At 34.0% G+C, this 119,166-nt stretch overlaps 17 protein-coding genes, 1 non-coding gene and 2 pseudogenes across 26 annotated transcripts; 9 read left to right on the plus strand and 11 right to left on the minus strand.

Moving 5' to 3' along the window:
• Nucleotides 1-4,921: 4,921 nt before the first annotated feature.
• On the plus strand, nucleotides 4,922-10,402 carry LOC118060534 (uncharacterized). Of its 2 annotated transcripts, none has more exons than XM_035073762.2 (6): nucleotides 4,922-5,197; nucleotides 6,360-6,485; nucleotides 6,590-6,685; nucleotides 6,916-7,062; nucleotides 8,012-8,672; nucleotides 8,978-10,402. In XM_035073762.2, exons 1-6 carry the CDS (start codon nucleotides 5,114-5,116, stop codon nucleotides 10,189-10,191), a joined length of 2,328 nt encoding a protein of 775 aa, XP_034929653.1. In that variant the 5' UTR covers nucleotides 4,922-5,113; the 3' UTR covers nucleotides 10,192-10,402. The 2 variants fall into 2 exon arrangements, with proteins under 2 accessions (XP_034929653.1, XP_034929654.1); XM_035073763.2 differs by having other exon boundaries at nucleotides 4,923-5,197; nucleotides 8,012-8,666.
• A 1,523-nt stretch (nucleotides 10,403-11,925) lies between these two features.
• On the minus strand, nucleotides 11,926-15,229 carry LOC118060533 (uncharacterized). Of its 2 annotated transcripts, XM_073412883.1 has the most exons (8): nucleotides 14,934-15,229; nucleotides 14,456-14,770; nucleotides 14,070-14,275; nucleotides 13,805-13,945; nucleotides 13,263-13,371; nucleotides 13,071-13,132; nucleotides 12,639-12,742; nucleotides 11,926-12,513 (listed from the first exon to the last, which is right to left on the minus strand). In XM_073412883.1, the coding sequence occupies exons 3-8, from the start codon at nucleotides 14,160-14,162 to the stop codon at nucleotides 12,408-12,410; spliced, it is 615 nt and encodes a 204-aa protein (XP_073268984.1). In that variant the 5' UTR covers nucleotides 14,163-14,275; nucleotides 14,456-14,770; nucleotides 14,934-15,229; the 3' UTR covers nucleotides 11,926-12,407. The 2 variants fall into 2 exon arrangements, with proteins under 2 accessions (XP_073268984.1, XP_034929652.1); XM_035073761.2 differs by lacking the exon at nucleotides 14,456-14,770.
• A 738-nt stretch (nucleotides 15,230-15,967) lies between these two features.
• On the plus strand, nucleotides 15,968-18,678 carry LOC118060532 (protein phosphatase inhibitor 2). Its single transcript, XM_035073760.2, has 5 exons — nucleotides 15,968-16,090; nucleotides 16,319-16,357; nucleotides 16,762-16,883; nucleotides 17,224-17,403; nucleotides 17,953-18,678. Exons 2-5 carry the CDS (start codon nucleotides 16,353-16,355, stop codon nucleotides 18,183-18,185), a joined length of 540 nt encoding a protein of 179 aa, XP_034929651.1. The 5' UTR covers nucleotides 15,968-16,090; nucleotides 16,319-16,352; the 3' UTR covers nucleotides 18,186-18,678.
• Nucleotides 18,679-21,772: 3,094 nt separating this feature from the next.
• LOC118060531 (chalcone synthase-like) lies at nucleotides 21,773-23,300 on the minus strand (annotated as a pseudogene).
• Nucleotides 23,301-26,267: 2,967 nt separating this feature from the next.
• Nucleotides 26,268-28,322, plus strand: LOC118060530 (uncharacterized). 3 transcript variants are annotated; one of them, XR_004689457.2, is made up of 3 exons: nucleotides 26,268-26,576; nucleotides 27,432-27,661; nucleotides 27,735-28,322. XR_004689457.2 is itself a non-coding variant. In XM_035073759.2 (3 exons), the coding sequence occupies exons 1-3, from the start codon at nucleotides 26,363-26,365 to the stop codon at nucleotides 27,822-27,824; spliced, it is 402 nt and encodes a 133-aa protein (XP_034929650.1). In that variant the 5' UTR covers nucleotides 26,268-26,362; the 3' UTR covers nucleotides 27,825-28,313. The 3 variants fall into 3 exon arrangements, 1 of the variants encoding a protein (XP_034929650.1); XR_004689458.2 differs by having other exon boundaries at nucleotides 27,432-27,615; XM_035073759.2 differs by having other exon boundaries at nucleotides 27,432-27,529; nucleotides 27,735-28,313.
• Nucleotides 28,323-33,730: 5,408 nt separating this feature from the next.
• Nucleotides 33,731-35,528, plus strand: LOC118060529 (heat stress transcription factor B-2a). Of its 2 annotated transcripts, XR_004689456.2 has the most exons (3): nucleotides 33,731-34,151; nucleotides 34,377-35,224; nucleotides 35,303-35,528. XR_004689456.2 is itself a non-coding variant. In XM_035073757.2 (2 exons), the coding sequence occupies exons 1-2, from the start codon at nucleotides 33,888-33,890 to the stop codon at nucleotides 34,998-35,000; spliced, it is 888 nt and encodes a 295-aa protein (XP_034929648.1). In that variant the 5' UTR covers nucleotides 33,731-33,887; the 3' UTR covers nucleotides 35,001-35,528. The 2 variants fall into 2 exon arrangements, 1 of the variants encoding a protein (XP_034929648.1); XM_035073757.2 differs by having other exon boundaries at nucleotides 34,377-35,528.
• A 763-nt stretch (nucleotides 35,529-36,291) lies between these two features.
• On the minus strand, nucleotides 36,292-40,513 carry LOC118060528 (uncharacterized). Its single transcript, XM_035073756.2, has one exon. It carries the CDS (start codon nucleotides 40,309-40,311, stop codon nucleotides 36,421-36,423), a length of 3,891 nt encoding a protein of 1,296 aa, XP_034929647.1. The 5' UTR covers nucleotides 40,312-40,513; the 3' UTR covers nucleotides 36,292-36,420.
• Nucleotides 40,514-47,380: 6,867 nt separating this feature from the next.
• On the minus strand, nucleotides 47,381-52,506 carry LOC118060526 (E3 ubiquitin-protein ligase XBAT33). Of its 2 annotated transcripts, none has more exons than XM_035073754.2 (10): nucleotides 52,203-52,506; nucleotides 52,059-52,118; nucleotides 51,410-51,481; nucleotides 51,141-51,322; nucleotides 50,813-50,973; nucleotides 50,663-50,721; nucleotides 50,530-50,576; nucleotides 50,286-50,429; nucleotides 49,086-49,177; nucleotides 47,381-48,212 (listed from the first exon to the last, which is right to left on the minus strand). In XM_035073754.2, exons 1-10 carry the CDS (start codon nucleotides 52,377-52,379, stop codon nucleotides 47,674-47,676), a joined length of 1,533 nt encoding a protein of 510 aa, XP_034929645.1. In that variant the 5' UTR covers nucleotides 52,380-52,506; the 3' UTR covers nucleotides 47,381-47,673. The 2 variants fall into 2 exon arrangements, with proteins under 2 accessions (XP_034929645.1, XP_034929646.1); XM_035073755.2 differs by having other exon boundaries at nucleotides 52,195-52,335.
• A 2,420-nt stretch (nucleotides 52,507-54,926) lies between these two features.
• LOC118060525 (protein ROOT PRIMORDIUM DEFECTIVE 1-like) lies at nucleotides 54,927-59,562 on the minus strand (annotated as a pseudogene).
• Nucleotides 59,563-59,869: 307 nt separating this feature from the next.
• LOC118060524 (homeobox-leucine zipper protein ANTHOCYANINLESS 2) lies at nucleotides 59,870-65,890 on the minus strand. 2 transcript variants are annotated; one of them, XM_035073753.2, is made up of 9 exons: nucleotides 65,774-65,890; nucleotides 64,252-64,466; nucleotides 64,008-64,125; nucleotides 63,249-63,917; nucleotides 62,797-62,898; nucleotides 62,508-62,720; nucleotides 61,205-61,379; nucleotides 60,750-61,117; nucleotides 59,870-60,664 (listed from the first exon to the last, which is right to left on the minus strand). In XM_035073753.2, exons 2-9 carry the CDS (start codon nucleotides 64,455-64,457, stop codon nucleotides 60,272-60,274), a joined length of 2,244 nt encoding a protein of 747 aa, XP_034929644.1. In that variant the 5' UTR covers nucleotides 64,458-64,466; nucleotides 65,774-65,890; the 3' UTR covers nucleotides 59,870-60,271. The 2 variants fall into 2 exon arrangements, with proteins under 2 accessions (XP_034929644.1, XP_034929643.1); XM_035073752.2 differs by lacking the exon at nucleotides 65,774-65,890 and having other exon boundaries at nucleotides 64,252-64,639.
• A 2,773-nt stretch (nucleotides 65,891-68,663) lies between these two features.
• Nucleotides 68,664-70,379, plus strand: LOC118060523 (large ribosomal subunit protein eL24). Its single transcript, XM_035073751.2, has 5 exons — nucleotides 68,664-68,745; nucleotides 69,401-69,476; nucleotides 69,580-69,681; nucleotides 69,820-69,968; nucleotides 70,071-70,379. Exons 1-5 carry the CDS (start codon nucleotides 68,735-68,737, stop codon nucleotides 70,222-70,224), a joined length of 492 nt encoding a protein of 163 aa, XP_034929642.1. The 5' UTR covers nucleotides 68,664-68,734; the 3' UTR covers nucleotides 70,225-70,379.
• Nucleotides 70,380-73,043: 2,664 nt separating this feature from the next.
• On the plus strand, nucleotides 73,044-76,271 carry LOC118060521 (RHOMBOID-like protein 2). Its single transcript, XM_035073749.1, has 5 exons — nucleotides 73,044-73,787; nucleotides 74,505-74,668; nucleotides 74,942-75,105; nucleotides 75,301-75,551; nucleotides 76,036-76,271. The coding sequence occupies exons 1-5, from the start codon at nucleotides 73,429-73,431 to the stop codon at nucleotides 76,151-76,153; spliced, it is 1,056 nt and encodes a 351-aa protein (XP_034929640.1). The 5' UTR covers nucleotides 73,044-73,428; the 3' UTR covers nucleotides 76,154-76,271.
• A 111-nt stretch (nucleotides 76,272-76,382) lies between these two features.
• Nucleotides 76,383-76,456, minus strand: TRNAV-AAC (transfer RNA valine (anticodon AAC)). Its single transcript has one exon. It is a non-coding gene; the product is annotated as a tRNA-Val (tRNA).
• Nucleotides 76,391-77,443, plus strand: LOC118060522 (putative non-specific lipid-transfer protein 14). The gene is made up of 2 exons (XM_073412930.1): nucleotides 76,391-77,074; nucleotides 77,255-77,443. The coding sequence occupies exons 1-2, from the start codon at nucleotides 76,728-76,730 to the stop codon at nucleotides 77,262-77,264; spliced, it is 357 nt and encodes a 118-aa protein (XP_073269031.1). The 5' UTR covers nucleotides 76,391-76,727; the 3' UTR covers nucleotides 77,265-77,443.
• Nucleotides 77,444-79,299: 1,856 nt separating this feature from the next.
• Nucleotides 79,300-83,962, minus strand: LOC118060520 (protein IQ-DOMAIN 23). The gene is made up of 4 exons (XM_035073748.1): nucleotides 83,357-83,962; nucleotides 80,879-81,079; nucleotides 80,358-80,432; nucleotides 79,300-80,250 (listed from the first exon to the last, which is right to left on the minus strand). The coding sequence occupies exons 1-4, from the start codon at nucleotides 83,699-83,701 to the stop codon at nucleotides 79,534-79,536; spliced, it is 1,338 nt and encodes a 445-aa protein (XP_034929639.1). The 5' UTR covers nucleotides 83,702-83,962; the 3' UTR covers nucleotides 79,300-79,533.
• Nucleotides 83,963-88,820: 4,858 nt separating this feature from the next.
• Nucleotides 88,821-90,750, minus strand: LOC118060519 (uncharacterized). Of its 2 annotated transcripts, none has more exons than XM_073412895.1 (3): nucleotides 90,417-90,750; nucleotides 90,117-90,322; nucleotides 88,821-89,363 (listed from the first exon to the last, which is right to left on the minus strand). In XM_073412895.1, the coding sequence occupies exons 2-3, from the start codon at nucleotides 90,306-90,308 to the stop codon at nucleotides 89,004-89,006; spliced, it is 552 nt and encodes a 183-aa protein (XP_073268996.1). In that variant the 5' UTR covers nucleotides 90,309-90,322; nucleotides 90,417-90,750; the 3' UTR covers nucleotides 88,821-89,003. The 2 variants fall into 2 exon arrangements, with proteins under 2 accessions (XP_073268996.1, XP_034929637.1); XM_035073746.2 differs by having other exon boundaries at nucleotides 90,117-90,325; nucleotides 90,419-90,748.
• Nucleotides 90,751-91,214: 464 nt separating this feature from the next.
• LOC118060518 (jacalin-related lectin 19) lies at nucleotides 91,215-92,431 on the minus strand. Its single transcript, XM_035073745.2, has 3 exons — nucleotides 92,283-92,431; nucleotides 91,835-92,062; nucleotides 91,215-91,724 (listed from the first exon to the last, which is right to left on the minus strand). Exons 1-3 carry the CDS (start codon nucleotides 92,283-92,285, stop codon nucleotides 91,380-91,382), a joined length of 576 nt encoding a protein of 191 aa, XP_034929636.1. The 5' UTR covers nucleotides 92,286-92,431; the 3' UTR covers nucleotides 91,215-91,379.
• Nucleotides 92,432-98,124: 5,693 nt separating this feature from the next.
• Nucleotides 98,125-99,893, plus strand: LOC118060515 (WD repeat-containing protein RUP2). Its single transcript, XM_035073743.2, has one exon. The coding sequence runs from the start codon at nucleotides 98,282-98,284 to the stop codon at nucleotides 99,452-99,454; it is 1,173 nt and encodes a 390-aa protein (XP_034929634.1). The 5' UTR covers nucleotides 98,125-98,281; the 3' UTR covers nucleotides 99,455-99,893.
• Nucleotides 99,894-102,037: 2,144 nt separating this feature from the next.
• On the plus strand, nucleotides 102,038-105,400 carry LOC118060514 (pre-mRNA cleavage factor Im 25 kDa subunit 2). The gene is made up of 7 exons (XM_035073742.2): nucleotides 102,038-102,352; nucleotides 102,520-102,565; nucleotides 103,389-103,482; nucleotides 103,625-103,698; nucleotides 104,157-104,243; nucleotides 104,347-104,457; nucleotides 104,931-105,400. The coding sequence occupies exons 1-7, from the start codon at nucleotides 102,228-102,230 to the stop codon at nucleotides 105,003-105,005; spliced, it is 612 nt and encodes a 203-aa protein (XP_034929633.1). The 5' UTR covers nucleotides 102,038-102,227; the 3' UTR covers nucleotides 105,006-105,400.
• A 125-nt stretch (nucleotides 105,401-105,525) lies between these two features.
• Nucleotides 105,526-107,474, minus strand: LOC118060513 (pentatricopeptide repeat-containing protein At3g29230). Its single transcript, XM_035073741.2, has one exon. The coding sequence runs from the start codon at nucleotides 107,312-107,314 to the stop codon at nucleotides 105,653-105,655; it is 1,662 nt and encodes a 553-aa protein (XP_034929632.1). The 5' UTR covers nucleotides 107,315-107,474; the 3' UTR covers nucleotides 105,526-105,652.
• Nucleotides 107,475-119,166: the final 11,692 nt, after the last annotated feature.

The raw sequence follows: 119,166 nt of genomic DNA on the forward strand, positions 1-119,166 counted from the left end.
TCGCAGTCCATGGCTTTAATAATATCATCACAAGTATAAATTTATCGAACAGCATTCACGAAGACGAAACATTATTTTGACTTTCCCATAGTATTAAAAATATGATAATTTCATATAATAATCACTTGATTTAATTGTTTTTAAAATTGTATTTAGTTAGTGATGAGTCTCAAAGTTCAAAATACTTAAGAATAAGGTTAATATATTGGATAATTGATTAATTTTTTAATTCAAGTAATTTAATTTTTTATATATAGTTAAAATATATGGTGACTTGATATAAAAAGTTTAGATGATTTGTAAGTAGTGGTAGGTGATGTCTAGTAATGCAAGTAAACGATAATTGTGGTAGTAATAAATGATGCTTAATAGGTCAGGTGACTATAGGTGGTACTTGCAAAAAAATCATTTTTTTATGGATGTAATGACTTTTTAGACACCGTTTGACATTGCGTTTATACCTGTGTTTCATTAAATTTTAAAAAAAAAATTTGCTAAAATTGAGTGTGGTTTGTACTTTTTGAATCGTTTTGATGTGCTGATGTCAAAAATAATTTTTAAAAAAATGAAAAAACATCATTGACATGTATTTCAGCACGAAAAGCTATTTGAAAAGCAACCGCTACCACACTGCTAAACACGCTCTTAATGGTAAAGTTAATAGCTTTGTGGAGAGAGAAAGTACAATGATATTTTAGAAATATAGACTCTGAAAATACATATGCTAAAATTATTGAGAATAAAGAGATTGTGAACTTTTGACTTGAAGGACTCATGATGTATTTTATAGCTCATGAATCATTTTCTTTTAGAAAATGAGAGGCTGAAATATAATTTCATTCTTGTGATATTTTAAATTGTATTTTATTCAAAATAATACATATAGGATCAATATAAAATTATTAAGGAACCCACGTGGGGTTCGAGAAAAAATTTATGGTTACTGTTAGGCTCAGGCAAGATGACGGGGCCATTAAAGGTATGAGTAGATCTAGGCATGCTACCTGGATCAAAACATGCATGAAGGCAATGAGATGCATGCCCAGTACTAATTGGGCATACACTTATTGAGATGCACTAAGTGTGCACGCACTGCATAATGCCCATGCATTAGGCATCCATGCACCTATGTAGAGAGCACGGGCTTGAGCTACTTGCCCAAGCCCATGTTTCTAGTACGTGGGCTCATGCTCCTTCTTTAAGATTTTTTGAGGGGTAGTTTTTCTTCATTTTATTTGGATCCTTCAGTTAGTGTCTAAGATAGAAAGAATAAATATATAAAAAAAACAAAAATATATTTGGATTAAAACACAAAAATGTAAATATAAAATAAATATAAAGTTTTAAAATGAAAGTTTATACTCTCAAAATAAAGAATACAAAATGTCGAGTCTCCACTACCCTCGTTGTTTTTATTTAAAGTGGAAAGAATGTACGTGCAGGTAGGTATTGTTAATAATCTTTTTGTTTGCTGGGATGATTCCTCCTATAGTCCGTATCATCAAAGGTTAAAACTTATGTCTAATTCAATCTACCTTGTACAAAATCTTGATATAAAAAATAACTAAAAAAGCTCTAACTATCTACTAGGATATCCTTATTTTCACACATTAAATTTAAATCTCTTTGAATTATGTTTAAATTGATTATTCGAAAAAATCTTCTTCCTAAATTGTACATAAAAAAATATTTTTTAAAGGTATTTTAAAGCTATTTTACATCTAAATCAAGATTAAATTATCTCCTTATATGGTTTTATACAAGTACTCATCTCTTTTATCAATCCGGCCGGTGTATTTAAAAAAAATTAACAAATTTCTTCGAATATAAATTATAAATAATAAAAATATATTTTTCAAGCCATTGTTATTTTATTTGTTTATAATTTTGATCATTTCCATGTGTGAATGTTTTTCATTTTTAGAATGCAAGAGAGGGAGTTAATCTTATCTATTTTTACTGGAAAACATCTTGTTAGAGTAGATGTAAGTTAGTCTTTAGTTATTGTCCTTCCTCCGAGCCTGCAGGCCCAAAAGACACATCCTGTAGGTAAATACTAAAGGCCCAAAAGACACATACTAAAGGCCCGAGGCCCGATTTCTATTTGTCTGGTGAGTCAACCTGGTCTTGGAACGAGTACAAGTGCTGCTAAATATCTCAACAAGGCTAAAGCATAATGTCAAAAGTCTCCAACCCCATCCTAAGCTTGAAGTCTTGCCGAAGATTGACTTAAAGTCATTACAATTATTGCAAATAAAACTAAAAGATAATAGTAGTTTCATGTAGATTTTGCAGAGTACAATTTATAGTAAAATAATTGATACTTTAAAAAAAAAAATAGTTAAACAAATACTTAGAATAATTTTGTATTTTCATATCTTTATTACATAATGTAATTACTTTTATATGCTTAAGAAAACATGGTTTTTTTTTTTAATTTCACATTTTTTATACAATTTAATTACTCTATAGCTCTTGAGGTCAACTTTTTTTTTTCTGTCTAACATAAAGGGGCATTTTTTAGTTTCTTGATCTTGGTTTTTTTGCAATTATAGCGTGGAATTAAGGGTGTTATGATCTTTTAATAAATCAATAAAGAAAAAATGCTTGGTGCATGCAAATGTGAGACAACTGTACCCTTCGAATGGTGCGTGTGGCAGCTCTCAATGACCATTTGTCATCTTTAAGAACAACATTCAAAGCGGCGCGTCGCCCTTTACATGGTGGGCTAGGACGTGTTAACCGCAAGAGCATGGCGGAGCTCTGATAATAATTTTTCTTCTTCTTCCTCTTTTTTCTCTCCCCCGCCTTGAAAAGTGTGATAGCCTTGCAAAATTATAAAGTAGCCCTCAATATTTTAATTGTATTGAATCTAATTTAGTTATTTTTCAATTTTATTTATTGGCATTTGAATTTTTATGCTTTTTTTTTTAAAAAAAAATTGATCTTCATTATTTTTATTTCTATTTATTTTTCTTTTAATCTTTTTTCTAATTGGATTTTATTTTTCAATTTCATTCCTAATTATTTGATTTTAACTCCTTTTTTTTAATTGAATTTGATTCTTATTTTTATGATTGCAATTCTTTTTATTTTGAGCTATCTTCTTGATTGATTGTTTTTGTTTTTAGCAATTTTCATAACTCATTGTTTAATTTCATTGATTTTTTATATCATATTTGTGTTATTTTTATCATGCTCTAATAACTTAGCTCAGGAGTCAACCTTTATCATGTCTCAGGTTACGAGTTGGGTCAAATGATCAAGGTTACCAGAGTTAATCGAATTTTTTTATTGTGTAGGAAGTAAAAATAACATTATTTTGATAAAAAAAATATTGGTAAAAAAATTAATAGGTGTTGACATGATTTTTCCATAGCTGATCGCTTGATTTTTTATTCAACTAAAAAAGTAAAAATAATATTATTTTGATAAAAAAAATTGAGAAAAAAATTCGATTATTATCATTTTTCTTTTGATTGGTCTTTTCTTTGTTTTAGATTTTTTTTTTCATCTATTCCCATTTGATTTTGTTTTATTTATATATAAAATATTGTACTCATTCTCTTGACTGTTTTTTTTTTTCTTTTCTTGGCTTGTTTTATTTTTTCTTTTAGTTTCGTCCCTTAACATTTCATTTCATTTCTCTCTCTCTCTCTCTCTCTCTCTCTCTCTTTTTCTAGATTTAATCCTTATTTTTTTAATTATTTTTTAATTTTGTCTTTTAACATTTTATTTCATTTGTTTTTTTTAATCCAATCTTGATTTTTATTTTTTTAATTTATTTATGATCATCGATCTGTGACTAGATTTGTTGATTTCAAATATTAGCATGGTTTAACTTTATTTTTTTTATTTTATCATTTGACATTAGGTTATTAAACATTGAATTTTTTTTCTTCCTTTCTTCTAGGGTTATCTCATATTACTAGTTAGTTAATTTAGATTCAAAAATCTTATTCATCCCGCAACATTGTAAAGAAAAAAAATCTAGAATATTTCTAATTTCGGTCAATGGGGATGTTAGATAATCTGACCAAACATGGAGACAGGATAAGATTGATGATGCTTCCAAAAGACAAATCCAAGAAAACTACAGAATTGGACCACATTGCAAGTAGCATCAGATTCCAAAATCACACTATCCATTAACTTAATTTTCCCAAACATTGAAGAAATTAGAGTAGCCAGGGAACCAAGAAAAGAAAAGAAAAGTTCTTGAGTGTTTAGCCACACAATCAATTACACGACACGTAAAGTTTGCATTTTGCTTAAACAACTTAAGTGTTCCTACTTCTTACAATAAAAATTGATACAAAAATACTTTGATCCTCTCAATGAGATATTGTGTGAAAATTTTCCAATGACATGCTGTGTTATATGGTCAATTAATTTTATATGAAAAATAAAATAAAACTCACCTCACCATCTGCTACTAAAATATTAAAATCCAAGTGTCCTAAACTATATATATATATTCAAACCATCAAATAATTCGAGAAATCACAAGATATCATTGTTGTGTAAATTGCAAGTATACCTATAAGTTATATATATAAAAAAAAACACATGCTAATTTCTATTTAATCATTTCTATTTATTTTGACTCATTAAATTCAAGTCCGAGAGATAATTACTAAAAAGAAATTAAATCCAAAATGTTAACATGGGAGGAAACTAACATGTGAGTAGTTAAGATACGAGAAATTTACTGTGATTATGAGATAGAAATAAAGCGAAGAGAGAAAACTAAAAAAATAAAAATAAAATAGAGTATTCTTATACTTTTCATGGGACTGCTTATTCGCATTTATTTCACTTTGACATGGCAGCATCTAAAATTTTAGAGTCATGCTATTTCCCTTTGATGAGAGGGACTTGTTTAATGCTAATGTTATGTCTGGTCAAATAGGAAGACAAGAAGTTTGGCAACACGTGGGATACGGTCCTCTCATCTTGTCCTCAATTTCCCCATATCTTTCCTTTCCAAGCAAAGCCCCTTGACTCACCAAAAAAAAAAACAGTTACTTATTAGTTCAAGAAAAAACGGTGGTAGGTGTGTTTTTTTGAGTTTCTGGTGATCACTGCCGGAAAAAAGACAACGTTGGGGAAGATGGGGGACCCCAAATCTGATGACTGGTTACCAGAAGGCTGGAGAGTAGAAGTTAAAGTGAGAAATAATGGTAAAAAAGATAAGGTAATTGAATACTGTTTAATTATATTCATTCTTTGTTAATTCTAGACTTAGTCTTGCTGTGTTCGTTTGTGTTGTTTTGGATATGTAGCTCTGTGTAAAGTTAAGATCTTTGCTTTTTTGTTGCGCCAGAAATGACCCTTTTGGTTTTCTTATCTGTTGTTTTTGGATCTCTGGGGCTTTAGGGTTTTGTTGGTGAGGTTTGTGCAGATGTAATTCAAGTTAATTTATGGTTTTTTCTTTTTAGTTTCTGTTGAGGTAAGTTGATTTTTAGGTGATGCAGTAATTGGTAGTGTTTACTACTATGTAAGGATGGAAAGTTTTTTGTTTAATTTTGGATAGCATGAGTTGCTTGCACATTTTCTGTACTTCTAGAAATTGGTGTCAAAATTTGTGTTAATGAAAGTCTCAAACTTGAGCTGTACAAATAATAAATTAGCAAAGTGAAATTCTTTTGTGCTGTTGGACTGGGATACCATGAAGCAGTACTATATATTCATTTTCATGTCTCGACTAGAAAATGATCATTACACTTTCCGAAAAGTAAATATTTGTTAACACAATTAGATAGGGCCTTAGATCAATAGTGATTTCCCATAGCTTCCTCTTGCCCCCTATTGTGGAAATTAGAAAACATATAACTCAAGGCTGCATTAGGATTTTGTTTTTGTTTGGAAAAGCCATGCACAACAAGTAAGATAAGTGTGAACATTTTAATTGTTCAATTCTACAAAAGATGTTTATTTGATTGTATCATACTATTCTAGAGTACAAAGTGTGTGGAAGGCAAAATGATTTCTGCGTCCGGTTGCAAAAGGCTTACTATTGTTTTGCTTAATCCTCCAATATTCACTATTTCTTGGTATTGAGATGAAAGGGTATTCTCTAGAGGAATGGTGACAGTCTTTGGGTTGCAACATCTTATGTGGGCAATGGCTTTTTATTTGTCAGCAACTTGAAATAGTGTTCTTATCCGAGCTTCTCTCACCTCTTATTTAATGTAGGCATGGCCATGTCTTTCAAGATATGATTCTGCTTGACTTTGATTATCTGTTGAAAGTTATATAAAGTAAGAATGCAGCAATAAAGCGATGTTAAATGGAGTGATAGCTTCAAATCATCCATCAGCTGAAAATCCTATCTTTAATCATTGTATTTATTGCAGTTTTACTTTCCTCCCTCGGGTGGATGTAGATTCAACTCCAAGATTGAGGTTTCTCGTTATCTCAATGGCAGCCATCCTCATTCTGAACAAAAGGGAAGAAGCAATGACCGGCAACATTCAAATGAGGTCTGAGGAAGCATGCTTCTCTTTTGGCCCTTTTTGTCTTTCTATCTTTTCTTGGTTATATTTTCAATTTAGGGAAAAAAGTTTCTAATTATCAAGCAATCTAGGTTGTAATTGAGAAGACTGTGCCAGAAGGGTTACCTCTGGGATGGACCAAGGAAATCAAAGTGACAAAGAAAGGTGGAAGAATCAGAAGAGACCCGGTATGCAGCCTGTACTTCTCCTTATGGAAAAACTTCTCTACGAGCTTATTATTCCTTAACATGAACATCATCCTTTATCCACAATTCTCTCAAATCTTGTTTCTATAAATACTCGCTTGGCGCTTTAACTTCAATTTGCTAACTACTTATGCTCTAAAGTTATTGAGTTACTAATACAGTTAAGCCTTTAAAGATTCGTATATAATTTAACTTATTGTTATTTTTTGCAGTTGTATACTGGCCCTGTTAGCGGGTATGTTCTCCGCTCCATGAAGGATGCATGTCGCTACATTGAAAGTGGTGTTGGAGGAAGGCTGGCATTCAAGCAAAACAATAAAGAAAACCATGATGTAGAGTTGGAAGATGATAAAACTTTTGTGGGTGCATCGATAAATACCTTTCTATTCTCACATCTTTATACATTCAATTAAGCAGATATTTTCTTTAGTTGCATTCTCCAACCTTTTCCTTGTATAGTTTTATCTAGTATTTTTTTTTTTTTGTGGTAGTTTGGTCAATCTCTCTTTTGGTCAGTTCAGGATGGCCAGTCTATAGATTTAAATTTGTCAAAGTGTCCAATCTGAGTTGACCAACCAGAATAATGAAAATAGACGCAACCTGAATCGGATGCTTTTAATGGTAAGACAAGTGTAATTTATTTACCCATCCTCAGACCTATTTAACCACCATTCATCATCTCCAAAAGTGGAATACTATCTGGAACATGAGCTGGGCAATCTCATCTAGCTCTATAATCTTTCTTCTAATCTGTCAATAGGTGAATGGCATTAGAAATGCCTTAACCCTTTCCCCTTTTTCTTTTTTTAAGATCGAGTCAAGAAAGCTATTAGCACCAACCTTTTGCCTCTGACAGTTGAGTGCTCTTTTGAATTCTAACTGCTGGTCCAAGTTGCTCTTTCCCCATCATGTCCGTGTGTGTGTAAATAGTGGCATAAGAGTCAGAAAACGACTTTACCTTTAATTTGCCCACCTTTTCTTGCCTCTAAAAGTTATTGTGCTTCTGTAGTGTGAAAGTGTATAAGCTTTCAGGTAACCCCAATCTTTCCATCCCTTGTATGTTCAATTATTTGCTTAGCGATGTCACTCTGTATGTTGTTACTTCTAAAACTGATACCCAGAACAACACTTGCACAATATACTTTGTTGTGTAAGATGCATGAATTGGTGCATTTAGTGGCATTGATGATTAGCCAAATTTAATTTCTGCTGTTCCTTGGGATGCCAGTTGAAACTATTGATTGGCTTAGTTTTGGTATCTTCAATTTGTTGACTTTTTGAGTGTTTTTTTCCTTTTCTATCTCGCAGTCACCAGCTGTAGCTGAGAAAGAAGGGTCGGAAGTCCAAGAAAAACAGAATGCAGTTATAGGTGACCAGAGCTTGAGGTCATGTGAAATTGCTAAAGATGATCAGATACTTACTTCAGTCTCTACAGGAGAGTGCATAACTGGCTCTGAACATACATCTGATCAGTTTATGTCTGTAGCCAAGAGACAAAATGTGGAAGTCAACAGAATACCAAGTCCAATTGTCAGTGACCAGAGCCCGAAGTCATTCGAAATAGCTAAAGATGAACAGACACTTAATTCAGCCTCAGCAGGGGAATGCACAACTGTCTCCGACCATGCTTCTGATCAGTGCGTCTCCATAGCCAAGCAACAAAAGTTGGAGGTTGATGGAACATCAAGTCAAATTGTAAGTGACCACACCTTGAAGTCATGTGAAATTGCTAAAGATGAACAGGTACTTGATTCAGCCTCTACAGGAGAATGCACAGCTATCTCGAAGCATACTTCTGATCAGTTTGTCTCTGTAATCAAGAAGCAAAAATTGGCTGTCAACACAACACCTAGATCAATTATAAGTGACCAGAGCTTGAAGTCGTGTGGAATTGTTAAGGATGAGCAGATACTAAATTCAGCCTCTGCAGGAGAATGCACAATTCTCTCCAAGCATACTTCTGGTCAGTGTATGTTCATAAATTTCCTATCCTCTTACCAAGCAAAATGTGTGTAGTTGCTTTTTTTCTTTTTTTTTTCCCTTCTTGCCCCCACCCAATAAAGAGCTGAGTGTTGGAGATGGAAAGGAGTAGGTTGGGAAATTGTTCCTCTTTTGATTACTTGATAGTTGGTTATGAATGTAACTTGACAAATTGCCAGAGGACATGCAATTGTTTGGGTATCCTGAGTGGGATCTGTTGGGTGGATTTCTGGGGTTTGTTGACTCTGAATCTGCTTATTAAAGCCTTAAGTATGAGTTTTCTTAACAATGCAGGTGGAGTAGGAACAGAATCAAGCAGCTCAGAATTTCTTGAGGATAAGGGTTCCAACCAAACAGAAGAGAAGAGTGATTCTGTTAAGGCTGAAGATCCTTTGCAAGCTGTTCTACAGGATAAACCATCAGTGGAAGTTGGGGAGACAAAAAAGGAAAGTAAAAAGACTGGAGTTGGAAAATCCAGGAAGAAAACTGATCTTAACCTTCCTCGCCGGGCCTCAAAGCGTCTTGCTGGCATTCCACTAGCTCCAACACCAGAACTGAAGGCAGCAACTCGAGCTCGTCGAGCTGCACTTGAACCAAGTAATGAGATCATTGCTAGTACAAGTGAGCAGGCTTCTTGTGGTGACCCTGATACTGAGCTGAATACAAAGCATGCATTTGACACCTCTAAAAGCACAGAAATACCAGTGGATTCAAATGAGAGCAAACATGCTATTGTGGATCTGGAGCATGCTGGAAAGGCAGGATCAAGAAAACAGGGGGACAAGAAGCATCAATATGATGTTGCTTCCCCTCCTGGGAACCTCGCCAATGGAGAGCATGCTGGAAAGATTGAAACTTACAGTACTGGTGATGAGAAGCAAGGACTGCCATTTGACCTGCCACTTGAGGAGTTATGGCAAGACCCATGCATTGCCTTTGCAATAAAAACTCTCACTGGAACATCCGTTGATGATTCTGATAGCATTAAAGTGTCACCAGGATCAAGCAACAATGAATTTGTGGGCATGGCTACTTTGGACAAACATGCTGGCAAGGAAGACATCGGGAATAATGGAAATCTGTCTATTCTAGAGGAACATGCTAGAGCAGTTGGAACTAGCAATAACACTGATGAGAAACCAGTATCTCCTCTCGTCTTACCTTTTGCAGATGCATGGTCAGACCCCTGCATCGAGTTTGCAATAAAAACTCTCACTGGTGCCCTTCCACTGGACTTTGATATGGTTCAGGATCACCTTCCGCCGCAAGTTAGCTCTTCGCAACAGCAAGAAAGTAGAGGCTTCACCTTGCCAAATGTAGGCGAGTTTCGCCAAACTGAATTTTTGTGCCATCAATTTAGCACTTCAGAGAAGCCATCATTTAATCAAGCAGCTTTGGTAGGGCCTGCATTGCCACACACTAAACATGTTAGTTTAGGATACGCAGCTGCAGCTGGACCTAGCCAACGCCTACATAGTGAAGAGAGAAGCAATAAACGTCGAAGATAAGCAATCCCCTGTTATTCAATTGTACAGATCAGGGAACTTTTCTGGATGTGATTATATTTTTCAGACTAAGATCATCCCAGGTTCTCTTGTTTAGTTGTACCGATTCACCCTTGTGCTAGTGTAGTTGTAATCAAATTTTAACTCGATGACTGTTGTAACTGTTAGAAATTTTCTAGTGTAGGTGTCCATTGCGGGACTGTTGTTGCATGTATTTCATCTTAGCCATCCTATAGTGTTTTACATGCAGGCAGCTCTTATTTTAGCACCTTATCTTGTGGGAGATTGTGTTTTACATGAACATTTTGCGTGGTCAACAAAATTTTGTAGCCGGATCCAACGGTTAATGAAGAAGCAAGAAGATCAACGGCAAAGGAAAAAAAAAAAAGAAATGTGCTGGAACAATAATCGAAGCAGGAGAGAAAAGAGAAGAAAACAAAAGAAAGAGAGAGAGAGAGACATCACAAGAGCTTCAATGATAATATTTTTAGAAATATTAGAAAGATTTTAACAAGATTAATTTATAAATAATAAAAAAAGAACTGTATTATTTTTATAAATAAATTTTTAAATATGATATTTTACCAAAATTTTAGGTCAGAGTTATTTCAAAAAAAAAAAAAAAAAACTGAAGTAATAATGCACAGCTCATTGTTCAAAAAGGTTTTACTTTTGTCCATGGTTGAAACTTTCTTAATATTACTCCTATACTTTCCAAGATTTTCATTGTTACTAATTGTATTTTGTTTAAATAGTTTTAAATTATTATTTTTTTTATGTTTTTAGATTATTGATATGTTAATATGAAAATAAAAAAAATATTATTTTAATATATTTCTAAATAAAAAATACTTTGTTTTTTAATTTTTTTTGGTGTGATAATTAGAACAATTTTTAATCTTTTTAATTATTTTTTTTATTCCAAGTGATTTTGTGAAGTGGGTTTTTGTTGTTTTGGTTTAGGAAAGCTATACCTTTACTGTTGGGTGTCATGAATTGACAGAGCCTAAAGTGACCTTGAAGAAGCCATTGTTGGTTTTGAAGAAAGTCAAAGGCTTTATGGATGTTAGTCATTGTTCACCGTGGAGGGTCATTTTATTTGAAGATTTGATTTTTGCCTAGTGTGCATGCTTGTGAATTTTACTGGAGACTGTTTGAGGAATGACTCAGAATCTAGTTGGGAGGTATTATTATGCTTCGAGCTATTTCATACTATGCTTGTTTTACCTTAAAGAGATCTCTCCATCTTCATATAACTATTCCTCTGCACAAACTTGACATTTCTTCTTCCTCATTTGGTCTTTCTTTCCTATAAGAACCGCAACCATTGGTGAAGGAAAGAGCCAGAGCTGCAGGTCATCCTGTTCCGAACTAGTTAGGATGCAAGCAGACATGAACTTTTGCAGACCTCGCCAGGTTGATACAAGACCCCATTTTCGTTTAACTGTGTAATCGTTCTCGAAAAAAACCAGCTTAGAAATGTGGATTTGTATCCTTTATAGCTTATCCATCGGATGTATTTTCTACCAGGATGAAAATCTGAACGTCTAATATTTGCATCCTTGTATCTGGATTCCAACAAATGAATTTTCAGCATTACAAGTCGTTATTGAGGTGGGTTTTCTATGAATATACATCCCTCTGGCTCCCCGGCCGTAATTAAGTAAAAGAATCAGGCGTCTCTTGTAAACCTAACGCTGTTCTCATCATGAAAAACCAAGAGAAACTCAATTAAGATTGAATAGAACAAGCCAACAAGGCACACATTCCATGAATTTGAATCTGTTAAGAACATCTTGTGGGTTTCAATTTATGAACAATAATTAGAATTCTTTGATAAAATGGAACAATTGATATCCTGAACTCCTCTAATACCTTTATATGAGGGCATTAATGCACCTCGGCTATTTTAAATTTTGGTCGTAAAAGCATTTCAAAAGGCAAATGCAGTAACATAATGCACCAACAACCTTGGTCATTCTTAGCAGATATGGAGTGTCCTCCCTCCTCTGACTTGCTCCATTGCAGTGTAAGAATAGAATTAAAGTATCTTCTGAACATTTAGCAGTCAAAAAACAGGCACTGGGCATAGTAGATAAGGTGTGCTGCTGCAGGGGAGATTGAAAAATGGATGGACTCTGTCATGTAAAATCAAATCAAATCTCTGTTTATTTACAGCTGCTACAAAAAGCAGGAGAAACAACTGCATTGGACAGTCTCTAAGCACCAGGGCCAGTTACACCAGCACGAGCTCTTAACATCTCAGTTCTCTTGCTTCGTTCCATTACCTCCACGAGCCATTCTACACTTTCTTTGATCCCCATCCTGCAATCAAATATCAATCTGTGATGTGGTGTTTGGATACCGAGATTGGTTGTCAAATTTCAACATTATTTTCAATGCCTCTATTGTTCAGACAGAATGAACCTGAAGTTATAGCATGTACTTACCCATCATATGCTGAAACAGCTTCGAAAATGTAAACCCTTTCATCCAACTTCTTAAGGTCTAGATATCGAGCAAGCTCTTCTGCTGATGCAGCATCAGTAAGATCCTGCCATTAATTTGATGTACAAGAAACAAAAACTTTCATTTTGCTTAATAATATGCAAGTTCAGCAAGTAACACGATGCATATTCTTTGCATCAATAGATCCTTACTTCAGGGGATTAAGGTAGTTTACTTGCTGGCTGATAAGTCAAGTAACGAAGCCTAAGATTAGATGACTGATTAGATTACTAGTTTGTTTAACTGAGGTTCTCCACCTCGCCTAAGTCTCATATCTTAAAGTAAAGAAAAGACTATAACTCAGCAGCAAGCTGCCTTTACTTGGCTTCAAGTCCCAAAACCCAAAAGGTGATATGGTAATGATATGGTTATACCTGCTTGTTTGCTAGTATCAAAAGAGGGGCTCCCTGCAGATCATCGTGCCTAAGAACCTTTTCTGTTCAAATAGTTCAAGGTATCAGTGCATCCTTCTATTACCAATAATAAGCTCTTCACAACTATTAAAACTGCAGCCACATCATACAGCAGCATATTTTTCCCCAGTTTAACCATAGAATGTCAATTACCCAACGCAGATTTTGCATCTTCAAAACGTGATGGGCAAGCAGCATCAATTACATAAATCACAGCATGTGCCTCTTCGTAATATTTCTCCCAAATTGAGCGAAGACCAGGCTAACAAGAAAATTACGTAAAAAACACTTCAAAAACTGAGCATGATGCATATACAGTGTTATACATCAAATAAAAAAGCAAAACTAAGGAATAAAATCACTTATCTAACTGAAATCTCATGTTATGTGCAGCCCATTTCACATAACAGCTGTAGTAATGACTAGAGAGAGCTTATGCATAATATTCTATAGTTTTTAATTAACAACAATAAGCATGGCATAATATAAAATTCTAATATTTTTCTTTTACACAAGATCGAGGATTTAAAATCTGGTATCAAATCCTGCTGTTCAGCAGAGCACCTACAATGCAATTGAATTGGCTCAACCACAAAGCAGGAAAAGCCCTTAAGCCTTACCAAAGCAAATGAAATTCCCACCTACATCGATTTTAGATAGTTTCAGAAAGTTGATTTTTTATGAACTTCACATACCTGACCTCCTAGATCCCAAAACACCAGTTTTGAATTTGCCACTTCAATACGACCAATATTTAGTCCAACAGTAGGAATAATTCGATCAGGAGGAAGGCCTTCCAAGTTCGAGTGCACTGACTTCAATTTCTCCAGCAATGTCTACAAATTCACAAACAAATCATTGACAATAAGTGAACTTTCTGGCAGCTATACATAAATGAAGAGATGACAAATTTGTAAGGCTTCAGATGAATTCAACTAATGAGGCAAAAAGAAGCATTACCGTCTTCCCAGCCTTGTCGATTCCAAGAATGAGCACATGAAACTCTGTCTTACTAAATATATACTTCCAAAGGCCATAAAACAACGAGAACATCTCTGTGTTGTCTAATCTTATCAATTAGTTTCTTCCTTCTAACATTCAAGTCTCAAAGAAACAAGATTTCACAATTTTAAACAGATTCCTCTCCTGCTCGTCAATTAACAATCCTGAAAAACAAAGAGAAATAATCCACATTATTGAGAAATCCAACTCAATCTGCTTTATTCGTGATGCTGTTTCTATATATGTATTATTTATGATTTGTTTAAGTTTCTAATAGCCAGAAAAGTTATTCAACACACTCAAATATCACTGTTGACAAAATGGGAATTCGGCAGATAATTAATCTTTCCACCAAGCGCTCTCCATTTTTCCTCATATTGGCCACCAACACACCACTAATCTCTGCTCATGTCATCATTGACTTGTTACAAAAACTAATCAAACCAAATATCCTTTTCCTTCTTATTACACCACAAAAAATCTGAGCTTCCATCTTCCAAAACCAAAAAAAGTTGATTAAAATCACGATCTGAATTTGAAAATACTAAAAATTATTGAATTACAAGTAAATCTCAAGATCCCATCTCAAAAACCATCAAAGGAAAAGCAATCCACAATCGAAACCGAACACAAGCTTGAAAGTGAGAGAATCCCAGTTGCTTTTTAGCATTGAAAATCACAAAAACATAAGAAAAAACTGAAACCCAGATCATATATATATATATATATATATATGATCATGTCAGGTCCTATATTATTCAGAAAAAGGAAAGAAAAAAATAAAATTTTAAATACGTCATGGAAATAATCAAAGACACATACATGTAAGAGTAGGAGCTGCTGCTCTGATCTGCTCCTGCTTAAATCTGCATGCGATTTCAGAGAGCTTTTCTTTCTTTCTTTCAACTAACAAAACCTGTGGGTTTCTGCTCCTTTTTATTTTGTTTTTAGTTTTTGATAGTCAATTTATTTATATATTCAGATTTTTTCTCTTTCATTTTTTCTTTCATGCCTAAGGACAGTTGGGATTTTCTCAGATTGCCACTTCGTGGGCTTCCTCAATAATTTTAGGTCGTGTTTGGATTATTTTGAAGGAGGGCTAACCAAAGTGCTTCGTTAATGCTTCCTTCCGGGTGTTAAAAAACCAGTCCATATTTGTATTATCTGATCCGCTTTAATCTATTAAAATCAAATAATATATATATAATAGTAAATAAAAAAAATATAATAAATAAATATTACAGCAAGTTTGTAAATTAATATTTATTTTTATCTTATTTAAAAACATTTTTGCTCTAAATATTTTGTCAGGAAACTTCTTATTAAATTTTTTTAATATAAAATAAAAGCTTATTTCTTGTTAGAGAAGAAGAGTAATTAAAATTTAATAGTTATACAAAGTATAAAAATTAGGCTAAATATTAAGGATATTATGATACCTACAAAATAAGCCTAGCTTGTAGATATATATAATATTCATAAAAAAAATTAGCCTAACATAATATATATATAACTTACTTGGGTTTTAAAAAAATTAAATAAATTGAGTTTATAATTTATAAAATATTAAAAATTTGATTAAATATAATTATAGCCCAAACTCGATCCAAATACATCTATGAGGAGTATATTTTAACTTGTAGTAGATGATGTTTTTCAAAGTATTTTTTGCCTGAAAATACATTAAAATAATATATTTTTTTTATTTTTTAAAATTTATTTTTAATATCAAAATAATAAAATAATAAAAAAACGATTTAAAATAAAAAAAATTAAAATGTTTTAAAAGTACAGTAGTAAAAACGAACACAGCCTAACACCCCAACTTTCCCTCAACTCATCCAAATCCCAAACACACCGTTAAGTGTCAGAAAGGGTAGACTCGGAAACAAAAGGAGAGTCAACAAAAGCAAAGGCCGATAAGCGCAATAAAAAAAAATTGCTACCAAAACAAAATCAGCAGAACATTTCACAAACTGGTAATAATCTCTCACTCTCTCTCATTTCCTTGTAATTTAATTATTATAATCAATTTTATTAATTCTTCTGTTGATAATGCACAATCTGTCATTTTTTCTAAACCTAGAAAGAAAATTTTATTTTTTTTGTTTATTTTTTAATTCTAATGATCTGTTCGACTATTTAACCTTATGTCTAATCTGATTTTAACAAGAATTAAACAAATTGCTTTGTCTTTGTTGAATCAGATCAATCCGCAGCTGCTTTATAGCCACCAAAAAGATGAAGTAATTTTTCAGCCTTCTCTTGCTTGCATTCTAGTATTCTCAAATATCTTGGAAAAACAAAAAAAATGGGTTTTGGTTTCTTTAATCATCTATGGATGTTTCTTTAATCATTTGTGTTGTTTTTATGTTATTTAAAGAAAATTGGGTTTTGGTTTTTGGGTTTCGGGCTTGGGATTTTTCTGTAATGATGATGGAACACGGTTTATGGGAGTTGTTTGTACAGTGTACATTTGGTGGGTTCTTTGGGAGTATTTTGATTGGTTGAGAAATTTTATGGAGAAATGGGGTTTGTATTATGATTTTTTCTCAATGCTTTATGTTATCGTTTTGGTTTAGTTTAGGTGTATGTTTTATGTAGTTGTGAGTTGTTTTGATGTGATGTTTATGTTGTTTTGTATTTGTAGTACTAGAGGACGAGTAAAATGGAATGAGGATAATCTGGGGGAGATCGAAGCAAATAAGCCTGAGAGGCAGAAAATCACTGAACCCAAGACCCCGTATCACCCCATGATTGATGTTGATGATGGCATGTTAATTTCTCACTTCTCTGCAATACCCTATCAAACTGTATTTATTTGTCTTTGAATGTGCATCAATCGTGCAGTTGTGTTTTGCTCGTGTTAACTGTTAAGAGCACATATGTTGTGGTCAAGTCTTCATGAGCTGAATTTTTTCTGGTGTTTCCCAAGATTTTGGTTCAAGTTCTCCTTTACATTACTGGATTCTGCACAAAGCTTTGTCATGAAATTTGCTGCTTTAAAAGTTTGGATAGTAATCACTGTTTGCTCTTTGATTTTTATCAGTAAAACTATGCCATCTTCCCTACACTAACTGAATGTTTGCGGATTTTTTTTTTCTTATCATAGATTCTCTTTCTCCGAGGAGGGGCAGCAGCTTTAATGAGGTTGCTGAGGATACAATGCGTGCAGAAGAATTGAGGACTGCATTGGATATCATGGCTTCCTCAAGTAGAAACCCATCTAGAAGATCTAGTGGCTGGACCTCCTCCGAGGACGAGGTTGATCCTATGGAACAAGATGAAGAAGGTTCTCCATTACATCTTTGCTCTAAGTAGAAGATTTTTACTTTAAACTTAAATTCTTGGATTGTATAGATAACCATAAAATCTTTGAATCAACATTGTATTATTGCATTTACTATTGCACTGGCATGCCATCTTCCTGTTTCAATCCCATCAAAATGGGATTCTGAGAGAGAATTTGGAGAAGTCCTATTCTTCTGCACTTTTGTGTGAAGTGACTGCACAAAATGCTGGACCTTTCGCTTGTGCAGTTGCAAGTTGAGAAGGGATTTGTTTGCTTCTTCATCCAATTTTCCTCAGAAGTTTGTTTAACAGACATAATATTTAAGACTCCGTCAATCATCTCATTTGAAGCTGAGGAATTTATATGAGTTCTCTTTGGTTAGGATTTGGCCTTCACCATTATATATAAACATCATGCAAATTTGGAGCAGGCAACCTGTGTTTTTTTCCTTCTTTCCCTCATTTTTATGGTAGTTTTTAATTGTTTTGCATTTACCATATCATTACCTAGCATGACTTTTATGAACTTTCTATGTTCCTCTGTTGTCAGATTCTGAAACGGATAGGAATTCAAATTTTAGGGAGCACAGACGAGCACATTATGATGAGTTCCGGAAAGTGAAGGAACTAAGGCGGAAGGGTTCTTTCTTGGAGGATGAAGAAGAAGAAAATGGTGATGAGAAGGAGGGCACTTCATCATTAACCACCGGTGTGAGGGATATAGAAATTGAAGGTGCTGCAACTTCGCATCAAAATTCTTCACCTCCAGCTAATGGGGTTTAGAGTCTCTGAAACCAAACCGACGCTTGGGAAACTGACTGTTTTGGTTCTTTTATGGTATTTTGTTCTAAAACAAGATGTATCGCACCTGATTTGTGTGTTTTCATACAATGCTGTTCAAATCATGAGTTGACTTGCGAGTCAACTTATGTTTATGGTGTCAAATCGGTATAAAAATAAAAAACCAGCAAAATCAGGTTATGATCGTTTTGACAATGGTGGCATATGACTTGATGTCTACTGTAATTGCAGCCCTGGTTCAGTGCTTTGATTGGAAGGTTAGGAGACAGGGAGCTGAGGCCAAGGTTAACATGGAAGCTGGATCAGGCATGTCAATGGACAGGGCTCATCCACTTTTATGTTTTCTTGTAGTTTACTTCAACGCTCTTACTGTTAAAAGATAAAAGCATTCATCTGTATCTGTTGTTCTAATTATATGACTTTCTTTACTGTGGAACAATCTTCATGCTAAGAAGTTGAGACACTTTAATAATTATATATGGATTTATATACTTATAGATTTTAAACCTAGAAAATTATGTCCACGTTTCTCTCTTTGTTAAATCAAGAGGTAAAATGCTGCGATAATGATTGTTGTGATTGAAAAAAATAATTTGGTTAAAATTATAATTATAATTTAAATAAAAAATAAAAAATAATTTAATATATTTAATTAAAATTACTTTTTAAATTAAAATTCAATGATAAAATAATAAAATATATTATATATATATATATATTAATAAATTTTAATTAAAGTATTATAGATTTAACTATAATTATATTATAAAATAAATAATATTGTATAAAAAATAATTTTTATTATTTTATTGAATTATCTATAATTTTATTATTAACAAAATCCACCCGACACGCTTTTAATCTGTAAAATGTTTCATCTTTGTTTTGAAATTTCAACGACATTGTCAATCACATAGCATGGTACTAAATGCACGTGATTGATTTTTCTTTCTAATTTAGGCCATGTTTATTTACTGGAAAGTAGTTTCTAGAAAATCATTTTCCAAACTTTCATGTTTTTGTTTGCCATTAGAAAAGTTGGTCAACGAAAAACACTTTCCGGTCAACGTAAAACACTTTCTAGTCAACGAAAAATACTTTTTGATCAATGGAAAACACTTTTTAGTAAAAGAAAAATTTGATTTGGTTTTCAGGAAAATGTTTTTCCTTTACTGTGTTTGTTTTCCAGAAAGTGATTTCCGAAAAAATCACTTTCCAAACTTTCTTGTGTTTGTTTGCCAATAGAAAAGTTGGTCAACGAAAAACACTTTCTAGTAAAAAGAAAATTTCATTTGGTTTTCAGGAAAGTGTTTTCCTGAAAAATTTAGGGGGGAAACACTTTCCAGAAGTTGTGAAAAATTTAAAAATATCATTATTTGCTGATTATATCAAATTTGATCCTCAAACTTTTGATTACTTTTTATATTTTTTTTTGAATATTTATTTTTCAATTTTATCTCTTAAAATTTTATTTTTATATTAACTTTGGTCTTTATTTTTATAATTGCTATTTGCTTTTTCCTTATCATTTTTTTATTAAAATTTTTTATCTATCAAATTTGATCCTCATTATTTTGATTGTTACTTATTTTATTTGAAATAATTTATGAAATGTTGATTATTTTTATTATTTTAATTTCTTCATCTTTTTTTTTTTAATTTTTTAGATTTGATCTCTATTATTTTGATTATTATTTACTTTATTTGAGATAATTTATGAAATTATATTTTTTTTCAATTTCATTCTCAGTCAACCTTTTAATTTGTAAGATTTGTTCCTTATTATTTTAATAAACTTGAGGAAAATAAAATATTAATAAGTTATTTTCCAGCTCATTTTCCATGACATAACCAAACACTGGAAATTATTTTTCAATATTTTTCATTGCACTACCAAATATCGAAAAATACTTTCTCAGAATTCACTTTCCCCGAAATTCACTTTCCAAAAGGAAACTACTTTCCCGCAAACAAGCGAGACCTTATTGGTTGTTATTTCTCACGTTGGAGGGCTATGAATTTAATTATTTCAGCCTTTCAAACATACTTTTTATATTTTAAAAAAAAAATTAATTTTTTTTTAATTTTAAATTAATATATTTTTAATATTTTCAAATTATTTTGATGTATTAATGTTAAAAGTAATTTTTTTAAAATATAAAAAATATCTTTAATATGTATTTTGATAATTTGAAAAACAATAATAACTTCACCATCAATCAAACAAGTTGATAACACAAATACCAATAACACAACATGAAATCCATTTTTTCTGCATAAACCAAAATGTCATATAAGAAGGAGTTTGAAAGAAATCATATAATTCACTGCCCTTTAAAAAATAAAAAAAACATTTTTAATATTAATATAAAAAATTATTTAAAAAATAATCATAACTTCATTATCAAACAAATTATATACACAAAGATAACACAAGTACCAACAACACAACAAGAAATCTATTTTATAAAAAAAAACATTTTTAATATTAATATAAAAAATTATTTAAAAAACAATCATAACTTCATTATCAAACAAATTGTATACACAAAGATAACACAAGAACCAACAACACAACAAGAAATCTATTTTTTTTCTGCATAAACCAAATGAATCCAACGGTCCTATAAGAGGGAGTTTGAAAGAAACCACGTAATCCACTGCCCTCCCATACGCTTTCTTAAATATGAACTGCTGCTGCGATAATGAAAACAAAATAACGTGGGTCATTCTGCCTGGATTGTATCTTTGTGGAGGTGTGTTTGAGTTTTCCTTTTAAGATAAAAAGGCCAGCACTCTTCTAACCATTTTTGTTGGTTTTTTTTTTTGTATTTTTAAGTTATTTAAATTATATATAATTTTATATTTAAATCATGTGTTTTTAAAGTGATTGATGAACTTCTTAATTTGCGATTGTCAATTGTCATGAGAGAAAGCTCCTTTGTTGCAACCATGCAAGATATTCTCCTCCAAAGGAAATAAGATGTCATCTTTTATGAATAAATGAATCTCTCTTCTGCTGCTGTTGATGATTTTACTTGAGTAGGGAGGGACTAGCTTGCGCTGAAGGCTCTATGCATGCGGCTGGCTCACACCTTGGCCTCTCTACCCCACCACCAGCCACTTCAAATGACCTTGTCGTAGCCTCTGCTGGACCCGGAGGAATCTCCACTGTTGATGCTTTATGTTCACTCGCAAGACCTAATGGTGCTACAGTGTAGCTGTTGACTGCTCAGCCTGAGACAGGATCCCTGTTTGAAGCAGCACAGACCATGGCTGATGATAAGGGAGAGGGTGGTGATGGTGGAGAGGTGAAATTAAGGCATTTAATGCCCATCGAAAATGTTTACCAGGGGACCCTGTTTATGTTGGCAAGTTGGGAGGCAGAGACTTTAATAAGGACAGAGCCCTGAGGCCATTCGATCTCGCCATACCAATCTTGAATTAATCGACTTCTTTTTTCTGGATGGGAAATTACAGGACAATAAATGTTATAGGAGAAAAGAAGTGGATGCTTGCTTTCCTTATTTCTTTGTTTTCTTACTGCTAGTTCGTTTATGGAACACAAGCAAAAGAGCTTAAAACCCTTTTATTTTATTTTAGACTGTAAGACATTACAACCATGCTAGTAAAGGGAGATCTTATGAGCTTGGATTGCCCTTGCAGTGGAAGGAAGGCAATAAGCTAGTCAAGATCTTGGCTTACTTTGTGATGGCAACAGGGACACTGTGCAACAAAAGTGTCTCCATGGTTAGACCAGGTCCCAACCCGATCAGGACTCCCCACTCCAATCCTTCTCCTGTAGTGGCGAGGCCTTCCTTGACAGATCTCTCCCTCATCTCGTCAAGTACAAATAATACACAAGCACTCGCTACATTACCATACTCCCTTAGGATGTGCCTGGTAACACCAAGTTTCTCTCTTTTCAACTTAAGTTTTGCTTCCACTCCGTCAAGGATTGCCCGCCCGCCCGCATGCACAGCCCAAAATAAGGAGTTCCAATCACTTAAAACACCTCCAATTGGGGCAACAACTTCACGTAGAGCCGCTTCAACGTTGTCGGATATCAGCTTAGGCACATCCTCTGATAAATGGATCAGTAGCCCCATTTCGCGTACATGCCCTTCGATTGCGTGTTCCGAGTCAGGAATCATAATCTGTGCTGCCGAAACAAGTTGAAATATCGGCTTTTCAACCAGCGTGTCGGGATCTGAGCCGATGATTGCTGCTCCTGCTCCATCACCGAAAAGAGCTTGGCCAACGAGGCAACCTAACTGAGCTTCATTTGGAGCGTGAAAAGTAATTGCTGTAATTTCAGAGCACACGACAAGAACTCGAGCACCGGCATTGTTTTCGGCAAGATCCTTAGCAACTCGGAGGGCAGTCCCACCCCCATAGCAGCCTTGTTGATACAGCATCAGCCTTTTGACCGATGATCAGAGACCGAGCAGGTTGGCTAGTTGATAGTCTGCACCAGGCATGTGTACACCTGAGGTTGTGCAGAATACCAGGTGTGTGATCTTTGACATGGGGTGCCCCCATTCTTGGATAGCTTTCAGAGCTGCTTCCTTTCCAAGCTTGGGCACCTCTGCAAGTACTATATCCTGACGTACATTGAGAGAAGGAGTCATAAAGCTACCAATTTCAGGGTTTTCTTTGATCATTTCTTCCGTGAGGTGCATGTAGCGTTTGTTGATCATTGATTTTTGACCTGTTAGGAAAATTACACAAAAACAAGACACAACACAGATGATCTTGATTAATGTCAAATGCAAAAAAATGCTCGCAAGTATATATATATATATATATATATATATATATATATATATATGTGCTTACATATACGCTTGAACTTGGCTTTTAGCTCAGTTAAGTTCTCAGTTTTGGTGACTCGAAAGAAGTAATCAGGATAGTCAGCCTGGTAAAAACAATTTACAGGCACTGCAGTACCAATTGTTAGGACCATTGCTGGACCTCGAGCGCGCTGCGCTTTCCGAATCTCGTCAACCAATGCCATTGCCTGGATCTCAACGTCGACTCTGAGCAAAATATTTAGTTGAACTCAAGATTCTAAATTTTTGCCATCCTTGGACGTAGAGAAGTCTGTTTTATAAGTGCTTTCCGGTAAATCCATATTAATAATTGAAAATAGTTTCTAGAAATTACTTTTAATTAAGGTTGGTTTAGAAAAATATATATTTTGTTAAAATTAAGATTGAACACAAAGTAATTTAATGTATTTAGTTAAGAATATTTTTGAAATTGAGGTTATAAAATAACTTTAAAAAATATATATTAATATTGATGATTTTTAATTTAAATATTTTAAATTTAACTATTGTTATTACATCATAAAATAAATAATACTTTATATAAAATATTTTTTATTGTTCTATTAAATTATCTACAATTCCATCATGTATGAAATACATTCGACAAGGACTATAATTTTTACAAATTTCTTAAGAGTACAACAACATCAGGTAAAATATAATTAAAAAAAATGTGGGATTGCGATCAAATTTTGTAAATGCTATGTTATCAAGCGATCTCTGTCTAATTTATGTAGTGCCATTGAATAATGTTTAACACTAGTTTTTCAAATAAAACACAATTAAAAATAAAAAATATTTTTTTTATTTACTGGGTCGGACTTGGTTCAATGCATTTTTAACTTTGGACTGGACCTGATCCGATTCAATGAACAGTGGAAAATGTCTCCACTATTTAGGTGAACAGTGGAGCATGACTACACTGTGATTTCTTTGCACAAAAAGCAGTAAAGAACTGCTTCTTGTGATTTCTGTAAATTAACATGTGGCACAACCACTTTTTATGGCGGACCCTACTAGTAAAAAATTGTGTTTTTTACAATACCAAACAACAATATTTGTGGTTGCAGGGGAACCTCACCGCAACCACAATGCCAAACGACATAATGGACTCAAAAAAATCTTTAAAAAAATCTAAAAATCTCTATACTCAATTAGTTTTGTTTGGGGTTAACAATACTCTAAAATACCTTAATCCAAGGTTAAAAGCTCATTGAGAATATATTTTCCTTTGAAATTTGAAAAGCACTAAAAAAATGAGTCACCAACTTCTTCTTTTATATATATATATATATATATATATATATATATATATATATATATATATGAGTGTCTGGGTTATCTTATACTCACTTCGACTAATCTCACGGGGTACTAAAGTTAACGATTATCCGCAACCACAATGCTAAACGGCATAATGGACTTAAAAAAAATCTAAAAAAAAAATCTAAAAATCTCTATACTCAATTAGTTTTGTTTGGGGTTAGCAATACTCTAAAATACCTTAATCCAAGGTTAAAAGCTCATTGATAATATATTTTCCTTTGGAATTTAAAAAGCACTAAAAAAATGAGTCCCCAACTTCTTCTTTTTATATATATATATATTAATGTGAGTGTCTGGGTTATCTTATGCTCACTTCGACTAATCTCATAGGGTACTAAAATTAATGATTATTTAAGTTTTCAATGACCTTAAAATTTATAAGACTTAAACTGATAAACTATAGAAAATAAACTAAAAACTTGATTAGTTAAGTTTCATCACCAACTTATTTACTTGCTATAATTGAAAGTCTCGGTCTCTTCGTATTATTCCACATGATATAGATGTTAATTTCTCCAAATTCTCATTTAACTTAAGACCAACTTTTTTTAATTTTCTTTATTTGATTTTTATTGGGTCAAAGGCAGCACTAAATAACATTAAGAAGGTCACAGGCGTAAATTACATAAAACCCAAACAAAAAATATCAAACCCTCGACAGGATAAAAGTCGGAATCTCATAATAAAACTCCCATCACATTTATTTATTTTTTCTTTTTTGTCGGTGTGTATTATGCTTTCCCGATCTCGTTAATGGAAGGAGGATTCTTTCTTTCTTCGTCCCCAAAATATCTTTCTTTTTTCGGCTCCGAAACTTTCATCTTTTGGCACCGAACTTGCCCTCAGATATTTTCACTCTTATGCTCCATCACTCCCACCTGCTCGACTACATTCAAACCTAACACACTCTCTCTCGAAAATACTTCAACTATCCATTGGTTACACTATTTGTATTTCGGATTATTTTTTATATTAATTTTAGCTGAGTACATGAATTTTAACGTTTTTATTTGAGTGAGCACATCAAATAAAATAATTTAATAAATGGTAATCAAACTCAAATCATAAAAATAATCTATTTATTAAAAAAAACCTACAAAAAATAACTCATCATAAAACTATTTGTACTTAATAATGTAATGTGAAATCTATATGGTAAGACTGCTTTATCATATATCTAAAGTTGATAATGGGGGTTTATCCTAATTCTTTTTGTGATTTAGTTTTATTTCTTATTCTAGCCTTGTGAATTGATATAAAAACATAAATATAGCTTCATCAATTAAATGAAATACAGATTTAATTTTAATGCATGTTTAAGTTTTAAATTCAAAAGAATATCATTATATTCTATTTTGTTCACAAATTTCTAAGCTATCCTTGACAATTTAGAAACAAGATAGTGAGATTCAATATTTAAGGTATTACTTTTTAATATAAATATTATTTTTCCAATTAAAAAACAAATGATAAAAATAGTTTAAAAAGACAACAAATTCTTTAAAATGTGTCTATAAATATAAATAATTTGAAATATACATCTTATTTTTTTTTATGTAATAGTCGTATAATATTTTAGCATCAAATCTCCGTATCAAAACCAAACAATTTCTTTTATATCCAATCAAAGATAATAAATCAATGAATATTCTTCGTTAAATTAATTGGGCTTTAAATCTTTTATTCTATGATTTAAAATTAAAAAAGAAACACTCCATTTGTTCTAATTTTTTAAATGGAGAAGAAAAAAGTTTAAAATATACATGTCCATTGAGGAAAGCGAGTACAAACATTGAATAGTCTCGTGTGTCAACAAGCATAGACACAAAAGGCAGTCGTAAAGAACAAGAAGCCACCCTTTATATAAACGTGCTCTACATGCCTAGTCATGAAACCATAGACGAAATCCCAAAAAATCATTTGGAAATTGCTACAAGAAAAGGTCCCACCCACGAATCTGTTTTCCGGCCGGTGATCCTAACCGGCTGATTTTCCGGTGGCATGGACCCCAACGTGCCCAAAAACAACAACACGACTAAACAGTACTGGACAAATGAGAAACATTTACACTTCTTGAAATCAATGGAGGCATCATTTGTCCGTACAATGCTTGAAAACAACAGCCTTGTCCTTCGTCTAGACAGGTACTTGCCGGACAGCTCAGATTCAACTCGTGATTTGAAATCACAGAGAAGGAAGAAACATGGCACCCCAGGTAAATATAATAACCTCTTCTGGTTGGTTGTGTGCACCTGACGTGCATTTTATTCGATAACCGTTTGTGGGTTTTGAGGTTCTTGATCAATGTTGATCATGGTTTGTTTAGTTTAAGTATTGATGTAATCTTGTTAAGGATGTGTGCGTGTGTGTGTGTGCGTGTGTGTGTTCGTCTTGTTGGAGATGATGATCATTGATCAAAGCATGTTTTGATTTAATCTTATGTCTTAATGGTGAAATGTAAACCATGGATAGTGATGAAAGTGGTAATTAACTTAATTAATTAAGGTTCCGTTTGGCAGTGTGCAGTATGTTGTTCGAAAATATTCTTGCTTTGATCAAATTTTTTGGTTAATTTGCTCTTAGTATAGTTTTGCATGAGTCCTACCCTACTAGAAGTTCTCTTCTGAGACCTTTGTTACGGAAAAAACTAAGATTTATAATTTTTTTAAACCAATTTCTTTCGAATATGCAAAACCTACCACAATGCTAAACACGCTAATTTAGCTTTGTAATGGAAGCACCAAAATTGCCTTGATTAATAAAGAAAAGGAAGGGGAAAGGGTTGGTAGGTTGAAGGAGGAGAGAAGGGGAGATTTTTTTAGCATGTGAAAGAATTTGAACCAGCAGTATGATAATGGTGTAGAAAGAGTGTTGATCGATCATGGAATTATAATCATATACTTAATGATTTAAGATTGGAATGCGGTTGGACAGAAGGTCCAAGACAAAGGAATATGCCTTTTTGAAGATATTTGTTGGGGGTAGGAGATATATATTCTTTGATCAGTGCTTTACGTTCTCTTTTTGCACTTTAGGTCTGTTAATTATATTCTGTTTTTCAATTATGTAGTTGGTCCATCAAGAACAAGAATGGAGGGTGGAGTTGACAAGAGATCAACAAGGAGATTTTCGTCCCACCATAAGCATTATGATCCTTCACAGGATCAGGTTGGTTGGTCACATACAATTACTAACATCTGAAGAAAGTTATGGCTTCTTTTTTACATTTCTGCTTGTCGCAAGAGGCTTGTGAGGTAGAGAGTCTTTGACTGTTTGACCATGATCAGATGGATAGGAAAGGTTTTACCCTGACCCCACTTAAGGTTGGTGTTCTTATGATCATCACTGATGTGTTGTTTATGTGTCCCCACAGGTGGTCCCTCAGCTCGAAAACGGAAGTAGAAGTGATCAAGATGAAAATCACCTCCCTATAATTGCCCCGCCCATGGCTCCTGCCAACTGATGTAAAAATAGATTCTTCTTGCAGTGGCCTCTTTTCATTTCTTGTATTGTCTGTTGTAATGTGGCTGTAGCATTAATGCATGATTTGTGAGACATTATCATGTTAGTGCAGCTACTCTCTAGCTAATAATAGATTATTAGGACGTACCATCTGACGATGAATTAGCACAAAGGTTGCTTCATATATGTCAAATGGTCGGATTTTTCTCGCCAAAATTTCCCTACCCTTATATATACAGCAACCCAGCTCCCTGACATACTTAGCTTTCTCTCTTTACCAAGAGGTTTTTCCACTTCCATGTTACAAGACAAGCGAGACAGACAAATACAAAAAAATGTAATGTATACATCCACACAAGTTATATTACATGAATCAATCTTAACATTTCATTAATTCAAAAGGATATACATAATTCCATATGTGTTATGCACGATAATTCTGAGTGTTGCATATGATCATGGGGATGTCAATAATGTCCTTGACAACTCGAATATTGTTTTTTTTTTTTTTCCTTTTAGTGAAGGGAGATGGTATGAAAGCAGATGGTATGAAAGCGGATGGAGACAGGAGACAAGAAAAGTTACACCAATTTTCGATGACTTATTCCAATCTCGTCTTCGAGCATGTTTGGTATTGCGGTAATTGTTGTGATTGTGGTTTGAAAAAAGTTGTTTTATACTTTTAATTAAGGTTGGTTTGAAAAAATAGGTGTTTGGTTAAAACTGGATTGAAATTGAGGTTGAAGAAAAATAGTTTAATGTGTTTGGTTAAGAATGCTTTTTGAAATTAAGGTTATAAAATAATTTTAAAATATATATAATAATATTGATGGTTTTAAATTTAAATATATTATAGAATTAACTATTCCTATTACATCATGAAATAAATAATACTCGATATAAAATATTTTTTTATTATTCCATTAAACTATTTATAATTTCATTACATATACAATTCAGCCGATAAGAACTACAGTTTTTATAATTTTGTGAGCATGTAATAAAATCAAATAAAATATTATCAGGTATAAAATTAATATTACAGTGCGAGTGAATTTAATTTACTCTATACTAGTTTTTCAAAAAAAAAAAATATTATTTACATCAATACGAGTGAATTTAAATCACTTTAAAACTAATTTTTTTTAAAAAAAAAATTGTTTAAAAATTTAATACATTAAAAATATATATATATATATATATATATATATATATGCACGTGACAGTACAATTCACTGAACATTGTGCCTACCCCACTTTGAAGCTCTTGTAAAAAAACAGTAATTTACTACTTCTAAAAAGTGTGATCCTGCGGCATATAAATGGCAGGACACATGTGTTTTGATTGTTTAATTATTTGTAACTAAACAGTCATTTCATGTGTTTTAAAAGAAACAGGAACGTGAATGTATAGCCAAACAGGCTCTTCTGGTAGAGTTGGCCACGCGAAAAAACAAAACGTACGCAGTTGATCGCACAAAAAGCGCGCATTGAATACTGCTGCGTAGATAAATAAATTGTTTGACAAGATTCATCAAAAAAAAAAATTGCCTGACAAGATTTTGGGGTAGCACATGGTACTCGAGCAGTGAATTGAAGTAGCAGTTATTTGTACTTCCAACTGTCATCTACCATGTCATAAAAATCCAAATGAGATTCATGTATATATCTACTTTGCTAGCTAGCTGGTTTTTCCATCACATCACTTCCATGCGTTGCATTTGTGGAGGTTAATTATGTGCATGTCTTGAGGGAAGCAAATCATGTGGCTGATCATGGGCAAATAGAATTGCTGATGGTTTTTTTACTTGCTCGGTCTTGGCCCTTTTTTGCTTGTCCTTATATTTCTTTTTGTTATTAACTACTGTGAAGGTAGGCATGCCTCCTTCCTTTGGATCTATCAGTACTTTGTTACATCAAAAGAACAAAAATAAAGTTGCAGCTCAAGGGTCCTTGTTCTGCAATAATGAGCTAGAGCTAACACGCCTAGCAAAATATATACAAATATAATTCACCTAATTAATTTGTTAAACGTTTCTTCATGTGGGATTTACCTTATCAGATTTCAGTAAGTTTAGGCTTTTTGGTGCTTGTCGTTTTCGAGGCTCTTCCAGATTTTGGCTTTAAGACCAAATTAAGTGGAAATGTATTTGAATGAAGCTTTAATTGTTATCTTGGTACAAAGTTTACATGCCAGCAATGTGTTTCTGCACGAACACCGTTTATGTCTTGTAGTCTTAGCTTAATTATCTCAGAATATTGATGATGACTCGTTTACAGGAACTATTTGAGATTTGATCGAAAACAATATACAAGAACTATTTTCAGACAATCTATGTATCCAATTTTATGAAGGCGCTTTGGGCAACACTATGGGGGTTAATATATGGATTACAGAAGATCAGAGAAAGGGACTACTGGTCCTACTTTATTTGAATTTGCTTGTTTTAGCTAGCTTCAAGACTCTCAATCATAATCCATGACCAATGAGATTTCCATTTGTGCATGTTGCTATATTTGTTAATTGTTGAACCTAAACACACTTGCTTTGCCTGCCTGCCTGCCTTTCTTCTCTGTGTCCATGGATACCAATTCACAGAAATCTGTAAGAAGAGGGATGATGATTCAATCCTTGCTGCAATTCTTGCTTGTGTTGAAAGGACTCCGATTTTGAAGGATTAATGCTGTGGAATTTTGTGTCTGCAAGAAGCTCTTTCATACATTCTTGGGTGAATCTGCTGAATATGGTGAGTCTTGATACTTCTATATTGTGATTGCCAAGGTTAAATATTTCAAGTCGCAATGATTACTCTTCGTCAAATCTCTCGGAGATGATGAAAATATGAAATCAAGCCTTCAGACACATGCTTTATACAAACTCGCATGAAATTTGACGTGATCGCCTCTGGAACTTGTGACGATATATATAGGAGACCGCAGCATTTGATCGGTTTTCAAGGGTGGATTGGTTATTACTTATTATGTCACTTGGTTTGCTGCTTCGTATTTTATGGAATTGATAGGGCAAAATGAGGGTTTTAGAAAGCTATAAGTTGGCATCTGTTGCCAATGGTTCAATTAATCTCTTCCTCAAGAATTGAAGCACGGTGGTTTTAGTGACCTAGCTAATCGTCCTAACCAGCTTTTGAATCCATAAAATGTCCCAGTCATATAAGCTGAAGGTAGGAATGTTCTTATGTCCAAGCAAACCACCACAGCTTTATTTGATTATAGCTTTGCATGTCTGGTTTATGGAGATTAATTTCTATCTGGGACAAAATCGATCTGCTCGTTTCTTATAATTGAATGTCACCTACTGTTTCTGTGATATTTCCATGTTATCAGAACAGTTACTCCAGGCATTGCCTTAGTCATAGATCTGTTTGTCGAGCTCTTCATGTGAGCGGGGAATCCTGATCAAAACTTACTAGTCTAGGTTTTTAGATCAAATTGTTGTTCAACTTTGCATGTAAACCGCTGCAGATCTCCTCGACACAGTTTTGGTTCTATTGCAGTCACGTGCGGATGTAATCCAAAAATCATCAATTTCATAATTTTGCAACCAACAGCATTACCAAACCAGGTTTCTGATCTTGTGTGAAGGACAAGTCCTCGATCACAGTCGATGATGAAATATTAAAAAGGTACTTTGTTTCTCACATCTCTAGCCGACAACCAGTAGTTAACGTTGTGATTCTCATCGATCTGGGATATAATATTAGGGTTAAAAATGCGAACCATTAGATATAGGTAAGATTATTTATATCATGGACATGAGCATGTGCTCCCTGTCTTGAACGTTTTTGTCGATATCTTCCTTGGAAAGTGACCTCTCACAACATTTTATGAAGAAAATGTTCTTCGATGGTGATAATTTGATAAAACATTGCTGTCTACATGGTCCAAAAGCCTTTCATCTCAGATTTGGATCCTTGATAGGGGACCAAAAGGGAATGATTGGATGAAAAAGATCCAATTCAAAAATATGATCCGATCTAATAAGTTGACCCGTAATTAACTTGAATGACTCAAGATTTAAATGGCAGAATTTTAATAAAAATAAAAGGAAATTAACTTAGTATAATCTAGTTAAAAACCTATGGTATCTCGTAACTCCGTCAATCCAAAAAAAAAAAAATCAAAGAAAATCCTTGGAATTGCATTGGATAAGCACCTAATCAGTTTAAAAACTATGATTTTTTTATATCCTTCTTGTACGGATAGAAGGGGAAGGAAGAAATGGGTGTTGGCATAATCGTCAGGCACAAATGCTGGCCATTTGTCAAGTTTGTGGATCATATCATACCATGTAGTCACTGAATACGTACATTCACAAATAGCTATCTGCCAAAAACATATTCGTCATACAGCAAGATATTGTATTGTTGCTCATTTGGATCCCCTAACAGGCCATTCCGAGATAAATACAATAATTTGACATCAAGGATATATGGCGATGGTGGTGGAATATAATTCTGTGGAGTGGTGAGACTTTTTTTGGAGTGTTTGATGCCCTCTGTGTAATCAGATTCTTTCTTAACCAAACAAGGGTTGTGCTGTTGAAATGTTTTGAAATGTATACAATAAAGCTACCATTAATTTAGAATCATAACAATCATCAAATAGTTTCGGAGGAGGATGGTTCGGTGATGGTGATGATAAGGTGATATATAGGCTCATCCAAATTCGGAATATTGAAGAGTTACCACTCGATCGATCTTAGTTGCACAGGGTGGAGTCTTTTCTTGTGTTTTTGCCCTAAACATCATAGCAAAAAAAGGGAGCAATCTTTGGGTGATATACAAGACAGAAAATCCATCACTAGAATTTTCAAAGGTAGAGAAAAATGAAGCCCTCGAGAGAAGTTTATAGTAGTTGGTCAATTCAGTTACATTCCGATTGGCGGAGAGACAAGACATCAGTTTCAAAGTCTTCTCTTCGAAGTTACATTAAAGCTTCGAAAACAAGTCTACGATGAGAAAAAAAAAAAAAAAAAAATCAGCACCCATTTCAGTATTTACCTCTTTCCTTGAGTATATCTTTGAATTTCGGCTGCTTATAGTTTCAAAAATTTCCACCCACCCACCCACGCTCCTCCTCGTTCATTAGCCCCCCGGATTTTTTTTAATAATCAATTTATTGTCGGTCCAACTTTATCTTACACACAACTTTATTACACGCACATTAACTATAACAAGTTTATTAATCCCATTCGAGACTCAAGTTATTAGATAATTGTGGTAGACCAGATTGAGTCAAATTAAAACACTATTATATTAAAATTTTAAAAAAATATAATTATTTTTTAAAATCAAACATGATCTTGAATTAATCGATGTACATCAATTTTTAACTGGTTTAATATAAAACTCAATTTGAATTAAATTTTGAATTATCAAATTGACTTGTTAAGCCGGCTATATATAATAACACTAATAATCTTATCTTTTTTTTTAACTTAATAAAATTAAGTTTAAATTCAATCATGTTTTAAATATTTTGTAAACTTAAAAAATAAAAAATAAATATGAAGAAATAAAAAAAAATTACTTCAAGATTTATTTTGAAGAAAAAATAAAATATAAAAATCAAAATAATTTTTTAAAAATATTAAAAATTAAAATATACATAATTAAAATATTTTATTATCCATTCAGTTAACAAGATAATATAAATACAAAAATATTACATAAACTCTTTGAACATAAAAATAAGGATACATGTTCATAGAACAAACATTAACCTTTTAAAATTTAAATATGATTATTATAACAAAAAAAATATCTTCTAGAAAAAAAAAATATAATTGTCTTACAAATAAATTAGATAATAAAAAGAAACTATCTTCTAGAAGCCAAAAAGGAAATATCTTTTTGTTATATTTAGGTTTTTTAGTAATTCAATAAATTAAAAGGAAGTTTCTCGAAGAAACGTAACGTACCTTCTCTATCCTCTCTCCATTATTTCCTCTCCTCTCCTCTCCTCCCCTGAAAACCTCCTTAACAAAACCGAATCTTCTAGAACTCTCGTACTAATCCTCAAGTCTCTGCTCCATCCCACGGCCATGTCGCCACCGCCTCTGGTGGAGCAAAACAGTACAGACACTCCAACAACCGGAGGAGGAGAAACATCAAGAACAATACCAACACCATTCTTAACAAAAACATATCAAATAGTTGACGATCATACCATAGACGATGTCGTTTCATGGAATGAAGACGGATCCTCTTTCATAGTGTGGGATCCAACCGTTTTCGCCAGAGATTTGCTGCCTAAATATTTTAAGCATAATAATTTCTCTAGCTTCGTTCGACAATTAAACACTTATGTATGCCTTGCTTTATTTTCTTATTTTTTAATAGAATTTATCAGAATTTTTATCTGATAAAAAATTAATAGAAGTTATTAAATTTATAGTTTCTATTAGTGTTTTTTTTTGGTTGATAGAGAGTAGACAGAATTTTGCATAATTTCTATTATTATTTTAATAGAAATCAAGCAGAATTTTGTATAATTTTTTTATTTTTATTTATTAATTTATGGTTATTTGTAGGGATTTAGGAAGGTAGTACCGGATCGATGGGAGTTTTCGAATGAAAGTTTTCGGAGAGGAGAAAAAAATTTGTTAGCCAATATACAAAGGAGGAAAATCCCGGCGGTGGTGACAGCACCGGTGGCGGTGGTTCCGGCCATGGTGAAAACGTCGTCAAATTCTTCTTCGGATGAGCAAGTGATTTCGAGGAGTTCTTCGCCGGGGTTGTCGGTGGATTTGATTGATGAGAATGAGAGGTTGAGGAAGGAGAATGTACAGCTAAAAGGGGAGTTGACGGAGATGAAGAGTTTGTGTGCTAATATTTTTAGTTTGGTGTCGAATTATGCAAATTCTCGAGAGGGGAAGGGTGTGAAAAAGATGTTGGATTTGTTGCCAATGAAGGAGGAAGAACGGGAGGGGGCGAGGATCTTTGGGGTGGAGGTTGGTGTGAAGAGAGGGCGGGACGGAAGTGGAGATATGGAGGAGGGGGAGGATGGGATGCAGTTGCAGTTGCGGCAACCTGGCTGTGGTGGTGGGTTGAAAATTGAGACTAATGGTTGTCAAGATGGAAATAGTAGTGGTGGTGATGAAGAGGCACCATGGCTTGAACAATGCCGTAGGTTAAATCAAAAGATGTGCGATTGATAGAATTACGGTTGTTAGGATTATAATGAGATAGAGTAGCCCTAAATACCATCCCAGGCTATCACTCTATATTGTTATAATGATTGAGTGGGAATTCCGTCGTTGATTGTGGAGTTGCAATATCTTTGGACCGGCTCGGTCCTGCTCCTGTAATGATTTGGTATTAGTCTGTAAACACAGATTCAACTGTTTAGCAGGAATGGATCAGATCGGTGTAGATGGAGGTGATCCTGAATCAAAATGTTTACTTTCCATCTATCAGCAAGAGTAAGCCTTTTTATTTTTTATTTTTTACTTTTCAGTGCCTTTCCTTGGAGATTCCATCATGGAATCTGATGCTGATGCGGATTCTGAGCTGTGATGATTGAGTGGAAAGCAAACCTGGGAGGTGTGAGAAATGAATGAAGATCTTTGCTGATAGGGTTGTGGTACTGTCAGCTACACGCTCAGGTTGAGGCAACTGTAATTTACCTGGAATATTAATTGATTACTGTTGATGATTTATGGAATTTTAGTTAGATTTGTACCCGTTCATGCCAAAAAGAATGGAAAATCTGCTTAAAAAGAAGTATGAAATTAAGATTGCATGAACATAGAAGCATAGCTAAAGAAGTCAATTTGGTAATCTCAGATTAATGAGTCATCTCAATTATATGCTAGCTTGAAACTTGGATCTGTATTGGATTTTGTGCATGTTTTTGTTATAAAGGTTCGATCTGGTGTAAAATGTTTTTTCTAAGGTACTTTTTGGATTAATAAAGTAACAAAATACTTCTTTTTTTTTTTTTTAATATAGCATATTAAATCATTAAAAAATAATAAAATAATATTAATTTAAAAATAATTATATTCTTAAAAAACATCCTCAAATAAAAATTACCGTATTCCTTGTAATGAGTGCATCGTGTGCGATTTTTTTATTTTTTAGTTTCCATAGCTTTTTCTTTCAAAAGCAGAATTATAAAGTGTTCGGTGATGCTTAAAAGCTAATATTACATTCTCTTCCACAACTTGTAGCTCTATCAAAAAGCCACAGCCATAGCTTTAGAAAAACCCTTCACGTTGGAAATCAACAAAATTCAAGTAATGAAAAGATAAAATGAAATAAAATTGGATTCTTTTTTCCTGCTTTGATGTCTCTAACGGGAAATTTATCGGTGCTCAAGCTATAAATACTTTGAGAAATAAACAAATTAGTAATATATATAAAGAAACATGATTCACTTTTATATGTCTCAGATGATCATCCAAGCGCAACCTTAATTTCTTGTAACATTGAAGAAGAAAAAACTCCGAATTGAAATTATGAACTGGACTAGCTTTTGCAGCTGCAGATTCCAACAGTTTTCTTTCCTAAACATTGTAAGGGGTTGTTATTAGCAACAAACTTTATATGATCACAGACACAGATAATCTACACCTACTCATCTCTGATCCCTTTCAGGAGCTTCAACACTTTAAGCATAGTAGGTCTGTTTGCTGGATTGTCAGACAGGCAAACAGCAGCAATCTGCAGCACTTGAAGCATCATTGGCTTGGAATCTGCACTAAGAACTGTTGGATCAAGAACATCAGCAGTCTGCCCCTTCTTAATCTTTTGAGACACCCAACCAACTAGGTTCCCCCCTTCAACCTCTTTGAAATCTGGTCCTGTTGGCTCTTTCCCGGTCACCAATTCAAGAAGAATTACACCAAAGCTATAAACATCTCCTCTTGAAGTGGACCTCCCGCTCTGACCATACTCTGGTGGTATGTAGCCAAATGTACCCGCTATGTCCGTGCTAACATGAGTTTCACAAGCACTGATCAATCTGGCCAGGCCAAAATCAGCAACCCTGGGCTCGAAATTCTCATTAAGTAGGATGTTGCTGGCCTTGATGTCCCTGTGAATGATGTGGGGGGTGAATCCATGGTGGAGAAAAGCTAGCCCACATGCTGCACCAGTTGCAATCTTGAAGCGCTTTGGCCAATCAAGGACATCAAGAGCCCCGTTTCGATTTCTTAGCCAGAGATCTAAGCTCCCATTTACCATGTATTCATAAACAAGGAGCTTTTCCTCCCCAAAAGAACAATATCCGAGCAATGCGACAAGATTCTGATGTTTAACTTTCCCCAACGTTTCCATTTCAGCTATAAATTCTCGGTCACCTTGTGTCTTGGCTTGGCTCAGCTTCTTGACCGCAACTGTCTTTCCATCTGGTAGAGTGGCCTTGTATACAGTACCAAAACCTCCATCTCCAATGATGTTCGTCTTGCAAAAGTTGTTGGTGGCTTCAAGAATATCAACTAATGTTATTTTCAGAAGAGGCTGCTCAAACATGGCTATGTTGATGCTCAGAGGTTCCTTCGATCTGCTGCTGCTCAAGAAGTACAAGTTTCGATCAATAAAACTGTTCAGTTTTCTTTCCTCAATTTCCTCAGGATCTCCTTGCCCACTGTCTCTCATGATCCATTTCCGCAGAGCAAAGGCTGTACTAAGAGCGACAATCATACATCCAACCGCAATCCCAGCAAGTCCCCAAGCATTCAAAAAATACGACTTGTTAAAGCTTTTGATCCTGCAATCTAAACCCAAGATTCTCCCACAGAGATCTTTGTTGCCAGCGAGTGAAATTTTTGACAGGTTTAGACAAATACCACTTCTCGGTACTGGTCCTTCTAAACTGTTTTCTGCCAAATTCAAATAAAACAGATTAACCAGGACACATATATTCTCTGGAATTTTCCCTGATAACCTATTCCCTGAAACATCAAAATATTCGAGTTGCATCAAATTCCCAAGCTCTACAGGAACGGTTCCTGTGAATTTATTTCCATGAAGATCCAAATATGTCAAGTATGAAAGGTTTCCAAATGATCGCGGCAAGTTTCCATCAAAGAAATTATTACTCAAATCCATAGTTTCAATCTTCCATGCCATGGAACTTGATAGGAGCTCATCTAAAGGCCCAGATAGCCGGTTCTGCTGAACATAAAGCCCCACAAGATTCAGCATTTGCGATACAGAAGAAGGGAGCTCACCATCAAGCTCATTATAGCTCAAATCTAAATGAGTAAGCTCTTTCAAGTCTCCAAGACTACGAGGAACTGGACCACGCAACTGATTACCAGTCAAATTCAGCTTCACCAAGCTGCACAGAACACCTAATCTCCCAGGGATGGTTCCAGTGAGCTGATTATTTCCCAGATACAGGCCCTGAAGCTTGGAAGAATCAACGAGTTCTGGTGGAATGGAGCCGGTTAACTTATTTCCAGACAAATCCAAGGTTGTAAGATTTGTCAACCTTGAAAGTGATCCAGGAATTTCACCGGCAAGCTTGTTATTGTTAAGTAAAAGATCCACTACAAACATGAGGTTCCCCATCTCCTCAGGTATTGAACCAGACAGCATATTGTGTGACAAATCAAACACGCCAAGGTGTTGAAAGAAGCTTGAATCAGGAATGCTAGCTTCACGAAAATACAAAGAAGGCTTCGATGGAATGGACCCTGATAACTTATTGTGAGAAAGAACCAAGCAATGTAATTGAACCAAATCTGCAAGTTTCTCCGGTATTGATCCACAAAGTTGATTATTTCCCAGGTCCAATGTGGTGAGTGCAGCAGAATGTCCTAGCTCCACAGGAATGTTCCCTTCCAACAGATTAGAGTTCAAGTTGAGCACTGAAAGAGCTGTGAGATTGCCTATCTCCTTGGGGATAGCACCCCCTAATTGATTGTTGCTAAGCACCAGCCTTTCCAACTGAACAGCATTGCCAATCTCCGCAGGCAGAGAACCCTCCAAGAAATTATTAGCAGCAGAGAATTCCATCAGGTTCAGGGAGTTCCATAAACTCAAAGGTATGGTACCCGAGAAATTGTTGGAATCAAGATCAAGCACCATTAAAGGAAGCTCTGCTAAGTACTCCGGAATTGATCCATTAATCTGATTATTCATCAAAACCAACTGACTCAAATTAGTACACTTCAAAAACACATCCTCAATATCACCAGCCAGGAAGTTCCCATCAAGATCAATCTCCATAAGTTCAACAGCATTACAAAGCTCTCTTGGTATCTCCCCACTCAGCATGTTACTACTCAAACTAATCACCCTCAACGCCGTGCAATTCCCAACTTCAGCTGGAATTTCCCCCGTAAATCTATTATTTGAAAGCAAAAGTGATTCCACTTGGTTCCACTTTCCAAGCCAAGCAGGCAATGGCCCAGAAAGTTGATTCTTATCAGCAGAAAATGTCAACATAGGCAACATAGAAAGCTCTTCTGGTAAAACCCCAGACAGAGAATTGAAAGACAACATCAAAGTCTTCAAGTTTTTGCAATTTCCAAGTTCTGCAGGTATAGAGCCATTAAGCTCAGAGTAAACAAGATACAATATTGACAAGCTTTCCATTTTACCAACAGACTTTGGTATTGAACACTTCAATGGATTGTATGAAAGGTCAAGTTTACTTAGTGACTTCAAATTGGAAATTTCTTCGGGCAAAGGACCAGTGATTGCACATGAAGGTGCAAAGAAGTTCAAAAGTCTTGAAAGGTCACCAATTTGTGGTGGCAAAGGACCAGAAAACAAGTTGACACCAATGTAAAGATCAGAAAGGTTTTTAAGGTTGCCTATTTCAGGTGGAATTGGACCAGAAAAGGAATTGTTTGATATATCCAAGTATGTTAAAGATTCAAGTTTAAAGAGCGTTACAGGAGAACCTGACAGGAGGTTGTTGCCAAGGTCCAATAACTGAAGCCCAATCAACTTACCGAGTTGATTCGGCACTGACCCGGTGAACCCATTGCTTGAGAGGTCAAGAGTGTTGAGCTGGGATAACCTCCCAAGCTCCGGAGGAATTTTCCCGGCGAACGAGTTGGGACCGAGTTGTAGGGTTTGGAGCTGAGTCAGCAGACCAAGCTTGCTCGGTAACTCGCCTGATAGAAGGTTATCACCTAGAGAAAGGTGTTTCAATCGTTTAAGGTTTGAAATTTGATGAGGGACTTCACCAAAAAGAATGTTATAGGACAAATCAAGGACGGTTAAGGAAGAAAGATCGAAAAGAGAAGGGTGGAGCGGGCCTTCAAGGCCCTGAGCAGACAGAATCAATGAAACAACTCGGCCGAGTTGGCAAGAAACGCCAACCCAGCTACAATGGTGGCTCGTTGTGTTCCATGAAGACAGGACTTTTGGGGTTTTTAGTGCATTTTTGAAGGAAATAAGAGACTTCCTATCAGTGTTTTGATCTTCGGTGTACTTTGAAACCAAAACGAGAGACTGTGTCAACACTAGAAGGCAAAAAAACACAAGCTTGAGGAAAACTGCCATTGTTGAAGAGAAAAGGGAAAGGTTTTTTTTTTTTTTTGAGGTTTTACATGGAGAAAATGAGAGGTAGGAGCTGAGAAGAAAAACCCATTTGGGAGAGAAGAAGCTGAAAGCAGGTAGCCAGTAATGGAGATGGTGAGAGTGAGAAGAAGCTAAAACGCCATGGTGCTATTTGAGAGGGAGAGGGTGGGTGTCAGAGAAACTGAGAAATGCATGCAGCTCACATGACATGAGTGTTAAGTCAATTATAATCTAGTCCCTATAGTGATTATAAGACTTTACGTTCGTCCTTTGTGTTTCAATGCATATTAATTTTGACCATGTGTGGAGTATTTACTATCTAATTGGTTAAAGTTTGACTTGATCTTCCTTCATTTTTATTTTTTCTTTTTGAAAGTAAATGATATTTTAAATTAAAAATATTAAGTTAATGTTTAGTATTGTGATAGTTATTTTTTAAAATATTTTTAGTTTGAAAATGTATTAAAATAATATTTTTTTATTTAAAAAATTTATTTTTAATATAAACACATTAAAATAATCTGAAAATATTAAAAAATAAAATAATTTGAAGAAAAAAACACTTAAAATTTTATTATATATTTTAAAATAAAAAATAATTTAAAAAAATATAACTCAACAAAAATAGTAAGCACGCATGGCATTCATTTTCTCGGTTCATAATTTGTTTTCTAAATTTAGAACTTTGAGTTAGAATTAATAAATGTTGCTGAATTAAAATTCAGAACTACAATGCTTTATTTTCGAAGGAGTGAACTGCAAAAGGTAGATTTTGTTGAATTGTACTTTATCTTATTCTCTCATAATCATAGTTTTAAGATTCCATCTTATGTCCGGCCAGTCCAAGATCTAGATTTTAAATTTTTATTGGGTCACTAGGTTGACCGAGTTAAATTTAAAAAAAAAATCAAAACAACTTTATTTTTTAAAAAATATTAAAAGTCAATGGATTTGCGATCGAGTCTTGACCGGGTCAATCGAATCATATCATGTTTTTTTTTTCTTCAACCCGGCCCTGTTCTAGTTCTGGATAAGTCAGATCCCGAGTCGACCCGCCGATCCAATACAGATTTCAAAACTATGCTCGTGATATTTACGCATGATCCGATCATAGTTAGAAATGCACACAATTATGGTTGAAAAATACATCCAAATCAATATAATTTTTGAAATCATAAATTGAACACCAAAATCCAAAAAATAAAATAGTTGGTATAGCATAAACTTTTTGGTTAGAAAATCGTATTTTTATTTTTGAAAATCGACAATCTTAGAATAAATAATTCTTCTGCTTCCAATGATCAAGGCTTGTTTCAATCGGCATCATCAACACGAGGGGAAGTTCAAAGAACCAAAGCTTATTTGGGTTGCCCAACATTACCCTAAATTAATCCTATTAAAAAAATTATCAACATGAAAATCATTGTTTTTCTAGGAAGGAAAATTCTAACATGATGTTACGTTTTTATACATCTTTGTGAGATTTTTAAGTAACATTTACACTGAAAACTTACTTCTTTTTTCATCATTACCTACTCATTTTTCTTTATCGAAAATAATGTGCGGTAACATCCAGTCACTTAATTAAAAAAAAAATACCTTTAAAGAGAAAAAATGTGCAATTAAGAACATAAATTACCTTAATGTTGTCCTGTTACTTGCATTAATTTCATATCATGATGGGTATTAAGTTCAATTTTTCCTTCAAATACCAACACTTAACTTATGATTTATCATGTATACAAGGTATAGTTTTAAAATCCAAACCGACTTAGTAAATTGATGATTTGACTTATCTAAGATATAGATCCGTCTAGGTTTAAAAAAATATGAAAAAAAAAAACTCAGCTACTCCTATTAAAAATTTGGATTAAATTACTAATCTAACTGATCTGAGCCTAATCAGACCATCAACTTGTTATTTTTTTTTAATTAAAATAATAGTATTAAAATTTTTTTAAAAAAAAAATTAAGATTAACACTTCTTAACCTATAACGGGTTACATTTAAGGTCAATCCTTATATCAAGTATTAAAATTATAATTATAATATAGAGTTGTAAAGAAAATACATACACGATCTAATAATACTATAATTTTTCAATATTTGACGGGTCAATCCCGAGTGATATAAGGTTGTAAAGGAACATACACCATCTAATCAATCACTGCAATTTTTTCCATGCTTGCGAATTATTAAGAATCTTGAACAAGCAGAAGTTCAGAGAAGGGAAGTCCAAAACTCAAGATTCGTGCATGGGGAAGGAGCGTGTAACATTGTGAATTGACCAAACAACCCCTTGAAGGGACAGCTTTAGAATTTAGCTCTCTGTAGCATTTAAAGGGCAAGTTCCAGCCGTCTGCAAGTGAAGCATAGTTTTAAGATTGGTCCAATTTAAATATTTTGATTTTAGATTTTAATCTGGTTACTAAGATTGGTTGAGTTATTATTTAAAAAATAAAAATTAAAACAATATTATTTTAGTAAAAATTAAAAAAAAACCAATAAATTTGATCGGGTTTTGCTTAGTCGCTAGGTCACAACGAGTTTTTTTTTTTTTTTTTTTAATTTAGACCTGATTTTAATTGTGAATCGACCACTATATCGGATCAGGTTATCAAAACTATCATATGATGTATATAAATCAGGGTAGTCGCTATGGACTTGTGGGGTTGTTTTTGTCTTTCAAAATGTCTGTACTGTGTATGATGTTGAGATGCTCACAGAGAAAGAGACATGGATGTGCAAGATGAGAGATGAGACGTGCAAGATGAGGGAATGGTGAGCTGAGTATCGTGAAGGGAAGGCCCGAGGAGTGAGTTGTCTCTTCACAGGAAGCAAGCCAAGAATGGGAATTTTTGCACCTTCATTGCTTTCAATTTTGCAACTTATTTCTTCTGTGTAAAAACCATGTCATATGCTTCTCTTGAGATTGAAATCTATACCATGGTACCTGAGATTCTGCTTGGGTCTAAATTGGCGACATTAGAGGTCAAATCCAAGATTTTTTTTTTTAGTTCTTAACATTGTTTTTTATTTATAAAAATCACCAAAACAATATAAATTTATGTTAATTTGATGACCAATAACTTAAAACTTAACTGGTCAGTTCAAGTTCTATCAGGATCACTGGAAGCTTACATAGTCGTTAATTTCAGGACCCATAGGATTAATTGCATGTTTATAATGATTCCCAAACTTTAGCTCACTGAAATCCTGCAAGCCCCAATGAGATTCGAATCCATGTGCAGTGAAAGGGAACAAATCCCTTTCACCGTTAGGCCACATCCCTCAATGCATATTTTTATTATTTTTTATGGGCTGTATTGTGAATCAGGTTATTAAATACCTTTTAACTTGGCGCATGACTTGTATAAATCTTTAATAACATTTTGAATATTGTAATAGTTATTATTTCAAAGACGTCAAAATAACTTGCAGCACAATTCGGAGGCTCATGACATTATGTACTTCCAAAATCCCACTAAATTTCTCAATGTCATAAGGGCTCCCCTCACGTTTATGGGACTTCTGAACTTCACCACCTTTGTTTGTTTCAATTAATCCCTAGAATGTTGATAGTGATTTCAATTTCTAATCCATTCCCATATCAGTCTAGATTTCAAGTTCATCCCAATATCTCATCAAACAATCCAATCACAGTATCACTTGTACCAAAATGGTATGCTCTTGCATGACACAAAGCATCCAAAGTCCGAGCTGGATTGGCCAGACCATCAACAACTACACACTTTAATGAGAACATCAACTCCATAGCACGAAACCTTGCGTGCAGGACTTGAACGTCAGCTGAACTGAAGCTTTTCTTAGAAAAGCAAAGAAAGCATTAACTAAAGGGTTTTTTTGTTTGAGTGAGAGAGAAGAGAAGAGCAATGATCCCTTTCCCAATCCCATGCATCAATGCTTAGATGCGTGCACGCTTTCAACACCATAAAAGGGGGGAAATTTACAGTTGTTTTTAATCGGTGTAAGAAAAATTTAATGGCTTTATTGCGAAGATTCTGAAACTTTAAATTATTATGAGCTAAAGATGGACAATGGCTGTGAAGTGACTTTGCATTAATGCAGCAACTCAATAATTTGCCTTCGTTTAACTATGTGAGGACCAGTCGTTTTTTGCCTTATCAACATAATATATCAGTTTAATAACTTCGAAAGAATCATCATTCCACAAATTTGAAGTCCGAGTTTGTCATCATTAGAAGAAAAAATGCTGAGCTCATTGTGAAAGAATGGACGAGTCACACACGCCCCATCGCCCACTGACAGTCATTGCTTTACGTCAGATCAGATATCAGAATTTAGCAGAAAGAAGCCACTGCCCACTTGCTGGCTTGCTGCATGTGTCTGTGGCGGCCCGGTTGGAGATGAATTAAACTGACACACCAAGCTTTTGATTTCGATGCTAGGTTTGAATCTCCAAGAATGAAGATAGCTAAGAGGTTAAACGGCCTTGAAACAATTCATGTCTGGCACATTATCGTAGGACTAGATATCATGACCTCGCCTGCATGCACAACAGTCATAGCAGATAAACCAGGGATGCCTTCATTGATGACCCAAAAGAAGGCTAGAGATGTTGAAAAAGAAACCTGTAAACAAAAGGATGAAACAAAATCTTGTAGATGAACTGCTTTTACCTGAATAAGAGAGATGGATTTAGTTTTGATATACAAAAGGCACAGAGAGAAGGGAAAATAACTAGCAATGGAAGTGACAAGGATAGAGTAGAAGAGATCGGATGCTTCAGAAAGACAGACCTCTGTCAGCAACCTTAGAAAGAAGAACACCATATACATGAAATTTAATTTAAAAAACTGAGTTTCTAAAGATTGGTTGAACGTACAGGGACGATGACACCTCTCTAATTTGATTAAAAAAAGAGAATGAGGAATTCAAAAGTTTATTAGACCCCAAATGTCTAAGAAAAAGCACACAGATCATAATGGTTGAGGGTAGTACGATATTATTGTCATTTGCCAGTCAAGGCATATGGAAAATGCCAGTCATTATTGTTCTAATTAATAAAGTTTTTACCCTCCGAAATTAATATGTGCAGACAGACGTGTCAAGTTGGGTGCGGTTTCTTCCATTCACTTTCTGCGGATGCTATGCTAGGAAAGAAAAAAAAAAAAACCCAAAAGATAAGGGTGAATTCAAAACGATTTTTTTAAAACATTGACTTTTTCTAGATGAGTAAATTGGAATTAAGAAAAACCTAACAAGTATCTTAATAAAACAATGGTCAAAACACGTAAAGAACTATAAATTAAAAGCTTTTATATAAGAAAAACTAAGTTATAATAGCGTTCAAGACCCAAGGACTAAGTACTGTAATTCTACTTGTGATGTTTAATTAGTACATGTTCAAACTAGCAAGCTTCAAACACATGAGGGCATAATGTCCTAAGGTTTGGTAGAAGGAGAGATCACTCGTTCATTCATAAGCACATGCTTTTATTTGATGGGAATCTGGGTTACTTAAACTGCCATGGGGAGCTTCTAATGGCTATGAATCCATGCCTTCTGTCATTGCTTCTAGACCTAGAGTTGAGATTGGTGGTGAGGACATGGGGGATGCGTATACGCTACTGAGTTCATGTTTGCCACCATTTTTTACTATTTTTTTTTCAATCTTACAAAACAATCTCCTCTAGTGCTATATATTAATGCATTACGATCAATAGTTATACCTTCAAGTCCTTTGCTTTTCTTTTATTTTCTTTAATTTTGTCTTTGTACATCATGACAGACCCTGATCGATGCTCCAAGCCCTGGGGATCCATACTTGAGAGAACATCTCCACTGGTTTGTACTATAAACGCTGACTCATATAGCTAGATTACATTTTCATTTTCCCTTAATAGGGCATATTTTGCAACATATATATTTATCTTTTTCAGGATGGTCACTGGCATTCCTGCACAGCTGATATTGTTTCCTTTGATGAGTTTTTAGCTAGCTAGAAATTTTTGTTTTTCAGTTTCTTTTATTATACATTTTATTAACGCGTCTGGTGCAAAACAACAGGAAAGGAGATTGTGAGCTATGAAACTCCAAAACCTGTGGCTGGTATCCATAGATATGTGTTCATCTTATTTAAGCAGAGGCCGGGGAAGGCAAACTGTGAGGCAACCAGCTTCAAGAAGACTGTTTCAACACTAGAAGGTTTTCTGGAGACAATGGATTGGGCCTGCCAGTAGCAGCAGTGTACTTGAATGCACAGAGAGAAACTTCTGCAAGAAAAAGGTAATGATCAAGAGAGTAATGGGGTTTCCTTCATGGACAAAACAAAAGGTTTACTGTTTCCTGGTTTTAGGGTTTTGAATTGGCATGGCCACATTCATAGGGACGTACTGTACTATTGTCGTATGTTTAGCTAGGTTACTGTTTTCAAGTTTGCCTTTCTTGAGCACGTGAAAACATCGTAGGCCCGTCTACAATTGTTTTAAACCCATCTACGAGTGTCGAGTGATTCAAGTCTATCCATGAGCTGAGATAATAGTAACTTTCCTCACATCTACATGAATATTATAAATCTATTCTTGAGTTGAGTTGGATGAGTTAGGATGATATTCCTCATTTATACACAAGTGCTCCAAGTTATTTTATAAGTTAAAGATAAGTATTAGAATAATTACATGTTATTATATATCATGAGAATTATAAATTGATATATAATTAGTTTAATTTTAATAAAATATTATATTATATTAATCATGGTTTTAATTTGTTATTTATGATTAATATGTTAAATTGTGTTTTGATGCCGGGAACTTGATTATTTAAAATGTACAAATTACTATTTATTTAGGCATGAAATTAATAGCGAAAGAAATTATTATAGAATGAGTTTCCCTTCCTCCCTTCACCTGCTCCTTCTCTTCTTCTTCTTCTCAGCTTCTCCCATCTCTCTCTCTCTCTCTCTTCTTTACTTCTTCAAGTCTCTCCTGTCCCGGGCCAATCAAAGACAGAAGCATTGTTTAATAAGGCTAACAGATGCAGTGCAGTTAGTAACAAAAGGGAGGACGAACAAGGGACAAAAAGTCTTCTTCGATGACATACAGTTACAATCGATCTGTAAACCCCCCATGCAATTTTTACAACCCTCACCAAATATTTTAAAAATACATCATCGATAGGGCAGAGTCAAATTCCTTGTTTCCAATCCTAAATCCATTTACCATGTAGCCAGCCGAGAAAAACTGGAGGCAAACATGGATTTTGAAAATTCAGTGTTGGTATGACGAAATATCACAACCTTGCGCACACACCGGTGTCAGCAAAACATTCAATCCAAGACCATTCATCCAGCAAAACAAGTCATGCATTTATTTCTGAAGTGCACTGATGCTCTCTGCTGCAGCTCCTTCTCCCCCAAAACATACTCGAACAGCTTGTTTTCTCAAGCCTTGGTCCTTCCACTTTAACCTGCTCTACAGATGTTTGCGAACGGTGAGAGGATTCATCTTGTGATTCAGCCTCTTGGGTTTCAAGAGATGGGCATGGTTCATCATTGCAGGTACATAAAGGGATGGCAACAGAAGGAAATGGGCTGCAAGTGACTGGGCAGAGAAAATCAGAAGAAACTGAAGCCACTCGATTCTTTCGGACCTCTGGTAAACATGCTAGCGATTTCCCATCCATGTCATGAGGATGAAGCATGCATGGAGCACAGAGGCCAAGAGACAGAGGAAGCTTCATTTCCTTTGCCGAGGAACCAGGCAGTCTATCAAAAGAGACAATGCCATGCCTGCAAAGAGGACATGGGATGGAGCCAGTAGGGCCTACCATTTCGGATGAGATATTGCATGTTGAGCACAGGTAGAGTGCACATCTTACACAAAGCTCATGCCTGCACCCTAAATATGAGAAGAACTGCCGATCAATAACAAGAAATGAATGGCATACTGGACACACAATCAATTTCACCAAAGATTGCAAAGGTGATGGAGAACGTAAGTAGAAAGGTTCTCAAAATATTTCTAAAATTAAAGTGATAAATGAAGTTTTTTTCCAAGTTCAGATTTCTATCAAAGGGGCAATTTCAGAGAAACTAAAACTATGTGCACTTGTAGAAGGGAAAGAAATCCTATAATACTTTGGATGCCAACATGAAAAAGTGAAGCAGAAAGTTGATCTTCACAACTAAAGATGGACGGACAGACGAACGGATGCATGAAATCTTTTGCAGTTCTATAACTAAGGGAAAAACACAAGAAAACAATGCACTTGGCTTATGCAAAAAGAAGAACTGAGAACCTTCATGCAAGGATTTAAAGACACCACAGTCCTCAATCTTCACCAGTAGACAAATTTATATTGGTTGAAAGAGAGAACAAGGTTCTTGCTACCTAGATGCAGCAAATATAATAAGTCCTCAGAAAGACGCAGCAATTATAGATATGAATACATTGACATGACTCATAGATAATGGAGATACAAACCAGAACCAAAATAAATTGATATTGACAAATCAATCACATTCTTCATAGGCAGGCGATAAGCATTGGCATTGAACCTAATTTCTTTTCTCCCAGCCAAAAATATTATGTTGCTTAAATAGGTGCATCTTCGAAAGCTGTTGCATTTATATTGATGGAAGGAAAATAGATGCTTCCAGAAGAACCATGAGCATATAAATGTTCAAGGTAGCATTGCTAATAAAGAGGATCGAGGTCCAAGAGTTCAACACAAGGAAAACCTTGATAAATTCAAAGACAGAAAGAACAAACCTTCTGCGGCCACATTGCATGCTCTCTCCAGGCAAACAGCGCAAATATCAGGGTCATCAGAGGACCTTGTTGAGCATTGCAGCCCACTCTCTCTGCAAAGAATAGTTCAGAAAGCATCATATTCAGTGTTCATTAACCAAGGCTAACATTATTTAACTAAACACTGAAAAACTTTCAATATCATATCAAACTCCAGGGCATTGGTTCAATTCAAGGTTAACAAAAAAGTAACTGTAGTCGGCTTAGATTTTCTGGCTTGAGATCTAAAAAAATGTAACATCACACATGAGTCTCTTGCATGTGCAACAAGTTGACAAATGATTTCGTAATGAGCAAGGGAAACTCTTGACACAAGTTACGTCAGTCTTGATGCAATGATGTACAGATAATTCCATTACTAGGGTAGCCAACATGTGCTGATTCAGCCTTCAAGCAATCTTAACACGGGGAATGTTAGGATTTTTAATTACTATTTACATCTCTGCTAAGAGCTTATAAATTCTCCGGTTGTTCATTTTCCTCCTTTCCTGAAAGTAGTAATAGCACCAACTGATAGCAGGATATGGAACAAAACATCAAAGTAGAAACCTTCTCAAGTTTTGATCCTTCACAATTCACACATTGCCTCGACAAAGGGTTTATAGTTTGATTTAATTCTGTAAGCATCATTACACCAATTCATGCTATAAGATATCGCACAAAGAAAACATAATCAGTATCTAGCTTATACAGTATTCAGCAAGCATGAGACATTAACTGTTAGGTACTCGTATCCCAATAAACAGGTTCCATATTAGCCAGACTTGGTTGACAAGCTCATAGTGAACCAAGCTAGAGCAGCTTGTTCTTAACCGAGTTCATATCTCTTGCTCTTTGTTGCAGAATTAATAAAAGCATCAAACTTACTTTTCCTTAAACAATAAGCTGCCCAAGAAAGCAACAAAGGGCTGAAGACCAATATCCACTCTATCAGTTTAATATTAGAAACTAGGCTATTTTATTGGACTCAAATTTATTTCTGAAATTCCTATGATACCCAAATTTAGAAAATTATAAACATCAAGCGTTTGAGACTTTAGTTAGTGCTGTTGCAATGATATTTTTTAAACCATCACCTTCTTAGCATGGATGTATGCACACCTCTATATGAGCATGTGTGTGTGTGTGAGAGGGAGCATATATATTAAGTTGAAAAAGTACCTTGCTATGTTAAGTACACTCAAAAGAGGCAAGGCTAAGTAATTAGAGTGAGGAAATCTAGGTATTGTAGATTCAGAATTTGGTGCCAACAATGGTTCAAGCCAATGACGCCCCCACATCCTAGCAACATCAACAGGCAGCCACCTGAAGAAAACACAGGAGTTTCTATGTCAATTTTTCACAATAAATTCCAGAGCTGTTGCATCAATTAGTCATAACACAAAACAAACCCAAAGCAATTTACCCATTGCAATTCAATGTCGTCCGACTGGCACCTCTTGCAAGAAGGATCTGGAGAATTAGCAGCACTATCATCTAATGTTCATAAAGTGAAAGACAGGAAAGGCAAGCTTCTTCTTGTTGGATATTATTCTTACCTGACAGCATTTTAAATTGCCCCCACAGGCAGCATAATGCAAGGGGGTGCTTCCAGCCCCTGCACATCGACATAATTATATTTTCAGGGGTACAAATCACAAACAAAAGATTTGCAAACAAATTGTGAGGCATAGAGCAGAAAGGTAAACCTATCAAATCCATCGTTGTCCCATAATGAAATGTCTCTGATGATACATTTGCATGAATATCAAGTAGAAGCTGTACACAATCAAAATACCCATTCAATGCAACCATGTGAAGAGCAGTGATACCACCATCAGCCGCCTTATTTACAAACCTGGACAGCGCACTGCACAATAATATAACATAAGTCAAATACTTTTGTGGTATAAACCACTAAAAGAATAAATCTAATAGTAAGAGGGAAACATCAGACAACTATTTCCCACCAAAGTAATGACGCCAGAATCAATATGCCATCAAGGTGAAAATCTTTACAATCTGAATGAACATTACCTCTGGTCAAATCTGTTCTCACTAGAACCATCCCCAGTATCACCTTCTATCCGAGCATGCATAGCTTCAAAAGGGGCACTAGGAACAAAATCTGCTACAACTAATCTTATACATCTTGCATGCCCATTTACAGCTGCAAAGTGCAGAGCAGTCCTTCCATTAAGATAATCTGCCCTTGTAACCTATAAAGCCACAATTTTCAAAAAGACAGATCAACTAAAAAAAAGAAAATCAACAAAAGTTTCTCTTTTGAAACTGAATTTACTTACATTGCACCTAAACAATAAAAGTGTCTGCACAACTTCCCAGTGTCCATATCTACAAGCTTGCATCAATGCCGTCTTCAAAACAAAATCACAAAAAATATCACTAACTAGAGAGAAAAAAAAAAAATGAAACAGAACAGTTAATTTGTTTCAAATTAAAGAATTACACTTTTTATTAATCTGGTTTCAAAAACAAGCAACATTCAAATGAAATCAAAATCTGGGTTTCGTTCATCTCCACATAACTAATATTAACAGAAACAAAAATCCAAAATTCTAGAATCAAACTTAAAGTTCTAATGAAACAGAAATTTCAACTTTTATTTATTTACCCATCACTAACATACTGAACCAAAAAAAATCAAAATCAACACTTTCACCACAAGAACTTCAAATAAATACCCATTATCAAATTTGATCCAACAAATCATATGAACATCCTCTTACGTTTATATATCAAATCACTAACATACTTAACAAAAAAAAAATCAAAATCAAAACTTTCACCCAAGAACTTCAAGGAAAAAAAAAAACCATTATCAAATTTGATCCAACAAATCATATGAACATTCCAACACATTTATATATCAAACCCCCCCCCCCCCGCCCCAAAAAAAAATCACAATAAATAAAAGAACAACATTTTCTTTACCTGGCCACAGTAATTCCTGGAATTCACATCAGCTCCATTCTCTAACAACAACCCCACAATCTAGAACATTAAAATCAGACGCATTAACTAAAAGAAAAGAAAAATCCAAAAAGAAAAAAAGTTACCTTTTTTTCACCTTTTTACCTCATTGTGGCCTTTAGCAGCAGCAAAATGGAGAGGAGAATTAAGGCCACCAAAAGTTGAATATTTAGCTAGACAAGGATTACAATCCAATAACATCTTGGCTTCCACCAAATCTCCATCTCTTGCTGCTGAAACTAACCTCTCCCCTGAAGCTGAGCACCCAAATGAATTCCCCATTTTGACCACTCCCCTCCTTTCTCTCTCTCTCTCTCCCTCCCTCTCCGTCTGTCTCGGACAAAAAAAATTCAGACAACGACAATTTTTCTGATTTGTGTTTTTTGAGGCTTTGTTTATGTAGGTGGAAATTTGGTGATGTGGCTGTTTATATATATAGATCAAATATTAAATTATATAGATATTTTAAACCATATAACAATGAATATCAATAGATTTTTTTAAAAAAGGTTCCATCCATAGTCAATTTAGATAAGTATTCCATCACGATCAAGTCTAAATTTAAGTAGGATGAACCAGATTAATTTGACTGTTAAACTGGATTATAACAAGGTAATTTTTTTTATATTTTTATTAAAATCTAATATAATTTAAACCTTGAGTTATTAAATTACTCAAATTATGTATAAAGTTGCGCGGATTAAGTTTTAAAACAAAAGTGTTTATATATAGTTAATATTTATCTAAAATATTTTGCTAATGTCAATGTGCTTGACCAGTGTAATTTACTTGCTTACAGAAGATAGGATCCTTATTTGCTAATTGTCATGGTAAGAAAATTAACTGATATAGTAATAACAGTAGATAAGATTTTGTCAAAAGTGTAATTTTTATATATTTGGACTTCAGATCTTGGTGGAAATAAATTTGATATCTGTAATTCATTGATTTTTACCTTTCTGGTTGGCAAAATACTGATCCCCTTTTCTGTAAAATTTGAGAATGGCAATTAGAATATTAAATTAGGGTTTTTATGAACTAACTAGAACCAATATTTACAGTGTAATTGATTTTATCCAAATAAACCAGGTTTTGATAATATTTTTTTATTCCAAACTTGTGGGACAGAACGACAATAAAGTCAATTAAAAATGGGGTCAAAAGGAAATCAGAGAGCATACAATATATTGACAGGAAAGATCATACAGACCACATCAATCATGTAATCAAAGCCCTCTCGTGGGCCCTGAACAGCATTAACTGTGGAGATGACAATTTTAGGGATGTGTGTTTTTTTAATTATTTAAAAATATATTTATAATTGAAAATATAGGTGTGATAGCTTTTAAATATATTTTTTATTTGAAAATAAATTAAAAAAATATTTTATTATTTTTTTAAAAAATATTTTTGATATTAGTATATCAAAAATAAAAAATTAAAAAAATAAATAAAAAAATATTTTAAAAAAAAAAATATTTAAAATACAAAAATAAACATGGTTACCTCAAAATACATGTGAATTTAACTTAAATTTAAACAATACCAAACTAAGTTTATTGAACAAATAAGTTTTTTTATAGTTACTTTATTAAATTTAAAAAATAATAAATAAAATATAGATATTGTAAAATCTGATGTGATACTCAATCCAAACTTATCTAAAGACATGTATATTTATATTTTTAAAATCTAATATAATAAATACATACTCTAATATTAATATAATATACATACATATATATAGCATTTATAAAAACCATGCTTGAATCAGACGGCAATTAATGGTTGTTGATTGTAGATGAAGTGGAAGGCACCACATGAGATTACTTCGTACATAGGGATTTACGCAAAAATTATTAGGTTAAGTTTGGTGAGATGTGGGCCGTTTGATTGGAGATGGACTTGAGAGGGAGGTGATCTAATCCGGGAAATTTTGGAGACCAATTTCTAAAATTATTTTTTTTCCTCCTTTAATTTAGAATTTTAGATGGGAAGTGGAAACAATAGTAGAAAAAATGTTAATTCCTTGTCGAGTACTATTTTCTTCCTTTAATGATAAAGAAAAAACTGGCAAATTGCAAATATATATTTTTTCTAGATTATGTATAGTTAGCATGTTTGAAAAGGAAAAAAAACTAATACATAAATAACAGATATTGTAAATAAATTACAATTCATAAAATATTTTACAGCAGCTGAAAATATTTTATAATAAATAAACTAAAATTAAATATTAACTATAAATGTTTTTTTATCTAATATTTTTTTATAAAACTAATATTTTTGACAACTTTCATACATCAAGATTGAATCCATTTTTTTATCTGATTAAAAATAATTAATTCATGGTAAAACTGAAAAAAAAAATTGAAAATTTTATTTCTGACAACTATTGAAATCTTGAACCTTGATAATCACGAGGAAAGCATACCTCATTAATCATCTAAATGTGTAAAAAGAAAAAAAGGATTGTTAATAATGTGTTTAACAAAATTCATGGCCATGGAAATGAATGCTCTTCGGTGGTGGACCAAATCAAGGTTTTATGAGCATGCCCCTTCAAAGACTGATGGTGCTAACACGTGGCAGTTGATTTAATAATTGTTCATGATAGGAAGTCAGTAGTCTTGAATCTTGCTGATCTACCCCCAGATACTGGTATCTGTAGTTTTCCATGGTTACAGGTGGGAGAAGCAGCTAGGGTTACTCCAAGTGAAAACAGACGTGGATCATACGTTTGCATCAGTCACTTGATAAGGGCCTTTTCTTTCATTTATATCTGTTCAGGTTTCATGTCAAATATACCCACCAGACCTGCAAACTTGATTCAGTAAAAGTATGCTAGATTGAAAATTACCATAAAATTAGTCACATGTTACAAAAGATCCAAGCCAGAGTCCCAGACAGCGCCCACTTTAAGACATGCTGGACATCAGTCCAGCAGTAATTTCAGCATTGTACAAGGTTAGCAAAAGGGTGTTCGCTGTAGTCTGAGGATGAAGGAGGTCCATCTGTAAAGTTGCTCAAGCATAAACTGTCTGCCAAGTTATTCTACAGTGGATTCCAAACTGGATGCCAGAGATTGCTTATATCCTTGTTGCGGCATCATTTAGTTTTGTGAATTGTCAGCAGAATCTCAATAGCTGGCTATGCAAGAAACACAGGCTTGTATTTAGGCAAGTAAAAATTGAGATAGGTTTCAGATAACCATCCATGGAACCTTTACGAAGCAAAAATAATGTCAGGAAGAAGATACATTTGACTTGGTTAGAAGAAAGGCTCTCGCATCCATATGATGTAGCTGAAAACATGATGTTGCTCGTTGAATCCACTCCTTGATCGCATGATAAAAAGGAAATCTCAAATCATGGCAAGATATGAGTCAAACTAGTTCCGGGATTTCTGCAAGCAAGAAAGGGTATATTCAGTACTTTTTACAGAATTAACTTGTAAATTAAAAAAAAAAATAGTGCAGGGAGAGTGCTTGCTTGCATTCAGATACAAATGGGGAAAATGATTGAATATCTTCTATTTGTTTAATCATAGTGAATGGAAAAAATGCAAAGATCCAAATAAACATTAAGAAATGAATACAAAAGCTCATGCACTGATGGTTGATTTTTGCACAAGCACAACTGGACAATTTATATCACATATTGTCTATCCTTGGACTAGAAATGCATATGGAGTTCAAAGCCCTACGATTCAGACTATACTTCGAACATAAAAGAAAAAAACAAGAAGATACTAGCATTCGATTCCTGCTAAATCTTGGACTCCAGAAGTTGGTGACCGCCTACAAATCGACCAACATGGTGGAATCACAGGGTAGAAGATGGCAAGGAGCTGGAGATGATATGTAACAATTGGAATCTAAAACCAAGAATTGCTGGCTTGTGGGAAATGTTTAAGGGAACTTGTAACTACAAAAGTTTTTGGTATCTTATGGTATGTTGCATTTTAAATAATTAGAGTTCTTTATCTGATTTACTTTTCTTTCCTAAAATTTGAGGACTGCAGTTTTTTGGAGAGTTTGATAGGATCCCAACATCTACAGACACTTGCATATGCATACGAGCACTATAAACATGAATATATCCACATACATATCACATGTTAGTCTTCCTAAAATCTGAAACAGTTCAATGATTTCTAAGTAACCTGATCTCAACCAAATTAAATGTTAATTTCTTTGGTGGGGAGGGTTTCTTAATCAGCTAACTACAAAGGAAATTCTGCTTTGTTCACAAGGAGGCAAAACAGAAGGGAAGCCGAAGACCTATCACACCAAATCTGAGAATTTCCATAAAACTATCACATGGTACAAGACAGTTACAATGTACAATTAAATCACATCATATAGGTAGGAATGCAAATGGTATGTAGGAAAATACGTTCATAAAGCAAACAACTAATTTGAATTGAGACAGTTAAAATCAGTTGTTATATTACTGTGATATATTAGTCAAGCTGTAATGTCAGTATAGAAACCTTAATTCTGAAGTCAGGGCATGAAATCACCATGATCCTGGATGACACAGGCAATTTGAACACTTCCTCTTGCATAAAATGTCCTCTAAGTTAATTACTTGTTGAGGCTGGGGCCAGGGGCACTAATTTGGATACCAGAGTGGCCATGCATACATAAAATTGATTGCTCATGGAGGCACTGTTAGTGAGCTGTCATCAGAATCTCAGTCGCTGGCTACACTGCAAACATGAGCAAGAAAGTAAAAAAAAAACTGAGGTAGCCTTTAGCTAACCCATCCAACGCTCCTTCATCAATGGAAAACCATGCCACCAAGAACAAAGCTGCCTATCACGTCCTTCTAAATAAAACTGAAAACTTGGCAATGCTTGTTGAGCTCATCTCCTCGCAAGGAGTCAACTAGCTCAATGAATTGTGCAAGCAAGAAGGGCTGTTAAAATCACGAGAATTTTGGGGGGGGAAAACCCAGCAATATTATGAAAGAAGAAGAGGAGTGCATTGAGATACAATTGAGCAAAAAAAAAAAAGAAAGCATTGTTAGACCACATGATTAATTTTAAGCACAGCCAGTGGCAAAACTGCAAAGAGACAAGATAAACACTGGAAATGGATGCAAAAGCTCACAGATTGATGATTAGTACCTGCCAAGCACAGCTGGGCAATTGCTACCAAATATTAGCTGTCGTTAGATTGGAATGCTTAGGAGTTCAAAGCCCATTTTCTGACAGTACTTGGAATATTTCGGGTCCCGGAAATTGGTGAGAGGTGACAGCCATCCTACTGTGACCACTGTGGTGGAATCAGAAACCATCATGCAAGACAATATAATAGAATTACTCCAGGTCATTTGAAATATATTTTGATCATGTTCAACTTTGAATATAGATAGGCACTAAGGCATGATAGCTCATTATTAACACACATTTTCCATGTCTGACAAGTGCTACAATCTGACAAATTTTTCAATTTATAAGCAAGCAACACTCTACAACAATTCAAGGAAAGAAGAATATGCCAAACATTTGATCAAATATGCATCTGGATATGCAAAGGCCAGATAATTTAATAAAAAATCAGCGGAAGCCTTTACAGTTTATCAAGCACAGTGAATTTTACTGTAACTTCAGTTCACAAAAAGGATCACATTCCAATGAAACAACACAGAAGCCACTTGAAAAACCAATAGTATTCCCGCAAATACAAGTCCTCCTCAATGACCCCAATTCCATTTAATTCGTTTCTTCTAACATCTCGGATGCGTAATTGTTGATGCTTGCCAACTGAGAGCCTCCTTATACCACCAATGTTATGTAGCCAACCAGTTAGTTGAGCCTCCTCTGCCTTTTCAATGTCATCAACATTGCCCTCCTCATCTGTCGAATCAGAACCAACATCACAACTCAAGTCTAAGTTCAAACCATCCTCCCTCTCCCCGTCTTTCCCATTCTCTCCTAAAATGCTCCATCTCATCGTCTTCTCTGTTCCTCGTATATCTAACCAACCCCCTATCCACATATGCTTTCCTTGAACTCAACACCACCAACTCACCCAACTTCCTCCTCGCCAAGTACATATCATTGGGCTCAACTAACTCCCCTTTCCTATACGCCTCTCTAAGAAAAACCGTATGAAGCTTGCTATGATTCCCTCTAGTTGAAACATAAAAAATCCCCTGATGCTGAAGCAAGAAGTCCTTCAACTTCTTAGGTAAATTCATAGCCATCCTAAAATGCACAATCCCTCCATCGTAGTCTTCTCCTCCACCGTCAACGACAACAATTCATGAGTACTCGCCACCACCATCTTCTCCATTCTCTTCTGAGTCTCAACTGACCTCAAATGATAACCTGAAATACCCTCATACGGTGACCAGTAAGGAACCCTTTGCCATTTCCACACCGCAATCCTATAATACTTCCCTATCTTAAACCCGGTTGGAAAATTCACCATAAACTTAAACCTCACATCCTCAGCATCCATTCCTTTCTCTCTATACTCTAGCTCCCTAACTTTCTCTATTGCGCAAGCCACCAATCTAGGGCCTCTGTCAACCACTTCAATGTACTTATTCCTAGTCTCAATAGCATCAACCAATCTTAAAAACTGCGGATACTTCAAAACAACAGAATGCTCAAAATCATCAGGCAAACCAAACTCATACCTTGCAATCCTGACATGTTCCAACCGCAACCGGCCCGAATTAGACATCATTATCAACTTCCTCAACCTGGTAACAGCTTCAGGAATTTGAGCCAAAAGGGCCTCCTTTCTTGCACAATCTGACTGAATGCTTTACGCGTTAAACGACAATACAGCACACCTTGAACTGGATGGTCATATAACTCAAAAACATGAGGAAATTTGAGGATAAAAGCACCAGCTTCAACGTGTTTAAACCTCAACCTGCCAGCGAGATTGTCAAGACGTGAAATGGGAAGTGTTTGGTTGTGCTGAGAAAGTATTAAAGATTGAAACTTTTAAGACTTTTCTTCTTTTCTTGTCTTTTTTCGATTTCCATGTAATTGTCAAATCCATGGTCACGAACCCATTGTTATTTTTTGGGAATTGAAGTCGATTGAGACATAGGTTTGGTGTGTTTAAGGTTGTAGAGCGTGGATTCAAGAGTTTTGAGGGTTTTGTGTTTAGAGATTAAGAGATTGACAGCAATGAAGATTAGCATTTCTATGTTTTGATTTTTAGGGTTTTAGCAGAGACTGATTGAGAGAGGAAAGGACAGACTATTGGAGTGGAGGAGAGTTAGGGAAGAATTCAAGAAATGATTGAGTGGGGGTAAATGGAAAGCTGTTAAAGTAATGAGGGGTGATTATGAATTGTTGGAAAACTTGGAGGTGGTAAGTGAAATTCGTTTACTGTGTGTAATTACAATTTACAAGTTGTTGATGACTTGATGTGAAAAATGGAGGGTCTAGTTGTGATTTTGTATCGAAGCTTTGGCCTTTAAGGTTATTGAAATTTTGAAACTTGTAATGGATTGATTTCTCACAAGGATGCTCTTTGACCTTTTCAGACCTTAGTTTTAAAACCCGGGAGTTGAAAAAAATAAAAATTAAATTAAAATAACGCTATTTTAATAATAATAAAAAATTAAAGATCTTTTGCCACAATATCTTCGAGGTTAATCCGTTGATTAATATACTCTAGTTCCTTTTTAATCACTACGGTTTTTACACCAGAAAGGATACACAAAACACAAGAGAGTGAGATCAGGTGTCAAGCAAGAATTCAGGCTAACCTTAGCAGAAAACTTTGAAGCAAAATGTAAGTTAAAACACCAGATTGCCTAAGAGCTTGAACTGTTTTCATAACACCAAAGGTTAAAGAACTAGCAGTCTCCAATGTCTATATTGTTTTTCTGTATACGAGAGGACAAAACAAAAACATTTGCTAAGGCTAACTGAGTCAATACCCGAACCACAAGACCATGGTATGTCGCCGAGTTAGAACTAGCTCAGCATGGGCAGTAACATCCTGAGTCATCCTACACACATCACCTCCATGCTGTTTGTTCTTGACTTGAAACCCTACTTGTGCAGAGGTTGCCACTTCAAGCTCCCTCTATTTCATGTCCATTCTATCTGTTTTGCCTTCCTAATACTTTGTATACTTGTATGTCCGAAAAGAAAAGGAAAAGGAGATGTACTAGTTAGTTAAGAAGCCACCATTAGTTGAAGGCTGTTCTGATCCTCTGCATTGTGCAGGAGATGAGATTATGAATCGTCTCGACTGACTCGACTGTAAGTATGGCTGAAGGAAGGTTGCTCGCCAAAATTTGGAACCCGACAGTCAAAAACGATCCACATCCATTGTTGCTATCGCTATCTCTTTTGACTGGATTCCCATCGCTGTTGCTGGGCTCACCATTACTAAATGAATTAGCTGGAAGAATCACAAACCCTGATGGCAGGAGAGCCACATAGGTAGAGTCTCCACCAGACGTCACTACACTCATCGATTGTAAGTCGACTGGTGCATACACTACTAGCGAACCTGAGACATCATTCCAGGTTTCTTGTAATATTAACATGTTCTTCACACCCGCATCAGCATCAACAGCCTGAAGGTTGCAAGAAACAGAAATTATACAATTAAACACTTGGTAAAAGAAACAAAAATGTTGAAAGTTGGTTATGGCCACTCACAGTTGAGCGCAGGAGAGAGACACGGTTCCATTGTCCCTGTCCCTTGGGGATTTGGATCATCTCCTGCAACGTTCCACCATTGGATAAAATGTCCCAATGGCTCCTTGATTGTTCATCCCTCAAGAAGTCAAATAACCTTTGTCGTGAAACTGGCAGCCAAACAGAAGTCGCAGCACTCAACACAATACCATCTGGTTCACCAGGTTCATCAATACTCTTTCGGGTCAAAATCCTCACGTCTTCACTCACATTTCCAGCCACAAGGTTGCCCCAATTGTGCAAAGAAGAAGCACAAACCCCAGAACAGAAGTTATCCACCATTCGTCGTGCTAGCTTTAACATGCTTTTCTTACCTCCCAGATTTATCACTGTATCATGATAGCATCACAACTCAAAAGACTTAATTAATTCGAGAAAATAGACAAATAAAGAAAGGATTGAGCAGATTCCCGGACCTGCCTGATCTTCACCCAAAATGCTAGGAGACATAATCATTGCCATGCCCTCGTAATACCGTTGAAGGGCAGCGAGCCACCTCTGTGCACCAAAGCCCCTGCCAGAACGAAGTATGGGTCGGTAGAGTTGATGGACTGCACTCTCATCATATTCGGAATGTTCCACCCATGTAACCTGCATTTTACTATCAGTCAGCATTTTGGAACATATAAGCACCTGCATATTCCGAGCATCTATCAACAGTAGTACACCTCTATTTAGCAAGCAATCAAACTTTGGTACGTTTGCTGGGTTCCATTCACCTCAAATAAAAACAATTCCACGAAGACGTTTCTATATATGAGCACAGTTTAAAATGTTTCAGTACTTGTTTTTATTATTAATAATTAGTAAACCATGAAGCCTGTAAAATTCTGATGCTACTGAGTTATTCTTAATTGATCAAAGTTCTGGCGATGTTAAACACTTAACTCTTCCATTAATGGTGAGAATAATAATGAAATGGTGAATACATAGAAAAATAGACTTATAACCAATGGTTAGAGCAGACTAATAAAGTAACATATATCATGCAGTTCCATACCACGTCGAAAGGAAGTCTATGGAAAGGACAAGAAAGGCTCCAAATTCAAGGCACAGTATTGAAAATGAGGAGAGAGCATTATTGCACATAATATAAAATACTATCCTTCTTAGAACTTGAAAATAAGATTTCACGAGGTTTTTCAATTACATATATAGGAAGGTAATTGTGATTCTATCATAATACAGTCGTAGCAGGTCATTACTTGGAATCAGAAGATTAAAGTATAATCATTGGACCCGGATCATGTTACCTCACGGACAGCAAGAGTAAACAGCTGAAGAACAGAAGAGAGATAGGAATAAAAACATCAAATGAAGGAGGTGTACAGCAAAGATTGGAAACCACAAGGCTTTACCTGGATAGAAAGATTGTGAATGCACTGAATCCAAGACCAAGGAATCAAAAACATGTGTGCGCGCGGGCATGCGTGTCAAATGCAAGTGATATCGTCGTCTTAGAAAGTAGCAATGGGCTAATTAAGTGCATGCAGTAAGCAGATTTCGCTTTGGAATTGGAGGGTTTAATTAATTTATTTAAATCAAAGAAGAAACTTTAGTTAAATGATAAATATCAAAGCTCAGGTTTTCAAGTAAATTAATAATATATTTCATTACAGCAAGGAGAGAAACTTTGGTGCACAACCATAATGAATAAAGAAACCACAAGTATATATAATTAGTACAACAAACGAAGAATTAATCTATACAAGTCATCACCTTAGAGCAACCATTGTTCATATCTTGTATAATGCAGCCAGAAGGAAGCCTCTTGCAGGTTACAGGGGCTTGTGCATTTAGATTTTCCTGGTTTGCATCAATGGAAACATCAACTACAGCCCACACACCCTCCGTGAGATGCTTGCATAACCGAAGGAACTTCACTTGACGCACAGGGACAAAAGGCGAAATCAATTGAAACTCGGCATTTATCTGGAAAAGAAAAACACTCATAAACGCCAGCTAATTCACTGCAAAAGACTATAGAACATGTAGGATAACGACATACCATTTGCAAAGCTCCACTTTTTGTTCCACCCATGCCACTTGATATGATATCAGTGGTGGCAGCTCTAGCAATCAAGCTGGGAAACATCTCCACCCATCCATTCTGTATATGGAAGAGCAGTTAAACTACCATGCATGTACAAAACTAGAAGCATTTCACCATTTCTAGTTGAATAAATGAAGCATATTAAGATTGAATTTGCAGCTTTCTCAGCACCATCCTTTCAGATAAAGGGATTCAGCAGCCGTGAGATCATAAACAAAAAAATGTAAACAATCTCACCAAACTATTCTAATCTTGACAAAGTGCTTCAAAAATTATAGTTACATTGTCTTTGACACAAAAATACACTAAGAAAAATGAAATACAGTAGTCAAATCCAATAACGAGCTCATGCTTAAGAGAAAAATAATTGAAAAATTCATAACAGCACAAAGAGTTAGGTAGCATACCACGTCCATCAATTTCTCAACTAGAGCCAAGATGTTGACGAGTACTACACCACTCTCCCGTGTAGCCTCGGTAACAAAATTGCTGGGTTTCTTGCCAAGGCGAGGAAAAGTCCTCATATACTCCTCATGGTTCAGGACCTCCTTCCCTCCATCTAAGCTTTTGATCCAAACGGGACTTTCAATCTGAGTCATCTTTATCAATTCATCCATAGCAGCAAGTGCAAGATCTACAAATATTGATCTATCATGAGGTACTTCTTCGACAGCATTGCCTGTTGGTTTCATCGGAGGCATCCTAATCCCTCCATTATTATCAAGCCCCGTTGGCAACATGTTGTCTGTATGGCCTAAATTGCCATATCCATTTATCCCAACTGCAAGGTCCAACTTGGAGTTTGAGCTAAACGGAGGGATAGGATTGGCTGAGGATGTGAGGGGTCTGCCTAAAAACTTATTGGTTAAGGCACAAACACGACCTAATTCATCCATCAATCGAGCATTTTCGATCCTTAACTGCCGTTGCTCATAAGACACCGGACCGGGCACCACAGGACCACCACAATTGTTGCAAATTGGATCGCTCATGTTTTGTTTCAACAACTCATTCTCAAGTCGGAGTTTATCATTTTCTTGCTTGAGGATTACATTCTCGTGCCTTTCCAATTGGGTCTGAAGTCCAAAATGACCGAAATCAAGATTTTCAAAAGGGAAAATACAAGGAAGCAAATTAAAAAGGTACAAACAAGTCTATCAATTTACCTTCATTTGAGTTCTCCTGTTTTGAAACCAAAACTTGATTTGCTTGCTTTCCAAGCCAAGCGTCCTGCTAAGCTCTGATCTTTGTTTCTCATCAGGATGAGGACACTCCTTGAAGAAACTATTAACATCAAAAACAAATAGAACCAAAGCTCTTTTAGGAAAAAAAATCTTTCAATCCAAGATAAGTAAACACAATACATAGATCTCTTAGCATAAAAGAAATAGCCAAAGGAAGAACTCATACGATTCAAGCTCTTGTATTTGATTAGCAGTGTGTCTGTTGTACTTCTTCCTAGGCCTTTGATCGTCTCCAACATCCTGATCTTCACCAGATGCTCCTTCAATGTTATCACTACCGGACCTGCTCTCATAACCATCATCCTTGATCCTCCCTGCCAAACAAGGATCAAAATGTTCCCCAAACAGACCCATATCACCACGACCATCCATCTTAATTTTCTGCAAAAATTCCCACGGACAAACAAGGGTCATAAATTATCTAATTCCAAGCACCACCAGTAGGCATGGTGTTGTTACAGTGCACTGCAACCATATCTGTCACAAACCTTGAAACCCCTTGACTACCCTTAAAACTATTAGCTCCAACAAACCCCCAAAACTCATCAAAATAGAAAACAAAAAGGAACCCCCCCCCCCCCAACTTCTTTTTATCTTAAATAATCACGCGCAGTTTCTCTTGAAAAGGTAGCTATCACTTTCACAGAGGTAGGCTTCGATTTTGTCTAGCAAGTTTTGACCTTTCCAGCACTTGCTTGAAGTTTGAACTAGAATAAAAAACCACGCTCATATTCTTAAGATAGAAACAAGAAAACCTATTTCTTTGTCAACGCTTAATAACGGATGACTCATCTCTCTCTCTCTCTCTCTCTCTCTCTCTCTCTCTCTCTGAATTGGCCTGTGGAGTGATAATAAGATAAAAGGTACAAACAGAAACAAAAACCAATCTTTTCTTGATGTGTACACTGTTCACATCTCATCAAATTGAAAATCTTTGCAACAAGAGAAGATTGCCTTTAATATTTCCATGCACACATACAAGAAACATAGCATGCGGACCAAGTGATTGTCGTTGTTGAAAAAGACTAACCCAGAAAGGTGAAGAACTAGAAAGGTTGAATTATATTACAAAAAAAAAAAAAAAAAACAACAAAAAGTTCACCCTTTTTTAATAAATAAATTATCTCATAGGCTCACACTCTTTTTTGTTAAAAAAAAGCAAAAACAAAAACAATCCCAGTTGACCTCTCTTCTTCTCCTTCAATTTTCGTGACATGGAAAACAGTTAAACACGTAAAAGGGTAGCTGAATGTTAAAGAAAACACCAAAAAAAAAAAAAAAACTTTCTTCGACATTAACGAAAACAGCCTATTGATAAAATAAAACTATCAAATCCTTTCTTCTCCCTCCCTCTCTGAATCAACACATAAGAGAAAGGTAAAAGACAAAACGAAATAGTCAAGTATGTGACCGAGACAAGAAAAAATGCTACATGAAAGCAAAATATATATATATATATATATATATATATAGAGAGAGAGAGAGAGAGAGAGGAAGTATAAAATTAGCCTCACTAAGGTCTTTTTAATTTTCTGATAGTTGTTCATGATCTTTCCTAGCTACATGTGTGTACCGATCAACAAAAAAAACTAAGAGTAACCTGAGGAAATATAAAAGTTAAAAACTATGTGACAATACAAGAATAAATAAATAAATAAATAGAAGACATGAAGCAAAAATTCACTTACATTTTCTTCTTTCTCTATTTTTTTTTTTCTTCAAATGGCCTCTTTCCTTTCACAAAAGATTTTCTTTCTTATTATTTCTAAAGAAGGACACAAAAAAGAGAAACTACGTAAAAGAACTGAAGAAGAGAGGAAGAATGCTCTTGTTGTATTTGTAGGGCAATGAAAAAGGTCAATTGGTGGGTCCCTTTGTCTATTTTTATCAGGGCAAACTTAAAAAGGTCCCAACTTCTAGGAGTAATTTAAATTAAGTCTCCAACTTGTTTTTTTCTTGATTGTATCCTTAACATATCAATTAATTCTCATTTAAATCCTTCAAGTAGTTTAATTAAGTTAATAGAATGGTTGAGTAATTAAGTAGTTTTTATTTAATCCATTAAAAACATATAGATCTACTAAGATATTCAACATAATAAAAATTAGGAAGAAGAAAGGGTTTTGTTTCTATATATAATTTAATATAGCGAGTGAGTCTCACATTATTAAAACTAATAATAGCCAATAATTAATTTTATCTTACAGGATAAAATTCATTTTATATTCATGGGATTACTTAATAGTTTTAGAAATAAAAGTGAAAGGGGTCTGATTGAGAATTCCAAGATATATTAAGGACCTGGTTGAGGTGAAAATAGATTGATGACCTATCTGGACTATCCTCACAAGTTAGGGACTTTTGAGACGTTTTCCCTTTTTATTACATGGCACGCTATTTCGTGATATCCGCCCCTTAATATTCCACGCGTGTTTGCTAGCGCGTGTAAAGCAAGTTAATGCTGTCATGCCTTGGTAGGTTTTGTTTCAGCGAGCTTGAGATTTAAGTGTAGGGTTTGCAACAGCTTATGGTTGGCTAGTAGGAAGATGAGACTTGAAAATAATGGTTAGAGAATTTAAAGGGTGGTTTGGGAAAGTGGATTTTGATAATAACTTGCATTCGGTCAGTGTCAAAATAAAAGGGATGGATACAAAAGAAATAAAAAATATGTTTAATGTTTAATTCAAAAGAGAGATGTAAAACCCTAATTAATATATATATATATATATGGAAAACCATGAAATTTTAGTATAAGAATATGAAAAATTACCTTTTCTTATTATGTATTTCAGCCAAGAGAATAGGAAAATTTTTTCTCAACCTGTGAAAATGCATGTGAAATTGTGTAATATGAAATGTATATTGCTAAATGGATGATATTTAAGAACAAGTAAATTATTTTATTGAATAACAACGAAATGGTTATATTAATATTATGATTGAGAATTTTTGAGAGAAGATTGTTAAATTATAGATAAAAATTGTGGTGGTTAAGTTTAGTTTGTTAAATTGAAGGTAGAATACTATAAAAAATTAAGTAAATGATTTCGGATTGAGAATAAAATAATGATTTCAATATGGTGTTTAATGTTTCTTTATATATATATATATATATATATATATATCTTATAAGATGATGATAAATTGAAAATCTTGTTGATATAAGAGAAATTGATGGAGTATGACAGCGGGTAGGAGGAATTAGTTATAATTAGATTGCAGGTAAGTATTTGACAACGGGTAGGAGGAATCAGTTATTCCACATCTCAATTTAAGTTAAGTTATAATGTTCTTGTTGTACATGTTATTTATTTCAATAGCATGATTGTGGAATAGAAAAGGAAAAATGAATGAAATGAAAAGAGTTAAATTAAAAAATTTATAGAGTTATTGGCATATAAGAGGGGTTGTTAATTTTATTAGCATCTGTGAGGGATTACCAGAGTTATAGGCATTCACGTGAAATTGTCAAAGTGATAGGCATCCCGTGAGGGATTGTTAGAGATATTAGCATATGTGAAGAATTGTCGGAGATACAGGCTTCCAGTGGGATTGCTATAATTGGGGCTTCCATCTCGGGTGGTCAACAATATAAAATGATCGTGATGTTAAATAGATGGTTTAATAAATGTAATAGGTAGCTTAAGTTTTATCAACCATGGAATTAGTTAAGATAACTTATAATTACTGAGATCGTTTGGAATGTGATAAATATCCAAGAAAGTTAAATGAATCAATATATTTGATTGTTATACTACTTTGAATATTCTCATTTATAGAATCATTTTTATAATTTTCTTATTTAATTTCAGGATCCTCTCAGTCTAACCTCTTCAATTCTTGAGGAAGCTCCCTACCATGTGAATGAGCTTAAGAGACCAGTAAGACTTCACATCACATTTTTCTTTCTATACGGATAAGTTTAACCATGACTTAAAGAAAAGAATACTAGGATAGGGTATGATTTATATCTCTTACTATCATAAAAAAGACTACCTTTCCATTTAGGGCGGTAGCTCCACTTACTCGGTTCATATGGTAACTATTTACCTATTATATTTCCTTGCCAACTCCAATCTTTTATGAAAATAGTTGTCAAAACCTACCTGAAACTTAATTCAAAGTGAGGTCTGTATTGCAAGTTGGGAAAATCAATCCTATAACTTTTTTCTTAGAAATTTTTTTTTATTTTAATATATAATAAAAAGATTGGGAACTAAATCTTGATTAGATCAGTGGATAAACCTGAATTTTCAATCAATTCATCAAAATTTTCCCTCTTGTATTTTTTCCAACTTAGACTAGTTTAAATTGATCAAGTATTGAGTTAACTTGCTAATTCAGTTCAGGTTTTAGAACCATGCCCAGGAACAAAAACAACAACAACGAAGAATAGAAAAGTAGACTTATTTGTGGAATGAATTTGTAAATTTTCAAATTACAAGGAGCCAGTTTAAACTCGAACAATGTAAATTACAATGGCCCATAAGCATAAGAACCAGGCACTTAAGGTAGCCGTCTGGCCTTGTTAAGCCCACAACTATAAAGCCTTTATTTGCCCATTAAGCAAATATATATATATCTTCTCAAACTAAACCCTAGTCTGGTCTTCCTTCTTCCCTGCCAAAAAATCAGTAGCTGCTGCCGCCATGGTTCTCAAGTACGTCCCTTTCTCTCCATTATTTTTCCATTTAACATCAATGGAAAATGGTTTTTATTTTTTCTGCGTTTTTCTTTTTATGGGTATTTGTTTTTTCAAGTGTTTAAGTGTCCTGAATTGGTGGATTGAATTTGAGCCATCTTGGTTTTGTTTACAAATACATTACAACTTGAATTTGTGAGCTACAAATTTAGCACTAGAGCCACTATTTTGTGTGATAGTACAAGGAAAATGAGGCGACCTTGATTAATTTTATGAAACTTCAAAAATGCACTCTTCATGAAAGTTTTAATCTTTTTGGTGATGGGTAGAGTATACATTTTTGAAGAGTAGAAAGATTTCTGGCATGGATTTCAAGTGAATGTTTTTATTGTTTATATGTCAGTAAGGTAATTGGAAATACTGGTTTGACATTATGACTTGAATTGCATATAATTGTGATCAATGGAAACCAGACTAAGACTAAGATGGGTGTTATGTCGCCAGAGTATTCAGCTCCTTGGAAGAGCGTAATCATGCAAATGAAGTCATTGATGTTTTAGATGTGCAATCATGATAAATATAAAGCATGCGTTCCCTGGAATGGAGCATTTTTAGTGACCTGACAATGGATTTTGTTTGTAATAATACTGATGGTTTCTTTCCCGATGACCAGGACTGAACTCTGCCGCTTCAGTGGGGCGAAGATCTATCCTGGCAAGGGTATCAGATTTATTCGCTCAGATTCCCAGGTAATATGCAGTTTGGTATTTAAGGCATCGCATCTTCTTTCTATTTTCCGCCACCTTCCAGTACAGGCTGTGAAACTAAGTAATCTTTCTTTAATCAATTAAGGTCTTCCTCTTTGCCAATTCTAAATGCAAGAGGTACTTCCACAACAGGCTGAAGCCCTCAAAGCTAACCTGGACAGCTATGTACAGGAAGCAGCATAAAAAGGTGACTTTTTTGTTAGTTTCTATCAACTTTTTAATGACGAATGCTTAATGCTTCTATTTGCAAGATTGCTTTCTCTTCAGAAAGAAAATCATGATGCGGTATATGCTGGTTTTGACTCTGCTTTCCTGATAATCACAGGACATTGCTGCAGAAACTATTAAGAAGAGGCGTCGCGCTACCAAAAAACCTTACTCAAGGTCCATTGTAGGTGCTACTTTGGAGGTCATACAGAAGAAGCGAACTGAGAAACCTGAAGTTCGTGATGCTGCAAGGGAGGCTGCACTCCGGTATGTAATTCTTTGATGGTTTTTCCAATGTGCTTCAATCGTTGAGTCACTGGTGACACTTGTTGATATGCTTGTTTGTTCAATGCATGATGTTTTGTGCAGTGAAATTAAGGAGAGGATTAAGAAGACAAAGGATGAGAAGAGGGCCAAGAAGGCAGAGGTAGTGGCCAAGGTACAAAAGAGCAGCAAAGGTAGCGTGCCAAAGGGTGCTGCACCAAAGGGCCCCAAGCTTGGCGGGGGTGGAGGAAAGCGGTGAAATCCTTCTTTCTTTGTTGTCCTGTTGACTCGTTAAAGAATTTTGTAGTGGAGATTTTTACATGGATCAAGGTCAATTGTTGCCATTATGTTCTTTAAGAGTTAACCTACTCTTTTCTCGTTCAGCGTTAATTAGCCATGGTTTGATTGGAGGAAGTTGTTGAATTTTATTATTATGGATTGCACGCGCTGCCATTGCTTGGGGATTGTTGTGTGTTCATAGGTTCTTTTGCCGAACTGCAGTTCCTATATCATGATAAGAATCGAAAACATGGCTTCATATGAAATTCTCGTTCTACCTTGCTTATGGTATGAGATTTGTGCAATGAACTTGTTATCGTATTCCAGGCGTCAAGCAACCTGCTTCAGCGTGTATGAGTAAAAGACAATTTAACAGTCAGAAATTCTATTTAACCTTAAGAACAAAATAAGGCATTATTCACCCTTAAAATTAAAATAAAACAATTTAAAAGAGCACGTAGATTAAAGTAGTTAAACTTAATATGTCAATTTCACAAGATACGACCACATGGAGATAGGAAGAGGAAATGGTTGGTGTCAAATCCTACTTTTGATCCCTCCAAGCTTCCACACTTTGGTCTTCCTTTTCTTTCCCTTCTTATATTTGTTCCTTTTCCACCTCAATTCAACTGCTGAAGGAACCATTAAAGGCAGAATTCTTGATTCTCCAGCTCAAAAGAAAAGGAAAAAAAAAAAAAAAATTTAAAAGAAAGAAAGAAAGGGTTAGCAGCTTTGATAGATCATTCCAAAATGATCATCAGCTGGTTGGCATGACTTCGCCAGGCTAATTTTGCTAAGCTAGGTTGTGAATATTCCATCTCTACCATATCGGTGAAGCAGAGTTTGCTTGCTGCAAGCCAGAATATGAAAAAGAAAAATGGAATATATATATATATATATATATATATATATATATATATATATATATATATGCCCTTTTTTTTATTCTCTCGTTTTTAGGAGAAAGGAGTGCGATTCCTTTGACAAGAACGTTGTGCGAATAATGATATGCTATAGTATTATAGTTTATGCCCACCATTAATTAATAAATGTGTTTGGTATTGTGGTGGATAGTATTTTTAAAAAATATATTAAAATATATTTGGATAGTATTTTTAAAAATATATATTTTACTTGAAAATATATCAAAATATTTTTTTATTATTTAACATCAGTACATCAAAATCATAAAATATACACTAAAAATATCAATTTAATATCTTTTTAAATAAAATATATTTTTAAAATACACCCAGCATAAATTATTACATTCTCAAACACTTAAATGTCTTGTGCTTGAATTTACTTTCCATAGGTTGAGAGCTATATATATATATATATGGATTTGAATTTAAATGATTTGTATAGGATGTGATTGGAAAAAAAATAGTCTCAATATACTTAGTTAATCCGGAAATATTCTTATAAATTAATAGACTCTTTTTTTTTAATGATAAATGAGGTTAAGACTCAAAACAACTGAGATTTCATGCATCTCATACGAGATAAAATAACTTCAATTACATCAGAATGTAATGAACAATAAATATTCTTAAATGAGTTATTAAGAACATGAAAATCTTGGAGAAAGCCATGTCCGTTACCAACCCAATAAATGTATGGATTAACCAAAGGATAATTAATGACATTTTTCTGAGTTTAAATCAGGAATCAGTTTATATATCACTAGCAAAGAGATACAACCAAGCTAGCATTTACAGTGTTTTATATATCAACTCAGTCGAATTTTAGATCATAAAATAAAAATTTATCCATTGTGTTTTTTTTTTTTATATATATATAAAAAGATTGGATTAGATATATAAATTAGTATTTAAATGAAAAGAATATGTGAAATTAAAATTCCCTGCAAATATATTTTGTTTTTTTCGTCTATTAGAATGCATATTGGAACTCAAATATTTATCATTTTATCACATTGTAACACTTAAAGGGGTGTTCCATTGTCTCTTCATGTATTTTTCTCTTAATTTAAAGGTTATATTATTATCATACTAACATTCATTTATTTTCCAATCATATTTGACGTAATTCACTCATATTCAAAATTTCCTTAGATATTAAATTACTCTAATAAGAAATTACATTAAATAAAAATGTTATAAAATACAATTTAGTTTGGTGATTAAGATCTACCAATCTAAATTTTTTTATTATTCAGGTAAAATTTGATATTAAATCAAGTGATAATTGATCCAGTCAGATTTTATTAATATAATGAATCAACTTAGTCAAAATCCAATTTGATATTTTTCTAGCTACAATGTTTCAATTTGTTTAAAAATATAAAATTTTTAAATAATATGATTTTGGATGTACCGGGTTGATCAGTCTATCTTCTAACCCGGATCTTGAATTGAGTAATGGATTGAAATAGGTTTTATAGCCATGCTCAGTATTCTCCCTTTTTTTATTTTTTGACATAGATTAAACACGAAGGGCTCCATGTCTTTGTCTTGAAGATATGTTATATATTAATTTATTGGGCTGAAATTGATTCTCCCTGAAGGATCCAGCTCTTAGCTTTTATTCGTGAAAGCAAACCCGCGTCTTCAAGCATTTAAAACAGGAAGTGCTTCCAAGAAGAAACAGAAAGCTAAATACCGCGTTGAAGCCTCCATCCACTGCTTCCACGACCATTCTTTTCACATCCATCCACCCAGTGGAATCTTGACACGTCACCATCAAGAGGAATTTCTTCGCTTCTACAGCAAAATTCGATCCATGAATTTCACTTTTACGTAAAAAAAAAAAAGGAATACAATTTTTTCGTTTTGATTATAGAGGAAATGCTTAAACTTGGGATTTCTTGAGGAAGGGAAAAATTTAAATATTACTTGAGCTAAAAAAATATATTCCACTTCAATGCAACAATATAGAAAAGAAAAGGAAAAATAGAAATTAGCAATAGGCAACCTGTCAAGAGAGTGGTGGATTGCCCAAAAACAGAAGCATAGTAGTGTTTGTACAAGATCAAATGAAAAATGTCCATTGGAGGTTACCTTGCTCACTTTGGCAGTTAGAAACCTGAAAAATCCTCACCCACTTTCTTTCTTTCTCCATTAAAATCCATTGAATTCACCAACTCCACCACCATACCATTTCTACTGAGATAAAGGAAAACAAGAAACCAAAGTACAGTTCCTTTTAAAGAAAGAGACACATGCAAGAACATCATCAAGGAACGTCAAACATGTCAAGAGAAGACGTAGAAAGAGGAGGAGGAGTTAAGAGCAGAGGCAACGGCAGCAACAACAACAGCAGCAGCAGCAGTAACAGCAACGGTTACTTATCAACTCCAACATATCTGATAGAAGATGCAGAAGCTCATTACTGGACATCATGGCTTGTACCTATGTTTGTGGTGGCAAATGTTGTTGTCTTCATTGTTGTGATGCGCATCAATAATTGTCCTAAACATTTACATACAAGTTTTGAAGGGAAGTGTGTTGCAAGGTTTCTGGGGAGGTTTTCTTTTGAGCCTTTGAAAGATAATCCTCTCTTTGGTCCCTCTTCTGCTACGTAAGTAATTTCTCTTATTCCTTGCTTTAATTTTTACTCTTTGTATTATCTTTCTTGTCTCTTTTCTGTTTTATGTCATTCTGTTTTATGGAGGGTTTAAAACTTCTTCATGACTTGGATTTTAGATTCCTGGGTTGCTGTTGTTTCAGTAGTTTTTGATTGATAAAGTGAGTTTGAGGAGGAATTTTGATCCTTTTTGATGTGTGTAGAAATTGGAAATTTGGCATTGCTCTGATGAATTTAGAATGCCTCGTGTGTGGCTTCCATGGGGGGGGGGGGTGGTGTTTTTTGATTGATGCTTGATTTAGTGTGATCTGCTTGACCGAGACTGATTTCATTGCTGTGTTTTTAGTCTGTGTCGTCTTTGGAGTCAAATGACATGAATTTTCAGATTATTGGTTTGAGATACTATATGTTTTTAAGATGGATGTAAGGCTTCAGGGGTGGAAATTCTGTGGATATGATGAAATAGATCTGTTACTTTTTCTCTTTTTTTTTGCTCAAACACTTCTAACCTTGAAAATATGTTTCTAATCAGAAGCATTTGTAAGAAATTAAATGTATTTGGATTTTTCAGGAACTAAATTAACTTATTGAAAAGTTGTCATCTCTTGGTTCTCATCATTGTCAATAACATTAAGATATGGAAAAGAAGGTAGGAGAAACATAAAGCAATTACTTGAAGCTTTTTCTTTCTTTTTTTTGGAACTTTCAAAGGTTAGAGAGATTGGGAGCTCTTGAGTGGACCAAGGTTGTACACAAGCACCAAGGATGGAGGCTTATCAGTTGTATGTGGTTGCATGCTGGTATTATTCATCTTCTTGCAAACATGCTGAGCCTGGTCCTCATTGGCATTCGTCTCGAGCAGCAATTTGGGTTCGGTAAGTAGTTATCAAAATTTCTTGAGAGGCCAATACTTCTTCGCTATCAACACCAACTGTATTTGATGAAACTTTCAGTTGCTATGTTATTTTTTGTCGGGCTGCTTGAGCTGTATCACAGGGCTGCGCATAAAGATTTGTTATGAATATGATTCTTGTGGTCTTTGATTATCCATGATGAACAACTAAGCTCTCATGGTACTATATTATTTTCCTGTTTCTGGTAGCACAACTAACCTTAAGTGATCTGATGCTTTTGTCACAAATTTGCAGTTCGCATCGGAATTGTTTATCTTCTGTCGGGATTTGGAGGTGCTGTGCTTTCCTCTCTATTTATTAGAAACAACATCTCTGTTGGTGCCTCGGGTGCCCTTTTCGGGCTTCTTGGAGCAATGCTTTCAGAACTAATTACAAACTGGAGCATCTACACCAACAGGGTCAGTGGTGTTTATTCATTGTTTGACATTTTAGTGTTATGCCATTGTTCAAGATTTTCAGTTCCATTTCCTGGTTATCCATTACTGTGATGCAAGTTGCGACCATAGGAATACAATGGCATTTGTAACGATAACCATAACTTAGTTGTTTCCGTTCCTCTTTCGCCTAATTTCTGCTATTTGTTGTTTCCACAGACTGCAGCTCTGCTGACACTTCTGGTCATCACAGCCATTAACCTTGCAATAGGAATTTTGCCACATGTTGATAATTTTGCCCATATCGGTGGATTTCTGTCAGGGTTCCTCCTAGGCTTTGTTCTGCTGCCCCGTTCACAATATGGTTGGCAAGGGCGTCGGAATCTTCCCTCCGCTGTTGGTTTCAAATCTAAGTTCAAGGCTTACCAATATGCTCTGTGGTTGGTTTCTGTGGCGCTGCTGATTGTAGGGTGAGTTACACTGTCCAACACTCCAAAATATCATCTTAAACACACATTGATCTCGGGGCCCAGGAAATTCATTGATTTATCATCCTCTCCATGTCATTTGAATGTTCATTTTCATCAAGCTACCATATCATAAGCATAATGGCATAATATTATACAATCCTGACACGCTCGCCAGTTTGGAAACCCATTTTGATGTCATGAAAAAGGCAAACAGCTGGAACGATTTCACTTAGCAGTAAGCAGCAGTTGCTCCTTGACCAACATCATCAGCCATTGAACACCGATGTCTGGTTTGATGTTGTGGGGCATGAACACATTAACTTATTGTTCCACTTGATAGTACTAGATGACCACATGAAAAACCAGTGACCATTGAGTTTGCCATTGCTTGAAAAGTTTGAAAAATTGATGACCAGATTTTCCGTCCTCACGATCAACAAGTTTTTACTTGCTTTGTTCTGATGCTTTAATAAAAAAAATGCAGATTCACAGTTGCATTGGTGATGTTGTTCAAGGGAAAAAATGGAAATGATCAGTGCCATTGGTGTCACTACCTCAGCTGCGTACCTACTTCCAGATGGAAATGCAATGAAAACCTGTAGTGGGGTAGAAGGTCGTGGTTTAATTTATGGGTTTAAAATTTCAATTTCCGTGTGTATAAATTTGTATATGCATGCATAGTTTTAGCTTAGAAACTAATTTGATTTGTTGTTTGCCTTTTTTTTTTTTTTTTTTAACGTACAAAAGGACTTGCCATTGTAATTGCTTCATTTTCAACCACATATATACATGTAGAGTTCTTGTTTCGGGAGAAAAAAATGAGAGCAAAAATGGCGTCGCCCGGACTCGAACCGGAGACCTTCAGTGTGTTAGACTGACGTGATAACCAACTACACCACGACACCAGATGCTTAACATGGTGAAAATGGTATAATTGATATCATTATTCGAAGTCCAGGATCACAGCAAGCTTCGGTCCTCACCTTGTTCCTTCATGCACTCGTGTTCTCGGTCTCACGGTGGCCAGAGGCTCATTCAACAAGTGTGAAAGAGCACACACCCTCTTCATTTCACACCAACCAAACTTTATCAGCACTATTAATTTCCCATCTCGCACTAAGTAACTCTAAACTACTGAACTAATATTAGAGGGTGGTCCAAGTCTATTTCTCAAAAATGGAGTTCCAAAAAAGAATGACTGGAGTGCTCCTGTTGCTGTTGCTCTCATGGGCTGTGACAGTGGCGGCCGACGTCGATTGCACGACCGTGACGGGATTCCTCACGGCCTGCTCTGCCTTCATCACCCATGGCACACCAGACCCACTTCCAGGCTCACCATGTTGTGATTCCATGACGAGCCTCAATGTGATTGCTGAATCTGGAAATGATAGGAGGTCTATCTGTCAATGCTTGATGGGCCTCATTACTACCTATAATCCTAATGCTACAGCGATTGCTATTCTGCCTGGCTTCTGCGGATTAAGCCTAGGCTTCATTCTTGATCCTAATACAGATTGCTCCTCGTAAGCCTTTCTCTAGCCCATCTAGATTCTGTCTGAGTACATAATACACTTGCCATTCTTAGCTACCTATCTATTTTGTATCCCATGGTTGCTTCAGAGCTTGCATTAATTGCCTGTTAATCGCAACCCTGCTTGCCATTTCCTGTTATCTGATGCTATATATTGACATGGAAAGTGCAGTGTTCCTTGAGTTGTTGAGGTCAGTGAAAGTACGAGGTTGGTTCAAAAGGAGATGCAGGCTATGGGGGACTGAATAAGAAGCTTTTCTCCGAGTACAGTCACTAAGAAATACAAAATAAGTGACTCTTCTTTCTAAAATAGCAAGTTTGAGCTTGTATAATGATGAATTGATAATTGATTTTCTCCATTGTGTTTCTCATTTAAGTAAACTCGATTGATAATTAATCTAAAATTTATTTAAACTGGATTTAAAATCAAACCAAATAAAAATTAACATAGTTAAACTTAGTTGATTCGATCAAAATTTGACTTGATTTTGATTTTTTAGATGGTATTATTTTTATTTTTTAAAAAAAAAAATATTGAAACGATACTGTTTTAGATTGATTTAGATCAACCTACTTAACTTACATCCTGATTTTAGACTAGTTTTGTATCTAGTTTGGACCAGTTGTAATGTGAATGGATGAATTCATGAAATTGAACACATCCATTCATTCACATAAAGTTGTTTTCTATAGTGCTGAATCAAAGCTAATCCATATCGAAAGACACCTAGAATTAGATTGTTTAAAAAGGGAGATATGTGATGAATTGGTTGCTACTTTTCATTTCTTTCCACCGAAAGAGATTGGATAACTGCTAAAAAGTCCCAAGATCACACGAAGTTAACTGGCACCTGGATTGGATTAGACAAGCTAAATCCCTTTTCTCTCAGGAAATGGTAAAAGCAAATCCACATTTTAAGCTCATGCAATGTCGTTTCATTAATGGACTATATTGGAGCTATTTGTGTAAGATCTAACTGCACAATGTTCTTCAGTCTAGCTTCTCGTGCTATGAACGCTTTAGAGCATGGTTCTTAAGCCCGACTTTTACGGGTTAATTTGATAAACTTATGATTTATAATTTAATTTGGATTAAGTTTTAATTTAAACTATTTTGACATTAACTTGTTAAATCCGAATAACCCAATCAAATTCGGCTAAACTCTACAATCAATAACTCGAGTTTTTCTTTGAGTAGGATCCCTAGCTGGTTTCGATGGCTATCCTTGAGAGTGTGAATAGCGCAATCCTATATAATACTCATATTATAACATGTTCTTCGTGATTTCTAGGATCCCAAATTGAAGACAAAGTGAGACGAAACAAGGACAATTGCACACCATCACCTGCTGTCGCCGGCCATATTCCCCTCTCTGAATTGTTCTTTCTAGGTCACCATCACTACTAAAAAGTTCGCATCGTCTAAATTCTTCAAAATAATGATTCCTTTGCATGCTCAGGGAATCCAAGGTTTACATTTGACTGATATGGGCACTAAACAACATATACAAGCTGTTCTTTTTAACTGCGATGCATCAGTGCATTCTTTTCACTTTGATGTTCAGACAACCATTGACAGAGCAAATGGGACCATCCAATGTTGATAAAACAAGTGAAAGAATCTGGCATCCGTGAATCCACAGTGGGGTAAAGACACAGATTTCGATGCTTGCCGGGTTTACTTCTGAGCATTGTGATTGCTATGGGCTAACATACTGCAATTTTTTGGTTTTTATACATATATGTGGGCTATGGCAAGGACAGTCACGGATCTTAACCGACCATACAAATCAGTCACGATTCACTTCATGATTCACTCCTGTGAAGCGAAATCCTCATTCAAATAAAAATGTTGGTCAATCAAACGAAACATTTTTTTATGGAGGCTGAGTTCTAAACAGATGATTCTACAGAAGATGATTCTACTTGTTATTTTTCCCTTTTGTTTTCGAATTTTTACCTTAATTTTGAATTTTATGCTGTGTTTTTCTTTTCTATTTAGGAAATGATCGGTTTTTAACCTATTTAAAGAGCTATTAAATAAAAAACTAGACAATTATTCAAAAATAAAATACAAATTAGGGTCCTCCCATGAAAACCCTTTTCAGCATCCTTTCTATTTCTCGTGCTGTCTTCTTATGTTTTCATCAGCGTCAGTTCTCTTACATCATGTTTTTGTACGACAGCAAAATTGGATCATGAATTTAGAGACAAGAAGAAACCAGAAATATACAGGCATAGCTATAATAATACTTGAACATTGTTGCAATCAAAGAGGTTACAACCACAATTTTGGGATATTACATCAATCCGAAACACTCAAAATGTTAAAAAGTTCAGTTCTGTAAAGACAAAGTCTGTAAGATCAATGATCAAATAATTACAACTATAGGATGTTGCTGCACACACCGGAAACGGAAGAAGAAAAGCCGATAAGAAATGGTACGGTTTTCACCTCGAGTCGGAAGTCCCTAGTCTATTCAAGTAGCCAGATGCTACGTAAGCTTTGTTTTGAAGTTCAGTATTTTGAGCAAAACCCCTTTCTGAACGAGTTTCTGAATCAGAATACCCCTGAACAGATCTTCTGCTTGAACCATATTTCTCAAACTCTAGCCGCTGCCTTGGGGCACTTTGTGACCTGACCTTGGCTCGAGATGATTCAGTGTTAGCCATGTAGTTGGGGTAACCCGAGTATCCATTAAAGAAGCCCCACGAGCACTCACTCCTTGTTGGTGTAAAAGGGCCTCCTCTCCGACCACTACTTCCAGGTCTAGATGTTGCAGAGAACATACGAGGGCTATTCTCAGCGGTCCGATAAACTGCTTCATCATTTCCTGAAGGGATGCTCGGTATTGGATTCGGTTCTTTTTTTGATAGTTTTGACATAGAGTCAAAAGTCATAAAGCTCTGATTGTTATGATCTGAAGCCAAAGCATGCTGTGGAGTCTGAAATGTTCTATTACTTTGTTGGGATTTCACATGGGGCTTCCAAGTGTCCACTTCAAGAATCTTGTCACTCTTCTCATCATCAGCATTTCGACTTCTCGGTGGATTGCTGCCATGGTCATTCAAAAAACTTTCTTCCATCCAACGGTCTAGCCAGTTCGAACCCCATTTTACTTTGTCAAAGTCAATGCTCTCCCTAAAGTTTGCATTTGAACCACATCTCTGTATTGAAAAGGAAAAATGCAATCAGAGTTCCATGGTGAATTGCAAAATATTCATGGCACCGGGATAATCATTCAAAATAATCTACGAAAACAATCAAGTGGTACCTTGAGAATCGAGGGCCCATCAAATTTGGTACTAGAAACACGAAACAGGTGATCCTTTGAAGGACTTGCAGGGACCTGAGGAAATGCAGTTAAAGGGTGACTATCACAGAAATAAAATAAAAATAAAGCACCTGTGTCAACAATCATATCAAAGCTTTATATTTTTCTAGTTGAGTCCTATGGATATGGTTTGATCAGATGGAGAGCAACAAGCAGGAAGTAAGCACTTTCAAATTTCACCATGCCTCATGCTTGCATTCTTTGCTTTCAAATGCACCTTCTGTCTTACTTGAATAAACAAAGGATAAACTATATTTTACAAGAAAGTTGGCACATGGGCGTGATCCTTCAAAAATGATGTTTATTGAGAATTCTGCAGGATCATGGTAAGCATTTGAAGTTCTGTATTCAATCACATTTACATCTCTCTCTATCTGTTATTTATTTATTTTTAGTAATTTCTTTTGTTTATTTATTTTTCGAGTAATTTCATAAATAAACAGAAAAGAAAGTATACTTACAGCATAACGAGAATGAGAGGACTTGCCAGTAGCATGCGATGAGTCCGAGACATAACTGCGACTAGCACGGGCTCGAGCCTGCAGTCTCACTAATGTCTGCATACGCCTAAGCATGTCTGCTGTTTGCTTTCTCACAATGTGGCCTCTCACTAAGGCTTGAAGCTTCACCAAAGCTTTTAGTGCCCTTAGTGCTCTCCTTGCCTTCATTATCACCCAAATAAAAAAAACAAAAGATCAGCTAACTATTCTCACCATGAACTATCATGCCTAAACCATAACAAAATCTAACATGAAAAAAAGAAAAATAATATATAAATGCTATATTTTGAAATTATTTAAGTTCTTAGTGTGCGTTTGGAAACGCAGATCAACCGCATTTCAAAAAAATTCAATTTTATTTTTACTAAAAATTCAATTTTTTTTTTATACGCTAATCTCAAAAATGATTTTTAAAAAATAAAAAAAATATATTATTTTGATGTATTTTGAAATAAAAAATATTTTTAAAAGCAACCGCAATCACATTCCCAAAACAGATTCTAATAATCAAGTTCTATTGGCACCAAATTCTAGAAATTTTAAATGAAATGGATCAGAATAAGCATGGTATTTAAGAATATGAATGTATGAATTTCTTAAAGAAGAGTTGTGAGCTTAATCATTATCCCAACACTCATCAATTTAAAAAAAGAAAAAAAAGAAAAAGGGAAAACATGATGGAGAAAAAAGTTTCAACTGGTGTGGAAAAAGACTTGAACTTTCAGCCAAAATGACTGTAAAGCTGTGTCCTTGGGTAGGTGAAATTGGAAAATTATTACATACCTCGATTTGATAGCGTAATAGAAGAGACAAAATAATGAGAACAAAAAGAACACGTTTCATTATATCCAAATACAAAAATTCACTCTGATATATATTTATTTTATGTTTTTATTTTTCTTATACTTTTTTTTTTATGTCCTTCAACACCAATCTAGGTAAAACATAATAAAAGCTAAAGGGCAACATTCTTAAAAAGACGACAACTTGCAAAGTAACACGCCAAGCTCTAGAATCCAAAAATGAAGAAAAACTTCAAATTCAAGCTACAATATTAGAATGTTTGCCCTAAGCTGACACTATAAACCCTACCCAGTTGAGTGCTAATCACTCCTTCAATTAAGGAATAATTAACCAGCTGATCATTTGACAAGGAAAACTTGGCAGGAACCTCACGCTTGCACATCTCATTAATGGACCCCCCAATTCCATGCACAGATGGTCCATTTCTTTGTGTTCCAAAATACATTTTGATGAACACAAAACTGCAGTTATCATGAAACTATTTCCCAAACTAATAGCTGCATTATTTCAACAATCATTTAAAAAATTGGAAAGTAGTTTAAAACAGCAATTTGTAGCTGTTGGCATAATTCCGTGGGCTCCTTGTACACAACTGTAGAATCATGAAAAGGCAGACAGTGAACCGCACAAGGCCATAACAACTAGCACCAACCATACACGAAAAATCACTCCAGATGGAAATCAAATACTCTATGAGCTAATAAATACTTCTCAAAACAAACAGTTTTTTTCTTAATTTTAATGATTAGGGGCATCTTAGATTAATTAATTATCTTAAAAATAAATTCACAAGCTCAGACAAGAGACCGGGGCTGGACTAGTGATGAAAGCATATCTCATGAAGTCACAAAGATAGTACAGACACATGTGAGGACATGAGACACGTGCAAGGGAAGAATTTTAAAAATAAAATAAAGAGAGAATCACTCCTTTTGAACTATTGTCTAAAAGTCTGATGGTGATGTTGCTTGAGGGAGAGATCCAACAGGTAAATACATTAGTGTGGGTTACAATTCTTGGCCATGGAAGGAACTGTTTTTTGCTCTGGCTTTGGCCCACTCCGAGGAAAGATAGCCTTTGCATTGTTTTGGGAAAGGAATAGTTGTTATCAATTAATAAAACCAAGCGATGAAAGGTAGTTCGATTTGGCTAATAATAATTAAGAAAAAAATAATCAGAAGTAGTTAATTAAACTAATTAATTTTTCTAGGTGGGATTGCATTTATTTCTTAATTGTTGAATCTCCCATTTGAAAAGTTAAAAAATTAAATATGAATCTTGAAAACCTTCATGCATCTAACAATCCAAGTTCCAAGCCAATCCTAAAATGATTCAAAATAAAGTATTTTGGAAAAATTCAAGAAAAGTAATTAATTCGGCATGCATCCCCAAATAATTCCAATTCCCAAGTACCGAATTTCACAATTCAAAATATTTCTTCCCCCCCCCCCCTATATTTTCCTCACCAACCAAGAGAGTAAGGCAAAAAAAAAAAAAAAAACTGCTGTAAAATGACTAAAAGACCATATCAAACAAAGAAACAGACGCGATGGCCTCATATTAAAAGGGTGTTTATGGAAATAAAAAATCACGATCATGGCATGAAATAAAAATAAAACAGGACACTTAAATTACCAAATAACCACGAAAGGCAGATTGAATTTTAACAGCCGACACTTCCTCCGCAAACCGCCGGTGACTGCCACCAACATTACCACCACCTCTCCCACCAGGACCACCACTAGTCAATCTAACAACCTCAGCAGCCGCTTGAGCAGCAGCAAGTGCAGCTTCAGCAACAGCAGCAGTAGCAGCTGCCACAGCTATTGCATGCTTATTATTAGCATCCAAATTGCTAACATCAAAATGAGTAGTTGACACCGAATCTTGATCAACCTTGTTGGACTGTGACAAAGAGGGTGTTGTTTTTGAAGATCTAGACTTCTTCCTGGGGCCAAAAAGTCTCCGGAAAAACCCCATCTTTCATAGTTCAAAAAAGATGGGTTCTTTGAGGGGGTTTCTGGTTAAAGAAAGCATTTTTAAGTCAAGAAAGAGAGCTGGGTCACTTCTGAAAGTGTTGTGTGTTTTTGTAATGTAAGAACATGGGAGAGGCTTTTAGATTTTCTTTAGGACAGGAAAGTGAAGAGAGATTGGATTGTGTGTGTTGTGTAAGGGAAGGTGAAGGTAACGCAAGTGAGTGGCGTTTGTAGGGTACGTGCTGAGGGTAGGGTGGAATGTCTAGGGTACTAGGGTAGGCTATTTATGGGCCAATGATAGGTATGGGGTGCCTAGCTTTGATTATCAAGTTTTAATGGAGGGTAGGGACGTTTTTAAATTTGAGATAGCTTGTTTGACTTTGCGGTTCAACTTATATTTTTATAAATTTTAATTTTAGTTTTGGTTAAATTAAATGTGGTTTGTATTTTTTAAATTTTTTTGATATACTGATGTTAAAAATAATTTTTAAAAAATAAAAAAAACATCATTGGCATGTATTTCGGCACAAAAAGCTATTTGAAAAGCAACCGCTACCACACTGCTAAACACACTCTAGTTAATTTTGGTTAGCTATGATTTTATTGGTAGTTGATAGTCATTACAAATGAAAATACCGTTTGAAAATAGTTTTAAAGTGTTTTTATTTTTAAATCATCATATTAATATATTTTTATATGATTTTGATATTTAGTGCTAAATTTTAAAAAAAATATATTTAGAAAATATCAATTTAATTTTTTTTAGATAAAAAATATTAAGATAAACACTTTAATTATTTTAAAAAACTAAAACACATTTCAAAAAAAGAAAAAAAAAAACTCAACCCATTGTTACTATTCAATGGAAAAGTTTAATGGCAATTTTGTCTTTATATTTAAAAAAATTTAAAACTCGCTTTAAAGGATATTGGAGTCTTTTCTCATTATCCCTTTATCATAAAAAATAAAATACAGAGATAAATAGCTAGTTTTTTCATCTAAATTGTATAACTTAACAACCAAAGTCTAATTGAAAGCTAAAAATAATAAACTTGGAGCCAATAAGTATTTTTACAGTGTCTCCTGACATCTAAAAATATCATTATATTATGTTATTACAAGTGTTGTTGTCTTCTCTTCCTATTAATAAGGCAGGTGTTTTACTTTGTGGTTGAGGTTGGTGTCGGTGGGTTTTTTTTTTTTCTTTTCTCTATCTTCTCCCAAAAAATTATAGCTCGGCCCTGATTACCATGGTTATAGGTTTGTCATAACTTTTTTTATGTTATTTTTTTAATCTAATTTTAGCCCTTAAACATATATATATATATATATATATATATATATATATATATATATATATAAAACAATAATTCAGGCCCACAGTAAAGCGTAGGCCAAGTCTAGTATTACCAACATACAAGAAAGATAAAAAAAACTCGGTGAAACTATAAAATAATTGTGAAATTCAAATTTAACTTAACTAGGTTATTTGAAGGAGAAAGCAAAAAAAAATAAGGTCTAAAATCCATGCACAGATTTCCTTGTAAATTTTTTCTTTATCATAGAACTTCCTCTAATTATGTGTTTAATAATATAGTATAAGATATTTTTACAAAAATATATTTTTAATTAAAAATATATTAAAGTAATATTTTTTTTTCAGATATTTCTTTTTACATGAGCATATCAAAATTATATATAAAAAACACCTTAAAAGAATTAATTTGAAATAAAAAAAAACTATTTAAAAAACATTTTAAAAAACATGAGCTAAATTTGAAAACATTTTCATTAGTTAGTGATAAAGCATGCTCTATTGGGACTATTGTTGAGGGAGTAGTTTATTTTTTATTCCATAAAATTTACCATTGGAGGAGGAAAAGGTTGTTGTTTAGTTGAATGCTTGATGAATATAATAATAATAATAATAAACCAATTTCAGTACAAAGTGATCGTGAACTATTTTGAGATTTGACCTAAAAGATTAAATAATTACAAAAATCAACTTTATTTTCCCTCCCGTGAAACAAAAGAAAGAACCCTATTTTCTTAATGTTGTCCTTTGAATTTTGAATTCATTTGACGGCATGAAGCCAAAAGACGAGTCATGTTCTAATCTATGCAAACTTATTTTAACTATATGATCCATGCTTGTTGATGGCAGCAATTACTTTGATTCTCTTTCTTAAGAAAAAAAAGAAAAAGAAATCTTTATCGGTTCAAGAATTATGTTGTCAATTATAACTTATTTAGTACTTATAGCTTTATAAAAGTAGTTTTCAAAATTATATACGTAGTTCCTATAATCTTAAATACGTTTAGAACTCAATCATTTTGTAAGAAAATGTGTTATTTATTTATTTATTTTCTTAGAATTATAAAAAAATAGATAGATAAAATGAGAAACTCAATTAAAAAAAATACATTTTTGGTTTTGAAAAAATTATAGAGCTATATTGATCAAAAAAACGACTATTTAATTATCATGGATATTAACTAATTAACTTCTAAAAACCACAGAAACTAAGTTTCAATTAACTCAGGATATTGTGAAAATTAAGATGAAGAGCCATCAAGAAAACTGAACCATAGAATTAAGGGAATACTATATATATATATATATATATATATATATATATATATAAAAGAGGCAAAAATGTCTCTTCCATTAGGGCATTGGGTTGGCAAGCAATGGGTCCGTCCAAGCATTTAAATGGCAAGAACAAAAACATTTTGGCGCTTAACTGATTTAAGATGGAGTTGGAGTCAATGATGGTTGACTCAAAGATCTTATTTTCTAGTTTCATTGATTAAGAAGGTAGTGCTTTCGAAGACATGTTTTACTTTGTTGACCTCTCTTCCATGCCATGAAACTGGATCATGGGACTCTGTGTTTTCAATCTCCACTTTGAGATATTGTGTTTTTTCATGTTATATATATTTATTTTTTTGGGCCATTGTGATATGGGAACTTGCTCGGAACGTCTGTGAACTGTGAAGTATGCGGGAGTCAAATCTCGGGCTAATGTAAGATAAATCCTTCATCTCGAGTTTTGGGCGTTTGGCACCTCTTCTAAGAAAAAAGAAAAAGAAAAAAAGAGTGTGTTTGGTATTGCGGTAGCTGTTGTGGTTGTAGTTTAAAAAAAGTTGTTTTATAAAAAGTAATTTTAGTTGAGGTTGGTTTGAAAAAATAGGTGTTTGGTTAAAACTGTGGTTGAAATTGAAGTTGAAGAAAAAGTAGTTTAATGTGTGTTGGTTAAGAGTGCTTTTAAAATTGAGGTTATAAAATAATTTTAAAAATATATATTAATACTGATGATTTTTAATTTAAATATTATGGATTTAATTATTGCTATTATATCATGAAATAAATCATACTTTATATAAAATAGTTTTTTATTATTCCATGAAACCATTTATAATTCCATTACGTATGAAATACATCCGACAAAAACACCGTTGATTGGATAAAATATTATCAGGTATAAAATTCACTCTAAACTAATTTTTTTTTTTAAAAAATAACACACTAAAAAAAAAAAAGGTTCCGTAGGCAAGTGAACAGTGCTCTCTTGCACTGTTCACTATTTTTAAGTGAACAATGCCATTTCTTGCACTGTTCACATGAACAGTGTACGCAAATACACTGTTCATGTTAATTGCACTGTTCATTGAACAGTGCAATTAACATGAACAGTGAAAAAAAGCATGAAATGGTTGCTTCTTTTTTCCTGTGTTTTTAACGCAGAAATTAAGTGGGGCCCAGTAAACAATAAATGAATTTTTTAAGTAAAAAAAAAAAAAGGGATCTTCATTCGCTTCTTCTTCTTCTTTATTTTCCCAACATGCTGTTTCTTTATATGGTCCGGTTCTTTACAGGCTTTTCTTTTTAGCGAGCTCGTGACGAGTTAGAATTGTAGTTATAAAACCCGGTGTGATATAATTTATATACTAAGTTATTTTTATATGTTAATTTTTCTATAAAGATGTCACTTCAAATTAGGTTTTTTATTGGCTCGGTCTAAATTAAATATCGGATCGATCCATTGGTTAGAATATAATCTTCTTTATGAACTCTTGGTTTCTTTCTCTTTGCTGAAGCTTCTTTCTCCAACCTTCCTAATGTGATGTTTCCTTCCTTATTTCTCTTCGCATGCACTTTATTTGGTATAAATTTCACAAAAGCGGAAAGGAAACTTTAAATTTTGACAGAAGTAGAAAGGAAACTCGGAACTAATTGAAGAAGAGGACCCTTATGCTAGTGGAAATGTTTTTTTTTTTTTCTTGAAAATATTAAATTGTGATTTTTTTTTTTTATAATAATGACTGAAGGTAGTACACATGAACATTTATAAAAATATATTATCTACTTGCTTTTTTTTGTGTGTGATAAATTGATTAACTGAGTTCATGTTCTGCTGACCTCTCTGGGAAGTGGTGTTGTGTAATCTTGCGCCTTGTCCATTGGCTAGCAATTTCTTTTAGGTTCTTAAGCTTAAGGTTATAAATTTTTTCGGTAGAAAAAATTGTAAAGAAAACTCTGATAATAATAAAAACAGGTCTAATTTGAGGGTCTTCTCAATCTCGAATGGTTAATGCTAGTTAGTCTATTGTAGAACTGAACTTGTAAAACTTTGTGGCTGAATTGGAGCCTAATCCAAGTATTGAATAAAAGTTATAATTATTTTTATCATATTAAGCTTTTGATGTATCCGAGCTTCTTGGCTAACTTTATTTTTATCTATTTGTTGATGAAGGAAACTGCAAAACGTACAATGTAGATCACAACTAGGCTCAGGTAATTGTGTTTGGGCTTTACAAAGACTGGTTGATGCATGGACAACCTGTGTGTTTCACAGAAGGTAACATCATTGCTTTAAGAACATTAATATAATAAAGGATGTGATTGAGAACAACTGTAAGTGAAGTCACGAGTAAAATTATAACAAACACTAGGGTGGAGTGGATGATATTGATGATGTATTCTTCTGAGGCAAGCTAAAACAAGAATCATAGAGGAAAAACTTGAATTTGTCCCCGCAGCAGTTCGTGACTTGCAAACATGCTACAATTTTCGAGTAATAGTTGTGCGATGCAATGCTTCATAGTGTGGAAAACAACAATTTTATAGCAACACTTTCTTCATTGCAATTTTTCAAGGAAGTGTTTCATTGCGCAAGACATGAAATTCTTCAAGACAAGTAAATGAAGAAGCATTCTACAGAATTGGTTGAGTATGGTTCACGTGTCCTTCAAGTTCATCAATATTTGAAAAATAATCCGCTTCGCAATTACTCTTCTCCCTTTCAACTTGGTGCTTTGCCAGTAACTGTTTGTGCGATCCACCCTAGACCATCGTATAAACCATCCCCTGTAAGGGCACAGCAGGCTTGGATATGCCAATCATGATTCTTGATGCTGTGAAGAGAAAGAGCATCAGCAATCTCTGCTGGTGTCATGGCATCCTTGAGGTCTTGTTTATTTGCAAATACAAGTACAACAGAATGTTGTAAATCATCATGTCCCAGCAGCATGAAGAGTTCATCTTTCATAATGGAGATTCTGTCTCTATCAGTGCTGTCTATCACCACGATGACAGCATGAGTTCCACGATAATATGTTGCCCATGAAGTCCTGAGTCTATCTTGCCCACCAAGATCCCAGACCTGATAACATTAATAGACAAACATGGTTAAGTTTCTAGCATAATTTCACACACAGAAGATTTGCATGATCAAGCAAGCTTCTTTTGCTAAAAAATTCAAACAGAAAATTGTATTAAACTAAAGTTTCCAAATTCTCATGGGATTAAGCAAAAACTAATTCTTGCAAGCATATTGTATAAATAACACTCTAAGAAGATTTGATGGCTCCGCTGTATGGTCCAATAATTAACATGATATGACTGAATAACATTTGATAACTGCATTTCCATATATGTTACATAGTATGAAAGCCAGTACTCGAAATAATTATTTGATAAGAATCGTTTAAGATAACACAAAGTCATAAAACGTGCATGATCAATACAGCAGAGCTAGAAATTCAAGAAAAGACCAAGGCAACAACTTACAGGACCTCCTAACTACAATACACATCCGTTGATAGATTTGAACGTGACAGATCCCTTATGAGCCGCGTAACTACTAAAAAATAAAACCATCATTCCAAATGGAAAAATACTCAGTAAATTAGGAAAACAAAAACTCTCCAGCATCAAAGTTTAACTCCAAACACACATTATCCGGTTCCTACTTGTACTTCCCATCAAATATCAAATCCAAAAAGCAAAGCCTAGAAACTCCACAACCCAATAGTCTAAAACATCCCACTTATCAAACAACACACAATCCCTTATATTATAGCGAAAAAAACTATGATCAATCAAACTAAATCCAAGGTAAGTTACGAGAAAGCACCTCAAATCGAATGTTCTTGTAAACAAGCTCTTCAACATTACTACCAACTGTAGGGTGTGTCGTCACAACCTCACCTAAATGCAATTTGTAAAGCGTAGTTGTCTTTCCAGCATTATCTAACCCAACTACCACAATCTTGTACTCATTTGCTGGAAACAACATGAACCAAAACCTTGATACGAACGCCCCCATCTTCCCTTCTCAATACCCTAATCACAGCCCCAAAAAATAAAACCAATCAAATCAAAATCCCAACAACCAAATAAAAAGAAAAATTTAACAAAAAAAGAATTTGATTAAACCTTGATTGACAGTGGTGATGGTTGCAGTTCGATCAAGCTGATTGAATCAGAAATCCGGTCTTCAGATGAGTCTAAGTTAGTAAAAAATCGGAAATTGAAGCCCTAAAATAGGAATTGAGAGAGAGAGGGCAATCAAAACCCTAGGAAATGGGAATTGGAAAGTGGAAAGCAGAAGAAGAGACACCTTGCAGGAGGAAGCTTGCTTTTGTGGCGTCGATTATAGAAGCTGCGAAGTACTTTGGGAAGGGGAGAGAGAGGGAGACGACTTAAAAAGATGGAGTTTTGGAGAGAGAGAGCCACGGAGGAGAAAAGGTATCTGCTCTTCGTAGAAGAAAGAAGAGACGCAAGAGGCAACAATTGTTGGCCGTTCATCAACTTTAGTACTTATTATTTATTTTATTTTACAATTGAGTCCTTACTCTTGTAATTTTGTATGTTTAGCATCTTAATTTGATCTGATGAATCTTCAAGAAAAATTAAAAATTGTTTTGCACCACAACCATCAATTATCAATGGAGTATCATTATTACAAGTCCCGATCAAGTATATGACTCGACCCAAGGTTTTGGTTATAGATTGGATAGGTTAATTTATTAATTTAAAAAATAACTAAACTGTTTTAGAGGAAAAACTCGTTGAATTCTAGAGAATAACTTTATATTAAAAATATTTGAGCATAATCAAACATTTTATTGTATAGAAAAGTTATGGTATTTTTATATCAAGCTATTATTCTGGTACAACCAGACATTTTCTTAGGCGTGGCTCTAACAAAGTTTCTGCTAAACTTTCTGGATGATCCATCTGAGGCATATATCCTCCTTATTCAATAATAATAATAAGAACAACAGCAACAACAATGTTCGATTACTGTATAAGAACAATTCTAATTAAGATGAGCAAATAATACTAAAACACGAGGTTTGACTAAAACAGCCCACACAAAGCTTGGTCACCACCTTCAATAGGTTTTTTCAGCATCCTTGGAGGCGGAGGACTTTGAAACCGTACTGGTGAGCCTTTGAAGCTTTTGTTGAAATTTTTTGAGAACTTTGGTGGATTGAATACGAGATAAACGAAACCCAATGGCATCAAGATACCATCCACCTCTACCCTTAAGGCCTACAATTGATGCTCCGTCCATTGAAAGTGTAAATGGCGTTCCTTCTTCAACTCCAAATGGTCCAAATGCTCTTCTGTTGCTGCTGAACGCTAATGATCGAATCACAGGACTGCCGCCATAGACTACCGGGCAGTAATGGCCACTCACACTGGTTAAGTACTCCTCCGGATATTGCAACTTAATCTGAAACACAAGAACAGCAAAAGGTAACAGTACTTAGCAGTCAGAAAACAAGAAACTTGACGCTGTCAGGTGGTTGGCAGTGACAAGAGAGTGAGAATAATGGAGCTAACCTCAGCTGTTCTACTGCCTCCAACACCTCCATGGTTTTCTGCTGTGATAGGCTTGCCATTCTTGTCATACACAACCTGGATCGAGTCGATGCATTGATCATAAACAATTGTGATTTCTCTTACTCCATGGTAGATCCCATCATCCCAGCTATTCCCTCCATTCCCTCCCCATGGTCCAACTAGTATGGTACTCTTCTTTCTCGCAGCTGATTGTTCCTTCCCATTTTCCTACAGAAGCTCCATGCAGAAACTGTTACTGTTATTTTATAATAATAATTTGCATTTAATAAAAAACAAAAGAAAGAAGGGGAAAACGGCTCATGGTTGCTGATGCAAGAAGGGACCAAAATGAAATCAAAACTCAAAACCCGTCATTAGAGAGATAGATTCGAAACATAAAGTTCTACCAAGTTACCTATAAAGCTGCTATAAGGTTGTGATTTCATACCATATGAGATGATAAAAGATGGAGGAGATGAGCAGAGATCGTCGCTGAACAGAGAGGAACAGAAGCAAAGACTGGCTATGAGAGAATGAGCATGGTTTATGATTATAAAATAAAGAAAAAGTATTGCTAATATAGAGAATTACACGCAGCATCAGATTCAGGTTCAGATTCTATCTCTGGCACTACCTAAGAATTTAGCTTTAGTTTTAGCTTTCTTTACTACTTCATGTCAAAAAAACATTGTCAAGATTCTGGCCTTTCCTCAACTCCTCCTGTTCATGCTTTTTGCTCTATCCGCTCTGTTAATTTTCTAGCTTTTTCCTGCTAAACACGTTGATAATATATACTTGTAGAGACATAATCTTTTTCATAATTGAAATTGTACTAACTAATGTCAATCAACAAAAGAATCCTTGGTGGCAAGGAACAAAGACGTGGGTGGCTAGCTTCACTTGCACAAAAGCCATGCTTTCCGGTTGGCTGAACCAATGCGATGCGATATTGACAGCCAGAAGGAGAGAACAAGATTCGCAAGAGGCAATTTTCTGCGGATGGCAATTTTACAGAATGTCTACATTAAAATTACTCAACCTCCATGTTATTCTGATGCTTAAAGACAACAACAATAAAAAAAATCACATGTTTTTTTTTCATGAACAAAAGGAGTTCCGGATATTAACCTCAAATGCATAACTTTATTCCTCTAAAATAATAATAATAAAATCTGTGTTGTTAGGAGTATTACAAAGTCTTATATAAACCAGAAATTCTACCTCAAATAAGAAATAAAAACAAAAATCTAAAATTACAAAAAAAAGAAGAAGCATAAAATCCAAAATGATAAGAAAAATCACAAAAATTGCTGAAATCAATAGGGTCTTAATGAGATTTTTGATATCTAAAGATCCGACGATATGTAGAGCGAGATAATTGCATCTACGAGGAAAAAATCCTTCAAAAACTCCTGTAAAAATTTGAGTTCGATCTAATGATTTGATAAAAAATTCTAATCTTTTAAAAATATTATTCTAATTTAATATGACCAAACTTTTTTTTGAGCTTAGACTTGTTTTGCTGGTTGATAAATTTATATGTTAGGTCATTTATATAATTTATCTAGAATAAATTTTTATTTAATTATAACATAGTCATACCTGACTACTTAAAATCACAGTTATCGTAGACGCAACTACATCTTGAGTCTAGTACAGGACGTATTCCTCGCTTTGATAGAGAAGAAAAATACCGTGTCAATGGCTATGAGAGCTTACAAAGTTTCTCAAAAGATAATACATCAACCTCAACAATTTGTGAAAATATAGAACAGAATCCACTATCAGTGGTGACCATGTGTAACCAAAAAATGGTAACTATTATACCAATATAGCCACAGCAATTCTAATTTTAAAAAATATCTTCAAATTGTTCCTATTAATGATTCTCATAACTAAATCATGGCAGTCTGACATAAATTTTGATTTGTAACCATTCCTGCTCACCAATCTTGTTTACAAACCTTCCCAATTCAATCGAAAGGAGCTAATCTGGTTCAACGGATGATAAATGGATGACCTCAACCAGGTAATATCAGTCAGATTCTCAATAACATCCGTCAAAAACTGCCGCCAACACTCGTTACTTGATGTGTTGTATTTACTGCAGATTGGCTCTTCTCCTCCGTCCACCATCTTCTTAAATACTTGCAGCAGTTCAAGTAAAAAAGCATACATCTCTGCTGGGGGTTGATTGCCTCCGATTTTTCTGTTACATTTTCAGTTGCCCAATATCTTCAGAACCCTCTGTGCCTCCAAAGTGGATTCAGAACTGATATCCCCATTTCGACACGTAACTTTTCCGGTGACCACTTGATCCCTCAGATAGACAACCGTCTCATTCTCCCAGGATTCTATAGGTTTATGCTTCTCACTATCATGAAACTTCAGAATCTAAGAATGGTTCTATGTTCACGCTGCTATCCACTGCCCCGTTATTTCTGCCAGCCTTGAAGACACTCCACCGTTTTTTCTCTCTTCTTTGGTGAAAAATGCACGGACTTCATAGAAGACTATTGCAGGTTTTATTAGTATTGTTGCCACTTGATGGCTTTGCCATTCTATGTTAAGTTTTTACAAACGCACGTTTTTATCCTGTCTCTCACACAGTGGCTTCAATAGTGTTTATGAAATTTTATATAAATGTTCATGTCAAATGAAGATAAAACGGAACTCTTTGAAGGGAGAGGAGCTTGTGAATTGTGATGAACATATAGAAGATTAAAGAAGATCAGCACCCGCTGGCCACCACTTCAGGTCCAAAGCTTTTTCCAAGCCCTCCTCTCTCGATCTGGATATTGAAGATTCTGCTGATGTTATACGCTCACATTTCCCCTTTAGCCCCTCGAATTTCCCTTTTAGTGCCTCAAATCTGCTTGTTAATTCCTCCATTTCTTTTGAAATTATCTGTCATTTCATAATTGGTGAAAGGTGACCAAATTGATATGGAAACTTTAATCAATGCTATCACAATCACCAAGAACTAAATACAGGAAAAAGTAATTTCTGGAACACATATACTAATTTGAACATACTACTGAGATCACACATTTAATCTCAGCAATACAGGGACATATTGCTATGCAACCATAAGACGGAGCTGAGCTTTTACGGTTGGTAGCAGAGCACATTCTAATTTCATCCTCGTCTTTTATCTCAGTGAGTGTTAATGGATGCCCATGGGTAAAATGGCAAAACTGCTCTCCACTTTGAGCTTTTACAGTTGGTAGCAGAGCACATTCTATATCCATGGCGAAATTACACCATTTACAGTAAAAGTAGAAGCTCTGCAGGATAGCTCTGTCACAAGCTCCACAATTAAAACAATTTGGCTGAATGCAAAGGGTAAGAGGGCATGGGTGAAACAAGTATCGGATTTGCAATGGCAAATCAAAACAAGATTGGTGGAGAAGAATTTGACAGGTGACGCAACCATAAGCCCGAGCTGAACAGAGTTTTCCGCATGCAGAGCAGTTGACTTGACCATACTCTTCGTTTTGCTCGCTAAATTCCACTGCATGCCTGTGGCTGAAATGTCTATAGCGCTTTTGACCCTCAAATTTTTCTGTGAGTGATACAGTTTCAACATCCATCTTAAACTTGTGATTTTGGCATTTGTAACATAAATCGACACTGTAGTGATCTAAAATTTGAGTGCTGAGGGTTAGGAGGCATGGGTGACAAGGGTGTTGAACCTCTTGTGGGAACTCCAATTGCAACGTTTGCACGTATATGTTGGGACCTATACAATTAGCACAAATATATGGAAAAACTTCTTTATCTAATAAAACTGTTTCCAGTGGATGGAAGTGACTGAAATGATGAAGTTCTTCCATTGTCGGTTCATAAGGGCACAAAAACTATCTAATTTGAGATTGCAACACTGACATCTGAATAAAAAGTTGTCTGGAAATTTACCACAACAGGCATTGCATGTAAATCCATTTTCATGGCATTCTGAGGTGACTGGAAAAAAGAAGAAAAAAAGACATAGCAGAATGCGACTCCTCATGACAAGCATCAATCCATGGACTTCAGACCATCTTTAGTTCGTGGATTCAAAAGGCTTTCAAGCCAGCGGAATAGCTAGTTCTCAGATCGAAAAATAGTTTATGAACAAAAATTTTCTTTCTTACAAAATTAATAGCCAAGACTTCTCCTTTGATGATTACCTACCAAGATTTTGGAAGTTTTAATTTCCTTTATCACAGCATTTAATCTCGTTATCTTCCGATAAAGGCATTTTAGAAATTCAATATTTCATCTATCATCTGCTTTAAATACATATTGCGCTGGGGTTGTTGTCTGCCACCTTGATTCTTTTTCGAAAAGACATTCCCACCAAGTATTGTCGGCTATTTGCTTTGAAGATAATATTGACAGCTGGAAGGATAAGTTTTTGTCATCTGTAATGATGTCATCTCGTTCTTCAAGAATGCTGGCATGGGGAGTATTCAATTCCGTAGCAGTCATCTTCATTTTGTGGTGTGAAGCTTGCTGTTTCATCATAATCAGGATTTATCGATCCCATGTAAGGATGTGAGTTTATTGACTATTTGAGCCATTTCTGTAGGAGACGAACATGATCCCAATTGTGATAATAGTTGAGTTTTTTGCGCTAAAAATATTACTGTTCTTCTTAGAGAGCCATTCTTGAACTGTTTTGAGGACAACACAGGGTGATGTTGAACCTGTCCCGCCATTTGATCTTAATTCTTCTACATAGTTTTTGAGGATGATATGGTCGTCCAGGTTGAGTGATGAAGTAATAATCCCAGGCTAACATCCATGCAATTTTAAAAGAGTGCGCAAACATTAAAGAAGGTTCACAAGGGAGGTTTTGAGCTTTTGACATGAATAGATCAAAGCCTTGTTTTGCTGATGTTGGAAAAGTTTTCCCATCTAAACCAAAATGTAATTGCCACCAATGTGAAAACCAGTGTGGAAAATATTGTTTCGGACAATTTTTGTCAAAGAAGAAAAACCATGAATTCTCAAGGAACAGAGTATTATACCAGCTTGTTTGTAATCTTGGTATGAGAATGTATGTGGGAAAAAGTTTTGAGAAAAGTGTTTTTTCTGTGAAAAGGTTTTGATCATTCGACTCAGATAGAGTGAGAACCTTTAGAATTCTGCATTCTGAGTAGTAAAATGAACTCATAGAATTAATTGTCTGGTTTTTGTTAGGGTTTCTGGTAGATTTTGTGAGGGTTATTGAGAGGTACGTACCAGATTGCTCTATCATCTGGTTGATTTTGTGAGGCTGCTTGAACTCCCTTGGAGAAGGTGTTAATTTGTGTTCCACCCGTTGCTGGCTTTTCTTGGCTGCAATCTCGTTTAATATTTATTATTTTAGGACTTCATTATTTGTTTCATGTTTCAAAAGTAAATTTTTAAAAAAGTTATTTTAAATATATTAGGTAAGATGCACATTAAATTATGATTTTTTTGAAAAAAAAATGAATGGTTTTTATTTAAAGTACAAGGATATCATCACCGTATTGTAAAATATGCATTAAATCCTTTTGAAATCTAGAATCATCAATAAATCACATTAACTACTAGGGAGTTGACAATAACTTTTTAAGTTGGGAGACACAAAAGGTTTGGCAGAGACCACGTAGGTGAAGGGACATGAAACAGCCTGCATCCACACATGCAATCTTTCATGAAATTGAGGTACATAAGCGACCAGCGATTCTCTTAATTTCCCCCACAACAACTTGAACAAATATTGAATGATCGTACAAAGGGTCCCCGTGGAATAATACTGTGAGACTTTGAAAATCAAAATTCAAGCTTTGTTTTTCGATCCATTCTCTTAAAGAAATAATGTGTAGATGAAGTTATGGTAGGAATACGAGCAACGATGGCACAAATCCATCCCGTTAATCAGAGTCTTTAATTACAAATTTACAAGGGAATTAACTGTGTTCTCGCTTTAGCAAAATTGCAGATTAATTAATGAATTAATTCAGTCTTAATTATTAATCTCGCCTCCTTTCAAGGCATGCGTGCTAGTTTATGATGCTGTGCTCTTACGTGACGTAATTATCAAGATGAGATTACTTTATTTATTGTTTGAGTTCGGCACCTAAATAGCCTAGCCTATATATATAGAAGCTCTTAATGGCGTAATCAAAGTCCATTAAAATCGTCTCAACCATAAACCATTGTCGAAACCCTTTCCTCTGAAGAAATTATGCAATATTGTACGTGTAATCCTAAACAAGACACGTATTTCCCTACATGACATTGCTGTGGTTCTTGGCAACATGAGTGATCGTATTATACGAGAAGATAAGACAAAAGGAGAAATAATGAAGGAAAGATATGATCAAGGGCCACCCTATTTATCCATGGAGGTAGCCTTTCATTGGTCCAAATTAGCCAAAGACAAAAGCTCCAAATATACATCAACTAGCTGTGGTGTATCTTGAATGGGAAATGAAAAACCTCTCCACTAAATTCCAGCCGCATAGTCACCACCACACACAAGAATCTCAAAACCAAGAAAAAGAAGCCATAGAGGAAGAACAAGAACAACAAGAAGAAAGAGCTAGGTGTGAATGGGATTTCAGTCTCACAACAATTGTTTCATCCGGCAGCAACATCAGTAGCACTCCAGCCATATCGGATGCTCTAGGGGTGATCGAATTCGACCAGACGAACAGCATCATTGCCACAGGTGGAATAGCAAGAAAGATAAGGATTTACAACTTCAAGTCTTTGTTTGCGCATGAAAATACTAGCCACAATGAGCACGAAATTACTTGCTTAGACCATGCTAGGGCTTGTGACTATTATATTTGTACCCCAGCCAAGCTTAGTAGCATCCGATGGAAACCCAGGTCGGACGGGCGGGTTCTAGGGTCCGGAGACTACGACGGGGTGGTGATGGAATATAATCTTGAGAGGAGAATACCAATCTTTGAACGTGATGAACATGGCGGGCGAAGGGTTTGGAGTGTGGACTACTCTCATTGGGATCCGGTTTTGGGTGCATCCGGGTCGGATGATGGAACCATGCAAATTTGGGACACACGTTGCGAGAGTGGGGAAGGCGTGGCTACTGTTCAGCCTGGTGGGGGTCGCAGGGCCGTGTGTTGCGTGGAGTTCAATCCATTTGGCGGACCAATAGTAGCCGTCGGATGCGCTGACAGAAAGGTATACGGGTACGACATTCGAATGACGGTTGACCCGGTATTTGTTCTTGACGGGCATAGGAAGACCGTGACGTACATTAAATTTCTCGATAATGTTACATTAGTGTCTGCTAGCATTGATGGATGCTTGAAGCTATGGGATTCGGATAATTCAAACGTAATCCGCTCGTACAAGGGGCACGTCAACAACCGGAGCTTCATCGGATTGTCAGTGTGGAGGAATGGAGGCTTATTAGGGTGTGGATCAGAAAACAATAAGGTTTTTGTGTATGACAGAAGATGGGGCGAGCCAATATGGGTTCACGAGTCTAACCGGCCGGTGGTTAGGGATGGGTGTGGCGGCGGGTTCGTTAGCAGTGTGTGCTGGAGGCAAGTGGAGGAAGACCAGTGCACGCTCGTGGCGGGAGGATCAGATGGGGACTTGCAAGTTTTTCAAGGCAGAAGGAAGTCATAGCTAGCTAGACAAGAAGAGTTCTTCTGGTACTGATCTTAATTTGTCTACTGATCATTAGACATCTGGTTAGAGAGTTAACTTGCATAGAATTAAAACAATATATATTTCTGTCGAGTTTTGATCAATGTTTTGCCCATGATCCGATGATACATCATCATCAATCGAGTTTTGTACTGAGTCATGCGATGATGATACATGGTGGCTCTCGAGATGGGAGTTTTTGAGAAGGAAGAAGATAAGCATTCAAATTAAAAATGTTCTCTCTTGAACTGTGGTTAAACGTGCATGGACATGGATAGTGTCCTGCCATTAGAGATGCTTAAGCCGACAAGGACAGACACACTTCTTCTCATTGTTTATCAGTACTGTCCCATGTTTTTAATACATGGTGAAAAAAAGTACATTTCAAGCAATAAAAGATAGGTAAAAATATTCATAATGTCCTGCCAATATATATATATATATATATATATATATATATATATATATATATATATATATATGACCTTCCTTTGTTGTGGGTTAAATATTTTTATTTTTTCATAAAAAATTATATATATAAGTTTCTTCTATGTATTTTGATAGTTCAAAAAAATTAACAAATAAAAAAGTTTATACACACATATAATTAAATAAACTAAAAATTATATATGCTAATAAATAAATAAATAATCATTAATGACACTTACAAAAAAAATTTTAAAAATAAAAAGATATATATAGATCATGATATTTAATATTGAAAAATAGAACATTTACATGATCATGTTTGCTAATTAATCAAACGATAATAGAAATAGACAAACATATATTAAATTGATTAGATAAAATAAAAAGAAATAAGAAATAACATGTAAGGTTACATATATTAAAAACATTATTTAAAAATAAATATTTTTTTTTCAAAAGCATAGTTTATCTATACAAAAGATATATATAAAAAATTAGATAAATCAGAAAAACCTCTCCGACAATTAAAAAATTAACAAAAAAATCACTATTACTTAAAAAAGGCTCTCTAAATAAAATAAAAATTAACAAGTTAGGCCAACTCACCGAGCCCATTTTCACTAGGGCCCATGTGCGGGCCCCTTGTTTTTTTTAATATGCACCATGTCATTTACCTTTAAAAAAAAAAAAAAACAGACAACACGTCGCTTGTTTTACCTAGATTTCGGCTATTGTGGTAATCAAAAAATCATAGCCTATGTCCTTTTAACCCAAAAATATAATAATTATTTTTTTTTAGAAAAAAAAGCATCAATTGAAATAAAAACAATTAAGGGAGAAAAAAGGTCAGGTGTTGGGCTTAACAAGTCAGGCCATCTCACCTGGCTCATTTTCACTAGGGCTCTTATGCTGGCCCTTGTTTTTTTAATCTGCATCATGTCGTCCACCCCTTTGTTTTTTTTTTTTTTTAAATAGAAGATGCATAGTTTATTTTGCCTAGATTTTAACCACTGTGGTGCCCGAAAAATCAGGACTTATGTTATTTTAACCAAAATATATAGCTAAGTTTATATATATATAAAGCATTAGTTGAAAAAAAAAATTAGGAGAATAAAAGGGTCAAGTGCTGCTAGGCCCAGTCCATTTCACCTGCCCCTGCGCGACCGAGCCCTTTATTTTTAATCTACACCTAGGGCGAAGGACATGTCGTCCGCTTCTTTTTTTTTTTTTTTTTTTTAAAAAAAAATAGTCAATGTGTCACTTATTTTTCTCAAGTTCTGGTACCTAGAAAAATCAGGGTCTACATTCTTTTGACCAAAAAAACTTGTTTTTTAACTCGTTTTTGATCTAAAATACCTATAAAACACCATAGAAAATATAACAAACCTATCCATGATCTAAAAAAACCCAAAAACAGCTTAAAATACCGAACTCAACTCGAAACAAAAAAACTAACCTGAGCTCATATATTTTTTTTCACGTACTTTTACATTATAAAAAACTAATATGAACTCCCATTATCAAATGAAATAATTTGACGAAAATATCTTCTATTTGGTGGCCTAAATCACTATTAACAACAAGTTTTTCTTTTTACCATCGGAATCCAGCAACTTTCTCTCTCATTTCTCAACTAGAGACCAATATATATATATATATATATATATATATATATATATATATATATATATATTTTCTTACATTGCTAAATAACCTCTATATAAAAGAAAAAAAAATATTCATGTATTTCTTTCATTAAAAAAAAATAAAAAACTTGCATTGAAAAACTATGGAGAATCTCTAAAATATGTTCTTAAAAATTGATGTAAATTTGGAAAATTAATTTCTTAGATGAAGAAATATTATATTTTAGCAAAAAGTTGTATCTTTTTCTTTTTTCTGACTCTAGTTTCTCATATAAAAATGCTACTCGGACAAATATTTGGTGACATGTATTTTTTTTATTATTATTTTTTTATTCTCCATCCATTCACAATGGGCATAGGAAAAAAAAACTCTCAAAGTAGTACTGGGCTGGGCTAAGCATTTGGAGCAACAAATCGTGGACCCAACCCAATACTACCTAAGCAGTAATTAGCAAACCATAATACTAATTAACCCAAAATTAACACCAAATTAATTATCAATGTTCCTCTCTAATCTCCCTCCCTTCCCTCTGCTCTTCATTTCTAGCTGAAAAAGATCTTTAGAAAGGGAAACAGAAGAAAACACAGCTTCAACTCACAGAGGAACACCAAAGCCAAAAGCTTTTTATCAGTATAAAGGAAGAAGAATTGGGTTATAAGCAGAGGGAAAGAGAGAGATGGTAGGGGCAGGGTCAGCTGTGGTGAATACATACCCTTTATCAAGCTACACATTTGGTATTAAAGAGCCCAAGATGGAGAAAGACACTTCTGTTGCTGATCGACTTGCTCGCATGAAAGTAAAGTAAAAATACACTACCCCTTCTGTTCTTTTTGTTTCTCTTTGAGTTTTGGTGGTTCAGTTTCTGGGAATGAACAAAAAAACTCTAGTTAACCCTAGATTCTTTAATGAAACCCTAGATGGAAAGTCTGGTTCTTTTATGTTGATCTTTTGCGGGTTTTTAATGACAGTTATATGAAAGAGGGGATGAGGACAAGTGTGGAAGCTATTTTGCTGGTAATGCTTTTGTTTTACCTTTTGTTCTAACTATCTTTTTGTGCTTGAAATGTGTGTTTAATTGTTGAATTATTGCGAAATGAAGTTGATTTATGAGATAATAAATTTAATATTGATACTGTCTGAGTGTCTGGCAATTTAGTATAGGAGTGCTTAGTATTTCTTTCTAAGCTAAAAAGAACTTGTGGGTTGCGTGTATTTGGCGTTCATGTTTTACATTGATCATGGGATGTACATTGATACAGATCTTGAATTATATGGTTGGCTGTCTTAGAGGTGGTAATCTTTAATATTGGGTTTTGGTTATGCAAGGATGAACTTGAATGACGACTTATTCTTAATGATCACTCTCTATGTGATTGCTGAACAATATGCTCATGTTCTTGACAATTTGAATGCCTTTTGGAAAAATAAGGTAATCTTGGGAACAGTTTGTATAGACAAACGTCTGTTTCATATCATGTGGAGTAAATCATGATAGTATAATTTGCCTCTAGGATAGCTCAATCTATTCATTTTCAGTGGTTGATGTTGATTCCTAATTCAACTCGAGAAAGTCTTATATTTTGAAAGATGTTTTCTTTCCAATATTTTTTGAAGAATTTCTTCTACGTAGAACATGTGTTCAGTCATGTCTTCTATAGCTGTTCTGTATGCTATAGCAACTTTTTTTTTCATATCTTCCATATAACTCCTCCATGTCTCGTCTGTGATCTTGTACTTATTGGACTTAACCAGCATGGTCTTGTCCATGATAGCTCCATACATCTCTTTTCTCATTCTTATGATCTGTCTCTTGGTGCAATATGTTATTGTCTTACAGGTACAGGAACACAATCAACCTCACATACTTCTTCTGCAAATTGGAAACACTTTCTGCAAGCTTCCTGGTGGGCGTTTGAAGCCTGGAGAGAATGGTATATTTTTCCTCTTCTCTATGTATTATCTCTCAATTTCATTATATATCTTTCTTTGTTATGTTTGTAGTGGAATCAGCTCTTTCTACATCACTGTTTGGGAGATTTTCTGTTTCTTATTTTTCCCATGCTTATATAACAGAAATTGAGGGTTTGAAAAGAAAGATGACAAGCAAGCTTGGGGCTAACTCACCTGCTCTTGTGCCAGACTGGCAGGTAACCTCTTTTTTGGCTATCTTCACTTCTAAGTGTGAACTCATGAAGACAATTTTAAGAAACAGATATTTATAGGTGTTTTCAGGAGAATATTATTGGATTCTATAAAAGAAAAAAGAAAAAAAAAGGTGAATATGATTGAAATAGAGTGGAAAAGATGAAGGTCATGTACAAAGCATCAGATTCTCCTGTATCTAAATTTTCAATCTTGTGACAGCACATGTTAATGCCATAAATCCTTTGTAGGTTTATTAGCAATTGAGGTCTGCTTTATGCATGTTTTTGTGAAAAGTTGCATTTTGTTCCCTGAATTTCATGAGGTTAGAACTTTTGTTGGAACTTGATATTTTGGAAGAAGTTGTTGGTGCCTCAGAGGGCTTCTTCTTCCTTCTTCTTGAGTTTATTGGAATGTAGGACTTTTCTGGTCCATATTTTGGCCACATGTCATTTGCATGCAGGTTGGTGAATGTGTGGCTATCTGGTGGAGGCCAAACTTTGAAACCATTATGTATCCATATTGCCCTCCACACATAACAAAGCCCAAGGTGACTCGTGTTCTTTGCTTACGTGGATCTTTCCTTTTCTTTTTCCTTCATATAGCTGGCAGGCTATGCTTATCCATTTCTTTCTCCAATCTTTGTAATGCAGGAATGCAAGAAACTTTACCTTGTTCACTTATCTGAAAGAGAGTACTTTGCAGTGCCAAAAAATCTGAAATTGCTCGCTGTGCCATTGTTTGAGCTCTATGATAATGTGCAGGTATGATCACATGTAGTTTTCTGTTGATCGATTATGTTTGGAGTTTGATCTGATTTTGCAATTGCCTGAGATGTTTTTATGGTTTTGGATGCTATATTTTCCTAGCTTTAACTTGTTTATTCATAAAAACTGAACTATTCCTGAATGAAGAGGTAGTGGTTCAACTGATTGGGAAAAATGAGGCATTAGCTTCAATGAGTTGTATGTATATAAAGAGTAACTGCTAGTCTGGTGGATGCATCATGAAGATTCACGAAGGGCAAACTGTCTGATTTTTATTTCTAGCTTGTTTTTTTGTCCACCAACCTTCCCTCCTTAGTAAACCCCTAGTCAGGTTACAAGATGGCAAAACTGATTTCCTCCTCGCATTTCCCTAGTCAGGTTTCTGAAAAACCATTCATGATTCTACTATGCTTTTTAGACCAATGATTTTCTGGTATTTCTTCTTACAATGTGTTACTTACTTGGTGCAGAGATATGGGCCAGTCATATCGACCATTCCTCAACAGCTTTCAAGATTCCAGTTCAACATGATTACTACTACTTGAAATTTGGTCACAGGATACACCTTTATGACAGTCCGCAATTAGTGGAGGCTATTGGCAACATAACATGAATCTCAACATTACTTTAGAACAGACTTTTAATTTGGTTAGACTGGTTGTCCAAAAGTTGTGGATGTGTTTCTGTTAACCTTTGGTGTAAGACTTTTATCAGACCTGTTATTTTCATGGTTTAGGTCTCTGTCTTGTGATTTACAATTTAAACGGTCACAATCCATTTCCAGAGTATTAGCTTAAGAATCTCAGGGTTCTATTAGCTTAAGAATTTTCCCAGCAGAATTGATTATGCAGCCATTTTATGGGGTAGTAAGATGGAAAAGGACAAGCCCCATTTTGTATTTGAAAAAGTGCATTTTGGTGTAATATTTGTGATTTTCTCATACATGATTGTAACTGTAACTTGTAAGCCGGGGTTTTTATTGGATCAAGGAAGAATGGGAGATCTTAGTTTTCTTCCGTAGAAAACTTTGTGCATGTGATTTGAAATCTTATGGGGTTGCTTGGTTCCAAAATGCTGTCAATGCAAATATTTTATTAGAATGGGAAAAGGTAGTATTTTTTAAAGTTTGTGTTCTAAGACACCTGTATATTTTGTTCGTGATTTCTCAATATACATGGATACATCCTATATCCTAAACAACACTGCTACCTGCCTTCTTCGATATTTTCTTCTCATCCATCTTTTTTCTTGCATCTGCAGCCTCTATCCACTGACCGGCGGAGGCATGGATATTTGACAACAGCACATAGACTCCCGATTCATTTGTTTCCAACTCAGTAGCTTTCTCTACTACCTTTTCTGCTAACTTCAAGTCACCTGTAACTCTACAACCCCCAAGCAAGGCTCCCCATATAGCAACGTCAGGTTTAAAGGGCATAGCTTCCACTAGAAGCATTGCTTCCTCAAGCTGGCCATTCCGGCAAAGCATGTCAATCAAGCAACCATAATGTGTAGTCTTTGGAATTATCTTGTAGTCTTTCTCCATGCTCTTAAAGATTATGTGGCCTTCTTCCACCAAACCTCCATGGCTACAAGCAAACAAAGCGCTAGTAAACGTGAAATCGTTTGGCTTCAATCCGGTCTTTAGCATCTGTAAGAAGATTTTGATAGCCTCCTCTGATCTTCCATGTAGAGCTAATGCCTTGATAATGACATTCCAGCAAAAAACATCCCTCTTTCCTATCTTGATAAAAACTGCAAAAGCTATATCTACATCTCCACATTGAGCATACATTTCCGTAAGAGCAGTCCCTACCATGACTTCCGATTGGGACAAATCTCCAACTAGATAGTGTATATATTTCCCAAACTCCAAATCACCTAAATTAGAACACGCTGACAGAACAGAAACAAAAGTATAGCCATCTGGGGTCACTCCTTCTGATTGCATTTGGACAAAAAGATTCAAACTTTCTACGAATTTCCCGTTTTTAGCATAACTTGAAATCATTGAATTCCACGAAACCACATTCCTCTGTGGCATTGTCTCAAAAAAGCTTCTAGCTGTTTCAAGATCGTCTGTATCAGCATATGCTCCAATCATCGAAGTCCATGAAATAACATTCTTCTCTGGCATTTTCTCAAACAAACCTCTTGCATTTGCGACTTTTCCAGCTTTGGCATAGCCTAAAATCATAGAATTCCAAGAAACAATATCTCTTTCAGGCATAATATCAAACAACTCTCTTGCTGACTTGACATCGCCAATGTTTACGTACTTGCCTATCATTTGATTCCATAATTCTACCGGTCTTACACACATATCATCAAAAATCTTACGAGCATCATCTAACTTGCAATTACTAGCCAAACCCACGTCAAAAGACGCCGGCATTTTCAAATACATGTTAAATAGAGAATTGGCAACCGCGTAGCTCGACTCAAATCCAGACTTTACAATCTCGCAATGCACCCTCTTTCCCCTTCCATACCACTCCAATTCACAACAAGAGTTGATTACATAAGGATACGTGAAGTTGTGCGGCTTTAGTCCTCTCTGAGGCATTTCGTCGAACATCTGTATACATTCCTGAAAAGGACCATTGAACGCATACCCTCTGATCATGGCATTCCAAATAACGATTTCTGCACTGGAATCATGACCCATTTGAGAGAATATTAGATTGGAATAATCCATTCTGCCGAACTCGGTGGTTCGACGAAGAAATTTGGAGAATATTTTGATATTTTTGGAGAGAGAACAAGTGATCATCAAGGCATGGATTTGTTTCAGATGTTGGAATGTGCATTTTGGCAATGTTTTTGAGATTTTTAGTTCTAAGTTACAAGGCATAAATGCTGTAAGTTATAGATTTTTGAATTCTTAAGAAGGCGGGAGCTTTGATCGTGGTGTCTGTGATTTTATTACCTGTGAGTTATTACTTATCTTCCAATTATTTTACTGAACTTTCATGTCAAGTGTAAGGTTTTATCCTTTCTCCCAATACCCTTGTTTTAAAACCAGTCTCGTGTTTAAAAAAATAAAAAATAAAAAATAAAAAATCCTCGTTTATATTAAGGTATTTTAGTTTTTTTAAGAATTTTTTTTATCAATTTTTTTTTTTAACTTTTCTATCATGTAACTTACGGGTTAAATTCTAAATCAATTTTTAAAATAAAAAAAAATAAAAATAAAATTAGTTTCAATTCAAGTTTTTCTATCATAAAATTAAATTGTTATTTGTTATTTATCATACACACCCGCTTTTTAGCTGATCTAACTATAAAAAAAATTCTAACTTTTCAATATATTAAAAAATTAAGTAATATGTTTTTTTTAACCAACTCTTAAGTCTTAATCCAAGATGCTTGTAGTGAGATCTTCTTCTTCTTCTTCTTCTTCTTGTCATGCATCTGCCTGCAAAGCAACAGGTGCTTATTTCTTCATTCTCAAATTAAAACAAAAACAAAAAACAAAAAACATGACCTTCCTTTAACCAATATATCGGAGTTTATTAATTTTATTAATTAATTTATTTAAGAATGTTTGTTAAAAGAAATGAATGAGAATGAAATCTTTTTCATTCACTGATATTAATGTGAGTTGAGAATGCAATTTTTATTATTAATAGAATAGAAAACTTTTATAATGATCGTATATTAACAATAAAGCTTGAAAATCAAAGCATGATATAAAATAATTATTAGTGCATATAATATTTTAAATTTCATTTTCCACAATAATAAAAAAATAACTACCAAGATTTAATTAATCTTAATCTCATTAATTATAATAAAACAATATTAATTGAATTATTCTTGAAAACACAACCAATTAATCACGAAAAAAAGGTATTGAAACAAATATTATCAGGAATCGCAATCTTGTTCCAAAAATCCAACCCCAAAGTCCAAACCTGCCTAAAATAATAAAAAAGGAAAATGTGAATGTTTGGCTCAAGATTATCCCTTTTTCCCCCTCCTCTTTATTTTATTTTATTTTTTAAAATTCAACTCCACAGTTACACTTGCAATGAAACATCATGCTAACCTAATGTTTCAGGGTACAGGGATCCTAGTCAATGCTATTAATGTATAAGAATATATATATATATATATATATATATATATCTTTTTGGGCATAAAATATTTTTAGTCTAAGGTCTAAAGAAGCAATGCTGAAACAGGTTGGTTAATTTTGTCGGCATGAGAGCATATATACCAGCCATCGACGATGAAAAATCAAAAGGTCTATTAAATAAATATTTGATGATGTATCGTTTGCAAGTCTTTAATTACTGATTGATTAATTAATTAATTATTGCCATTCAAGGCGTGGGATTATTTTCGTAAGTCATTCCATCAATTCATTGACCATAATTAGTTATGAACTCTCTCTATATTCAGCTAGTTAATTAACAATTAATTAAGTTATTTTTTAAATTTAACATTTTCCGTTATAGCATTTTTGAAATCCTCTGAATTAAATTAAATTTATATATTTTAATTAAATCTCATATTTGAAGTCATTTTGAGTGTGAAGAATTGAACCTCAAATGAAATTCAATCTCTAAAAATAATACAAAAATAGATCAAATACAACCTTTTTTATTTACTATACTAAGGAGAAGAAATTAAAGTTAAAATTATATATTTTCAAAATACTTAACTACCTTTTCTTAAGACGGGTAATATAGGAAATAAAATGAATTAAATTTAATTTTTTTTTAACATATAAATTGAATTTATTTATCAATTGAATTCAAATTAAATATTATAATTGTGATGTGAAAGATATTGCTAACATGTTTACATATCAAATATAAAGTAGAATTCACATATTTACATACCAAATGGATAAGCCTAAACGAAGGTCTGTGAAAAAACCTGAACACATCATATATCAAGGTTGACGAAAATTATGATAACAAAAATCAAATCTTTAGATTAGGTTCAATTTTTTTAAAAAAATTCTATATACAGTCTACTTTTTATAAACCCTCTAGTCATTCATTATACCATTGGATCTCTCAAAACCAGGCTCTTAAGTTGTTGTTTTGCTTGTTTTAGTTAATTTTCTATTTATTTTTGGATTTTCACTAGTTTTTTCTACATAGTTTTGGATTTTTTTAATTAGGCCAGTTTTAGGAGTTTTATATAAATATTTGGAGTTTATTTATTTATTTATTTAGACTTTAATAAAATATTAGAGTTTTTTTTTTCCCATTCCTCTTCAGTGTTCAGGGTTGTAAGTATCTTAGAATTTAAGAAATTTAGTTTTATTTTCTCTATATGGCATGTTAAATTAAATTTATTTAGAGTAGAGAATTGATTTCGAACAACTACTAGAAGGGATTTGACAAGAGAAAAATAAGAAAGAAAAGAAGAGAGAGAATATATATATATATATATATATATATAGTTAAAAAGGACCAAGTAGCAATGTAAATCAATTAATTTTCGTACGTAAATTTACAACATGCAAATATGTTAATCTTCGTGCTTAAATAAGCAATAAAACAGGATTGGGACCAGAAGAGACGAGCAGACTTGGACTTGCATCATCAATCTCACACAAAACAGCATACTTGACACAATGATTAATACATTAATTTCTAGTGATTATAACTGATCTCTGATGTAATTAAAGTTTAATATTTCAAATTGCTCGAGCTGGGATATTTGCTGCATCTCCTCCCCCAACTTGATAACAACATATTAATTACTCTGCTAATTATAATTGTTAAATAAATTGCTATCAACATCAACATGGATGGTAACTTGATAACGGGGATGGTTTGGCTCATCTCTTTCTATCAACATCTTGCTTTCGAAAGTTTCTAGGGATCCTAGTGATCAATTCCATTATATATATATATATATATATATATAGTGATATAGTGTAAGCATACAAGTGGTCAAGAACAGGTTGATCTGCCAGCACTGTAGCTTCAGCTTCGACAATTTAGCATAGTTAATTTAAGAAAAAGTAGAGAAAAGCAAAACATGTAGTGACTCGGTAATGTAGTTTACCCGATTAAAACTAATTGATTTTTGTTTTTAACTAAAATAATTTTGTTTTAATGTAAAAAAAATTAACCTAATAAACTGATGAAAATATAATGATTCAATCAAAACTTGAAATTCAAATCTTAAACTAGATAGATTTAAAAACTAAATTGAATTTAGAATTCACAGTCTATTAATCAATATAGTTGATGCAACATTGATTGGAAGTCTTTATTTATTAATTAATTTTTTCTTCCTTTCATGAATGCCATTGAGATTTCAGCGAGGGGAAATTGAGTAAAACACGCAATGCAGCCAATTAAAACATCGATGGCTGCTTAAAGATTTAATTATGGAGAACACACAATGCAGCCAAATCTGAAAGATGCTTAATTAGTTAATTATAATCATTCTTAGACTCGGGAGCTTAAAATGTGATTTGATTATATATATATAATGATTGCTGGCCTTTAACTTTATATATGATATCACAGAAGTTGACATCCTAGATCTTGACTTCATTAAAGTGTGTGGTTCAGCTTGTTTGATCATCAATTCATTTTAGCATGAACAGTTTTTTTATATTTTTAAATAAGAGTAATAGTAAATAATAATAAAAAATACTCATGTGATCCCCAGTATTGCAATGCTTGAATCTAAAATGATATTTTTTTTTCAAAAGTGATTTTAAGTAAGTTATTTTTGAGTAAAATTAGAGATTATTCATCACATAATCACATCAATCATCACCACCTAATTAATTCATGGCTAAAAAGTCATAAACAATTAGAAGAAAAACAACTCTCAATAGATAAAAAATTTTAAACTTGAACCAAGACCTCTCTTCCTCTCATTTAAAAGGATACGTACCCAACCACTCTGAGCTGAGCATCCATAGGTGGAATTAAGGGCATAAGATTTTCACCTTATTAATCATGAGCTAAACTCGATCTTGTTAGTGCTCCAAAAAATGTGGAGTTCCTCCTCCTACAAAAGATCAATAAATAATCAAGAAGAGCTGCCACAGGAGATTCTCACCGGCAGCCGTCTAAAGTGAAGTTCATTGTGAGCTCGAGAGACAGGGGGAGGAGGAGGCGGCTAGGTAGGGTTTTCTTCTTCTTCTTTTTATTAGTATTGTTGTTGTGTGTTTTTAAATTTGATATCTAATTTCAAATATTTCTATTCCATAATAAAAAATATTATCATCAAATCAACTGATATCAGAAAAAAATTATTAAATTTAGACACCGTTAAACCATCCTTTTGAAGTTAATATACAACTTTTTATCACAGAGAATAAAGACGAACAATCAAAGACAACTGATGAGGTTATTGCATCATCAGCCTACTTAACATTGTGCTTACTTCAAATCAGTGGCTACTTACAGTTTTAAATGTCAAATTGCCTAAAGGTTTTAATTTCCTAATCGTTGCATCACACCTCATGTCTAAATTGATGTGTTTATATATATATATATATATATATATATAATTAAAGGGTCATAATTGGTTAATCAAGACGACCAACGTATGATTTAGTGTTAATTAAGTAATCCAAAACTAATCAAATCAGATCCTAACACATTGTATCTCTCTATTGAGCTGACGGCTTTTCATACAAGTATTTTAATGGTTCATTAGTCCCACTATATATCATCTTATGATTAATTATACTTTAATCATCGTTATATGTATTGATTTGGATTTAATTAGGAATTGAAAGACAAGTCTTAATTAGCAGTGTCACTTAAAAGGATATATACGTACGTACATGTTCTGTGGAAGAGAAGCATGCCAATGGTCTCGAAGAAGGATTAATATATAATATTTAAGAAGTGTCACCAAAGAGAATATGATTGTTGTTGCAAGCTATACGTAATTAAAGTCTAATCTTTAAATTGATTCTTAATCTTAGAGGACATAAATGTGTATAACTAGTGTGTTAAAGAATAATATAAATCATATCCCGGGACCTCACCTAACAACTTAATCTATTGGGTTGAAATGATTCTTTGACATGGTATTAGAGTTTTGATTATGATCAAGTGATTACGAGTTTGAATCTCACCATTCCTATTTATTTGATAAAAATTAAGTATAAGATAACGTGAGTCTGTGCAAGTTTCAAGCCCAAAGAATTTTCACTTAAGAGGATATGTTAGAGAATAATATAAATCATATTCTATGACCTCGTCTAACAACTTAAGCTATTGGGTTGAGATGATTCTTTGACATTGTATACAGGTTGATTGGAAAAAAATTTGTATGTTTATTGATACAATTAAATTATTTATGGTTTTTTATGATTAATGTAGATATTCCCGGAGGTTTTGATACAAAGTAGTTTGTGAAAAGAATGCTTTTAATTTTTTTTTTTTGATAAATATATTTTTCTTTTTAAAAAAGGCTCAAACAAGTATTCTATAGAAAGAATACACAGCAGCAAGCCAGTCTGGTTGCATAGGATATATTAGCGGACAAATCATATTAATTAATTGTTAAGAAATGGGGTGATGGAAAAAGATGGGAATTTTTTTTCACTTTATAATTTTTGCACAAATTATGGAATATTTAAAATGGAACTTTAGAAATAAAAAGAATTAGTTGTTTGAGTATCATAAATCTCAGGATTTGTGGAGATTTATATGATTGTTAATTTTAAAATCTATAAAATTAGTTGAGATATACTCAAACTAGTCCAGATATCCACGACTCCACGTTAATAAAAAAACCGTAATTATTTTTAGATTGAAATAAATAAATAAATAATAGTAAAATGGTATATATCGTCATATAGGTAAGATTTTACATGCATATTTATACGTGTACCAAGACAACTCTCTTAATGGAAATTCTCGTAATTCAACTACACACCTCATTTGTTTGAATAGAAAATGATGTGATTGAGAATTTGGTATTAATTACTCATTAAAATCAAAGATTTTACAACAACCCACCAGTAGGTGAAGCTTGCAAATACTGATCGATGAACAAGGATTGATTTAGTATTTTTTCCATTCTCAAATTATAAAATGACTTGGTATGTTTTGATATTTGACTTCTTTCATCTACCCTTATTGTGGAGAGAGAGAGAGAGAGAGAGAGAGAGAGAGAGAGAAGGGCTTTTTAAGTAATTTACTGATATTTTAACATACCATGTCATCAATCGACAAGAAATAAAAACTTAAATCACACACAGATGAATATATATTTCCTTTAGTATTAATTAAAATGGATCCCAACAACAACAATCACTAATTATGGATTAACAACTACAAAGATCTTGAGATAAGTTTTTTTTAAAACAAAGATTTTCTGAGTCCTATTTTTTATTTCCAATTACAGCTTGAAATGCAATATCAACATGTGTTGATCTGCTTGAAGCAGACAACGGTTTCTTATATATAGTTAATGGATTTAATCTCTTAATCAAAGTTATTTGATTTGATTTAATTAATTAGTGCATGAAACAGCATCTCGAAATATATAATGTAGTATTAATTAATCTATAGAATTCATTTAACCTCTTCCTTCGATCCCCTGCTGGCTTTCCCACTATATATATTTAAACTTTATTATATAACGGTTTGATGGTGCATTTGATCTCTTTGCTTTCGATATCTATATTGATTTGGTCCCTTCACTCTTATTCTTTCTAATCTCATCCTTCTAGCCTATGCATGTTCGTATAGTCATTAATTTTGTGTTAATCTTAATCATTCAAAATTGCTCCAATTAATGTTAAAATCTTTTTTCCAACAACACTCCATAATTATCAAAAGGATTAACTGATTGAGATCAAACCTAATTGTCATTTAATTGCTTCGTTAATTGGGCATCACATGCATAAACATTTTTCACATAGAATGAAGAGTTGACCCACATTCCTTACGAATGATGTCGTAAGCAGCTTAAAAAGTAGGTGATATAATTTCTTGCATGTCACATAATAACTCGAGACTTACATGAAATATTGTTTTTTGTTAGTATATAGTATGTAGGTCGTGTAACATCATGAATTTGGTGTATGAATTCAGTTTTCATATTACATAGAAACTGTTTGTTCATGTCATAATTATTCAATAATTAAACAGAGCGATTAGATGAAGATATATTTACTGTTGATTTCTTAATGGAGACAATTCTATAAATACAGAGTATTATTGAATAGATTAAGATAAGTTTAAATAATCAAGACAAACAAAGTATAAAAATAATACATTAAGCACCCATTTGTTTTTTAGTTTCAACCTACGTTTTTGTCCAAAAAAAAAACAGATTAAAACCTCGGTGGTGGGTGAGGAAGCATCTTTGGTAAAGACTTTTGAAATGTTTTGATTTAGGTAGTAGCCATGAGGTACTACTACACCATGGAAATATAATTATACAGAAAACTTTTACAGCCTCTCAGTTTCTTCCGAGCCGCTCAAGGCATCTCCATCGCCTGCGTCGATATGTGAGACAACATGGGATCTCCCACTCTATTTTTGCTTTTCGTAGCTGCTTTAGCTTCTATTACTGGGATTTTATATATATATCATTTATTATCAGACGAGATGTTAGCTGTTCTGAGCGTTAATAACACAATTTAAAAAGCAATTGATACTTTTAAAATTAAAATCCTGTCAAACTAGTCCTTCTAGTGAAAGTTAATTCGTTTTGATCCAAATAGTAGAGTTAAAGATTTGTACAAGATGTAACATTGGTAAATCACCCTTAATTTCATCTTTTTGTAGAAGCCGGTCTCTCTAATTTAACACGATTAATTAATAAATGATTTCATCATTTTTTTTCTCAATAACCTACATGGCAATATATAAAATTTAACAGAAAAATAATCTCATTAATTAATTCATTTTATATATTAATCTCAAATTCTCATGGCCATTTATCAAATTGGAGATCCCTACAGTACTACACATGAGAGATTCCTAACACAAGGAATCATTCTAGCAGAGCTATATTTTAAAATATTATCAATCTGTAATGGGTAGGAAGTCTCGTTTTAAAAAGAATTCCTTAAAGACCAATAGGATTATAGGTTGACATAACTATATATTATGCAATTAATTATCCAGACAGAAGCTTAATAACATATCGAATTTTGATCCATTTATTTTATCTTTGTGGATAATATTCCATCCAATTTTTCTAGTTAGTAAATACATAAAATCTGTCAATGCATCCAATTAAGACAGTGTTTTTCGATTTTTTTAGCTCTAATTAAAATAAAATAATTAGTGGTCAACGTCGAGAGAAGGCCAACAACTATTAACATATGATAAACCAATGATCTTCTTTGGCAATCTCAACAAGTTAACGATTATTTTCATTATAAGAAAATTATTGACTCCTCCTCAAAGAATTTTTCCCATATCAATAAAGTAACATGTTACAAGGCACGCTAGTGTTTGTTTATTGCTGTCCCCATTAATCCCACTGGGATTTTTGTTCTCTACATTCTTTCTCTTTGGCAGGCCAGAAGTTAATTTATGCCAATTTTGATTTGAAGAGTCGAGGTTTTAATTCGCTACCAAGATTGCACATGGATTTGCTCTTTTTATTTATTAATTCTTAATAAATATCATGATTCTTCAATTAATAATCTCCTAATCAATGTGGATGTTAAACCTGTCGGTGATTAGGTTAAGCTCTCTCTCTCTTTTTTATTAAATAAAATATTGTTTTGTTCCCAAATTCTTTTTGGTAAACGTATATATTATTCATTGGATTATTTGAAATTAAAAGGTTGGAATAATTGTCTTCTGGCTCTTTACTTGGATGACTTGGCTTGCACATTTTTTTATTAGTGTTCCCTTGCCGCTAAGTATACGAATTAATGCAAGTGTCATTATTTTTTGCATCAGTGATGCAAGGCCTCCCATGATAGCCTATGGCCATCAATCTTTTGGAACACAAAAAAGTCTGAAAACTTTGTTTACAGCTACTAGGTGAAAAGAATAATAGGATAATTAAACATATTAGCTTATGTTTTCTAACGATTTTTATTGTTATTTAAGTACTGACGAACATAACAATCAATCTCATATCAATTTGGTTCGATATCAATGAAATTATTATTTTTTTTAAAAAAAACTATGATTTATTGGTAAGGAGAAGGATTATTCTTTTTATAATTTTAGTTTTTAGTTCTTGACATAGCTGGACCTCGACAAGAAAGATGGAAAAAAGACAAAAATCTATAAAAAATGGTCTCAATTACAGTAACTTTAATTCAGTTTTTTATTATTCAATATTTTTCTAATGTAATTTGTCTCTCTAAGATATTTATCACTCCTTAAATAAGTCTAAAACCAATCTTTACAAGGGAGGAAAGTACGATCTTGAATTAGAAATTAAAAACCGTCAGGAATAAATTAAGAAAATAAAGAGGAAGAATGATGAGATTGGCCCGAATAAGATCATATTGATCTCATTTGGAGGCCTTCTAGACATTAACTAGTTATAGTTAGCTCTATAAAACTAGATTTATAAAACTTTCTAACTGAATTTTAACATTATCCAACAATCATATATAAAATCATGAGTTTTTTGTTTTTATTAGTCCGGTTATTCAACACAATCCAAGCTTTTTCTTCGACTTAAACCATGTCTTGTCGGTTTATAAATAACTCTACTGGGCTATCGACATTTGTCAAAACCGCTGCATCATATGTTTTATAGAATAAATATATGCTTAGTTTTATCAACAAATAAAAAATATCCTTAAGTTTTGGTTCCAATGTAAATTGAACAGACACTCTCAAATGTTCAAGAGCATAAAAGATGACACGTGTTTTGCCAAATCTGGTTGAATCTACCATTATATATAGTTAAAGTCATAAAAATGTCCAGATTAAAATCGCTTTTAAAGAACCCACTTGCTTAACAATGGCTCGGAAGCAGCCATGCATGTTTGCAGTCAAGATAGACTATGTTTACAGTAAACATGGCTGCTTCCAAGTCTATACATGAACAGTTAACTTGCCTTGTACTTCATCTTGTTAGTCACCATCTTGGTGGCTAAATTTCTTCGATTAATAATATCCCTCTCGTTTATATATATATATATATGAAAAGAAGAACAGTAAACATAGTTTATTTTTCTCTTCTTCACAGCAGGTTAGCAAATATGGCGGCTTCCAATTTCATTATTGATAAAGTGGGCTCTTAGAAAACTATTTTAAACTGACCCCGCTATTTGGCTTTGTAGTTGAAATCATGTTTGGGTATGTTCTAAGTGGCTTGAAATTAAAACTATTAAATGAATGTTTTTTTTTTAAAAAGTGTTATCGTATAATTTAGATGTGTGATGTCAAATATAAAAAAAAATATATTAAAAATATATTTTAATATATTCTTAAATAAAATTACTTTTAAAAACATTGTACACCATGATATCAAATATTTAATGGATTAATTAGATAATTTATTGATTTAGACCCAGACTTGGATTTAGGTAGCTGTTTAACATGGATTTTTTCTTTAAAAAAAACAACCCTCAAAATAATATTTTTTAAAATATTTTTTTAAACAAAAACATCTATTTAAATCAACCTGAATTGATCCTTGACCCGTATCTTAAAACCATTTAGTGTGAATGCCGACTTTCTTAACTATGCTCTAACCTCACTTATAACTAATCTAACTGTTGTCTTGTACAGCACAGTCACCTTATGTATTACTGCTCGCATGCAATTTTTCAGATTCTGAGGTAGCTTGCGTGAGCTGCCATAAAATGACTTCAGACTCTAAGTGTGTGTTTGAAATTTATTTGGAGGTGCTTTTTAAAATAATTTTTTATTTAAAATTATATTAAAATAATTTTTTTAGATTTTGTTTTACATTGCACAATATCAGAACTATTAAAAAAAATACTAAATAAAAAGTAAAATTCAAATTCGAATGTCACATTTGCATGGGTAATATTATGATGTTAGAGTGACCTAAGATTAATTATGTTTAAGATAGAGTTGTTTCTGTTTAAAATAAAGTATTATTTTCAAATAAAAAAATGATAATAAACTATAATAATGGTCTCTCCACAATTTTAAAAAGTATTAGACATACAAAATAACACTTTATTTTATTTTTCTCCTCTGTTTATTTTTCATTCATGATATTAAAAATAAAAAATAGTACATCAAAATTATTAAAAAAACACTAAAAAAATATTAATTTAAAGTTTCTCCAAGTAAAAAAAACTCCTAGAAAGAATAAAAAAACAAAAGTAAAAGGTCTCCCAAACACACCAATAAAAAATAAAACAATTAAACCTAAAAAATAATATTACAATAACTATAAACTTTTTAAAATCAAAGGATTCATCATTATCTTAATCTATATTTTCAAGTTTATATTATATCAACAAATCGGTATGATATGGATTTCTTTTAAATATTGATTCATATATCTTTATATGTACATGTTGAACAGAAATTCATGCCATGGCCTCAAGAATTACCAATATTTACCTAGAATTTGAATTTCTGTGTTCATTTGTACGTATTCGATATTTATAAATTAGTTCACGTGTCAAATGAGACTAAGTTCTTTTTTAAAATAATTTTAAAAGGATACATCATTCCATAATCATAATGTTTGAATTCAAGAAGTTAGGATGGAGATTATAGACAATCTGGCCAATCTCTCAATATTCAACTCAATTAATTATGATTTAGTTACTTCCTGGTTAGT

This window comes from Populus alba, chromosome 12 (genome assembly GCF_005239225.2).
Source record: "Populus alba chromosome 12, ASM523922v2, whole genome shotgun sequence".
Lineage (NCBI taxonomy): Eukaryota > Viridiplantae > Streptophyta > Magnoliopsida > Malpighiales > Salicaceae > Populus > Populus alba.

Bases quoted from the DNA above. Each gene is read 5' to 3' on its own strand.
- LOC118060534 (XM_035073762.2), top strand. From the start codon at position 5,114: ATGGGGGACCCCAAATCTGATGACTGGTTACCAGAAGGCTGGAGAGTA. The intron at 5,198-6,359 runs GTAATTGAATAC...TATTTATTGCAG, and splicing joins ATAATGGTAAAAAAGATAAG to TTTTACTTTCCTCCCTCGGG. The intron at 8,673-8,977 runs GTATGTTCATAA...TTAACAATGCAG, and splicing joins CAAGCATACTTCTGGTCAGT to GTGGAGTAGGAACAGAATCA.
- LOC118060521 (XM_035073749.1), top strand. From the start codon at position 73,429: ATGCAAGAACATCATCAAGGAACGTCAAACATGTCAAGAGAAGACGTA. The intron at 73,788-74,504 runs GTAAGTAATTTC...GAACTTTCAAAG, and splicing joins TTTGGTCCCTCTTCTGCTAC to GTTAGAGAGATTGGGAGCTC. The intron at 75,552-76,035 runs GTGAGTTACACT...AAAAAAATGCAG, and splicing joins GTGGCGCTGCTGATTGTAGG to ATTCACAGTTGCATTGGTGA.
- LOC118060530 (XM_035073759.2), top strand. From the start codon at position 26,363: ATGGACCCCAACGTGCCCAAAAACAACAACACGACTAAACAGTACTGG. The intron at 26,577-27,431 runs GTAAATATAATA...TCAATTATGTAG, and splicing joins GAAGAAACATGGCACCCCAG to TTGGTCCATCAAGAACAAGA. The intron at 27,530-27,734 runs GTTGGTTGGTCA...GTGTCCCCACAG, and splicing joins ATGATCCTTCACAGGATCAG to GTGGTCCCTCAGCTCGAAAA.
- LOC118060533 (XM_035073761.2), bottom strand. From the start codon at position 14,162: ATGTTCTCGTTGTTTTATGGCCTTTGGAAGTATATATTTAGTAAGACA. The intron at 13,946-14,069 runs GTAATGCTTCTT...GTGAATTTGTAG, and splicing joins TCGACAAGGCTGGGAAGACG to ACATTGCTGGAGAAATTGAA. The intron at 12,514-12,638 runs GTAAGTACATGC...ATTTGATTGCAG, and splicing joins GCTGTTTCAGCATATGATGG to GATGGGGATCAAAGAAAGTG.
- LOC118060526 (XM_035073754.2), bottom strand. From the start codon at position 52,379: ATGGGGAATTCATTTGGGTGCTCAGCTTCAGGGGAGAGGTTAGTTTCA. The intron at 51,482-52,058 runs GTAAAGAAAATG...TTTGTTTTGAAG, and splicing joins CCAGGAATTACTGTGGCCAG to ACGGCATTGATGCAAGCTTG. The intron at 50,577-50,662 runs GTAAGAATAATA...CTAATTCTCCAG, and splicing joins GCAATTTAAAATGCTGTCAG to ATCCTTCTTGCAAGAGGTGC.
- LOC118060524 (XM_035073752.2), bottom strand. From the start codon at position 64,499: ATGACCCTTGTTTGTCCGTGGGAATTTTTGCAGAAAATTAAGATGGAT. The intron at 64,126-64,251 runs GTATGAGTTCTT...TGATGTTAATAG, and splicing joins CAAATACAAGAGCTTGAATC to TTTCTTCAAGGAGTGTCCTC. The intron at 62,899-63,248 runs GTATGCTACCTA...TTCCATATACAG, and splicing joins TTGAGAAATTGATGGACGTG to AATGGATGGGTGGAGATGTT.
- LOC118060523 (XM_035073751.2), top strand. The intron at 69,477-69,579 runs GTAATATGCAGT...TAATCAATTAAG, and splicing joins TTATTCGCTCAGATTCCCAG to GTCTTCCTCTTTGCCAATTC. The intron at 69,969-70,070 runs GTATGTAATTCT...TGTTTTGTGCAG, and splicing joins GCAAGGGAGGCTGCACTCCG to TGAAATTAAGGAGAGGATTA.
- LOC118060518 (XM_035073745.2), bottom strand. The intron at 91,725-91,834 runs GTTAGCTCCATT...CTTGTGTTTCAG, and splicing joins GAGGCAGTAGAACAGCTGAG to ATTAAGTTGCAATATCCGGA.
- LOC118060529 (XM_035073757.2), top strand. From the start codon at position 33,888: ATGTCGCCACCGCCTCTGGTGGAGCAAAACAGTACAGACACTCCAACA. The intron at 34,152-34,376 runs GTATGCCTTGCT...GGTTATTTGTAG, and splicing joins TTCGACAATTAAACACTTAT to GGATTTAGGAAGGTAGTACC.
- LOC118060532 (XM_035073760.2), top strand. The intron at 16,884-17,223 runs GCATGTTAATTT...TTCTTATCATAG, and splicing joins CATGATTGATGTTGATGATG to ATTCTCTTTCTCCGAGGAGG. The intron at 17,404-17,952 runs GTTCTCCATTAC...CTCTGTTGTCAG, and splicing joins TATGGAACAAGATGAAGAAG to ATTCTGAAACGGATAGGAAT.
- LOC118060514 (XM_035073742.2), top strand. From the start codon at position 102,228: ATGGTAGGGGCAGGGTCAGCTGTGGTGAATACATACCCTTTATCAAGC. The intron at 102,353-102,519 runs GTAAAAATACAC...TTTTAATGACAG, and splicing joins CTTGCTCGCATGAAAGTAAA to TTATATGAAAGAGGGGATGA. The intron at 104,458-104,930 runs GTATGATCACAT...TACTTGGTGCAG, and splicing joins AGCTCTATGATAATGTGCAG to AGATATGGGCCAGTCATATC.
- LOC118060515 (XM_035073743.2), top strand. From the start codon at position 98,282: ATGAAAAACCTCTCCACTAAATTCCAGCCGCATAGTCACCACCACACA.
- LOC118060522 (XM_073412930.1), top strand. From the start codon at position 76,728: ATGGAGTTCCAAAAAAGAATGACTGGAGTGCTCCTGTTGCTGTTGCTC.
- LOC118060528 (XM_035073756.2), bottom strand. From the start codon at position 40,311: ATGGCAGTTTTCCTCAAGCTTGTGTTTTTTTGCCTTCTAGTGTTGACA.
- LOC118060513 (XM_035073741.2), bottom strand. From the start codon at position 107,314: ATGCCTTGTAACTTAGAACTAAAAATCTCAAAAACATTGCCAAAATGC.
- LOC118060520 (XM_035073748.1), bottom strand. From the start codon at position 83,701: ATGGGGTTTTTCCGGAGACTTTTTGGCCCCAGGAAGAAGTCTAGATCT. The intron at 81,080-83,356 runs GTAATTTAAGTG...GTGATAATGAAG, and splicing joins CTGCCTTTCGTGGTTATTTG to GCAAGGAGAGCACTAAGGGC. The intron at 80,433-80,878 runs GTAAGTATACTT...GCATTTCCTCAG, and splicing joins CCTCTCATTCTCGTTATGCT to GTCCCTGCAAGTCCTTCAAA.
- LOC118060519 (XM_073412895.1), bottom strand. From the start codon at position 90,308: ATGGGGGCGTTCGTATCAAGGTTTTGGTTCATGTTGTTTCCAGCAAAT. The intron at 89,364-90,116 runs GTGCTTTCTCGT...TAATGTTATCAG, and splicing joins ACAAGAACATTCGATTTGAG to GTCTGGGATCTTGGTGGGCA.